Here is a 144,179-nt window from a genome sequence, read left to right as displayed (position 1 = left end):
AGTGTTGAAAGTGGGTATCTTTGTTCAACATTCACCATTACATGAAGTTTGATGTATTCGTCCTCATTTTCAAGTTACAAAAGTATTTATTTTTACTGTTTCAAGTAGTTTTAACCAGAATGAAGGCTGGCTATTTTCAGAATTTTTCTGCATGTATTGAGATTGTCAAATAATTATTTTTTCCTATTAATGTTGGGAATTAAATGGATAGATTTTTTTTAATGTCAAACCGTTGTACTTCTGAAATAAACTAAAATATGCCATGAAAAAAAAATACTAAAAGGCAAGAATAAGATTACAGGACAAAAGATACATTAAATGTCCGAAACTAGAAGATAACAGTATTACTGAAATCTAAAGTAAAAAGAAAGCAAACCTTGCAGAATCATGCTTTCATTAGCTTAATACTTACTTGCATGTCTAATGAATACTTAAGAAAACTGAGGATTACTTTAGAAAATAAATATAATGGAAGAAATCTGCCCCAAAAGACAACTACAATATCAAGTAAATTGAGAAAACATTAGATGTGCCCGACTTTCCACAAGGAACCTGGTAACATTAGTTTCAAAGATGGAGAAGAGAGTGAGCATGGTCTGCAAACTGTAATGAGAACAAGCAAGGAAGACACTTATTCCCTAGGCCCCCCTTCCAGGCTCGATGGTATAAAGGGCTGAAGGAGAGTCATCACTTATGAGGTCTGCAGGGGAAGCAGTACCATTGGTAAGAGTCAGGTATCCATTAGAGTAAGAAAATAAAAGGAATATTCAGCAAAGAGGTTGAGGATTTGGGGGATTATTTTGCTTATGAACTCCAAATAGGGCACAGTGGAAGGATTTTAAGAGTTGGGGATGGGTGGTGGGTAACGGGACAGAAGATACTGACAACTTTAAGGAGATTAGATGTGGGAAATGAAAGGTAATCTAGGAGTCTGGGCCTTTTGATGGTACCCTGTATAAACAGGAACAAATAATGAGAGAAGTCCTGGCAGATTCAAGGCAGATGGTGGTCAGACTGTGAGTGCTGGCAGGGAAGGAAGAATGGGTGCTTGAGGTTTCCTTTTGACCACTTTTGATCAATGGGAGCAAGAACATCTCCAGCAAATCCTTACTTTTTAGTCTTTTTCTTAATTGACATTTCTATGACATTTGAAATTGTAGACCGGCATCATTCTTGAAACCATCCTCCCTTCTCATTTTTTTAAGTTTCTCATACTTCCTCTCTTATCATTCCTTCTCTTCCACTGGCTCTTTTCTTCTGCTAACTCTTAATATTCTGTGGTTCAGTCCTGCTTTTCTTTTCACTCCACACACAACCGCATGCTCCCTGGTTAAATTCATCTACCCACATAGTTTTAGCCACTGCCTATATTCAGCTTCCTAAGGGACATCCTCCTCTAGACAAGCAGTGGGTACTTCCATGACAAACGTCTCCAAGAACTGAACAATATCTCTTTGCCCAAACCAGCCATGCCTTCTGTATTTCCTCTCTAGTATGAAAGGATAATGGGATGTTTTCTCCGATCTTAAAATGTGGCTCTAGTGAAACCCCCAAAGCTGAGAACTACAAATGATAAACTCCCCTACACTCTAAAAAGAACAACACATCCATGCCAGAGTTGCTTAAAGACAGCATCTCTATCATCCACCTCCCACCTACTGAAAATGAAACAAAACAAAACAAGATTAGAAACAGAAGTGAATTCATAAACATAGAGAATGCTAGGGCTTTACAACCTTAGTGAGAACAAAAGCAGGGGTTCTCCAAGAAAACCTCTGGGACAGACTGGGTGATAACTACAAGAAGGGAAACTGACATCTGAATCTTTGGCTGGCAACATACTGAGATAAAGAAACTCTTAAAAGCCCAGAAGAACCTGACGTATCCCCAGGAGTTTAGGCCATATGTGAACACAGAAACTGGTCCCAGCCTGGAGAATTCTGAAAGCAAGAGGTTGGATGGAGCTTCAAAATGGCAGAGCAAGGACTCAGAGGACAGCAGTTAGATGAGCTACACGTCTACCACTGGGTTCTATAGGTTTCCCATTAGCCAAATACAACAGATGCTGCAGAAGGGCTAAAGCATCTCGGTAGGCCAAAGACATGTGCCTTCTTGAGGAAGGAGACTCAGCAGTAACAGGCTGTAGGTGGACTACAGGAGGGAAGAGATAGTTAGAAGCCTGCCAAAGGCAGCTGGAGTGTGCACCATAAAAGGGACCTGGGCAATGTGGGCATACCACTCGGGCCTCCAAAAACCATCCTAAATGCACAAGTCTAAAAGGCCACACTTGGACACCTGCCACACAGAGGACATTGGCAATTGGATTACAATACTCCCAGTCACATAAAACTTTGTCCTTTCTCTTCTAATTTTCCTTCCAATCAGAAGCCAAAAGCAGAAAGAAGGAAGAATAAGAAGAGTGAAGAAACAGATAATACTCCTCTACTGCATGGTCCCTGAGTCATGATTAGGTCTGAGTTACAGCCATGCAACTGGATGTAAGGTTTGAAGTAGACTTTTCACACCTTTGAATTTAATCATCAAAATAAGGCTTGTTCTTATAGTAAAAACGACATCTTGTCAAGAGCCTGGGAAGGAAGATTCAACATGACATGGCTAAAGTCAAGGATAAGAGAAAAATAAAGCTAGTTCTTATTTGTATGCCATCAGATATAGCCCACATACCAGTCCACAGTGCCACCATCTACTGTGTTCTTCAGGTTAGGAATCTAGGAGTCATCGCTTAGGTTCTCCCCCTCCCTAATACCCTGACATCCAGTCATTATGTCTTAAACCTCTTTCAACACGTCTCTTCTTCCTAGCCCCTTAGCTACTAGTCTAGCTCAAATGTGAAGTACTAAAATACTCTAATTTAGTGATTTTCTACCCTGGCCTACACTTTAAATTTTTTAAATATTAAATCTAATACTTAGACCCCAACCTAGAGACTGACTTTAGTGGGATCAGGTGGAGGCCAGCCAGGAGTTTTTTCGAGAGGTCTCCAGGTGCTTCCAAAGTGTAGCCAAGGCTGAGAATAACTAACCCAACTGGTCTCTTCTAGAATCCAGCCTTACCTTCCTCCAAACTATCTTTCATTATGCTACAGAGTCATCTTTTTTGAAATGCAAATCTCATATTATCCTAGAGCAGTTGTTTTTAATCTAGGCTACTCATTATAATCACTTAGCGTTAAAAAATCCTGATACCAGGCCAAACTCCAGACCAATTAAAACAGAGTCTTTGGGGATAAGAACCAGGCATTGGTATTTATTAAAGCTCCCCAGGTGATTCCAATGTGCAGACAAGGTTGAGAACCACTGTCCTAGAAGCAACGGGAAGTCACAGAAAGTCTTTAAGAACAGTAAAATCCAAACTCCCCTGAGGGTAACAAAACCTTCCATCTAACTTCAGCACCCTCGGCTCTCACACTACCAAAGCAATGTAGCTCCCTACACTACCCTTTTACACGGGGCCACGCTTTTACACTTTTGTGTAAAGTATTATCTCAATTTGGAAAGCTCCTATGCTCACCCATAGCTAAGGCCCAAACCACCTTTAAGGTTAAGACCTTTCAGGAACAGCATCCTTTGTATAACCCTCCTCCGACAGACACAACAGGGCTCTTCAATCCACCTGTGACCGTTATGATTCTGTAGGGCAGTTCTTAATGTTTAACTCTAACTTCCCTACTGAACTACCTGAAATTTAAAACTTATCTTATTCATGCTTTTATCCCCAGTGCCTATCACTATGCAGAGCACATAGTGAGCACTCAAATATCTGTTGAATTCATTCCATTTAAGTAGATAATTATCTGTATTATCATGCAGGTAGAATCCCATTTTAATAAACTGTAACAGACATCATATTTATACACTATAGTCAAGTCTCATTAAAACAGAAACCAACAGTTAGACTTTTTAAACATGTAAGGCAAACGTGTAATGTTTGTTCTACTCATGAATAGTAGCAAATTAAGGAAAAAGGCAGGTACAAAGGGCAATGTGTTTCCAGAATCGCAAGGGTGGCACCTTACAGAATAATGATGCTTGGCTTTCCACCTGAATATGTACTTTAAGACATACTTGTTCCAAAATGTTATGCTGGTATAATGACATCTGTATGTTTTTGGAAAGTGAGCTAAGACTACTTAACTTGACCTAAAATGACAGGTACTTTGCCCCCTTAAAAAGAAAACAAATTATGACAAGCTTTCAAATGCTTTGAATGAGTTGTGTTAAGCCTAAAAAACCCGAATGATATGATCACCAGCATTTGATGGCAATTTCTAGTACTATGGGTACTCTGTTACCCAGCAAAAGCTCAGCTCTCCATAAAATCAAGGACAGCTTAAGCAGAAGACACCGAATATTTTATTTTTTAAAAAGTTACATTTAACATTTTATATTTATAGAGTCACTATATATGTGACTGACCCAAAGACAATAATTTTGCACAAGTATTAACTGAAGAGGAACCAAACACCTACATAATGCACCTCGTTCAGAAGATTTACGTTGTACCCACATTCACAAGGGCCATTAAAATAATCTTAGCATGCAAAATGATAACTGTGTAACTATGCGTTCAGGGTAAGTTTTTTATCTGTTGTACATCCTTGATTACTAAATTAATCTGATATTCACCAAATACCTATTAACTGTTTGGGAATATATTAAAACTGAAGTATCTGAAGTGACTAGTAAGAAAACAAAGTCATTAACCACAATACTTGGCGTTTGTGGCTAATTTATTTTTTTACCTTATTTGGCGATTTCAATGGTGAGATGGCTATTTTATTTGGTGTCTGTGTTGTAGAATTTAAAGTTGATCCAATAACACCACTTTCAGATATTGTTATGGTCTTTGATGGAGTCCCGGGAGTAGACTGTGAAAGAACCCTACCTGCAAATGAGAGGCAGCACATCAGTTTGACTCTTTTCAATAATCATATAAAAATGTATTTGATGATGATTTATACCCACAAGGACTGTAGTATATATGTTCAATATTTCATACGCAGCCACTTATGAACTGAAACACTTAAGTAGGTCTAATGAACTATGGTGAACCTAGGCAGAAGGAAACAAAACAATGCTTCTTAGTAACACTTAGTATTTTAATACCACCTTACGAAAGTCCACGAAAACACTTCTGCTCACATTCTCATCAATACTGCTTTGTGTTTTGTTTGTTTTTTTGGCCACACCACTCGGCTTGTGGGATCTTAGTTTCCCAACCAGGGACTGAACCAGAGCCCTCGGTAGTGAAAGCACCGAGTCCTAACCATTGGATTGCCAGGGAATTCCCTCATCTATAGTGTTAGGTTATATCTATAAGAAAATAAGCTCAGGACAACTAAGGAACAAGTCCTGTGTAACACAGCTCCTCAAAGTTAGGACTTGAATCCAAGTCTTAAAACTTCAGTCTCTGTTCTCTACTATACCTCAGCTTCTTCTCTTTGAACTGAAACCATTCAGGATACAATTTAAGTCCACATCTATAAAACAGATAGTCACTGAACTAACTTGAACACTGGTTTAATACTGTCTCATTTTAGTCTGCCAAAAGGGAAAAAAAAAATTCTTCTAGCTGTCCTGGCCAGATTCCAACAAGAATGCTGTGTTCCCTTCTGGAAATATCCTTCAGGAACAACACAGAAAAACTATAGTGTGTCTGGATGGCTTATGGAATTGGAAATCATATCACAAGGAGTTGAAATATTGAATTTTTATCCTAGGCGAGAGAGGAATACAAAGACATGACACAGCTCCAAATTCCTGAAAGACTGTGTGATACTGCCATTCACCATTCTGGCGCCAACCTCCTCCCCTTCCATTCTGGGCACACGGTAGGACTGCCCTTCCTACCCGTCCCTGCTGCTCCCTATGGCTAGATTAGGGCCATACGACTAGTTCTGACCAAGAAATTATGAGTAGAAGTGATGTGTGTCATTTCTGGGTCAGAACATTTACTGCCTATGCAAGACCTTCCAAAGCTCTCTTTTCCTCACCACGTCTGAGACGGTGGCTCATCCATCAGCCGGGGTCCTTGAAGGACCATGATGAGAAGAGCCCCCTTTCTAACCCACAGTAGACATGCAGATAACCATGAAGTATGAATACAAAATAAAATTTGTGTTTTTTTAAACTTCCGAGATTTAAAGACTGTTATTATGGCAGAGAACCAAGACTGTCCTGATTGATCCACGCTGTCAAGTTGAAGGATTAGAACCACTCTGTATCCATCAGATGCACACACTAATATACAGAAACAGAAAATTTTCAGTTAAGCAGTAAGAAAGAACTTCTAACAAAAATTTCCAATTGAAACGACTGTTTCTTTATGAGTGCGTTTCTACTCACTGAAGGTGTTCAAAACAGATGCTGGATAATCAAATCCACTGGCTGAAGAGGAACTCCAAGCACTCAAGAAACAGAGAAGGTAGATAACTAAATTATCTCTAAAATCCCTTTAGATGCTATGATTTAACTTACAGATACAGTTAGAGATGAAAGAGAGAGGGAGAGATGAAGAGAAAAAGGGAAAAAGAGAAAAAAAAGAAGGGTCTTACCCTTCAAACAAAAATAGAGAACTAGCATGTAAGAGTTTCAGGGCTGTTTTTTTTCCTAATAACAATGCGACAGTATACTTTTTTTTTTTTTTTTTTTAAATGAATCAAGTTTTGTCTGACACATGAATTTTTAAAATATTTTAAATATATTTTTTCAATTTCTTTTAGTACACGATTACATTTTATATTATTGACATATTCCTTAATGAATTTCAGTTGAGAGTTTTGCTAGGGTTTTTTTAGGCTGAATTACATCATAACTAAATAAGTCAATTCTATATAAACTAAATGAATCTATATCAAATATTTTTAGAAGGGCACCCTCAAATTTGGAGCCTGCCTGAAGTAGCATGTTTGTCTGTTCTGGTTTCCAAAACTAATACCTCTGGGATAAGCCTAAAGCCCCAACAATCATTATTTTAAGAAAAGAAACTACCAATAAAGACACATTTTCATAAAATGATCATCATTTACAGTTATTACTATAATTTCTTATTTGTTAAGCATTACATACATCTCAGAAAACATACACATAAAAATCCTCTATTCCTGAGGATAACTGATACCAGAAAAAGGCCACTTCAAGTGAATTACATTTAAAACAAGGACAAAAATTTCATTGTAAATAACAAAAAAAAAAAAACCCTAAAACTAGAACTTTTTTTGCTTATATTTAACAAAAATTCAGTTTATAATTATAACTATACTATCTCTTAGAATGAACTGTTTAATTTGAGGGGGAGAGGATTCTTCTGAAAATTAGTAATGACAGCACAATGACAGATTCTGTTTGATGGGCGCAACATGATGATACAGAAGATTATTTCTGCCAAAATATTTTAGGATTTCATCAATTTTCCCAAGAACCCTCTATATCCTTTAAAATTCAAATTATTCTTTTTTGAAGGGCCACTTGTTTTTCATCCACATAGCATTTCTCTTGATTAATCTCCAAATCCCTGTTTATCCTTGGCTCCACAGACAGATTCAAGAAAGTGTACAAGTTATACAGTTTCACCTTGAAATCAATTTGCAAAGCATTTTACACTCTACTGTCAGGTATTCTCCAAGAATCAAAAGAGACATAACCAAAAAGCTACAGATGGGACAGGCTGGGGGCAGAGAGCTAGCTTATCGGAGCCAGGACTAATTCTATAAGAGATTAATTCATTAGTGAATATTTTCACATTGATGGAGTTTGCTCTGCTATAGCAGCAACCTTGTACCTTGGGAGCTCTGATAATGAGGACCTCTGTACCTCACTTAACCACCTCAAAAGTCATGTGAAGTGGTTGGTATCAACATTTTACAGAAAGGAGTAAGATGAACAGAAAATATATTTACCCAAGATCACAGAGAAAATGAACAGAAGACCCGTAACTAAAACCCAAGAATTCTAATAGCTCCTCCCATACACCACACTGCCTCCGTGATATACACATTCACTCAACAATACACATTCACTGAACCACATCTATGTGCTAGAAACTGTGCTAGGTATCGGAGAGTCATAAAAAGCCAGTCATAAAAGGACAAATACTGTACGATTCCACTTACACGAGATACATGGAAAAGTCAAATTGACAGAGACAGTCTCTGCTAGGGGCTGGGGGAAGGAAGGAATTGGGAAGTTATTGTTAAATGCATACAAAGATTTAGTTTTGCAATGTGAAAAAAGTCCTAGAGACGGACAGTGGTGATGGTTGCACAACAACGTGAATGTACTTAACACCACCAGTGGTTAAAATGGTCAACTTTATGTAATGTGTATTTATCACAATTTTTAAAAAAATAATTAATCTTTAAAAACTAGATGGCAAACAAAATCCAGAATTGCTATTAAGAAAAATCTTAAGTGTAATAGGGGAGACAGACAGACAAGGAAACCAAGTATTACAACATACCATGACTAATGGAAACATTAAAAGCCAGTGTGAAATTTAACAGAAGTCTGATTAAAGTTAAGTATTTGGTAGGTATAACCAAGTTTTATGGAAATATATAGGAGATGGTCAGAGAAAAGAGAACCTAACTAAACCTAGGGATCAAAAACTTCCAAGACAGGTGGAGATAATCCAAAGATAAAATGGATGAGTCAGCCATAAGGAAAGCAAAAAAAGTCATTTCAGGTAAAAGCAACAGTGCCAAGAGCCTAAGTTCTGAGAGAACATGGGCCATTTGGTGATCTCTTGAAATAAGTTATATCAGTAGGTCTGGAGCTAATACGAGGTGAAAATGAAAAAGGTATGTGTTATATGATAAATGACTTTAATGTTAAGAAAGCTCTGGCATTTGAACTTATTCCTGAAGGATTAAGGCCAAGAAATGGATATGGCCAAGAAAATTTAAGCAAGGGTGTGACAAGATCATATTTGCATTTTAGAAAAATTGATTTTATACAAACACTAAGCTCATCTTGATTAAAAGACAGAAAAAGATACCCCTCTTCCATGAAAAGCCCAAAGGTCATTAAAAAGCAGTCTAAATGTAATTTGAAAGATCATTAGCTATAATATAAAGATAATGGAACCTCCTTGTGATAAGACAATTCAGCAGGAGAGCTACTTTGGTGGTTTAAAATTTGGCTTACATTAATTTAAAAAGCTATAAACTACTAGTTAACAGTAGAAATTATCCCTCCAAACTGAACTTAATGCCAACAGTTCTAGTGAAATTTAATAGAAGTCTATCTCTATGCATTTTGGGAGGGCTAATACGTCTGTCTGTAATTAAAAGGTGAAGCTATGATTAGTGTGCAACACACTGTAAATCACCCAAAGACCCAGCAATGACACCCATTATACTCAAATGTAAGAGAGGTGAAATCTTGACATTACCAAATATTCACTCAGACACTTCTGCAAAACCACAATTATTTACCATACAATTCCCCTTCGCCCCTACATAATTAAAAGTTTTAAGGGACTCTCTCAAACTCAAAAACAGTAAAGAACATTGCACTGAGACATTCCTCCTCGTTAACCACCTCTACCCACCCAACCTCCTAAGGGTCTGGTGGTCCCTTTATCATCAACATATCCAAGCCTTATTCACTTTCAGCCAACTGAAGCCCACTTCCTGAAGCAGCTCTAAATCCAAACCTTTTCCAGTTTTTCCTCTGGGGCCATACCTATCTCCCATGACAGCCCTCTAGATACGAGCATCCTATACCATCCCAAATCTCTACTGAAGGCCAAAAGAAAAAGAGAACATTCACTCACCCAACACTGCCCTCAAACTACAATCTCCCCATGCCTTCTCTCACTTGCTAAACAGAGAAGCTTCCCTATATATTATAATTCAAAGCCTAGGAAAATGATAATTTCACTGCCACTGACTTCAGAGCTGCCTACTGCTATACTGTCTGTAAATTTATCAAAGACAGTAGGAGGTGGTTTTAATACATATCCCAGGGATGGTTAATTAACATTTGAAGTACCTTCATCAAGAATACACATTCTAGAAATGGGTAATTAGCATTTGAAAGTCTCTAGTCAAAGTCTACCACCCAGAGGTGCTTCCATAAGCTATTAGAACAGTGGAAATTAAAAATGAGCTCCTAAATGGTGAAAGGAGTAATGTTAGTATAGCTCTGAATTAAAGACCAGTCACCACAGCTGTGTGATTTTCTCCAGAAGTACTGAGGTGCTTGCCAGGCAAGAAGAAATAAGAGAGCCGGGCTTAACCAAGCCATTACAGAAAGAGAGTGAAAAGAGAATCAATGGTGTTTTCAGGGAGCAATAATGATGGGTCATGAACTTCATGCTGAGTAAGAAAGAATTTGAGGACTGGACAGGGATTATTAATGAGAAAGTGGAAGAGTTAATGGATCAGAGATTTCAAAGTGAAAGAATTACTAGATTGGAAGTACAAAGGCAGATAAACTAGAATAATAAAGAGTGAAAACCTCAACGTCAAGATTTCTGAGGTGTTATTGGTGATGACATATTTTAAAAGTATATAATAAAAGAGAACTGGGCCACACTGAGGAATTTGCTGGTAAAAGTAATATAACTAAAATTCTGTTCTCACTTAAGTGATTATTATCATTGTGATAATTTTCTGTTTCATAGAGAACTGCATACAGAGAATATTAAAATACTGAAACCAAAAATTCAAACAGAAACCATGAAATACTATACTCTCACATATATTACTTTAAACCTAATAGACTTATTAGCATGTGCTCTACAGACAAATTGCCTGGATTCAAATTCCAACTTGGCCATTTACTAGCTGAGTGCCTGTTTCCACACTGGCAAAATGGGGATGTTATTAGTACCTACCCCATAGGATTGCCAGAGGATTATATATGTCACTCTATGTAAAGAGCTAAGAATAGCGTGGAGGCCATAACAAACACTACCTAAATGTTAGCTAGTATTATCAGAGTCTGAGACTTCACTACTTTAAAGGTATACCAAAAAGGAAAGAGGCTAAAGTAATGGACTGATTTTGAGATAAGGCATTTTGCTTGAAGGATACATTTAATAGGTGTAACATTTCTTACGAACCAGTTTGATTTATAGTAATAAGCACTAAAACATTTCAAGGTGGTAGAACAGCCTTTTTTAAACCTAAAAGGAAGGTAAATATTTAGCTAAACAAACTATAAAGAAATATAACCTGCAATGACTGGTGGTGATACTTGAGTTGTCTGTCCTGTAACTGCTTTACTATTAATTGGTTTTGCAAAGATCAGCTTCGTGATTACTGGACCAGAGGTTGGTGTTCGAGGCTTCTTCGCAATCTGAAATATATAAATAACTATAAAGACCATTGTTTCTATAAAACACCTATTCAATTAAAATTAGACAAGATTGATATACAGAATTACATGTAAAACCAGCTCATTTAACAAAACATATCTAAGTATTGACGTTAAAAACATTTAAAATGCAGCCATTCATTAAAATACTAATATGATCACATCCTTAAGCCATTATACAATAATACCTTTGGATTTTATTGCAAATCCTTATTTTAGTCTCTGGGACATATGCATATAATGAAAAACAAATTAATTTTTAAAAATAATGTTTAATGTTCAATAATAATGTTTAAAATAACCATTTAATAATAATAATGAAACACAGATATGGCACAGCAATATCCTTTTCCAAATAACTAATTATTCAATAATAAAAAGATGGAGTAGAGTACGTTAAGAAAGCATAGTGCAAATGATAAATATAATTTCATTGGCCCCTGGAAGCAAAATATAAATACACATAAAAGATAGGCTCATGATTATATCTTCAACTTTAGATCTATATATCAGGGGCAGATAAATGAGGAACTGCACAAGTTAACACCCTAGGATACAAAGAGACATGCTTGGCAAAACAAAGACTATTCTAAAGGTGAAGCCTCTGAAATATTGTTTACTAAAATACAGTTTACTAGACTATAAATTGTTTGAAGGGAGGGTCTATGTTGTATTCATCTGTGCTTTTACATTATACTATGTTTTATTCATCTCTGCTTTTACATTATACACGGTACACTGTTGCCCTAAACTAAAATTCTCCACAAGTCAAGGAAGGTAGAGTTACCAATGTTCTCATACTGAAATTGCAATGTATGCAAGGCACAGCTTTTTCTAAAGGTCAGAAGCAGAAATTTAGCAATGATAAAAATCATAGACTTTCAGAGCAGGAAGGACATTAAATACTAATTTTATCTTTGGCAGATTGAAAATTGAGGCCCTGAAAGTACTATTATTGGAAATAATAACTCAAAATGAACAAACATGACCAACTTAAACGACAAAACATACCAGAAGCTGTAACTGATTACAGAACTAAGTAAATATCAGCTTTGTGCTCAAACTATAAATTAAACTTAATAACATATTTTCTTACACTTAGAATATATTACTTTCTTACACTCAGAACATATTACTGACAAAACAAAATGTAAAGGAAACACAAATCACCTTTTAAAAAAATGAACCAAAGAGATCCCCTACTATATTAAAAAATATCCAGCTTGCAAAACTCTGATATACCCAAATAAATCCATAATTGTACGTTTAAAAACTGATGCAATTTGGGAGACACACAGAGAAAATATTTCCCAAGTGTATTTACAGGCCTAAAACTCTAAAATAAGTTAGAATATGTTGTCTATTGACTTAGTATTAAGAATCTCAAGAGGCAGAGGTACTGATATTCTTGGAAATCTGTGTCTCCAAATAGATAATCTTAGCTATAGAGTTTGGGAACTTAAAGTATTTCCCCATTTTTAACTGATTTTCACAATCATAAAACTATATGAATACTTACCAACCAGGAAAAAAATGTAAACAATATGACCAAAAGCACATTAATTATTCAAATGAACAACCTCAACTTGCCCTTGTGGTTTTGTTTCTTTAGTGTAGCATTGCTGAGAATAAGGATTTCCAGTTCTGTCAAGGAACCAGGCTTTTTGCATCATGAATTCTAAACTACCCTAGAACAAATTTACTTTATTAAATAAAACAGAGCATAAAGGATCATTTTTTTAACAAATGTATCTAATTAGCAGATTAAAACAAAAATGAATCAAAGAAGGAAATTTACAAATAAGACTGCCAAAAATGTGATCAAATAATACATGCAGGTAATTTTGGGCACTGTGTTATACAGATTCAGGAACTAATAAGGAGTTATGTTGTTCCAGACGGCTAATTATCTATTATTCTTATATACTATGCACAAGAAGCATAGGAAAGTGTTTATGTATCTGTGATTAAGTGTAACTATACCTCTTTGTTACGGCCTCTGGCCTCAACTGTCACCTTTCGAGATGGGTCTCCTTCTTCTACCCTTTCCTATTGTCCACACCCTAGTAAGTTTCAATACTCGGATTAAATTTAAGACAATGCTGAGAACCGTCTGGGAAAAAAATCAGGGGATCATACACACCATGTAAAAGTAAACCAAATATTCTGTTGCCTAAAATGGACACAGATAGATGTGTAGCTTTTTGTTTGTTTTTTCTGTGCTTCAGTGCTTCAGAGCTTTATAGGCTACTCTTGAGTTGAAAAGATTTGAGTTGCCTAAAAATAACTGGACAAGTAGAACAATATTCTAAATGGGGTTTCTTTTGTTTTTGTTTTTAAACAGAAGTTCTTTTTAAATAAATAGAATCAGATTTTATAAAAGTAAGGACAAGAAGAGAAGTTATAAGAATTAGACCCCAGTCTTTGTTTTTATTGTCAATACTTAGGAGATTATAGTAGAAAACTAGTGGATACAAGTAAACTGGTCTTACAAACAGTATGTATACATTGCTCTTGTAAATGAAAAAAAAAAAAATGACATTCTGATGTACATTTTCAGTATCTTGCGAACATGGTTATGATTCACATCCCCAAAGCCAGATAAACTCTGGTAAACCAATAAAAACAAGTTTTAAAACTGATTAAAACACAAGCTGAGGACAAGGTGCTTGATGGTGATAGGATATCTCATTCAAGAGATCCTCACCAAAAAAAGTAAAAGGAAGTCAGAATTAAGTGAGAGACGACAGTGAACAAGAAAGAGCACTAAATGTTTAATAGTGGCAGAAGGGACATGGACAAATTATAAAGTTTGAGAAATCTTACGAAGTTCTTAAATAAAAAGCCTGTGAAAAATAAGTTTCTAACTATTTTGCCAACATAATAACCAAAACATTACTTCTAATATCAGCTGAGAGTGGATAGTTCCCCAAACCTTCCTCCTTCCTTATACACCTGCTTTACTTCTCTAACTCATGCCTTCTTTCTAAAAGCCAACTCTTTCAAACAGGAAATGCATTTGTGTTCCCTGGTCTTAAGTGGATCATTGTATTTCTAAGAGTAGTGGTGACCTAAAAAGGCCTACTGGGCATGAAAAATGGGGAAACACTTAACATATGTTCTGGTAACCTTCTATCTTAGGGTCCTATTCATACTAACAATGGGTACCATTTTGAAGGATTCTCAATGTTTTGAGAACCATACCAAAGAGTTATCTTTTCTTATGTGTTTCATCACGATCAAATAGCCATCTTACAGCTAAAATCAAAAACTCAGAGAAAATAAGTAGCCTATCCAAAGTTCCACAGCTGGGAGGGTAGCAGAGAAGAGACTGAAATCCAGTTGGTCCAATTCTAAACCTTCCATCACATGGCACTGCCTTTCTACATTGCAAACATGAGCAATGCAATGGACAGTAAATTCCAAAGAAGAGGCACACATTGGCTGGTATGCACTACTGCTGGCTTGAAGGGTTTCTCAGAGCAGCAAGTTTTCCTAGACTTTGGCCATCTGTTAGCTGAAAATATCATGTCTGAATGATTTTTTGACAGCCCGACATCAACTCTGGCATCTTTATACCAGCAGAACATCCTTGTACTCAAACTACTACCGAGAATAAAATTGTTTTAAAATAAGTAAAAAGCTATAAATACACTAAATTGGAATTTAACCAAAATTAAGTTCTAAGTTCTCTGGCAGAAATTTTCAAAAGCATTAGACATATCAAACTTTACAAAAAAACCCACACAATTACTAAAAGCAACATTCAAAAGAATTCAGTAACAACTATGCATTTAATCACCCTACACACGCAACTATGAATCAATTTAATATTTAACATGCATTTTAATTAGTAAGCCCCCTTTTTTTTTTTTTTTTTTTTTTTTTTTTACCTGTACTGTTTTTAACTGTTGGGTCTGTAACACAGAGGGCTGAGTTGTAGTATTAATCAGTTGACTTCCTGGGGTCAATGCTGAGACACCAATGACAGGTTTCACCTCTGGCCTCCCTCCAATGGTAACTACTTTAATTTGCTGCGGTGGTAACTTAGCATCTCCTGACTGGGCCTGAGTTGTAACTTTCTGAGCCTGGGGTTGGCTATGGGGTAGTGCTAAAACAATTGGTGAACCAGACTTGCCCAAAGTTGTTAAAATTAACTTCTGTCCATCTGGTTTAAGGGTCTGATTGCCAAGTTTAAGATCAGATGTCTGTGATACTTTGTTTAAAATAATCTGATTGGCTGATATAGTCACAGGAGTCTGAGCACCAAGTTTTTGAAGGCCACTTGGAAAAGCTGGTTTCACTGTGGTATTACAATCTGCTTTAGTAATTGTGGTATTCACTGCAACTTGGTTAGTGTGGTTACTGTACACTGTTATTGGTTCCGTGGAAATGGGCGTGGCTGTAGAGTCACCAGTAGAATTTATGTTGACAATTTCTTCCAGTTCTGTCTCCATGGGAATTGGGGATGAAACAATAACAGCCTCAATACTATCATCATCCACTAAAGTTATACCAGTGTCCATTATCTCCTCTGGAAGCAAACTATTCACCTCAGCTGGCACCACCTCCATGATCGTTCTCCTGCTAGAAAGTTGATCAGGCACTGCAATAAAATTTGAAAAATGAATAAATTACTAGGTTTCAAAACAGATTTAAGAGAAGAAAAAAAATTATTCAAGAAAAATGCAAATGACAAAACAAAAATTTTTACTGATGTATAACTGAATGAAGGACGTTCCTGATGCATATTTGGGTTAAACCGTTTTAACAAATCCTCAACCTTCAAGAGTCTGAAATATAAGTCATGTGGGACACAAAACTAGAAGCAAACATTCTCATTCGCCATGTCTCAACCCAAAAGCATACTGCATTCAGGCAACACTAAGTCACATAATTACAGGAAACTCCTTTCCAGTTCCTGCTCATAAATAAAACCTTTTAATCTTTGACATGTCTGATCATCTTACTTCTTCCCAGTTATGGGTTGTTTTTTTTTTTTCCTACTGACAGACTTGAAAACTGCTGATTTGCACAAGGAAATAAAGATTTAAATATAAACAGATCTTAGAAAATATATTCAAATCTCCAGTGAGCGAGGTCCTAAAATGAGGTTACTATACCACTTATAAAAATCCATTAAGGACTCAAATTAATGTTAAAGGAGTTTCTAGAGTAATCCATCTCAGCAACTGTAGGTCAAATGGCTTATCTGGCCCAAGTTTGATCAATTAGCTTCATACTAAAGAAACCTTTATTTGGAAAGAAGATTCTCAAATCCTCCTCAGCCATTCAAAATGTCACAAAGGGAACCATTTAAGAGGTATACAGCTAGTCCCCATAAAGAAAAAAAAAAATGGTAATAATAATAAAGCAGATTAAGAACAAATCAGAACTGCGATGCTTTCAGCCAAAGGTCATGCAGAACTTCCAATAAAGGAGTCACTACCATTACCTTCACATATTAAAGAGTTCATCATATTTATGACTGACTAAATAAGTTATCTGCCCAGAGAATATCTAAGATCCACAGGAACCTAATCAGTATTTCTTTCTTTTCCCTTTTTTTAAAAAAAATATAAACATGCAATACCCATTTCAAGATTAAGAGTAACAGACATGAACAGCAAATTATAATTATTAGCATTGACAAATACTACTACTGCCAAAATTAATCTTCATTATTGAGCACTTACTATCTACCAATGATGGCATAATTTAATCTATCCTGACAACTCTAATATGGTATCATTATCACCCCCATTTTACAGATGAGGAAACTTAGAAAGGTTAAACTATTTGCCCAAGGTCACACAGCTAGCCAGTAAATGGTAGAGCCAGAACTCAAACTCAGGATATGTTTTATGATACAAAGTTCATAATTTTAATCACAAAATTTACTGCCTTAAATTTTTACCACTGGTATTTTTAAATGGAGAAAAAAAATAAGTCTACTCCTTTACAGTCAACCTCCTACCCCAAAATCCTACTCTACACAACCACTGGTCTGTTCTATCACTTCACTAGATTAGTGTTGCCTTTTTGCCCATTCTAGAACTTCATATAAATGGAATCATATATTACGTACTAATGACATAAAGGAATATACAGTATAAGCCTTTTCCCTCAGTATGTTTAAGATTTATCTTTATTCTTACACTTATTAGCAGCTTAGTTCCTTTTCATTGCTGAGCAACATTCCATTGGATGAATCTACCACAAGTTGTTTATCCATTCAGCTGTGGATGGACATTTGGACTGTTTCCACTTTGGGACTATTATGAATAATACTGCTATGAACATTCAAGTTTTTTATGGATAGATATTTTCATTTCTTCTGAATAAATACCTAGAAGTGGACTTGCTAGGTCATAAGGTAAGTTTATTTTTAACTTTGCATGAAACTGCCAAACTATTTCCCAACTCAGCTGTACCATTTTGTACACCCACCAGCGATGCATGAGGCTCCCAGCTGCTCCACATCCTCACCAACAATTGGTTTTGTCGCTCTTTTTAACTTTAGCCATTCTAGTGGGTGTGAAGTGGTATCTCACTGTGGTTTTAATTTGCAATTCCCAGATGACTAAAGACGTTGAGCATCTTTTCATATGAATGTTATCTATTTGTATATCTTCTTTTAAAAAGTGCCTGTGTTAAAGCCTTTTGCCAAATTTTTAAAATATTGGGTTTTTTATCTTCTTATTGAGTTGGATGACTTCTTTATATGTATTGCAAAATCATCAGTCACAGTAACTTGTAGCTCAGAGGAATCACTAGGGTTTCCAAGGTATGAGCACTTCTCTAGATGTGGCTCTTCCTAATCAGGAGAATCCCCTCTGGCACTTACAGAACAGGGCATTTACAGACAGGCTCGTTAAAACATCAACACCAATTATACCTTCAGCAATGGAAGCCTCGATAACAGTACACAACAATAAACGGCCCCACCCACAGTGCCACATGAGCTTCCCTTCCCTACAGCAGACCTTGCCCAAGCCCCGTCAGTTGTCTCTGAACATTCCATCCCCCATAGAACAAGGTAGGATGATGACTTGGGTGTCAGTATCCAACACAACCATAAAAGTTTGACCGCCTCTTCTCCCTGAAGTTCCCCCAGCATGTTTAGACAGATGGGTGTAGCCTCTGGTCTCCCTTAAGGATAGGGAGACCTCAGCCCAACGCTTATTCATCTTTCTCCTTAAAACACCTTAAGTCAAGGTGTAAGAGGAGGAGAGGTCACCCCACGGAAGGAGACAGTGGTCAGACAGTGCATTTACTTTCAGTTTCAAGCCCCCACACTTGCAGCTCAACCAAACAAACTTCTAATGTTTTCAATCCACCCAGATCCTCATTTCTAACATCATTTTCTCAGCTCTGGGGACTCCTTGACTGAGCAGCTACAGCCCCACCGCCCTTCTGCTAGGGCCATGGAGTTGAGTGTACAACAGCCAAGGTAACCATTCACGCTACCTCTCAGCTCAGCCCCTAAATATTCATTAAGAGGTAGAACACTGAAGCGCTCCTACTTCCCTTGCCTCTGCCACACTTGCCCACCACTTGGGTGAGAGCATTCGCTACCAGATGCCAGAGAGTCTTTCCATATCCCCTAGCCCAGCCCTCAAGGCCCTCATCCTTTCTCTTTCAAAAAGCGATGAAGAGTGGCCCCCGCTTACCACAATTAGAGAAAGCCCTCGCACAGAAACGAAGACCCAACACAGCCATAAATTAAAAAAAAAAACAAAAAACAAATACTTTAAAAAAAAAAAAAAAGAAACTTTAAAAAAAAAAAAAAAAGCCATGTCTCTGTCAGCACTCCATTCTTATGTCTAAAATTGTCAAGTACTGGGAGGGGGCTGAGATTTTAGACTCTCCTTGCAAGCTAACAAAGCAGCCTGTCACTGTTTCGTGGATACTGGCAGACAACACAGTAGGCCTAGGTCAGAGACACAGGACTTACTACTCCAAGCACAGCAAGGAACATAAGTATCATGTGTGTATCAGTTCCCCTGTTACCCCCAAGTCCTACAGGGCAGGTGCAGAGAGGAGCCCAGGTAGACACTATGCAGGCAGCAAGTTTGCATCACAACTGAGGGACCCTGAGCTTAAGGAACCTGAATCATTTATAACCTGAAGCACACCTGCCCTTTGTCCAAAAGGAGATATTATCTTTATTATACTAGACAATAAGCAAATCTGCCCTTTGCAACAGCAGGAGTCATTAACTATCATCCAAGGCTTTATGCTATACAAACATCCTGGAAAAAATTGTTTAAAAAGGCTGTCACACTACTGAGCCTGCGCTCTAGAGCCTGCAAGCCACAACTACTGAAGCCCACGTGCCACAACTACTGAAGCCTGCGCTCCTAGAGCCTGTGCTCCGCAATGAGAGAAGCCACCCCAATGAGAAGCCCGCGCACCGCAGCGAAGAGTAGCCCCCGCTCGCCACAACTAAAGAAAGCCCGTACGCAGTAACAAATACCCAACGCAGCCAAAAAATAAATAAAAATTTTTTAAAAATAAAAAAAAAGTAAATAAAAGGGCTGCCACCGCCTCACTTGTAAGAAGTACAGAAACGCAAAGACCCAGGGAGAACTGTTTCCCAAAAGTATATCTCTCTACTTATTTATTTTAGCAATGTTTTTTGTACTTCAAGTGTATAGGTCTTCTTTCTATATATATTTTGGTAAATTTATCCCTAAGTGTTTCACGTTTTTTGATGCATTGTAAGTGGTCTTTTTTTTTTTTCATTTTCCAACTGTTTGTTGCTAGTATACAGAGATTCAACTGATTATTTTATATTGTCCACGTATCTAACAATTTAGCTAAACTCACTAAATCTCGATGTAGAGCCCTTAGGATTTTTTAGAAAGATAATCCATGGTGTCTGAGAATAAGATCTGTATTTCTTCCTTTTCAATCTGCATGTCTTTTGTTTCTTTTCCTTACCTTACCACACTGGCTAGGACGTGCAGTAAAATGTTGAATAAAAAGTGGTAAGAGCAGACATCTTTACCTTGTTCCCAAACTTACCCTTAGCTGTAGGTTTTTCATAAATTCCCTCTATTGGGTTGAGGAAGCTAACTTATAGTACCAGTTTGTAGTTGTTTCTTTTTTCAATCATAATCATAAATGGATATCTAATCATATGTTTTTTTCTACAACTAGTGAGATAATCATATGGCTTTCCTCTTTTAGTCTGTAAGTTATACTGATTTTTTATTAAGCCAATTCTGCATTCCTGAAATAAACTCTACTCAAAATTACATAAAATTGTATAAAATCATATTTTGTACATATTGCCAAATTCTACTGGCTAATATTTTGTTAAGCAATTTTGTCTATACTCATGAGGGCTACTGGTCTGTAGTTTTTTTGTAGTGGCTCTCTGGGGATAATGCTAGTCTAATAAAATGAGTTGGGAGGTCTTCACTCCTCTTCAATTTTCAGGAAGAGTCTGCATGGAATTGTTACAATTTCTTCCTAAAATGTTTGTTAGAATTCACCAGTAAAGCCATCTAGACATAAAGCTTTCTTGTGAGGTTTTTAACTATAAATTCAATTTCTTGAATAGGTGTAGGGTTATTCGGGTTATCTCTCTCTTTCTGAGTGACCTTTGATATTTGATAGTTTTTATCTTTTAAGGAATTTGTCTATTCCTCTAAGTTGCCAAATTTATTAGCATAAAGTTATACAAAATATTCTTTTATTTTAATGTCTGTAGAGATGGCAACTCTTTGATCCTCATTTTGGTAGTTTCTGTCTTTTCTCCTTTTTTTCTCTGATCAGTCTAGTTGGAGATTTTTCAATTTTATTGATCTTTTCAAGAACGATTTTGGCTTCATTGATTTTTCCCAACAGTTTGTCCATTTTTTATTTGACTATTACCTTTATCTCCTTCCTTCTGCTCACTTTAGATTTAATTTGTTGTTTTCTAGAAACTTCAGATGGAAGCACAGATCAGGATTCGACAAACCATAGCCTATAGACCAAATTAAGCCCACAGTCTGTTTATGTATTTCTCTGCAGCTAAGAATGATTTTTACATTTGTAAATAGTTGGGCGAGAGGCAGTATATGTATGTGTGTGTGTGTGTGTGTGTATAAATATATATATATATACACACACACACACATACATATATATACACTCTGTGTGTGTGTGTATATATATATATATACACACACTACCCTACAAAGCCTAAAATATTTGCCATCTGGCCCATTATAGAAAAAATTTGTCAACACTTGGTTTAGATCATTGATTTTAAACCTTTGATATTTGATAGTTTGTATCTTTTAAGATATTTGTCTATTCCTCTCAGTTACCAAATTTATAACCATAAAGATTTTAAACCTTCTTTTCTAAAATAAACATTTAATGTTAAAAATTCCCCCAATGCTGCTTTCACTGCATTCTACTAATCTCAACAAGTTTTTATTATCATTCGCTTCAAATGTTTTCTAATAGTCCTTGTGATTTCATCTTTGACACACGGAAAATAAAGAAGTGTGCTATTTAATTCCCAAACATCTGGGGATTTTCTACCTTTTATTATTGATTTCTAATTTGCTCCTATTATTGTCAGAGACTGTAATACTCTACCATTTCCATCATGCGTAGATGGAATTTAGAGAGTAGTTTAAGGCTCAGTGTATGGTCCATCTTGTTGAACACTGCACGCGCACCTGAAGAGAACATGTATTCTGTGGTTGCTGAGGGTAGCACCTATAAAAGTCAATTAGGTCAAGTTGGTTGATAGTGTTGTTCAGACCTTCCACAGTCTTTCTTTTTCCTTTTCTATCAATTATTGAGAAAGGCTGTTAAAATTCCCAAATACGATTGTGGCTTTGTCATTTTCTCCTCTTCTATGCATTTTTGCTTCTTCACATATTTTAAAGCTCTATTATTAGGCAGAACATGTCTTCCTATTTGTCCTATTAAAAGAGACTAGGGGCTATAGAACTAGGAGTCTCCCTTGGAAGTAGGAGTAAAGTTCAAACTTCGAACAAAAGGTCTGATTCGTTTGGCCGGTCTCTAAGCAGTATGGGCTGTGCAGAGTTCAGGAGCCAGCACACCTCACAGGCCACTGAGCAGACTGTGATAACTGCTTTGTGATTAGACGTCCATATCTGTTTCAATCAGGGTCACATGCAAGGCATGGTGGCCTATGCTAAAAGAAACTCTCAAAAGGAGCTTGTGGGCATGGCAGGAAAGGGTTTGGCCATCTAGTTACATGAATCATCACTCTAATTTTATCCCTTAGGAATGGGAGATATGTACTAGCACATGCAACGTCATCATCTCCGTGTTGAGGACCACTCCAAGAAAAGAGAGGATCTTCACAAGCCAATGGGACTGAGGAGCTTTAGTTTACCTCATCTGTATGGAAGGTTACCTTTCAAGGTATGGAGAGAAAAGAATATTGAACATACAATGCATTCTCCATGCCTCCAATATTTCTGCTTATAAAATAAAGTTCTAAAAGCCTTAGTTTTTAACTTGTTTATGTTTTTTATCAGCATTTAATTAATATGTATTGCTTCCCAACTTTGTGGAGGGAAATTAACCAAAGTCCTTGCCCAGACAGACCTCAGAAATCAACAGAAGAGTGGCATGATCACAGCTGTACTTTGGGAGGATTAACTTCATCTCAGTATTTTATTGGACTGGAGGCAGGGAAACCAGTTAGAAGGCTATTACAGTAATTAGTTCAAGACAGAGATAAATGGAGGGACGGATTTAGGGCAGTAAAGGAAATGAGTTAAATATAATATAAAAAATAATATAAGATAGAAATGATAAATGCTCTACGCTTTCACATTTTTAAATGGTTTCTTAGAGAATATTACCAGTGCTGAAACACTGTTCTTTCCCTTAGTTACAGGTGGAGGACAACCTGGTAAACAACTGTTTTCATTCTTGCACATACTAATAGAAAATGGCGACGACCTATCATCATATTATAGGTGAGTAATTGGTCAGATGTTGGGACAGAAACATTTGAATGTTTAAGAATTACACTTTTGTACCTAGAGCTTACCACCAGCACTATCTGGTTAACTATACTACTTGGATTTTAGCTTTCATTTCTAAGATCAAACATCAACAACTCAAAAACTAGGTACAGAACTACATTTCTCAAACTAAGCTGGGAGCAGTGAACTGTAAAACATGAGTTCTGAAGAAATTTTGAGAAGTTCATATTTTCATTTCAATAATATATATTTTTTAAAAGTATATTCTGGATCACCTTGATAACCGCCTCATATCTACCATCAATGGTACCAGAATTAGAGTGGGCATAGAAGGGTCTTACAAGGTAAATGATATATTTATGCCAAGTAAAAGCCAAACCACCTAACCAGTGATTTAAGGAGGAAAGCTCTGCGGCATTCAAACACAGAAAAGTAGTGTAGGAGTTGAGTTATCATAGGATAGACAGCATATAGAAAACTGCACACCTAGCCAAGGCCCACAATAGTATATTCACTATGCAAAGAAAGATTTCATTTCAGCAAAACAACATCATCCATCACCCTAAATTTAATTGGTTTTACAGGCTTTATAGTTTTGTTTATATTTCATTTATAAATTTACTTTTCTTTTATACTTCCAAAAAAGCAATAAGCATAAGGAATTTATATACATCTAAAAATTAAATATTTTAATAAAATAAAACTATTTAGGCCAATACTGAGGATCCACAATATTTTTTTTCCCTTTAAAGGGGGATTGTATATTATTCATGCTCAAGATTAACCTGGTGGAAAAAACATGGAGATTCAAATCAGAAAGATCTGCTTCCAAATCTTGACTCTCCTAGTTGCTTATCATGTAACCCTAAGCAATAATCTCTCTAAGCCCTAGTTTACTCACAGGGTTACTGTGAAGACAGTTATGTGGTACACGAAAGCTCAAATGAAAATTATTCTCTTCTTTCTCTATCTAAATTAGCTTCTCCTGATTTCTCCCTTTTTAAAAAATTTTATTTACTTACTTTACTTTATTTATTTATTTATTTATTGGCAGCTCCGCGTGGCATCTCAGTTCCCTGATCAGGAATTGAACCTGGGCGCTGGACAGTGACAGCATGGAGTCCCAACCACTGGACCGCCAGGGAATTCCCTCTCCATAGAATTTTTAATCTGTCATATATCATGCAGATTACACCTTCACAATGTCTCCTTCCCACTGTAACCAAGAGTTTCCAAAGCTCCAAAGCTCAGAGCCAACTATGTATTTTTACCTTTATCTCCTCTCACCTGCAATACCTCCTACAGAAAAAGCTACAGGACTTACCTCCCTCAAGTGCATCTCTGAGGCTGTCACTCTCGTACTCAAAAATTTTCTGTAAGTCTCAAGGCTTTCTGTATTAAGGTCCTACCCAACCTATCCTTCCAACTTTACCTCCAACAGTTCCTAAAGTGAAAGTTTCCTGAGGCAAAGATACTGAGGTATCGCCCATCCCTAGCACAGTATGTGACACATAATAGATACCCAACAGTAATATTTGAAAAAAGTAATAGGAATCTGTAATGCTCCTCTCCACCAAAAAAGACGACCGACTACCTCCACTGGCATAACTCTTCATTTCTTTCTGACACACTTCTAATTATTAATTGTTTTAACCCCAATAATCTAAAAGCTGGTCTTGAAAGACAATCACAAGGAATCACAAAAAGACAACAGCACTCGGTGATTAAAAAAAAAAAAAAAAGAAAGCCAGTGAAAAAGCATTAAATCTCCCTCTTTATTTTAATTATTTTAAAAACTCTTAGTTTTACTACTAACTCAGCAGCTGGGTTGGCATGGACCAAATAACTGCAACATAAAAGTTATAAGAAAAAAACAACAACAACAAAAACAACCAAATTCCTACTGGATAAAACGAGAATATCAGGAAAAAAATGATTTAGAAAATTCATTAACTAAAACCTCTGAGTACCTCTCAGTTATTTCCCTTAAAACTTTTTTTGGTCTCTTATTCTCCTAGTGAATGAATTTGGACACTCAAATGTCCAAGCTATACACACAAATACTTCCTCTCTGAATAAAACACTCAACGAATAATATTGTATGACATACTATGACATCATCTCTTTGTAGGAAACTTGGATAAGGAAAATCACTGCTAATCATAAACATTACCAGGGGACATTTCTTAAACATTCACCTCTCTGTTCACTCATATATTCAACCTTCCAGTGACCCAACCTTCCACTACAAAAGCTGGAAAAAACCAGAGGGCCCCAAATTAATGTATAAAAATTTGATTCACATGTAACTTTTCAGTAACACTACTGTTGGGGCTCTGCAGCACAATCCAAACATACATGAGTCTTTAGGGAACCTAACAAAATGAGACAATGGCTGTCACAGAGTCAGTCAACCCAATTCTCCAGCTCTTTAAACAAAGGGCTAACAAGTCCAGCATGTAAAATAAACCAGAGGTCTCAATTCATCTTTAACCAACTTAAAATTTGACTGGTATCAAGTGCGAGCATCAAGCCATCACAACTTCCTTCTTAACAATGAAGGTAAAACTTGTGAACCAAAATAAAGCGCCCAGAGCTGCACTTCACTTGGATCATAAAATCTACTGTGAAATTTTCCATAAGTTTACTCTCTGAATTCACGAAATGGATGAGAGGCAGGGAAAAACATGGATATCAAACATGACTGACAGTATCTCAATTGTTATTTGCCAAATGGCTGGGCCCAAGGGGTCCTCTACAGATGACAGAGCCATAAAAGAAAACGACAACAGTTTTAATGATTACAAAACTGGTCCTTATGCTCAAAAAATGTGAACATCCACACCCCAACAAGTCACAGACTATGATCTAAGACACAGAGCTTAAATGCAGAATAAAATGTCAATGCTCTGCCTCCCTAAAGAAACATACAACCCCATAAACTGCTCAACATCATCAAACCAACACCCGCCAGAGTGGATATTTTAAATATTAAATCAGGTAATCATGATAACTGCTAGCGGTTCATCTAGGCCTCAGCAGCAGCCTTAGGTGTAAGAGCAAACTCAAGCCCTCTTAACACTCAAAGAATAATGTTGATGTCATTATGAGGCTACTGATTTTTTGCACTCTCAACTAGTCATTCCCTGACCCACAACGCAATTCTTCTCCCACCCACCCCCTCCCCCAAATAAAGAGAGCTCAAAACAGAGCAGCCCTCGGGTATCCCCTTCTCCTCTACCTCCGGCGGCTGCCGCTGTCTCCTCCCTCCGGCTCCGAGGTGGGGACTCCAGAAGGTCCCGGGCAATTCCGAGCCCGGGCGGTGCTTGTTTTGCCTGTGCACGGTAGCTCCGGCAGCCTCTTCCTTCCCCAGTCTGCCCGAACTGGAGCGCTACAGGGATCCCGGGGGCCGAGGAGGGAGCCCGGGTGGCGACGCCGCCACGGCCGCCGCCTCTGGTATGTCAGGGGCCGGGATTGTATTTCGAAAGATCCGCCATTTTCACCTCGTCATCACCATCACAGCTCAGCAGCTTCCCCGACAGCCGGAGCCCGGGCCGCCGCCGCCGCCGCCGCCAGTAACCTCCCCCTTCCTCCTCCTCCCCTCCCCGGCCCTCCCCTCCGGAGAGGCGCACACCCACATATCCGGGGAAACCTCCCGCCGGCCCCGCCAACCTTCAAATGCTCCGGGAGATACTAATGCACACACAGCCCACGCTGAGACCTTTCACCCTGCCACGAAAGATGGTGCTCCGGCGGGCCCCGTAGCAACGCGAAAGCAAGTCGCGCTACCTGCGGGGCCCCACGTCCGGCACATTTTTGTTTTGAAGAGCAAAAAACATGCGGAAGGGGGCAGAAGGCCAATAAAGAGCCCAAACTCTTTCATTTTCAGGAAAGCAACTTGAGAGAGATGACAGAATGCCTTTTATTCACTGTGTCCCTCTCAGACACTAAAAACAGGATCAAGACCTTTAGTGTCATTCACCAGCTCTGACATTTTCCTCCACCGTCAGCACTACTTCTGACAGAATGGGCTACTTCCAACTGCACATCCGACCTCTCTGATACATTTGTAAATTACAGGCATTGATTCGCATGCAGATACTGTGGTCAAAAGGTCTAGTTTTCGAAATATATTTCTGAACTATTTTCCACTTAATTTCGTCTGATCATTTCTGTCCATAAACACTGTGACTTCCAGTTCGTTTGTCATTGGTTTAAGACGTCAGAGTGCCACTAGGTTTAAAATGTACTGAACCTATTCATGAGTGAACAATTTCTAAAATACAGAAAATATACCTCTAAGTTAAAATTCTTTGCCAAATGCTTTTAGAATCCAAGTCACCAAATTAAAAAAAAATTTATTTGATACAGTTTATTTGATACTGTGAAAATAAGCAGCTTGCTTCAGAGCAAGACCCTAGAGTTACCGACCCAGCTCCACCAGCTCCTCTCATCATGCAGTTTAATAAATAACTAAAAGAGAATACACGCATATTTTAATCATCAAAGAAATATCAGGAAAACATAAGCTGCAAGGCTTCTGACGGGAACAGAATTTTTTAAAAAAAACTAAGTTGACTACCTTTGTTAATTTCAGATTTGATAAGCACCCATTGAAAAGGTGAATTCTATACCTACCATTCAACTACAGCATAAGCTCTAAAAGACCTGTCTGAAATGAGCAAATTGAATTTCAAGGTTTCGAACAGAGCCACTCTACTGCCTTTTTTAGAAGTTAGTTTAAGAAGAGAAAGGCAGAAGTTGAAAAAAGGCATTAAATTTCCTTACCTTGCTTGAATGACAACTCCATATAAAAGTCGGCAGCTTCAGGCTTAAACAAGTGCTATCTATCACCCAGCCCAGTCGCCGTTTCTATATGCAGCCTGCTAGACTCTGAGAGTATCAAGCCTTCCCAATTTCTTTATCTTTAAACTTTATTTCCCCACCGCCAGCCCTGTTCACCCCCACTCTGCTTGGTGTTTACCGTTGGTTGGCCAAGCTAAGTCCTGGCCCGCTCCCTTCCCCCGTGCACCTCGGGAACATTGTGACATTTGGCTGGTGGGCTTCGCGAGGAAAACGGACATACACGAAGAAGACACCATACAAAGGGGCATAGGAAGAACTGGGCGGCGGGCAGTAGGGAAGGGAGGAGCTGGTACAAAATGACACAGCAGCAAAACCGGTTCCCAGAAACGCGGGGCCGACACGGAGGCTCCTTGGGCCGCGCAGTGTGCGTGTCAACAGCCGCGGGAGCCCTGCCTCCAGACTGCCGGGAAGGGCGGGCTGCCGGCCGAGCGCCGGCCCCGCTGGGTGACAGCCGCCCTCCCGAGTGCCGGCGGGAAGGGGCCGAGCCCGGAGGATCCTCCCTCCCCCTGCAGCCCGGGGATGCGGCGCGGCGGCCCCCAGACTGCAGGTTCCCGCTCTCCGCCACGACCCACTGGCCCGGGCTCCCGGAGGGGGCGGTCCGGCGCCCTCCGCCCGCGCCACCACCCGCAGCGCCCCCTTTCCCGCTCGCCCGCCCAGAGGCCCCCACCCCGGGGGCTGACACTCACCAAAGCCGGCGGCGCCGCCGCCTCCTTCTCACGCCGCGCTCCCTGGGCTCCCCGCAGCCGCGGCGGCGGCGGCGCCTCCGAGACACAGACCCGGGTTTGTTCAAAATCACGCGCCCAGCGCCATTCCACCGCCGCATCCCATAATACGCTGGGCCCTCCCCTCCCGCGCGCCCCTCTCCGCCCGCCCCTCCACTCTGCCCGCCCCGCCTCCATGGCTTCCTTCGCCCCGCCCTTTCCGCGGCGCCTTGCCCCGCCCCTTGGCAACCCTAGCTAGCGTCATCCCGCAAGGCGGCCGCGAGTACGCTCCTGCTCCACGTGACTCCGAGTGTGCGCTCTGTCAAAGCTTTCGCACGGAATGTTCCATCCAGCTGAAGCTGGGAGGGGGAAGGCGGGGTCGCGCCTGAGCTTGGGAGGGAGTGTGTTATCTTCTAGCTTTCCTTGTTAGGAAGTCTGTGCTGTAGGTGCGATTTCCAGCATCTTGCCGTTGTTTGATGTTCTTGGGTGGGGAAGTGATCAGTAATCACAAATGCCAAATCTCTGTTTTTTAGGCACTGATTTTGTGGGGGTCGCTCAAAAGCCCCTGGAAGACCACGCAGAGTTAAAACTTATTTTGAAAGGGACTTTTTTTACGGTATACAGTCAAGACTAACACAATCAAAATTCTTTGTATTTGGTAACCATTTACTTTTATTTTTCCCGGTATTCTTTTTATAAGGTAAGAAAAGATACCCAAATTTGGAGACGGATAAGCAGGCAGAGATTCAGTGAATAACTGCCCTGTGTGAGAAGACTACAGAGGAAACAATAGAAAATACAAAAGAGTATATACGCAGTATAAAATGGTGTGGTACAGTTTGTAATTGCTAGTGGAGCACGGAAGCCGTGCAAGTCAACGTGAGAGACTGTAACCTGGGAACACAAAGGAGGAGGTGAGACATGCTGTAGTGGAAGCAACAATCACTTTGGAGTTAAGCAGTCCTAGTTTTAAATTCTGGCACCTCCACTAATTAGTGTATAACATTTATCAAGTTTCTTTTCCCATCTACAAAAGAAAAATAACATAGCTTTCCAAGATCCTGAGGATCATACAAAGTGAGAAGTGTCAAGCAGCTACACACAGTCTCTGCCTCAAATGTTAGTTCTATTTTACCATAATCAACAGCACCCCATACCTTCCACCTCAAACTCTATGGTTAGGATTTAGCAAGGCAAGTGGCATGAAATTAGCAAAGGCTTGGTAGCGGTAAGGTCTGGACCCTGTGCAAGGAATGTGAGAAACCTGAATGATACACAGGCTTTATTGAGGATCAGTAGGTGAGTCCAGTTTATGAGGAGCTTTGAGAGCTGGTGTAAGAAAACATCCTGGTGGTGGGAATTCCCTGGTGGTCCAGTGGTTAGGCCTCTGCGCTTGCACCCCCAGGGGGGCCTGGGTTCCATCCCTACTCGGGGAACTAGGATCCCACAAGCCACCCGGCCAAAAAAATAAAGGAAGAAAGAAAAGAAAAGGGCCTTGGCAGTTAAAAGAAAATCCTAGTGGTTAAATGATGGGTGGCACTTGTGGGGCACCTTTGGAAGGACGAAGAGAGTGAGATGGGGTACCCAAATCCGGCTGGAATCTAGGGAAACAAAGAATCACCCTCAGAAGGAGAAAATTTCTCAGTTTATTCCACAAGGCTAGCATAAACCGGTAACCAAAACCCAAGGCAAAGAGCACCAAAAAAAGAAAAAGGAAAATTCTTCTATTCTCACTATGACTTTGTTACAAAGACAAAATTGAGTATTAAGACATAAAATCCAGTAATATGGTAGTAAAAAGAATTCACACCATAACAAAGAATGGTGGCTTAACATTAAGAAATCTACTCATGACATTTATTAAATTAAAGGAGAAAAGCCAAATGATATTCTCTAGAGATGTACCATATAACATTCAACAACCATTTCTGAATTTTAAAAATTTCTTAGTAAACTAGAAATAAAAGAACAGTTCCTTAATTGCATCAAGATAATCATCAAAAAACAACAGTAATATCATACATTAGAGTAAAATGGCAGAAGTACTCACGTTAAAATCACAGATCCAGGGACTAACCTGGTTGTTCCGTGGTGAAGACTCTGCCCTCCCAATGCAGGGGGCCCAGGTTCAATCACTGGTCAGGGAACTAGATCCCGCATGCCCCCGAGTGCCGCATAAGACCCGGTGCAGGCAAATACATAAATAAATGAATATTCTTTTTAAAAAAATCAGGGACCCACAAGGATGCAGGGCTATAGCAACTATTTAACATTTTTCAGGGCTTCCTAGCTAAATGCAATTACATAAGAACATTAAAAAAAAGAGGTTGAAATAGTGGAAAGAAGAGACAAAATTATCCTTATTAAAAATAATCACAAAGAACTCAGTGTTGTGGTTAATTGCTTGGCCTCTGGAGCCAGACTGCCTGGGTCCAAATTCTGGCCCTGCCACTTAATAGCTGTGTGAACCTAAGCAAGTTACTTTCCTCTTGCACCTCAGTTTCCTCATGTAAATTGGGAATAAAGTATCATCATAAGGTTGTTGTGAAGATTAATGAGGTACTATGTGTAAAGCACTTTGAATAGTGCCTGGTATATGGTAAGAGCTCATGACTGAAAACTAATAATAATCTAAGCTACAATACAGTCTAAAATATAATGTAATTTTTTTACTTTTTCAAGGAGAGCATTTTTAGCCCCTAAGAACCACTGCTGTTCAAACAAAACAGAATCTCTGTTTATATTTGCACGACAGCTTTCCCAGATGAGCTAAAAGCATTTATTCAGCAAGTATTTTTTGATCATCTACCAAATCCTAAGCACTGACAAGCCACTGGGAATAAAGTGGTAAACAAGACAGAGCAGCTCTATCCAATGGAATGTTCCGGCATGGTAGAACTGTTCTATATCCACACTGTCTGATACAGTAGCCACTAGTCACCTGTGCCTGTCAGGCAACTGAAATGTGGCTAGTGTGGCTAAGGAACGAAATTTTCATTTCATTTCATTGTCATTAACTTAAATTTAAATAGCCACACGTCGGGGCTTCCCTGGTGGTGCAGCACAGTGGTTAAGAATCCGCCTGCCAATGCAGGGGACACAGGTTGGAGCCCTGGTCCAGGAAGATCCCACATGCCGCAGAGCAACAAAGCCCATGCGCCACAACTACTGAGCCTGCGCTCTAGAGCCCGTGAGCCACAACTACTGAAGCCTGTGCTCTGGAGCCCGCAAGCCACAACTACTGAGCCCCGTGCCACAACTACTGAAGCCCGCGCACCTAGAGCCCGTGCTCCACAACAAGAGAAGCCACTGCAACAATGAGAAGCCCGCGCACCACAACGAAGAGTAACCCCCGCTTGCCTCAACTAGTGAAAGCCCGCGCAGCAACGAAGACCCAATGCAGCCAAAAATAAATAAAATAACAAAATTAATTAATTAAAAATAAATAAATAACCACATGTCGCCAATGATTACAGCATTGGACAGCACAGTTCTATAGGAAGTGACAGTCAAAAACTAGTAGGAAAAAATAAGAGATTTTAAATAAATAAAGGGAGTTTCTAAAGAAGATATCAATACAAAAAATAAAAAGATTGTATAGAGGTATGAGTTGCATAGAAGAAAAAACAAAATGTACTATGGGGCACCTATTATGTGCCAGATATACTGCTAGATACAAAGTACACACTAGTTAATAAAATTTTCTTAAAATATATTAGTTTCCAAAAGATTATTTAGACGTTCCTTTGCTCTTTAGTACATTTGTCATAAATCCAGGATGTCTCTGTAAAGCAACTATCATGTATAAATCTATACAAGTGTAATTATCACCTTTATTTCTTTTTCATTATCACATAACTCTTTTTATAACAGATCTATAACCCCTTATCAACAATTTTAAATTACAAACTGTTTTGAAAACTGAAAAGTTTCTGGAAGCTTATGACAAACTCATTCAGTAGGAAAACCAATATGACATAAGGTATTAATATTCTCTAGAACATTTAGTGTGAATATCTATATATGTCAGTGCAGAAACATGAGTGTATTTCACTATGGAGCTTGATAAAGGCTAAAGGGGTTGGAAGGAGCTTTCCAAGGTGATGGGAATTTTTTTTTTTTACAAGTTAAACATTTTTATTTTGATAAAGGTTACACATCAATATGGCAAAACAAACGAACAAAAAAAGTACCGTACATAGCCAAAGTAATCTCCCACTCAGGCTTGCTCCCCAGCAGGTACCCTTCCCAGAATGTGTATATATTTAATTTAACATTATTTACACACATTCTTTTGATCCTATCTTTCGTGATAGGAATGTTTTTGACCTTGATTGTGGTATTGGTTACATAAGGGTATATACATTAAAAAAATTAATTAAAAAAAAAAACTATTCCACCCTGAAGAAAAAATAAGGGTATATACAATGGCCTAAACTCATTGGGTACACTTAAAATGGATGTGTTTTATTGTATGTAAATTATACGCCATTAAAGTTTTAGTTTTTGTTTTAGTTTTTGTTTTTTTGGCTGCATTGGGTCTTTGTTGCTGCGCACAGGCTTTCTCTAGTTGCGGCGAGCGGGGGCTACTCTTCGTTGTGGTGCACAGCCTTCTCATTGTGGTGGCTTCTCGTTGCAGAGCACGGGCTCTAGCCGCGTGGGCTTCAGTAGTTGTGGCACACGGGCTCAGTAGTTGCGGCTCGCAGGCTCTAGAGCGCAGGCTCAGTAGTTGTGGCACAAGGGCTTAGTTGCTCTGCGGCATGCAGGATCTTCCCGGATCAGGGATTGAACCCATGTCCCTTGTATTGGCAGGTAGATTCCTAACCACTGAGCCAACAAGGAGGTCCCTAAAGTTGGTTTTAAAAGAAAAAAAAATGACAATTCTTAAAATTTGTGCATGTGCCATCTAAAATCCAAAATATCCTCAATTTCAAAACACATTGGTACCCAAGGGTTTGGAATAAGGAAATGTAGATCAGTATCACTTTGAACACACTCCAAGTTTTTTCACTTATGGTACAGGATGTGATTAATAATGTCAAACCACCTAAAAAAATAAAATCAACCACTAAAATCATCTGTTGGTGTCAGGCAGCGTTCATTTACTTTTCCTCTGGCTTTATGATTTCTTGGCCTCCTTAATAGTCGTTTCTGTCTTTCTAATTAAAGGGATAGAAATAGGGGCTCCTCTGTAACGTTCTGATGTACTTGTCCTGCTGGGGGTATAACCATCCCTGTGGTTAGGAGCGGGGTTTTCCCTTGGAGGAAGTAGATATTGCCAGTATCAGTCATCCTAGGAGGCACATCTTGAGACAGGATATGGGAACTTGCAAGAAGGGCTCACACAGAGAGAGGGAAGTGCTTCGTTTCTCTCAGCCTTGCTTATTTGGACTTAGACACGAAGAGTTTAATGTTTGAAGGAATGTGGCCACCTTTCCACCTAGTCGGGGAAAGAAAAGTCTGCCTCCAGAGGGACTAAAAACTAGGTAGAGTTTTTTCGTTGATGTTCTGTTTTTTGTTTTAATTATAAAACATCTTAAAATTCTTCATGGCTTATAACCACAAGCATTTATTTTTCTCATGAATTGTATGAATTGATCTAGGCTGGGCTCAGGTAGGCCAGGCTGGAACCCAGGCTTTTGGTTGGGTTCCCATCTGTTCCATGTATCTTAATTCTGGGCCCAAGCTGATAGGGCATTAGCTACCTAGGGCATGCTTTTCTAGTGGATCACAAGAACACAACAGAAAATGAGTGGAAACATGATATCCTTCTTAAGGCTACCCCTCCCCCTCAACCAACTGGCACACTGTCACTTCTGCTTATGTTTCATTGGCCAAAACAAGTCTTACTCCCAAGGCCAACATCAGTGAGATGGAGGATATGTATTCCTTTGTACTATAGTGAGAGGTACTGCAAAGGTACACGGCACAGGGTGTAGATGTATTACAAATTCTAGTACAAAGAGGGAATAAAGAATTGGGAGTATTGATCCAAACCAGCACAAGAGGTAAATGTGAAGACACCTTGCACATCGGCCTAAACAGGTGTAGCATGGGAGGAGATCAGAATGCTTTAATACTTTACAATCTCCATGAAAACACCCCTTTTAAAAACAAATACAAATGACTCTTCAGTCTTTTGTAAATTGCTATGCCTATACAGCATTAACCTCCTTATTCCAGTTAAACTGCTATTCTTTGTTCTTCCAATGTAAAAATTCTAGAGCTGGCCCTGGCCTGGGACCTGTGAACTCACAAAGCTACCCACAAAGCTATCTGCCACATAGTTGTAACTTACTAGCTACAGTTACTAGGCTGCTTTCAGCTGCAAGTAAAAGTAGCTTGTATATTTCATAACTGTCTGCACAGCTCATAAAATAAATAGTATAGAAATAGGCTTTCCCAGGATAATTCAGCAGAGGAAAGATATTATCAAAGATCCTGGCTCGTTCCTCCTTTCCACACCACCAGTCTCAGAGTGTTGTCTTAGTTCATAGGCTTGCCTTCCAGTGGCTGTCACTTAGTACCATACATAGACATAATACACAGCACACACAAATATCAGCCACAGAGGAAGGGTATTTCTTCCCATGCACCACTTTTTATCTGCAAGGTTAAACTGGTCCCCCAGAAGACTTCCCGTCATGATGCACTGGTCAGACCTGGACCGTATATGTCTCCTTAAACCATTCACTAGCAAAAGGAAATGGAATTACCATAAATGGCCTAGAGTAGGGGTCAGCAAATTAAGACTCACAGGCTGAATGCAGCCCATGGCCTGTTTTTGTTAGGCCTACAAGCTAAGAATGTTTTTGTGTCTTTTACACTTTTAAATGCAAAAAGAAGGAGAAGGAGAAGAAGAAGGAGAAGAAGAAGCAAAGAGACCATATGTGGCCCACGATATCTAAAATACTATTTGGCTCTTAACAGAAAATGTTTGCAGACTCCTGCCTAGATCAACCATGATCTACCTTGGGGAATGAAGAAAGGCCTACCTTCCCTGAGCACCATACCAGTGTTAGGTCCACCATATCACATACGTGTAATTTCCTTCTGCTCTCCCCAAGCCTTGAGTAAGATCTTATTAACCATTACTGAATAGTTCCATTATTCACCACTCCTGAGGTAAATTAAAGGAAAAGTCAGTGTTCACATGGGTGTCAGAATGTTATGGGGGAGCAGTGGCTTTTCATTTCTCTTTTATGCGAATGATAGTGTTTAGTGAATTACCCCCAAAGGGAAGGTACACTTCAAGGGAAAACCATTAAAATGTAAAGTCCAGACACCGTATGTTGCCAACACATCACTCCATTGTCTTCTGAATCACATAATTTGTGACTATAAGTCTGTTTTAATTCTTCTGCATGTAATGTGGACCCCCTCAGATACCTTTAAGATTCTTCTCTTTATTTTTGGCTTTCAGCAGTTTGAATATTGTGTGTCTAGGAGTGTGTGTGTGTGTGTGTGTGTGTGTGTGTATGTTTCATCCTTTGGGGAGTTCTCTGAGATTCTCTGGATGTACGGTTTGATATGTTTGATATCTTTCATAGTTTTGGGGAAATTCTCAGCTGTTATCTCTTCAAATTTTTCTTCTGCCTTATCCTTTCTCTCTTCTGCTTCTTGGATTCCAGTTATACATACGTTGGATCGCTTTGTTCCACAGCCCTTGGATGCTCTACCCACCCCACACTCTCCCACCTACACATTCTTTTTACTCTTTGATTCTTAATTTGGGTTCTTTCTATTGACCTGTCTTCAAGTTCCCTGATTCTTTCCTTGGGCTGTGTTGAGTCTATTCATGAGCTCATTAAAGGCATTCTTCATCTTTGTTGACATGTCTTTTTATTTCTAGCATTTCCTTTTTATATTCTCTTTTACTTTCCACCTTTCTGTTTTAACTCTTCATCTGTTCATTCATGTTACCTACATTTTATATTAGAGACTTTAACATATTGATCATAATTATTTTAAACTCCCTGTCAGATAGTTTCAACATCTCTAGATTGCTTTGTCTCTTGAAAGTGGTGTGTATTTGTGTGAGTGTGTGTGTGTGTGTGTGTGTGTGTATTTCTTATAATTACTGATTGGATGCTGGACTTTGTGTGCAGACAGAGATGGAGATAAATATTATTTATGCTTGAAAATGGGCATGCATCTTTTTCTGCTAGGCTGTTAGTGTAAGAGGTTTAGTTATTCTAGTCAGGAGCTGAGCTGGGCTTGGGTTTTATTGTTCCTATGGTTACCTTCAGTGTATCATCATTTTCAAATTCCTCTAAAGTTATTTTGTGCTTAGAGTTGGGGCTGGTTTGCTAAAGTTTTTTCTCAGTGCTGCTGTTCCACTTTCAGCTTTAGGCTTTCTATGCTCTTGCCACTCAGAGGGGGTCACTCTAAGCTCATGTCTTTCTCCCAGCAGTAACCTGCTTGTTACTTGGTGCTTACTGGAATGGTTGTAGTGATGGGGAAGGAAGACAGTGTCTCTGTGGTCCTGTTCCAACTTCATTCTTAGACAGGCTCTGTGTCCCTGGGTCTGGGTAATCCAGACCCTCCCAGAGCATTATGACCTCTAAGAGTAGACAGTTTCCAGTCTCTTCCCCAGGATTAGAGGTTTGGGTTTCTCTTTTTTTTTCTTTTCATTTTTCCTATTCTTCCAGCTGCAATGGGTCTTTACCGGTCCCTTGGGGAACAGCAGGGCTTGCTGCCTTCTCCTATCAATTTAAGCCTTTTATTCCTTGGGGGAGAAGGGTCTGGGTTTCTTCCTGCCTTTCCTGCAATGGCAGCCACTCCTCTCCTCTAGGCTAGAAGGACCCAGGAGTCTTTTCCTTACCTACCACCCTGCCCCCAATCTTTGTCCTGGCTTCCTAGTGGTGGTCTCTGGAGAAGAGCCTGTGAATAGATGTGAACTCCTTTTATGACTGTGGCTTCCACGGTGTTCTACAAGCATGCCAGCCCACACTCAGTCTTTAGCAGTTTATTTAAACATTTAGCAGAATTCTTCCTTCCTGTTTGTATGGCTGCCCCATCTTCCTTCCCATGCCCTGCCATAGATGACACAGTGCCTGCATCTCATCTGTGTTTAGAAGCACCTGTCTTTCCTTAGATTTCAAGTTAGTGGGTTGCCCTATGACCTCAGATCTTTGATTGGCTTAATAAAAAATTATGATTTTATAGATTACCTAGACTATTGTTGTGTGGAGGGAGCAATGCTTTTTTGCAGCTCCCTCCAGCTAGGCAGAAGCTGGAAGTCCTCCAGGTGTTATTTTATTAAGAGAGTCAGAGGGTCTCTATTGTTGGACCACAGTGCTTATCACAGGTTTTACCCAGGATAGTCCTTCTACTTACTCTCTTAACCCACCCCTTCCTATTTGTCTTACTAGCTCTCAGAACTCTTGCTTTATGACTCGAGTTTAATATCTGCTTCTGGTTGTTGCCACAGTTGGTGGCAGATTTGGATCATCTTCTCCACCTTACTCACATTAGTTCCTACTCAGCCTTTGGATTTATATACTCCTTGATTTTAGTGCCACCCCCAGAGAAGGGAGATTTAGATGGAAACACCAGCACATTCAATGATGCTGGGATTTTCTAGGTCTCCTATTTATCCAGCTATGTTCTTTACTCAATTTAACAAGTATTTTTTGAGTGATTACTTAATACAAAGAACATAGTTCTGGGTACTGGGTGGTTTATAAAAATCAGTCAAGCTAGCACATCTCTTTCAGTCACTTTCAACTATATGGCCCCACTTGAAACATGAACACAAGGGAACAAGCAGACAGACATGGTGGGCACTAGATGGCACAAAGGAAGCCTCAGGTTACAGGGAGTCTAGAGATAGCGAGGTAAGAGGATCACAACACACTAGATAGTGAAGAGAGTGTAGCCTGTGAAGATCCATGGACCTCCAAGTGGAAGGATAAGACATGCCCTGGCACTATTATTAAGAGGATCTGTTGGTCATCTTGATACCAGAGGAGCTTTGGGGAAGCATAACAGTTGGTTTGAGCATCTCTTCCTCTGGAAGAGCACTAGCCTTTGAAACTACTAGAGAAGATAGAAGACACCTTAATCGTAAATAAATATAAAAAATACATAAATAAAAGCATTCAAGAAGACTAAATTCAAAATATACACACAAGACTATGGAACAAAAAGCATGATTTTGTTCCCTTTTTAAATTAAGGTTTTACACTCAGTGAAATGCACAGATCTTAAATGTATAGTTTGATAAACTTTGGTAAATCCATACACCCCATGTAACCCACACGCCTACCAACATATGGCACATTTCCGTCACCTCCACTTCCTGCTACTTCCCAGTAAATTCCTACCTTTCTCCATTTCCTCCTCCTCAAGCACTTTCTGATTTTCTATCATCATGGATTAGTTTTTTCTAATTCATAACTTCATGAGATGGAACCTTATTACATGTATTTTTTGTAACGTCTGGTTTCTTTCACTCAACATATTGTTTTTGAGATTCATTCATGTTGTTGCACGTATCTGTAGTTTTTCTTTTTGATGCTGAGTAGTGTTCTATTGAATGAATATATCACACTTTGTTTACCCACTTTCCTGGCAACTTTTTTTGTTTTCACTTGGGGCTATTATAAATAAAGCAGCTATAACATTTTTACACAAGTAGACATATGAAAATCATGATCTTAAAAATACAACATTGAAGATATATTGAAGGAGAACTGAATCTTGCTAAGTGGCCTGAAAAGTGGAAAAGATATCTCAAAACAGAGCGAAAATATAAAGAGAGAAATTATGATGAAAAAGGCAAGTCACTTTGAAGATAAACCCAAGAGACCTGATATACGACTAGTTGGAGTTCCAGAAGGAAACAAAGGAAACGATAAAATAAAGATAATATTAAACAAGTAATACTAGAAAATTTCCTTGACCTGAAGATAGACTTGCATTTGCAGATAAAAGGGGTCACTGAATTTCAGGTAAGATCAATGAAAAAAGACACACCTAGGCACATTTGAGGGAAATTCCTGTAAAGAAAAGTTCTTAAAAACTTCCAGGTGGAAAGAACAAGTTTCCTACGAAAAGAATAGGAAAAACAAGAAGAACAATGAGGAGGACAGGGAGGTGGGGGAGGGGAAGAAGAGGGAGAGGAGGGGCAGGGGAGAAAAAGGAGGAAGAAAGTTGGAAATAGACAGGAAGACCAACCAATTGACAACAAGTAAAAGCTATTTATTCAGAACTTTCTATAGCAAGGGAGTTGGTCACCATCACTTGTGTTTGACAGCGAGTCAAAGGCAAGCAGAGAAAGCTTTATAGTGGAAAAAAAGGAATTTAAATGTTCCCTGATTGGAGGCTGTGGACCTGAGGTGGTTGTCAGCAGCCTAACTTGAAGTGGGGTATCCCATGTGAATGGTTAAGGGGGCATATTTGTCCTTCTCTGGTTAGTCATAAATTAGAAGTGGGGACAAAAACTCAGGAATCTGGTAGTTATTGATCAAGTAGTGGCTGTTTTGGGCTGATGGCTACAGGAGTTGTTGTTTGGATCCTAGAAGGGTTGCTGCAGATAGTGAGTTGATTTTTTGGACCGGTTGCTACAGATTGTGGGTCAGAGTTTTATTTTCATATATGGTCTTGCCATTGCCTGTTTGCATATTCAGTCTCTCAAAGAGAAGAAAGAAAGAGAGAGAAAGGGAAAAACAGGGAGAGAGAGAATGGAGGAGGGAAGGAGGGAGGGAGAAAGGAAGGAAAAACGAGGAAGGGGAAGAGAGAGAGGGAGAGAGAGAAATCACTGGCATTGAACTTATCAGAAATCCTGGAAGCTAGAAAACTGTGGAATAACATTTGCAGGTCACTGAGGGAAAAGGACAGCAGCTCAGCCAAAATCCCATTTAACTGTCAGGATGATAGAAAAATATTTGTGAATGTGCACAGATTCACAGGTTTGTTACCATGCACATCATCTGAGTGACCACTTAAGAGTAAATACGAACAGGAAATTTCCTGGCGGTCCAATGGTTAGGACTCCGTGCTTTCACTGCCGAGTAGAGTGCGTGGGTTCAATCACTGGTCAGGGAGCTAAGATCCCACAAGCCGCGCAGGTGCGGCCAAAAAAAAAAAAAAAAGAAAAAAAGAGTAAATACTACCAAACAATAAAACAATCAGAACAGAGACCTCATATCAAGACAGGGAAGATGAAGAGAAAGGAAATTTGTGGTGAGTAATTCACCTTGAATTTATTATATAGTAATATAAGTGAATAATGGCAATGTGGGAATTATAACACAAGTGGTAAATTAAGGATTCCTAAAATAGAAGAGACATACTGCAAAGGAAAACAAAAAACTTGGTGAAATGGAACGAAAGTACCAACTTTTCTCAGTGAAACCTAGGAATTAAGTGGAAGTAGAAGGGGCAGAAGTAAATACTATAGGTTCTGAAAGTCTCCACTAGGAGTGAAGGGTATAGAAGAGAAAATATTCTAAAAGTCTCATTTATTGAGGTATAATAAAGAGGTAATGGGGGACTGAAGTGTCTAGAAGGAAGGAAATGGCTGAAAACTTGTTCTCATATATTATTAAAGAAAAAGTGTTTGACAGTGAATGTCAGAAAAGGGAAGGTAATCACTAAATAGAAAAGAAGATGATATAGGACATGACAGGATACCATAATAAAATCAGAAATACCCAGAATGAGTGGTGGAACTCAGGAAAGAATTAGAAGTAAAAATATCATTTTCAAAATGAAAACTAGACTAGAAGGAAACCAGGAGTAAATAAAAAGGAAAAATAATGCCTTAAGAGAAATAGAGAATGAAAAGGAGGAAATTTTAAAAAATAAAAATTATGTGAAAAAAGGAATAAAAAGATTTTGAGGAAGGGTGACTAATATTAAAGATAGGTAGATCTTCTGTTTTAACATATAGATAATAGTAGTTTCTGAAGAAAGAAACCAAAGGAATAGAACAGGTACGAGAGATTATAATGAAAGACAATGTTGTTGAAAAAAATTAAAACTACATATTAAAAGAGCACACTGTGTACCTGAGAATATTGACCCAGAATGACCAATACCAACACATAGTCTAGTAAAATTACTCAGTGTTAGAGGAAAATAAATTTGGGGCATCTAGGCAAAAAGAGTAGGTCATTTATAAGAAAAGAAAATTAGACTCTCATGAGATATTTTTCAGCAATGCTTTATGCCCCAAGAAAATAGAGTACCACATTTAAGATTCTCAAGAAAAGTGAGCCAAGGTTGATTATATCTAACAAAACTGACTTTCAAACATAAAAGGCGGAAGATGTTACCGAGAATATGCCTTCTATGAGCCCTTCCTAAGAAACCTGTTAAAGAACTAGCTTCAGACAACCAAAAGGACTAGAGAGATATCAATATAAGAGCTGACAGTGAGCATTAAATATGTATTATTTATAGAACTAAGACTAAATAAGGATTAAAAGGAAGAATACCATTTGTACTGGCTATATTTGCTCATAATATAGATACAGTACAATTATGAAAAATGAAAGGAAATGGGAGAGGATTAGCAGGAGAAGATTGAACTCTTCTCAGCAATCATATTGAGGGTGTTAGTTTTAGTATTGTTTTTCTGAGACTGTTGTGTGTATAATGTGGGATGAATGAAATGAATAATTATGGAATTTTCTGATTCTGTAATCCTCTATGTACTTGTGAACCAGGACTTTGGATGTGGAATTAAGGAGATACAGATGTAATACAGAAGAGGTTAAGTAAAATCACCTAAGTTGGAATTGGAAGTATCACTATGAACACATGAGTTATTTTATCTTTAATTATGTGTATGTATGTGTGTATATATATGTAGGATATATATATATATATATATATATATATATATATATATATATATCTCCTAGATCCATCCTATGAAAAGGTTCCCAATGACCAACGCAGTAGCAGTAAGCATCCCTAGCACTCAGATTGTTATCTGTAACTATCATTCCTAAAAGGAACTAAAGGAACAAGGGCTTCTTGTAGAAATGGCTGATTCAGGGACTAGGCTGGGAAACACACAAGATGATTATAGAACAATTTTGATAACAGCACTAACAACATATGGAACAAATTCAGAGAAGCGATTAGTGCTCAGAAAACAGCACTACATACACTCACCTATACTTTTTTTTTCTATTACTTCTATAGCAAGGCATATTTGAGCTGGGCACATAGGATGCAGAGTGGAAGATGTGCTAGGTAAAAGACGCTAGGATGGTTCCCTTTGCATATTTGTAGGGAAATTGTGAGGGGGTAGAGATCATCTAGTTGATTATGTGAAAATGGGAGATCCCTGGCCAGAGAAATGGCCTTATTAAATAAGCGTTTAATGAGAAGAGCTCATATACCAGTGGTGACATCTGCTAGAGCATTGCTACTCAAACTTTAATGTGCAAGAATTACTAGAGGTATTTTGTTAACATGACAATTTTGACTCAGTATGTTGGGGCTAGGACCCAAGATTTTACCTAGTAAAAAAGAACTAGCATCCATGCACTTCCCTTAACTTGGATGTGCCTAGCTAATTTCCTGCTAAGCAACTGAAGAGAGGGAGAGAATAAGCTTCCAGCGCCATCCAGGTTTGTTTTTCTCAATGCCATGAGCAAAACCTAAAAATATATAGTATTCTCTTAGAAGTTGGGCAGGAGTAATAAAGAGTTTGGAAAGGGGAGGCCTTGTCATGTCAAAAAAATTTAGTAAAATTGCTGCCTACAATAACTAGAAAGGCAGACAACCTCCCTCCCTAGCTTGTAGCTCTAGTGGAGGTATCTGGAAAGAGCCAATTTGTGTGTGTGGCTGCTTCTTTTTGTCTTTTAGCAAGGTATTACAAGTAAAGTTTGAAGTCAGGGTAAAAAGAGAACAGAATGTCCAGAAATTCTGGAGCTTCACTAAGTTGAAAAAACCAACTGCTTGTGTAAACCTAAATAACAGAAGAGGGATTTCCCTGGTGGTGCAGTGGTTAAGAATCCACCTGCCAATGCAGGGGACACAGGTTAGAGCTCTGGTCTGGGAAGATCCCACATGCCGCAGATCAACTAAGACTGTGCGCCACAACTACTGAGTCTGCGCACCACAACTACTGAAGCCCACACGCCTAGAGCCTGTGCTCCGCAACAAGAGAAGCCACCGCAATGAGAAGCCCGCTCACCGCAACGAAGAGTAGCCCCCGCTCGCTGCAACTAGAGAAAGCCTGCGCGCAGCAACAAAGACCCAACGCAGCCAAAAATAAATAAATAAACAAATAAATAAATTTAAATAACAGAAGAGAAGACTTGGCTTAGAGATTTCTCAGAGCCCATTATGACTTCTTGGCAAATGCAAATAAATAAACAAAAATCAGAAAAGAAAGATAAACTGAAGCAAAAATCAAACTAATAGAGTCCTCTTTTCACCTAAGCTTATTGTTTCAGGTGATTTCAAGGATGCCATGATTAAGATGTTAAGAATGGGCTGCATGTGGAAGTCAGGAAATAGGGCAGATTTAACGACTACTTCTAGAAAAAACTTTGGGTGTGGTTATTGGCCCCTGAAACTGTCTGTAAGCGAACAGAATTTACTGAATATTCAATGAAATTTTGTTAAAAAAAAAACAAAACACTGACAAACCTGGCCTACAAATGCCCTCAATTGTTCAAGCTCTAAAACATTTCCCTAAAGAGGGACTACTCTCCAACATCCAGTTAACTTGTATTCAGAGGGCAAAGCTCAGGCTCACAGAATACAACGAACAATGCAATGATCCTCTCAAAATGCACTACTAGGGTCTAACCAGGGTAGTGGGTGTTCATAATTCCTGCCCAGGATTCTACCATTGCTGTGGACAAGTAACTGCTGTGTTTCCCACTCTTACTTTTTCTAGGTTGTAACTGTGGTTATCCTGTTCCTCCTGTTATTGCTCCACTATTGTTTTGTATTACATGTTTGTGCATGAGGCAGATAATTTGTTTTATAGTGTATATGTGTCAGTGCCATGAAAAGTTTCATCCCAACCTGATGGAGAGGGTTGTGCATCATCAGGCATCCTGGATTTTAAGCTGCTGGAGAAACTGAATTGGGAAATTGAACACTCCTCTTTAGAGATGAGTGTTGTATTACAAGAAGGATACACACAGATATTATGGTCAGAGGGACAGATGGCAGTAAAGACTGCCGACTGTCCCTCCAAAACCATCCTTTCCTTTTCCCCGGGAAAAAGGAAACTAAATTTCCAGTCTCACTGTTGCCAGGCATGGTGATTTGACTAAGTTCTTAACAATGGAGTGAGATCTGAATTGATGTGGGTAATCACCACATTCCTTTCTCAAAGGATTTCCTTGTTCTGGTCTTCTTTTCTTTCCCTTTCCCAAAAGAGGAAACATGCTTCTTTTCACATATAAAGTGGCAAAAATTCAAAAGTTTAACATCCTCTGTAGGCAAGGCTATAGAAATTTGCACTCTTATGTATTGCTGCTTGTAAGGCAAAATGGTCCCATTCCTATAAAGTGCAATTTGGTAATATCTTTCAAAATTGTAAGTACATCTACCCTTTGACTCTCTTCTTGGAATGTATTCTACCTGTACACATATAAAATGATGTACATACAAGGTTATTCACTGCAGCATTGGTTGATTGATTAAAAACAACTTAAGTGTCTAGCTATACGGATTAAATGAACCATGGCATCCCCTCATTATATGTAATACTCTCCAGCTCTAAAAAATGAGGAAGCTCTCTGGACTTACATGGTAAAATCTTCAAGAAGAGAAAAAAATCAAGAGCAGAATGTGCTATCTTTTGCGAAAGCTAGAAAGGACAGAAAAAAATTTCAGACAAATTCTATAAGGATACATAAGTAATGAATATAATTACATATCAAGGTAACGTGATCATATAATTTGTCATCCAAATGGAACAGTTGGTAGAGTGAAAGGGCATGTTATTAATAATTACTCCAGGAGAACAGAAGGAAAATGGCACTGTCCTGGACAAACTGGAAGGTATGATCAACCTATATAAAGGGGGCAGAGTGGGAAGGGGAATGGGAAACTTTCTTATTGCACTTTACAAAAAGTACCGGTCCGTGGTGAATTGTAACCAAAAACAACTCGTTCTTTACCACGGGTAGTTAAGGGCTGCCTTAAAGAACAAGGAACGGTAAACCACAGACGTGAGACACGGAACTTGATGAAAATCCGGTAGTTTTGCGTATCGGGCACTTATTGGGGTTGCACAAGAGACACAGTCTCTTGGAGTTCATCCGCCAATCCGAAGTGGGAGCGTGCGCGCCTGAGCCTGGGAGGCCCGGGCCGGCCTCGGACTTGAGGAGTGGAGCTTCGCGTCACTCAACCCTGGGGGCGGGCCTAACGCAGGCTCCCACTCTCGGCGGTCTGGCCCACACAGGCGCTACTCTGTGGCATCTCGGGTTCCCTCTAGCCGCACTCTGGAGGACTACACTCGTTTTCTTTTGGCCGTGAGAGGCCCCGCAGCCTTCGCTGAGCTGGGAGAAAGATGGCGGCAGCCGTGCGACAGGATTTGGCCCAGCTCATGAATTCGAGCGGCTCTCATAAAGATCTGGCGGGCAAGTGAGTATTTCCCAGAGGCCTGGGAGGTGGAGAGTAAAGCCAGAGACTTGTTCTCCTTGGATTGACGGCGGCTTTCGGATGTGAGGCTAGGAGCGGGCCTGATGACCAAGGGGGCGGGCCTGAGGTCGGTTGTGTAGGCAAATGTTGGGAGCAGCAGAAAACTGGAAGGGACCTTGTGTAAGGAGCCCTCAGGACCGTAGATCTGGGGTGACTGTCAACGTTTGCAGTCCCTGATGGTATCCTTTCCGGTATCTTAAGATTCTAGAAGCGCGGTCTGTGGGACGACTGCTTCCATGGCCTTCTAACCCTTCCCTGGTGCCCCTTCCCATCGCCGGCCGGCCTCTCACACTGAATCCTGGCCTCTCTTTGCCCCTGCTCCCCCCTTTTTTCTTTTTGATTGAAGGGAAATTTATATTCTGGGACCTTGGTGTAGCGTTTTCCGGGGAGATGGCTTCTTGAGGCTGAGGGGGCTGTGGAGGTATGGCCGCTATCATGTCATTCAGAGCCACTTGAACCATCTTCTGTGGGTTGTGTTTTGGGTACTGTCTCTCCGCCACCAACTCTGAAGAAGGGCATGTAGGCAGAATGTCACCATAACATGGGTCGGGATGTCTAGAGTAGTGATGTTTGCAGGGATCTGGATTGTTTAGGAATTTGGTCGGAATTTATGTGAAGGGCTTAGGTGCACTCCAACTTAAAATTTGTGATATGTGCCTGCCCCGCAAGCAGTGTTAGTTACAGACAGACAGATAGATGTCAATTTTCTCTTTGTAGATTTCACAGCACTGTTTTTTTTTTTTGTAATGAACATGCATTCTGTTTAAAGTGTGCTTCTCAAGTTGATCCAATTTACATCCCTATGGCTGAGATGACTTTGATCCATTCAATAGGATACGACTGCTCTAACCTGGCCACTGAAACCTTGACTTTGTTTTATGTAGGCTGTCATGTTTTTTGTCTGGTGGTAAATGTAATCTACTTTATCAGTGGGAAATTTAGCTGTGTATCTTGGGCTTAACTACTTTGTGGGGCAATTTCCCTCTCAGGAAAATGGGATGATTATATATATTCTGTCTGAGGACAAAATGAGTATGTGTGTGTATATGCACTTATATCACACTTACATCACTTAGAACAGTACCTGACACTTAGAAACAGCCATAGGATTGTCGTTGTTACTATTATTATTATTAAGCAGTTAGTAAATACGTATCGACGTAATAATCCCTGGGTTGGAAATAAGTTGAATATGTCTCATAGCTCAATCCGTTTTGCATGTAATTTTAATAGATTTGGATGAAAGTAAAACTAGCTTATATTTTTTTTCCATGCCTGCTCTCCTTTTTGTTTTGGTGAAAAAAAATAAGTGCGTTAGTTATCAGAAGAGATAAAGTTTTCATGTATTTGCAGGATTCTGAAACTTAAGCTAAGCATTTACTTCCTCTGCTCTGAATTGCAGATAAACAATAGTATCCACCTTATTGGGTGCTTTAGTTATTCACTGCTCTGTAAACAAATCAAAAACTTAGTGGTGTAAAACAACTATAATTGCTCAAGATGCTTTGGGTCTACTGAGCTGTTTTGCTGGTCTTGCTGGGCCCACTCATACAAGTGCAGTCAACTGGCAGCTCAGCTGGGGTTGGTGGGGGTAAAATGGACTCGCATACACATCTAGCTGTTGGCTGGCTCTCTCTCCACACTGCCTCTCATTCAGTAGTTTAGCTGAGGATTCCTTACAGGGCCTTGGGAGTGTTCCAAGAGGGTGAGAGTGGAAGCTGCAAGGTCTCTTAAAGCTACCCTTGGAAGTCTCACAACATCAGTTCTCAAATACTGGTCAAAGTAAGTCACATGACCAGGCCAGATTCAAGGGGAGGGGAAATGGAATCTACCTCTTTATGGGAAGAGTGGCCAAGTTACACTGGATGCCATTACTGTAACAATCTAGTACACAGGATTATTATGAAGATTAAATAAAATAATGTGCTTGATAACTGATAGCCAGTGCTTCCTGAGGAAAGTCTTGGCCTTGCCTGTGGGTACATATCTGGTCCTATCTGGGCAAGAACGTGTCATATTTATTTTCATAAGAAAACAGTTCTGCCAGCTACATGCTTTATGAGAGAAATACTCTTGAAATATATCAGTGGTTTTAGGCTTTATGTTAGGAGCTGAGTAACAAAGGATTCCATATTAAGAAGTAATGGAGTAAATTCCTTTTTAAAATATTGATACTGTGTGTTACCAGCAATTTGCAGAATATCTATAACAGTAGTTATTCAATAAATATTGGTTGACTCAATGAATAGCTGGAAAGGTGCAGAGCATATATTTCAAACCAGGTTTGTCTACTTTAAAAAGCTCATTTTTTTAAAAACTTTTTTTATTTATTTATGGCTGTGCTGGGTCTTCGTTTCTGCGCGAGGGCTTTCTCTAGTTGTGGCAAGCGGGGGCCACTCTTCATCGCGGTGCGTGGGCCTCTCACTATCGCGGCCTCTCTTGTTGCGGAGCACAGGCTCCAGATGCGCAGGCTCAGTAGTTGTGGCTCACGGGCCCAGCCGCTCCGCGTCATGTGGAATCTTCCCAGACCAGGGCTCGAACCCGTGTCCCCTGCATTGGCAGGCGGACTCTCAACCACTGCACCACCAGGGAAGCCCCTAAAAAGCTCATTTTTAACCCACCAGACTACACTGCTTTCCTTGTCAAAACTTCAGTTAGAAATGCTCCCATAACTACGAAATAACACAACAGTCTGAAATTGATGTAAGAAATTGTCACATGAGAAGCATTTTTGCAAATTATATAGACTGCTTTTGTACATATTATGCATTGTGTTTGTTATCTCATGTAAAGTTTTAGAAGAAGCGAAAAGCCTTGAGAGAGGGAGCATTTGTTGTGATAGCTTATCTTATTCACTTGGCTAAAACCTGTGTGGTTCTTCAAAATTCAGTTCAGATGTTATTTCTTCCAAAAAACCTTCTCTGAACAACCATCAACACATGGAGGACCTGGTTAGTTGCTCTTCCCATGCCCAGTGGCATCCTATGTTTACCTCTATGATGGCACTTAATTGTTTTGTCTTTTTACTTCTTGCTTTGCCAACTAGAATGTTATCTCTTTGAGGGCAGGTTTGAGGTCATGGATTACAGGTCTTTGTTGAGTCAATCCTATATAAATATGACCTTTTTTTTTTTCCTTCCCAGTTCTGTGGTATGGAGGGTATTCAGAGGAAAATATCAGGCCTTTGAAATCTAAATGCTTCATTTTACAAAAAGCTGTCAATCTGGAGACAGGAGAGAAAGGGAGACCTTTTAGCTGCCCTAGACTATTAAAAAAGCTGTTTTGCAGAAAAGAAAATAGATTTTTCTACCTCACAGAGGTAGACTTTGGATCACAGCTTTCTAGTAATACAGTGGAATAGAACTGTCAAAAAATAGAGATACACACACACACACACACACACACACACACACACACAAAACAGAGGTCAGACCTCAAAGGCCCCTTCTAACACAGATTCTCTGGTTCTCTGTTATTCCTACACACAAGTTTCAGCGGCTCCCATCTGAAGAGTGGAGTTCCCTAAAATCTAGTGTTTACCATATGCCAAGCACAACTTTACTTACATTTTTAAATCTTAAACAGTAGGTGATAGTATTTACATTACATGTGAGAAAACAGAGGTGAAACCCTTTGCTCTGGGGTCACATAGCTAGTGACAAAGCCAGAATACAGTCTGTCTGCTTGGCTCAGAGCCCTTAACTCGAAACACCTACCTTTTGGTTTTATATTACTTTCAGCAAACTGGACTGCATTTCAGACTAATTTTTTTTGCCTGGAATTTCTGTCTTCTCCTACTCTTTCCCATTTCCAAATATTTAGACTGCTTAAAGATCAACCTCATTGGTGGATGAACCTGGAGTCTGTCATACAGAATGAAGCAAGTCAGAAAGAGAAAAACAAATACCATATGCTAATGCATATATATGGAATCTAAAAAAAAAATGGTTCTCATGAACCTAGTGGCAGGACAGAAATAAAGACACAGGTGTAGAGAATGGACTTGAGGACACGGGGAGGGGAAGGGTAAGCTGGTATGAACGGAGAGAGTGGCATGGACATATATACACTACCAAATGTAAAATAGATAGCTAGTGGGAAGCAGCAGGGAGATCAGCTTGGTGCTTTGTGACCACCTAGAGGGGTGGGATAGGGAGGGTGGGAGGGAGATGCAAGAGGGAGGGGATATGGGGATATATGTATGCATATAGCTGATTCACTTTGTTATACAGCAGAAACTAACACGACATTGTAAAGCAATTACACTCCAATAAAGATGTTAAAAAAAAAAGATCAACCAAATTAGGAAATTATTTCTGTCTTCTAAAAAATTATATTAGCACTTAGCTGTAAGATTCTGTCTTTAATATTCTGCAACTTCATTATGATGTGTCTGTGGATTTGATTTTACTTATCTATGTCAATCAGCTTTTGCTGTGAAATAAACCGGCCCAGAACTTCACGGCTTAAAACAACAATCAGTTATTTAGCTCATAGTTCTGTTGTTCGGTACTTTGGGCTGGGCCCAGCTGGTTGATTCTTCCCTATTCCGCGTGGTCTTGGTTCCACAGGGGCTCCAGGTGCACCTGTAGTCAGCTCCATGGAGGCAGTCAGGTCAGGTAGGCAGCTCTGCTTCTCTGTTGGCTGGGGCGGTGGCAGGTGAGTGGGCTGCATATCTCATCCTCCAATAGGTTGGCCTGGACTCATTCATGTGGCAAAGCCGCGTTCCAGCAGATAAAGACAAATTCTTTTAAAGTCCAGGCTTGGAACGGGCACTTTACTTCTATTTCTGTTGCCTTCTATTGGTCAAAACAAGCCCAGATGAAAGGGTAGGGAGATAAACTCTACCTCTTGATGTGAAGAGTTACGAAGTCACATCGCAAAGGGGCATAGATACAGAGAGTAAAAGAATTGTGGGCAATTTTTGTAAATGCTCTACCGCAGGGATCCCCAGCCCCCGGGCGGTGGACCGCTAATGGTCCCGAGGCCTGTTAGGAACCGGACCGCAGAGGAGAGCAGGAGGTGAGCGGCGGGCGAAGCTTCATCTGCCGCCCCCATCGCGCCCCGTTGCTCGCGTTACCACCTAAACCACCGCCACTCCCCAGCACACCCCCTTACATGGAAAAATTGTCTTCCACAAAACCCATCCCTGGTGCCAAAAAGGTTGGGGACCGCTGCTCTACCGCATTATCCTGGTTAAGCTTCATTGTGTTTCTTGAATCAATGGATTGGATCATTCATTGTCCTGAGAGGTTTTTCAGCTCTCTCTCTCTTTAAATGTTGCCTCTGTGCCATTCTATTTTCTCCTCTAGGATCCGGGTGAAACCCTTGTTAGGCCTTGTTACTGTGCCCTCTGTGCCCCTTACTCTGTCTTCTGCACTTTCCATTTCAAGGCTTTATTCTGGATAAGTTCTCCTACTTTCTAGTTTGTCAGTTCGTCAAATGTGTCTAGTCTGCTGTTAAGAACTACACCGAATTTCAAGTTTTGGTAACATTATTTTTTAGTTCTATAGCTTTTGGTGATTCTTTTTTCAAATGACACTTTTTATGGTTCCTAGTTTCTTGCTGAAACTTTTTAAAAGCTTGTCTTTGTCTCTATAAACTTGATAAACTTAAGTGTATTTCGGTCTTTCTGGTAACTCCAATATCTGGAGTCCCTGTTTGTTGCTATTGTCTGTTGTTTTTGTTGATTCCAGCTAATATTGTCGTATGCATTGTAATGTTTGTTGTTGGGCAAATTATTTTTAAATGTATTTTTAGAAACAACCGGAGGTCTATGATGTTACCTTTCAGGGAGGATTTTCATTTCCTTCTGCCGGACACCTGACAGTGTTAGGAGTCTAGGACCAAGGCTTCCAAATTTATCGGTCTTCTTACTAGATGATCCTTGGAATAGAATTTGTAACTGTACTTCCAAAGTGCTAGTGTTTCCTCCATTGGCAGGTAAAAAACCTTAGATCCCTGTTCTAGTTTTATCAGTCAGCCGGAAATTGCAACTTGCCTTTCAGCGTTTCCAGCAGATGGCAGAACACCCCAGAGCCGAGCCCACGTCTCCCCAGCAGAAGTGCCTCTCTGCCTCTCAGCTGTCTTTCCACAGTCAGCAAATGCTTTCAGGCAGAAGCTATGGTTCATGTCTTTGCGCTTAGTCTCTTCTGTTTACTCTTTCTTGTTAGGATTTTATGCTATTAAAATTTTTTTTTTCATTTCTTTCAACTTTTTATGTTGTTTTGGAGGCAGGATTGGTCCAATATCTATTTCACCATTACTGTAAATGAAAGATCTGTGAATACATACCTGTTACACTCATTTTGAGCATAGATAGTGACTGTGGTACATTTTCATGTGTATATGTTTTATTTACCTCCAGATTCCTTTCAAGTGCCAAGAAATCAGAAATTGACATACTGAACTTTAGTTCACATACATAATAGATGCTCGATAAACATTTGTTGATGATGATGAATGGATAGGACAGATGCGAGGTGCCTCAATTAATTAAGTTTCTTTTCCTCCATAATATTTTTTAATGAAAAAATATTTGGTACTTGTCATGTTCTCCACATCAGTCACTTTTCCATCTTTTCCATTGATTTAGATTTTTTTTTTTTTGGTGTTCTCAATACAGATTAGTTGATTGATAAGTTATGAAAGTATATATTAAAACTTAAATTATTAGCAAATTTTTATAAGTGAGACATCATCATCTTTGAATACAATATTATTAGTATAAAATAACTGGGATTTAAGAGTAAGAGGGTTTAGCCATAGTCTTCATTTAATTGATTATGAAAAACAAGCCAATCTAAAAAAGAAATAATAAACCATTGAATGCATTAACTAGAACCATGCCCAGGGCAATAAAGTAAATGTATAAATATAGATATGGAAAATATATGTGTATATGTGTGTGTATATATGTATATATGTAGAGAGAGAGAATGAGTTTTGTTTTTTTTTTTTTTTGGCCACGCTGCACAGTTTGTGGGATCTCAGTTCCCTGACCAGGGATTGAACCTGGGCCACGGCAGTGAAAGCACCGAATCCTAACCACTAGGCCACCAGGGAACTCCCGAGAACGAGATATTCAATGTAAATAAATTTTTAGATAACTGTATTTCATCCCTCAAATGTGGCAATTTTTAAAATGACAATTTTTTATTTTAAAGCTTGATAATATTTCCTTGCTTTCTTGGAATTGTTTGTCTCTTCTTTTGGAGTTAGCTACCTTTTCTGTCAGTATACCTGCTTTCTTACAAAGCCAGTTTGATTCACTGCTGTTTTGAGAAATCGTATAACCAAGGCTGTGAGAATATTGTATGAGTTGAGAATCAGTAAGTGCTGAATTGTAGCTTGAGGGTGTGCCCTACAAATACAAGTCATAAGTCTGAATGAGTTTGGGCACTATCTGTATATTTTTATTTCTTGACTATATTCTGGATAATGTTCTGAATAATTGCAATTAGGTTTGTAAAATGCATTAACTAATGCTTTTAATAGATATTACGATTGAGGCAAACAAAAGGGATAAAGAATAGTATAATACCAATGTACCAACCATAAAATGTTACTAATACTGCTGTATCTTTGAGTCCTTAGGATGTGCCAAGTACTCTTCTAGGCATTGTATATATAGCAGTAAACAAAACAAAAATCCCTGTCCTCATGGAGTTTACAGTTTAGGAAGGAACTTACCATTGCCTAATTAATGTTAGTGTTCTTGTTTTTAACATTTCCCCATCATTTGTAGAATGCTGATTTGAATTTTGTGTGATCATGAATATTAGGCAGAATAGTTATTGGAACTGAATGCAAATAAAGAACTAATAGGCACTGAAGGATGTTCTGTCAGGACATTTGCCTTGGTGGAATGTATTTTGTACACACTAAGACATTTAATCTCTAATATTTGGCTTCATTGCATAGTCAACATTATCCTATTGTTGGTAACCCTAGATTCATTAGGTCCATAAGGAAAAGGTTCTGGGCCACCTCAAGTAATGTTCTTGTGTGTACTTTAGTGAAGGAAATATAGCTTATCTTTTGAGGCACTTGAAAGAAAATTGACGTTTTAAATTCAAAACTAAAACTTGAAAGAAAAAATGGCACCTTAGATCCATTAACTTAGATTTACTCTTTTTGTGATAGACATGAAAACTTTAAAAATGGTGATATACTGTAAAGAAAACTAGAAGAAGTAGCACTTTGAATTATACATTTAGTGTTTCTTGTGATGGACTGGAAACTTAAAAAAAAAAATCTGTAGTGTACTGTAAAGAAAACCACAAACTAGAGCACTATGAAAGAAACCAGGGTAAGTAGAAATGAACAAACATCAAAGTTAGCATTAGACTATATAGTGCCTTCTAAACACTTTTTCTTTTTGGTATTGTTTTAGGTATCGTCAGATCCTGGAAAAAGCCATTCAGTTATCTGGGGCAGAACAACTAGAAGCTTTGAAAGCTTTTGTGGAAGCAAGTAAGTGGAATGAAAATTCCGTGTTTGCCCTGTATTACTGAGTTAGGACTTAAAAGCTTGCTCAAGCCTTGTTTTATAACAAATTGTCAATATAATTTACATTGAGATTAAATTAAATATGCATTGAGCTTGATTGATTTTAGAATTTAAACTACTTACAACTTGATATTTGATTGTTTTTCAATTGTTTTTCAATGTGAAGCCATTGTTACATTTACAATTAAGGTTTTGTATAGTTATTGATAAAGTAACTGATGGAGAGACAATATAGCAAATGATAAAAAAGAATAGTCTGGATTCAAATCCTGGTCTGCTATTTTATTAGCTATGTGATCTTGGGTAGGTTATATAACCTCTTTGTGCCTCCTTTTCCTTGTCTATAAAATGGGGCTATGATACTTACCGTGTAGAATTGTTGGGAGATTAAATGAGTTAATATCCGTAACGGAGTGCTTAGAATAGTACCTGGCACATGATAAGTACTAGATAAGTGTTAGCTGTTGTTAATGTTAAGAACATTTCTTTTGAATGGGAACTAGAAATTTCCATCCTTTAAGACACTCTTCCCCACTCCCTGATTTCAAACATATCCAGTTATCTGGAAATTACTCAAAATTCAGGCTGGAATTTATCCTGAGTTCACAGTATTAATGATACATGATAGTGCTTTACAGTTTACAGTGTGCTTTCATACACATTATCCATCACACAGGCTCCTTTTCATAACCTTGTGACTAACAATGCAGGTATAGATAGCCCTATATAATATATTATAAAATGAGTCTCAGGATTAAGTGACTTTTTCCCCCAAGGACATTCAGTTAGTCAGTGGCAGAGCCCAGACTAGAAATTAGGTTTTCTTACTTATAGTTCTTATTTACTTATATTTCCCTGAGAAGTGCTAGTTTGTGTAGTAATTTCTAACAGTTATAGATGCCTAATGGCACTTGTAATGAAACTGTTCTCAGTCACATGCAGTCTCATCCAATTCCAATTAATATACTATAAACTGATTAGTTACAAGGCCTGTCAGTTACTGCCTCAAAAAATTGGGGCCTGCAATGTGAGACAAACTGGCAATGGTTTCAGAAAAACTCTTTGAGTGGCTTTTTTTTAAGACCGTTGCACTTAGTAGCAAAAGAGTAGTGCTTTTTATAAACTTTGATCTTTATATAAACTTTGAATTCAATGAACCACCAAAAAAAAAGCAGTCTACTGTTAAAATCATTTGCATCAACTGAATAGTTTTGAACTGTCATTTATTTCCCCAGTAACTACTGATTTAAACTTAATTTATCTAAGGAGTGGTTCACAAGCATGATGCATCTTTTTAAAATGTAATAATAGTGATAATAATAACTAACATTTGCTGAGTGCTATGTGCCAGGTATTGTTTAAAGCAGTTTATGTATATTGCATTTAAGCTTCACAGCAACCTTATCCACATTTTGCAGAAGAGGAAAGAGAAGCACAGAGAAGTCAAGTCTCTTGCCTGAGGGCATGTAATCAGGAGGATTTGGAAGCGGTGTGGCTCCAGAGTTTTCATCCTTAATCATATATAATAATACCTCATAAATGTTTATAAACAGTGTCATAAAATATGTCTGTGCATCTAGTGCTGACCTAAGTTCTTATTTGTTGTTTTTATCAGGAAAGTACAAGTGGCAGTAACTGTCACTACTCGCTTTACTTAAACTTCATGAAAATTATTTCTCTGTTTCTTCTTTAACTCTTTTTTTGTAGCTAGGTGGAATATAAGAAAATAAATAAAAATGTAAGTGTTTCTGTGCCTTCACTTTATAGAAAAATAAAGAAGAGAAAAGAATGACGTAAAATTCTCAGCTGTTAAAACTTTTTCCCAGCCATTTCTGTTTCTTAGAAAAGTTGTGGTATTTTTACTGTTTTGGTGTAGTTGTTATGTGATCAAATAATTCAGCATAAGGAAAACTGGTTCTATAATATAAGGTCACAGGGGTGTGGAGATCCGTAAATAATGCTTTGAAGAGTACACTGGTATATATTATTTTTAGTATTAATTTTAGGTGAAAATTGATTGCTTAATGAAAACATAAATTATTCATGTTTTCTTATCCCTTACTTTTTTTAACAAGTGGTAAATGAGAATGTCAGCCTCGTGATCTCTCGCCAGTTGCTGACTGATTTCTGCACACATCTCCCTAACCTACCTGATAGCACAGCCAAAGAAATCTATCATTTCACCTTGGAAAAGATCCAGCCTAGAGTCATTTCATTTGAGGAGCAGGTAAAAACCTAGAGCAGTGGTTTTTGTTTTGTTTTTAGGACTCTGTTTATTATGTGTTTCTTTTTTTTTTAATTGAGATATAATTGATGTACAATATTATTATAAGTTGCAGGTGTACAACATAGTCATTCACGATTTTTAAATGTTATATTCCATTTATAGTTATTATAACATATTGGCTATTAGAGTGGTGATTTTTAAACTTAAGATAGCAGCAATTATTTTGAGAGATACTATTAAATTTTTAAATGAGATAATCATTCAACTTCATTTTTACAAAACAGTGTGCCAAACAGCATTTTACAATGTAAGATCAAATAAATATTATGATGTTTTAAGTCCAGCTGACATTTGCTCATATACTATAATTTGGTTTTATGAACCAAATATTACTCTTTAGATAATTTTTTTTTAATTTTTATGTATTTATTTATTTATTTTATTTTTGGCCGCATTGGGTCTTCGTTGCTGCGCATGGGCTTTCTCTAGTTGCGGCGAGCAGGGGCTACTCTTGGTCGCGGCACGCGGGCTTCTCACTGCGGTGGCTTATCTTGTTGCGGAGCACGGGCTCTAGGCGCGTGGGCTTCAGTAGTTGTGGCACATGGGCTCTGGAGTGCAGGCTCAGTAGTTGTGGCGCACGGGCTTAGTTGCTCTGCGGCATGTGGGATCTTCCCGGACCAGGGCTCAAACCTGTGTCCCCTGCATTGGCAGGTGGATTCTTAACCACTGTGCCACCAGGGAAGTCCCTAGATAATTTTTAAATATCAGTAAAATTGTTGATTAGGCTGAGAACATAGGAGAACTCCAGCATTATATATGCAGTGACACAAAAGCAAAACTTAATATTTAAACTAAATTATTGCCATAATCCACATTGCAGAAATGTGTTAGTTCACTCTTTTGATATTCTGTGAATGCAAAATTCATTAAAAATTTGGGTAGTCTCGGTAAACTTTTACTATTTACTTGCCTGCATAATATGTTGAATGAGAGCATTGTCACAATAGATTATCATCTATTTATTTTAACCGGTTTACTAATATCAGTGGAAATAATTTAACATGTATACCTCCTATCCCAGGTTGCTTCCATAAGACAGCATCTTGCATCCATATATGAAAAAGAAGAAGATTGGAGAAATGCAGCCCAAGTGTTGGTGGGAATTCCTTTGGAAACAGGACAAAAGTATAGTAAATAGTGGATATAAAACATGTATAATTGTTCACTTACTTTTTTCTTACATTCTGCTACAGGAAACAGATAATGAACAATTTAATAAATAAATAAGTAAAATTTGTACTATTTTAGAAGGTGATAAGTGCTATGGGGAAAAGGGGCAAAGTGGGGGACAGGATGTATTATTAAATAGGGTGATTAGAGTGGTAGGGTGGTCCTGATATCACCTTTTCAAACACTTGAAGGAGGTAACAGAGTAACTATGAGCTGCCTGAGGGAAGAGTATCAGTAGATCCTCTTAGAGAGGATGGCTAGTGCAAAGGCCCTAAGACTGGAACATGCTTGGAGTGTTTTAAGAAGAGCAGGGAGACCACTGTGGGTGGAGTGAGCAAAGGGGAATGTGGTAGAGGGTGAGATCAGAGAGTACTGGGTACCAGATTACATGGGGTCTTGTAAGCCATTGTAAGGCCTTTGGCTTTTTTTCTAAGTAAAACAATGGGGAGCCACTGGAGGATTTTGTACAGAGGACTGGCATGATCTGATCATGTTAGATCATTCTAACTACTGGGTTGAGAATAAACTGTAGGCATGCAATGATAGAAGTAGGGACATTAGTGAAGAGGCTTATGAGCTACTGCAGGTGAGATGGAGATTGTGAGAAATGTTGGACCCTGGATGTGTTTTTAAGGTAAAGCTAAGGGTTTCTCGACAACTTGGATATGGAGTACAAGAAAAAGAGCCAAGATAAGTCCTGAGTTTTGGTCTGAATAACTGGGAAAATAAAGTTGCCATCTACTGAGTGGTAAAGAATAGGTTTTGGGGGAAGATCAAGAGTTCTGTTTTGGACATGTGATAACCAAGTGGAAATATCTAGTAGGGAGTTGAATATATTAGTCTGGAGTTTAGGAGAGAGGTCTGGACTAGAGATGTACATTTTGGAGTCATTGATGTATAAATGGAATTTAAAGCCTTTAGATTGGACGAGATCTCCAAGGGAGGGCATATAGGTAGAGAAGAGCACTGAGTACTGAGCAGTCTGACATTAAGAGGTCAGGGGCAGGAGGAAGATACAGCAAGTGAGGATTGTCCATTGAGGTAAGAGGAAAACCAAAAGAATGTGGAGTGTGATATCTCAGAAGCCAAATGAGGAAAATGTATTAAGAAGGAGCAAGTGATCAACATGGTGTTGATGGTCAAGTAAGATGAGGAGTTGAAGGTGAACCGTAAAAGGTAGTAATGTGGAGGTCATTGGTGACCTTGACAAAAGCTGTTTTGCTGAAATGGTGAGAGTGAAAGCCTGATTGGAGCTGTTTAAAAGAGAATGGGAAGAGAAGAATTGGAGATGGTGAGCATGGGCAGCTCTTTGGGGAAGTTTTCATAAAAGGGAGCAGAGAAGTAGGGTAGAAGATGACAGCAGAGGTTAGATTGAGATTATTTTTTCTTTTATGATTCAGTGGAAAGCAAAAATTTGACATAGGGGAGTAGTGGAGAGGATTCTTGCAGGAGTAGACTAGAGGGGAAGGAATCCACTGGAGGGATAGGCTTCAGATAGGAGCATGGACAGTTCATTTGTGGCAGAGTTTCTCAGCCTGGGCACTCTTGGCATTTTAGATCGGATAATTCTTTGTCGTGGAGGCTGTCCTGTGTATTGCAGATGTTTAGCAGCATCAGCGGCCTCTACTCACTAGATGCCAGTGACACCACTATGCCTAGCTGTGACAATCAAAAATGTCTGTAGACATTGTAGATTGTTCCCTGGTGGGCAGAATAGTCCCAGTGATCTATGGTAACAGCCAGGAACACAGAGTATATGGGTGCAGATATTAGTAATGTGGTGGTGGAGTTTGTGCAAGTACTCTTTTCTTTGATTTTCTTTGATTGTTTCAATAATCTTAGTGAAGTTGGAATCAGAGTCATCAGTGAAGTGTGGATGGGGTGAGAGTTGTGAGGTTGAGGAGATATAAGAATATCAAAAAAATTCTCTGGGAGAGTGGGACAGTGAATGGACTAGAAATGTACAGTGTACAGCATTAAGGCTCATTTAAAGGTCGTAGTCACTAAAATGAGATCAGTCAGATTGGTTGGGTGTTTTTCTTCATCAGAGTTCGGCTACCGTGGTTGCTGGAAGAGTAGATGAACTATTACGTTTAACAGCCATTATGATTTTGCCCCAACAAGTATGACAGCCTGAGAGGGGCAAGGGAGATGAGTACACGTGGCAATTCAGTGATGGAAATGATTGACCATAGGAATTAAGGCAGGTAAGGAGGAAGTGAGGCCTTAAGGGGGGAAAAATACAGTAACAGTGTAGTAGGATCAGTGGTTTGGAGTCACAATGGGTTCAATGGATTGTTAGGTTTGAGGATACTAGAGAAAATGAGATGGAAAACAATTAGAAAAAATTAAGATGATAGTTTGTAACTCTATCCAGCCAGTCTTACCTTTGATATGTATTTTTAAATATTTATAGTCTTTATGAAACATTCCTCCAAAGTATATTGTATAGAAGGATGAAAGGTGTGAAACTCTTGGTTGTATCATTTAAACACACTTCCTCTTTCAGTTGGCAAGTATATAAAATACCAACTGAATGACAAAAAATATTTTCAGTTTACTTCTCTACTCTTTTACCAGGTGAATAAGGATTCTTTTTTTGTCTTCATTAATATTTGTGATCATAAGTCCAAACACTACTTCAGGCATCTTGCCTTTTGTGCATTTATGAAATTGTTAGACAGTGATGCCCCTTGAAAAAGCAACCAGTATATGAAAAAGCCTTCATTCATATGTAGATGTGAATTTTGTTTTCTACGGCCTCTTGTTATTTTGGTTTTTTCTTGGATAGTTTGAAAAGGGCTGGAGTGCTTTCTTTTTTTTTTTTTTTTAATTAATTTTATGGCTGTGTTGGGTCTTCGTTTCTGTGCGAGGGCTTTCTCTAGTTGCGGCGAGCAGGGCCACTCTTAATCGCGGTGCGCGAGCCTCTCACTATCGCGGCCTCTCTTGTTGTGGAGCACAGGCTCCAGACGCGCAGGCTCAGTAATTGTGGCTCACGGGCCCAGTTGCTCCGCGGCATGTGGGATCCTCCCGGACCAGGGCTCGAACCCATGTCCCCTGCATTGGCAGGCAGATTCTCAACCACTGCGCCACCAGGGAAGCCCTGGAGGCTTCCTTAATTGCTTTGGTCTTATTCTGTCTGGAACAGTTTCTCCCTAGCACAGAGCAAATGATTTATTTTCATTGATAGTTGATGTAAATATAAAATAAATATTGTTGGGATTTCCCTGGTGGCGCAGTGGTTAAGAATCCGCCTGCCAATGCAGGGGACATGGGTTCGAGCCCTGATCTAGGAAGATCCCACATGCCACAGCTACTGAAGCCTGTGCGCCTAGAGCCCATGCTCCACAACAAGAGAGGCCACTGCAATGAGAAGCCCGCATACTGCAAGGAAGAGTGGCCCCCGCTCACTGCAACTAGAGAAACCCACTCGCAGCACCAAAGACCCAATGCAGCCAAAAATAAATAAATAAAATAAATTTAAAAACATAAAAAAAATAGATATTGTTCTTTGCAGTGGTGGTAATTATCATTTTGAGAGTACTATAACATTATCTGTGAGGATACCAAGAACTGAAAATTCAGTGGTTTTCTAAACAAGTTAAAGTGATGTGGGTAAATTATTGAGAGCCTGTTTCTTTAAAAAATGATTCATTCTGATTATGAAAGTAATAGACGTAATAGATATCTTGGCATAAAATATGAAAATGCCAAAAAATGTGGTGCTGTTTTATTAGCAGTTTATTAAATATGAGTTGTGAATGGAAATAATATAATAAAAATAATAATATATGACTTATGAAAAATTTTGAATTGATGTAAAAATTTTGAAGAATTAATTTCAAAGCTGGGCCAAGTAGTTGTAAACTCTGTTCTTGCCAATGGTGGCTTCACTTTTGCTGGTAAATAGAATTAATTTTTCTGTGAGGATTAATCTTGAATTATGTGAGTTTTGAATTATGTTGGGTCTTCAGTTATGCATTTCTTGCATAAATGTGACTATTGGGGTAAAGAAGAAAATGAAAAACCACCTGTATTCTCAGAGATAATTGCTATTACTATCTTGATTACATGTATAGAATACATTGAATGATGTTTTATGTACTGTTTTATCCAATTTTTTCACTTAGCAAAAACTTATGACTATTATCAGAAGTAATTATTATAATAACTGTATAGCATCTACCATCTTTATGTACCACAACTTAATTGATTACCACAAATACGATTATGGGTGATTTCCATTTTTTTTTTATTACGGATATTTATGAATAACTTTACAAATGAGTATTCTGTACATATATATGTACGTACAACCATGATTTTTTTTTTTAAGGATTTATTTTTTAGAGGTAAAATACAGTAGGTAAAGAGGATGTGCATTTTTAAAGGATTCAAAGGATGGTTGGAGAGCATACTGCCAAACTGTTTTCCAGGATGGTTGTACATGTTCATAGTTCCCCTGGTAGTATATGATATGTCCCTGAACTGTGCTTTTTTTGTTTTTGTTTTTTTTAAGATCTTTGATTTGTGAGATTACCTGAGGATTAGAAGAAGCTAAAATAAAACATGAACAATGATAAAAATAATAAAAATTCAATAAATCTTATTCTGGAAATATGTTTTAGCTTGTCTATGTAATATACTGCAGTAAAAAGTATGATTCCCTTATATTAACAGAATATATATAAAGAAAAAATAACGTATTTCCTACCACCCCCCCAAATTTTCTTGATGAAATATTTAGTCATTCTGTGTCTTTCTGTTACACCCTAGACAGTACAATGTAGATTATAAACTGGAGACATACCTGAAGATTGCTAGGCTATATCTGGAGGATGATGATCCAGTCCAGGCAGAGGCTTACATAAATCGGGCATCATTGCTTCAGAATGAATCAACCAATGAACAGTTACAGATACATTATAAGGTAACAGATGAGCTAATTTGGAAAATTAATTTTGTATTGCAGAATCCTTCAGTAATAAGGTTCTCCAGAATATCTGATAAATGCTGTTACATAATAGAAATTTTCTTTTGCTTTTTATTTTTCTCCCTAATTGAAACATTTTCCCTCTTATAGGTATGCTATGCACGTGTTCTTGATTATAGAAGAAAATTCATTGAAGCTGCACAAAGGTACAATGAGCTCTCTTACAAGACAATAGTGCACGAAAGTGAAAGACTAGAGGCCTTAAAACATGCTCTGCACTGTACCATCTTAGCATCAGCAGGTAAACACGTCATTACGCTTTAATGAACAGTAAGTTACCTTTGCTTAATAATTTCAGGTTCATTACTATCTGAGGATCTAGCAAGGAGCTATTCTTTAAGAAGATGTCTTATTAATAAAATTATGATCAATTTAAACAGTTAAAAAACAGCACATTACTAACTTAAGACATTTTAAAATATGCATTTATCAGCCTATCACCCACAGGTATTAGGAATAGTTAAGAGATAATCTGAAGTTTAGTTCCCCTAAAATATCACTGAAAAAATGGATATTAAATTAAGTGAGAATTAGACAAAGGGAAATGAAAATTAAAATCTAGAAATGAGTGCTGTGATAATGTACTGCTTTGGGTTTTTTTTTTTTTTTAATCTTCAAGCCTCAGTTTTAGACCTGGTGCTTATCTTTTTCTTCCATAGATATAAATAATAAACTATTCTGTATTCTTTTTTACTAAACTGTAACATGTAAATCATTCAACTTATAAAGCAGGAAGGGGCATCAAGAGGAAATGCTGATAATTCTAAGCCATGGCTTTTCTAAATCATTTTAGAATGTCTGTTTTTGAACTGTGTTTAGTTGAGAGCCTAATGACATGTTCAGACTACACATTTCATTCTCCTTGAAGCAGTCATCTTATTTATTTTATTTTTGTTACTGAAAAGACAGTACATAAAATGGACTGCTTTGTACTCTGAAGAACTATTACTGATTCTTTTATTTCCTTCCATATAAAAGTGTGTATCCTCTTTTTTATACACAAATGATAGCATGATAGATACACTTTTGCAACTTTCTTTTTTTATGTGGATATTCATTACAGTGGTCTTTATATGTCATTACATAAAGCTCATTCTTTTTGATTTTCTATTGTTTGGCTTTATCATAATTAGTCAATTATAAACAATGCTGTAGTGATTATACACATATATGAATATATGTATAGGTTAAATTCTTTTTTTTTTTTTTTTTGTTTTTTTGTTTTTTTGTTTTTTTATACTGCAGGTTCTTATTAGGCATCAATTTTATACACATCAGTGTATACATGTCAATCCCAATCGCCCAATTCAGCACACCACCATCCCCACCCCACCGCAGTTTTCCCCCCTTGGTGTCCATATGTCCATTCTCTACATCTGTGTCTCAACTTCTGCCCTGCAAACTGGCTCATCTGTACCATTTTTCTAGGTTCCACATACATGCATTAATATACGATATTTGTTTTTCTCTTTCTGACTTACTTCACTCTGTATGACAGTCTCTAGATCCATCCACGTCTCAACAAATGACTCAATTTCGTTCCTTTTTATGGCTGAGTAATATTCCATTGTATATATGTACCACATCTTCTTTATCCATTCGTCTGTTGATGGGCATTTAGGTTGCTTCCATGACCTGGCTATTGTAAATAGTGCTGCAATGAACATTCGGGTGCATGTGTCTTTTTGAATTACGGTTTTCTCTGGGTATATGCCCAGTAGTGGATTGCTGGGTCATATGGTAATTCTATTTTTAGTTTTTAAGGAACCTCCATATTGTTCTCCATAGTGGCTGTATCAATTTACATTCCCACCAACAGTGCAAGAGGGTTCCCTTTCTCCACACCCTCTCCAGCATTTGTTGTTTGTAGATTTTCTGATGATGCCCATTCTAACAGGACTGAGGTGATACCTCATTGTAGTTTTGATTTGCATTTCTCTAATAATTAGTGATGTTGAGCATCTTTTCATGTGCTTCGTGGCCGTCTCTATGTCTTCTTTGGAGAAATGTCTATTTAGGTCTTCTGCCCATTTTTGGATTGGGGTGTTTGTTTCTTTGATATTGAGCTGAATGAGCTGTTTATATATTTTGGAGATTAATCCTTTGTCCGTTGATTCGTTTGCAAATATTTCTCCCATTCTGAGGGTTGTCTTTTCGTCTTGTTTATGGTTTCCTTTGCTGTGCAAAAGCTTTGAAGTTCATTAGGTCCCATTTGTTTATTTTTGTTTTATTTCCATTACTCTAGGAGGTGGATCAAAAAGATCTTGCTGTGATTTATGTCAAAGAGTGTTCTTCCTATGTTTTCCTCTAAGAGTTTTATAGTGTCCAGTCTTATATTTAGGTCTCTAATCCATTTTGAGTTTATTTTTGTATGGTGTTAGGGAGTATTCTAATTTCATTCTTTTACATGTAGCTGTCCAGTTTTCCCAGCACCACTTATTGAAGAGACTGTCTTTTCTCCATTGTATATCTTTGCCTCCTTTGTCATAGATTAGTTGACCGTAGGTGCGTGCGTTAATCTCTGGGCTTTCTATCTTGTTCCATTGATCTATGTTTCTGTTTTTGTGCCAGTACCATATTGTCTTGATTACTGTAGCTTTGTAGTATAGTCTGAAGTCAGGGAGTCTGATTCCTCCAGCTCCGTTTTTTTCCCTCAAGACTGCTTTGGCTATTCGGGGTCTTTTGTGTCTCCATACAAATTTTAAGATGATTTGTTCTAGCTCCGTAAAAAATGCCATTGGTAATTTGATAGGGATTGCATTGAATCTGTAGATTGCTTTGGGTAGTATACTCATTTTCACAATGTTGATTCTTCCAATCCAAGAACATGGTATATCTCTCCACCTGTTGGTACCATCTTTAATTTCTTTCATCAGTGTCTTATAGTTTTCTGCATACAGGTCTTTTGTCTCCCTAGGTAGGTTTATTCCTAGGTATTTTATTCTTTTTGTTGCAATGGTAAATGGGAGTGTTTCCATAATTTCTCTTTCAGATTTTTCATCATTAGTGTATAGGAATGCAAGAGATTTCTGTGCATTAATTTTGTATCCTGCAACTTTACCATATTCATTGATTAGCTCTAGCAGTTTTCTGGTGGCAGTTTTAGGATTCTCTATGTATAGTATCATGTCATCCGCAAACAGTGACAGTTTTACTTCTTCTTTTCCAATTTGTATTCCTTTTATTTCTTTTTCTTCTCTGATTGCCGTGGCTAGGACTTCCAGAACTATGTTGAATAATAGTGGTGAGAGTGGACATCCTTGTCTCGTTCCTGATCTTAGAGGAAATGCTTTCAGTTTTTCACCATTGAGAATGATGTTTGCTGTGGGTTTGTCATATATGCCTTTATTATGTTGAGGTAGGTTCCCTCTATGCCCACTTTCTGGAGAGTTTTTATCAGAAATGGGTGTTGAATTTTGTCAAAAGCTTTTTCTGCATCTATTGAGATGATCATATGGTTTTTATTCTTCAATTTGTTAATATGGTGTATCACATTGATTGATTTGCGTATATTGAAGAATCCTTGCATCCCTGGGATAAATCCCACTTGATCGTGGTGTATGATCCTTTTAATGTGTTGATGGATTCTGTTTGCTAGTATTTTGTTGAGGATTTTTGCATCTATATTCATCAGTGATATTGGTCTGTAATTTTCTTTTTTTGTAGTGTCTTTGTCAGGTTTTGGTATCAGGGTGATGGTGGCCTCATAGAATGAGTTTGGGAGTGTTCCTTCCTCTGCAATTTTTTGGAAGAGTTTGAGAAGGATGGGTGTTAGCTCTTCTCTAAATGTTTGATAGAATTCACCTGTGAAGCCATCTGGTCCTGGACTTTTGTTTGTTGGAAGATTTTTAATCACAGTTTCAATTTCATTACTTGTGATTGGTCTGTTCATATTTTCTATTTCTTCCTGGTTCACTCTTGGAAGGTTATACCTTTCTAAGAATTTGTCCATTTCTTCCAGGTTGTCCATTTTATTGGCATAAAGTTGCTTGCAGTAGTCTCTTAGGATGCTTTGTATTTCTGCGGTGTCTGTTGTAACTTCTCCTTTTTCATTTCTGATTTTATTGATTTGAGTCCTCTCCCTCTTTTTCTTGATGAGTCTGGCTAATGGCTTATCAATTTTGTTTATCTTCTCAAAGAACCAGCTTTTAGTTTTATTGATCTTTGCTATTATTTTCTTCGTTTCTATTTCATTTATTTCTGCTCTGATCTTTATGATTTCTTTCCTTCTGCTAACTTTGGGTTTTGTTTGTTCTTCTTTCTCTAGTTCCTTTAGGTGTAAGGTTAGATTGTTTACTTGAGATTTTTCTTGTTTCTTGAGGTAGGCTTGTATAGCTATAAACTTCCCTCTTAGAACTGCTTTTGCTGCATCCCATAGGTTTTGGGTCGTCGTGTTTTCATTGTCATTTGTCTCTAGGTATTTTTTTATTTCCTCTTTGATTTCTTCAGTGATCTCTTGGTTATTTAGTAACGTATTGTTTAGCCTCCATGTGTTTGTCTTTTTTTACGTTTTTTTCCCTGTAATTCATTTCTAATCTCATAGCGTCGTGGTCAGAAAAGATGCTTGATATAATTTCAATTTTCTTAAATTTACTGAGGCTTGATTAGTGACCCAAGATGTGATCTATCCTGGAGAATGTTCCGTGCGCACTTGAGAAGAACGTGTAATCTGCTGTTTTTGGATGGAATGTCCTATATATATCAATTAAATCTATCTGGTCTATTGTGTCATTTAAAGCTTCTGTTTCCTTATTTATTTTCATTTTGGATGATCTGTCCATTGGTGTAAGTGAGGTGTTAAAGTCCCCCACTATTACTGTGTTACTGTCGATTTCCTCTTTTATAGCTGTTAGCAGTTGCCTTATGTATTGAGGTGCTCCTATGTTGGGTGCATATATATTATAATTGTTATATCTTCTTCTTGGATTGATCCCTGGATCATTATGTAGTGTCCTTCCTTGTCTCTTGTAACATTCTTTATTTTAAAGTCTATTTTATCTGATATGAGTATAGCTACTCCAGCTTTCTTTTGATTTCCATTTGCATGGAATATCTTTTTCCATCCCCTCACTTTCAGTCCGTATGTGTCCCTAGGTCTAAAGTGGGTCTCTTGTAGACAGCATATATATGGGTCTTGTTTTTGTATCCATTCAGCCAGTCTATGTCTTTTGTTTGGGGCATTTAATACATTCACGTTTAAGGTAATTATCGATATGTATGTTCCTATGACCATTTTCTTAATTGTTTTGGGTTTGTTTTTGTAGGTCGTTTTCTTCTCTTGTGTTTCCCACTTAGAGAAGTTCCTTTAGCATTTGTTGTAGAGCTGGTTTGGTGGTGCTGAATTCTCTTAGCTTTTGCTTGTCTGTAAAGCTTTTGATTTCTCCATCAAATCTAAATGAGATCCTTGCCGGGTAGAGTAATCTTGGTTGTAGGTTCTTCCCTTTCATCACTTTAAGTATATCATGCCACTCCCTTCTGGCTTGCAGAGTTTCTGCTGAGAAATCAGCTGTTAACCTTATGGGAGTTCCCTTGTATGTTATTTGTCGTTTTTCCCTTGCTGCTTTCAATAATTTTTCTTTGTCTTTAATTTTTGCCACTTTGATTACTATGTGTCTCGGCGTGTTTCTCCTTGGGTTTATCCTGTATGGGACTCTCTGCGCTTCCTGGACTTGGGTGGCTATTTCCTTTCCCATGTTAGGGAAGTTTTCGACTATAATCTCTTCAAATATTTTCTCTGGTCCTTTCTCTCTCTCTTCTCCTTCTGGGACCCCTATAATGCGAATGTTGTTGTGTTTAATGTTGTCCCAGAGGTCTCTTAGGCTGTCTTCATTTCTTTTCATTCTTTTTTCTTTAGTCTGTTCCACAGCAGTGAATTCCACCATTCTGTCTTCCAGGTCACTTATCCGTTCTTCTGCCTCAGTTATTCTGCTCTTGATTCCTTCTAGTGTAGTTTTCATTTCAGTTATTGTATTGGTCATCTCTGTTTGTTTGTTCTTTAATTCTTCTAGGTCTTTGTTAATCATTTCTTGCATCTTCTCAATCTTTGCCTCCATTCTTATTCCGAGGTCCTGGATCATCTTCACTATCATTATTCTGAATTCTTTTTCTGGAAGGTTGCCTATCTCCACTTCATTTAGTTGTTTTTCTGGGGTTTTTTCTTGTTCCTTCATCTGGTACATAGCCCTCTGCCTTTTCATCTTGTCTATCTTTCTGTAACTGTGGTTTTTGGTCCACAGGCTGCAGGATTGTAGTTTTTCTTGCTTCTGCTGTCTGCCCTCTGGTGGTTGAGGCTATCTAAGAGGCTTGATGGGAGGCTCTGTATAGGTTAAATTCTTGAATCTAAGGGTACATAACATTTAAAATTTTGATAGAAATTATAAGTTGCACTTTAATGTTAGACCTTCTAAACAACAATATCTTTGTAAACCTGATTACTCACACACATATTACCAAATTTTTTTATCCTTGCTAACCTGGTAGAAGAAAAATAGTATTTCATTCTAGTTTTAATTTGCATTTCATTTATCATGAATACTCTTGGACATCTTTTCATGTGTTTAAAAAAATCGTTGAAAAACCCATTTTTTTGAGTGAATTACCTGTTTATGTCCATTAACCATTTTTTTGTGTTTTTATCTTTTCGTTTTTATAAAAGCTCTTCATGTATATAAGAAATTAACAATTTTTCTCCCAATTTATTGTCCCCTTTTTGGCTTTGTTTATGAAATTTTTGCCATGCAGAAACTTTAAATTTTTATATAGTTAAATATTTTAATCTTTTATGGGTTTTGTTGACTTGCTTAGAAAGGTCTTCTCTATTGTGAAATTACGTATTTTAAATTCCTTCATGTTTTCTTCCAGTACTTTAAGTTTTCAAATCCTCTGGTCTCAGGACCCCCTTAGACTCTGAATAATTGAGAAACCTAGAGAGCTTTTGTTTATGTAGGGTATATCTGTTGTTTATTGAATTAGAAATTGAAGTGAGAAATTTTAAAATATTTATTAATTCATTTAAAAGTAACAATAATAGATCTATTAGGTATAAACATAAATGACATTTTAATTTAATTTTATTTGTTTTTTGGTTGCACCACACGGCTTGTAGGATCTTAGTTCTCCGACCAGGGATCGAACCCGGGCCCCAGGCAGTGGGAGCGCACAGCCCTAACCACTGGACTGCCAGGGAATTCCTGACATTTTTATAAAATAGCTGTTTTTTCTAAAACAAAAAAAGTTAGAGAATTGGAATTGTTTTACTTTTGACTTTACAAGTCTTTTCATTGTCTAGCTTAATAGACAGAAATTGAATTCTTAAATGTACTTCTGTGCTTAGCCTGTTTTGATATGTTTTGGTGGGAGTATATGAAGAAAACCCAGCCTCACACAGATATGTAGTTGGAAAAAGGAGGCATGTTTAGTGACTTTTTCAGATAATCGTGGGTATTCATCTTTGATACTATAACTTGACAAGTAGTGTAGTTTCTTATGGGTTAATTGGAATGTGGCATCTGAAACCATATCAGTGAACATTTTGCACTCTATAATGTTAAAATCTTGGTCTGCCTTCAACGTTGATGGATCTTTTACCCATGTAAGATTTTGTACCATCATGTATTGGTTGTTTGGAAAATGTTGGTTTGCTGATTTATGCAGAGCTTCCAAATATTGATGTACTTTATTACACAATATCCCATATACAATGTATTACCACTGATCTCATCAGAAAAACCTTTAAGTATTGGAAGGTTGTCAGCCTCATAGTAGCAAATACAAGTTTTCAAAAATTTTAATTTTTTTCTTTAAAACTCAGATTTTATCAAGGGCAGCAAATGCTGTTCGTTGGTGGTAACAGGCTCACTTTGCTCATTTTTAAGAAAACGTCTGCCAAATACCTAAGTCTGGAAACCATAATTTGTCAGTTGTTATTTTAAGTGCATGTGTTCCATGAGAAAGAGACTAGTTCAGCTTGCACTGTTTCCTTGGGACAACCATTATACTTTGGTTTATAGCAAAAGTGCTGTAAGTACATTTCCCATTTCGTCACACAAAATATTAAAAAGGTATGTTCTCAAGTGTCAAGATTTAATGAAAATAATTTTTTACTGCTGCTAGGACATTCTTAAGTGAAACTATCTCTTTTGACTGTTGAGTGTGTGGCATAATATAGTTTGTTGCCAGTGCCACTGCCTTGATTTGTGCTATGGTGCCAGTAATCTTTGCCACCATTGCTTTTGCACCAGCAGTGCAAATGTCAACTCAGTGAAGAAGGCAAATGATGTCTTTGTTATTCTAAATTTAGTGTCAACCACTGATCCCTTGAAAAGGTCATGGGGACCCCCTTTGAGAATCGCTGCTTTAGGGTTTCATTTTTTACCTTCATGCTTCCTCCTAGTCACGATCTCTAACCCCTGCCCCCCAAGAGTCATCACTAGTATAGATTAGTTTCGCCTACTTAAATTTACCTATAAATCCTAATCCAGTTGGATTTATTTTAGTGTAAGAAATGAGATAGGAAATTAACGTTTGTTTGTTTGTTTTTCTAAATGGCTAGTTATTTAACCTGGCATTCTTTATTGAATAATCCATCTTTTTTTTCCCTGTTGATTTGAAGCACACAGTAGTAGATTTCTGGACATAGTATTCTGTTCCGTTAATTAGCCTGTCTATTTATGAATATACTTGTACTATGCTCTTCAAATTATTATAGCTTTATAGTGTTTTATTATCTAGCAGATCTACTTCCCCTTCATTACTCTTTTTCTAAATTTTCCTGGCTTTTTGTCATATTTGCTTTCTCTCTTACTCTCTCTCATATGCACACACACATATTTTTTGATGTATCATTTTAAAGTAACTTGTAGGCCATCATGACACTCCCACTTTATATATCATCATGTATATCCATAGAACAGGAACATTTTTCTACATAACTGCAATACCATCATCATCCCTAAAAAAATTAACAGTGATTCCACTGTAGAATTTAGCAGCTGGTCCATATTATCACTGCCCCAGTTAGCTCAAGAATATCTTTTATACCTGCCTTTTTCCCCTTGAACAAGGAGCAACTTCATGTGTGGCATTTGGTGATTATGGCTCTTTAGTCTTTAGGCTCTTTTAGTCTAGAGTAGTTTCCTTATTTTTCCTGCCAACTTTATTGTGATATAGTTGACATACAACACTGTATAGCTGCCTCACTTAAAAAAAGAAAAAATACTGACTTTGAAGTTGTTAGGTAAAATGTCCTTCATCCTAGATTTTTTGATATAGATATTGTTTTTTTATTCCTTAATCCCCTATATTTCCTGTAAAATGGAAGTTAGCCAGAGGTGAGATTAGATTCAGGTTAATTTTTTTCTAGCAAGAATACCTTATAATGATGCTGTGTACTTGCTGTTGAATCACGTCAGAGAGCACACACTGTCAGGTTGGTCCCACTGTTAGTGATGCTGAGTTTGTTCATTTGATTAAGGTAGAAATTCCATTGTAAAGGTACATTGTCCTCTTTGTATTTTGTAAATAATTCATGGGGTGCTGCTTTGACACTACAAAAATCCTGTTCCCCAAATTCCTTTCACATATTCCTTTCCATAATTTAATATCTATTAATAATCCTTGCCTGGATCACTCATTATATGTGTAATATAAAATGAAAATGAAAAATGTTGATTTACTAATTCTTTTCTTCTGTATTTATTAGATAGTATTCTTCAGGAGCTTTCCTTTTTACTTCCTTTTTTCTCCTTTTTTTTTTTCCCAAATATCACTGTGGATTTTTTCTTAGCTTATTTTTCTGCATGTATAATATACACACAGAAAACTGTACATATCAAAAGTGTACAATTTGATGAATTGTCACAAATGAACACCATCATGTAATCAACGTCCAGAACAAGAAACAAAATATTACCAGCACCCTGAAATATTCTGTCCTGCTTTCTCCTAACCACTGGCCCCAACCCCTATCCCCCAAGAGCAATTGTTAATATATATTAGTTTTGCCTGCTTCTTATATTTATATAAATGAAATCATATAGTATATATACTCTTGTCTTGCCTCTTTTGCTCAACTTTATGAAATTTATCCACATTGTTACATTCAGTTTCATCATTTTCATTGTTGCGTGGTATCCCATTATGTGAGTATACCACAATTTGTTTATCCTATTGCCTTCTTATTAGCTATTAGTAATAGTACTGCTGTGAACATTCTTGTATATTTGACTCTGTTTTTTATTTGTTCAGTGTGTTACAATAAATTATAGTTGTTATTCTTTTTGATGCTCAAATTATCCCAAATATGACCAAATTTTGTCTTTTTGACACAGCCCCATTAGTCTTTGAGTACTTGCCTGAAATGTATCAATAGCATAAAAAGATGCTTCAGGCTCCTTTTGTACTTTCCCTGTTCCAGACATGAAATCAGCTATTTTTTGAGGATCTCTAGTTCCTTTTAATGAGGATAGTGAGATCAGGTTACTAGATATGCTCATTGATGCTTGGTATCATTGTCATTAGGCTCTTTCAGTATATAGAGCTAAAAATAAATTTAAAAAGAAAAAGTTTGTTCATAATATTATTTCCATTAATTCAGTTTTTAATGTCATCAGTTGTCATGTATTTTTCACCATTTAAAGGTCCTTGAAGGTATAAATTGAAACTATGAAAATCAAATTTCCCATCTCTGAAATGTTTGTTCATCTTTTATAAATTTCTTATTATTAGGGGAAGAATGCATGTTCATTGTAGAAGTACAGATAAGCAAGAAGAAGAAAATGACAACTATAACTGGAACCACGTGTAACATTTTGGCATATAGTTGGCTCTCCATATCCAGGGGTTCCTCATCCGCAGATTCAACCAACTGTGGATTGAAAATATTTGGGGAAAAAAATTCTAGGAAGTTCCAAAAGGAAAACTTGAATTTGCCATGTGCCAGCAACGATTTACATAGCATTTACATAGATAGATCATCTCTAGGTATTATACATAATCTAGAGATGATCTAAAGTATAGGGGAGGATGTATGAAGGTAATGTAAATACAACATCACTTTACATAAGTGACTTTTGCATCTGCAGATTTTGGTATTTACTGGGGGGGTGGTTTTGGAACCAATCCCCATTGGATACTGAGGGAATGATTGTATATCACAGTCTTCACAAATGAATATACAGTTGATCCTCATTATTCACAGATTCCATATGTGACTTTGCCTACTTCCTAAAATTTGTCACCCCCAAATCAGTACTCAAAGTACGATGCTTTCACAGTCATTTGCAGACATGTGCAGAGCAGCAAAAAATTTGACTCCCCCTGTTTATGTTTCTAGCTGGGATCGAACAAGGCAATGTTCTACCTTGTTTCAGCTCTCATACTATAAACAAGTGTCCTCTTTGTGGTCTATTTAATACCACATTCTCCACATTTTCATGCATTTTGTTGGTGGTTTTGCTGTTTAAAATGGCCCCTAGCATAGTGCTGAAGTATTATCTTTTGTACTTAAGTGTGGGAAGTCTGTGATGTGCCTTTTGGAGAAACTACATGTGTTAAGTTAGGTAAGCTTAATTCAGGCATGAGTTATAGTGTAAGCCATGAATTCAATGTTAATGAATCAACAATATGTATTGAATATGGTGCCTTTAAACAGAAATACACAAAACAAGGTTACATATTGACCAGCTGACAAAAATGTTGTGACCAGAGGCTCCATGGAACCTAACCCCACATATCCCCTAGGAGCAGGAGTTGAGTATTCACTAATACAGTGTTGGCAGCAAATGTATAGAACATAACTACCAGAAATAACGAGAATCAATCTGCATATTTTAGTAGGCAAAAATGGAGTCATAAAAAAGATTGTTTTTCATTGAAAAAACAGATTGTGAGAATATGTGATGCTCATTTGTTCCCCTTAGGACAGCAGCGTTCTCGGATGCTTGCTACTCTTTTTAAGGATGAAAGGTGCCAGCAACTTGCTGCTTATGGAATCCTCGAGAAAATGTACCTAGATAGGATCATCAGAGGAAATCAACTTCAGGAATTTGCCGCCATGCTGATGCCTCACCAGAAAGCAACTACAGCTGATGGTAATGATTACTTCTTATAAGTATGGGATAGGAAATACTGAGGTCACACTAGTAGAACATACGTTAAATTTGAAGCATCTTGATATCTTTCTGTAATATTTTTATGTAACACTTGATGATAAAAGAAGGAGTATTGACTGAAGATGAATATTATACACAGATATGAGTTTGAAGTTTAAGAGTAGCTCTATTGGAGAGCATTTCGTGGAATAAAGCATTTTTTGGAAAGTGTAAGAGCAGAAGAATTATAGGCTAGGCTTATAGTGCCTGGTTTTTTAAAGACTCAAACCATTTGATAAGTACCTTAATTAATCTTAAACATCAGTTTGTAACAGAGCATAATTATCCAGTCCTATTTTAGACAGAGCAAAATTTGGTACAATAGCTTGCCCGAGGTACTGAAGGGAAAGTGTTTCCAATAAGAATAGAACTTGGTGTCATGTTTCCTAGTATTTGCTTAAGTCAGACTGCCTTTGCTAGGAAAGAATTTTGTAATAGATGCTTGTTCATAACATCAATTATTTTATGTATGTTTATCTACAGAGGTTTTAAAGTAGCTTATAACAGTAACACACATGATAATAAAAATATAGATGTAGGCCACCAGAAACATAGAGAAGGTCAAGACAAACATGCAGATCTGTCAGACTCATCGCCTGGGATTCACTGTCATCCCATATGGAAGAGAATCTAGCTGTAAAGAATTATTTATGTAAGATTTGGCTGAAAGGTATATACCTCACCAGTCTTACTGCCCTGAGTTAAACCAGAGCATTGAAGTAATTATATTGACCTATAGAATTTCTTTTATTTACTTGTACTTTAAGAAACAAATCAATTGATTATTATCTTTCTGTCTAAAGGAGATATTTATTCTATAGGATATTCTTTATGCAGATCCTCAGAAAAATTCCTTTTCAGTCTTAGGATTAGTTGTGATTCTCTGGAGCAATTGATTTTTATCTTATTTAAACACTGTGAGTTGATAAGCTGGTTGGTTTTCTTAATTTTTTAAAAAAATTGATTAATTTATTTTTATTTTCTGCTGCGTTGTGTCTTCGTTGCTGCGCGCGGGCTTTCTCTAGTTGCAGTGAGCGGGGGCTACTCTTCGTTGCGGTGCGTGGGCTTCTCATTGTGGTGGCTTCTCTTGTTGCGGAGCATGGGCTCTAAGCGCACGGGCTTCAGTAGTTGTGGCATGTGGGCTCAGTAGTTGTGGCTTGTGGGCTCTAGAGCACAGGCTCAGTAGTTGTGGCACACGGGCTTAGTTGCTCTGCGGCATGTGGGATCTTCCCAGTGTCGAACCCGTGTCCCCTGCATTGGCAGGTGGATTCTTAACCACTGCGCCACCAGGGAAGTCCCGGTTTTCTTAATTTGATGGGCTGTCAGAAAGTTTAAAAAATTAAACTTGTAGCCCACCTGTAATGTGTGTGTTTTGATTGTTGTTATTCTTTTTCTTTTTAACTTATAAATTTTCTTGTCTTCTGTGTATTCTGAGCAGCTTTAAATAAATTCTTTTGCAAGAAGATGTCTGACAAACAAAAGCTAGATAAATAAGAAAGAGTTTCCAGAATTGATGTAGTTGAGCTTCACATGTGACTTTGAGTTTTATGGCCATGAAAAAAAAAGAAGATAACATCAGATAATTCTTTTATCAAATGAGGGCTACTCACGAGGATCTCGGAGAATGCCAATGATTTTCAAATTTCTCATAGGAGACTATGTATCAATATATAGGACAGGCATTTTGTCTTCTTCCTCTTCCATTTTAGACTTTATTGCCTTCCTTATTTATCTTTCTTGGACATCTTTGTTCATTGTCATTACAACCCTAGGCTTGCAATCTTGAGACATAGTTTTGTTGTTGTTATTACAATTCAGTGGTTTCAGTATATTCTCAGAGTTTTAGAATGTTACTACTAGTCTACTTTCTGCTCTATAGATTTGCCTATTCTGGACATTTCATATAAATGGAATCATACAATATATGATCTTTTGTGACTGGCTTCTTTCACTTAACGTGATGTTTTCAAGGTTCATCTGTATTATAGTGTGCATCAGTACTTCATTCACTTTTATTGCCAAATAACATTCTGTTAAGCACATTTTATTTCTTCATCAGTTAGTGGACATTTAGGTTATTTTCACTATTTGGCTATTAATAATACTGCTGTGAACATTCATGTAAAAGTTTTTGTATGGACATAAGCTTTTAATTCTCTTGGAGGTATATCTAGGAGTGGAAGTACTGGGTCATATGGTAACTCTATATTTAGTCTATCTAGGATCTGCCAGACTGTTTTCCAAAGTGGCTGCACCATTTTACATTCCTGCCAGCTGTGTGTGAGGGTTCCATTTTCTCCCACACTTGTTATATTATCTGTCTTTTTGATTTAGTCATCCTAGTGGGTATGAAGTGTGGTATCTTATTGTGGTTTTGACTTGCATTTCCCTGGGGGCTAATGGTGTTAAGCACCTTTTCATATGCTTATTGGCCACTTTTAAATTGGGTTATTTGTGCTTTTATTATTGAATTGTAAGAATTCTTTATATATTCTAGATCTTATTATCAGATAAATGATTTGCAAATATTTTCTCCCATTCTGTGTGTTGTTTCTTCACTTTGTTGATGGTATCTTTTGAAACACAAAAGTTATTAATTTTGATGAAGTCCAATTTATGTTTTTTCTTTTGTGGCTTGTGCTTACAGTGTTGTATCTAAGAAACCATTGCCTAATCCAAGGTTATGAAAAGTTGTTCTATTTTCTTCTATAAGTTTTATAATTGTAGCTCTTACATTTAGGTCTCTGATTCATTTTGAGTTAATTTTTGTATATGGTGTAAAGTAGGGGTCCAACTTTATTATTTTGCATGTGAGTATTCAGTTGTCCCAGCACCATTTGTTGGAAAGACTCTTATTTCCCCACTGAATTGCCTTGGCATCTTTGTTGACAATCAGTTGACTGTAAATGTGAGTTTATTTCTGGACTCTAAATTCTATTCCATTATTCTGTATGCCTGTCCTCATGCCAGTACCACACTGTCTTGGTTGCTGTATCTTTGTAGTAAGTTTTTTTTTTTAATTTTTAATATTTGGCTGCGTTGGGCCTTCGTTGCTGCACGCGGGCTTTCTCTTGTTGTGGCGAGCGGGGGCTGTTCTTCATTGTGGTGCGTGGGCTTCTCATTGCAGTGGCTTCTCTTGTTGCAGAGCACGGGCTCTAGGTGCACAGGCTTCAGTAGTTGCAGCACGTGGGCTTCAGTAATTGCGGCATGTGGGCTCAATAGTTGTGGCTTGCAGGCTCTAGAGTGCAGGCTCAGTAGTTGTGGCACACGGGCTTAGTTGCTCTGCGGCAGGTGGGATCTTCCTGGCCCAGGGATCGAACCCGCGTCCTCTGCATTGGCAGGCAGATTTCTTAACCACTGTGCCACCAGAGAAGTCCCTTGTAGTAAGTTTTGAAATCAGAAAATTTGAGTCTTCCAACTTTGTTCTTTTTTAAAATTGTTTTGGCTTCTATGGATCCTTTGAATTTCCATGTGGATTTTAAGATCAGCTTGTCAATTTCTGCAAAGAAGCCAGCTGGGATTGCACTGAATTTGTAGATCAATTTGGGGAGTACTGCCATCTTAGCAATATTAAGTCTTCCATATTTTCCTGTTTATTTAGGTCTTTATATTGGAAAGTTGCTAAAAAAGTAGATCTTAAAAGTTGTCACAAGAAAAAATATTATAACTGTGTGAGGTGATGATGTTAATTAACTAAACTTATAGTGGTAATCATTTCACAATATATACATATATCAACTCACTATGTTGTACAAATGAATACAATGTTATATGTCAATTATATCTCAATAAAACTGGAAAGGAAAAAAAAAGAATTGGGTGAGCCACACCTTCAGGATGGGGCCTGAGGTACATAACTTTGTCAGGCCCTGTATTATCTTACTTAAGGGAGGATCCTGTGCCTGATATCTCATGAAGGGATCCTGCCTTCCAAACATTTCTCACGTTTGCCTCAGAGTAAAGTGCTTGTGAAGTGCCCAGGGGAATAGAGATATTTCCATTGAGCAGTATTTTTTGACTTATCAAGCTTACAAACAGCATGATTGTTTGCATGATTGTTTTGCTGCTGCTTGCTAATAAAAGTATGTGTTTATAGAAAGAAAAGAAAAGTTAATGAAGTTGATAGCTAGTCCAAGGAAGCAAAACCCCAAACCCAGAGGATTAAATCTGTTCAGCTAGTTAATAACTACTTGCCAATCATTTTCTAAATGTTATTTGTATTTAACTGCATGTTATTCAAAATGTATCAAGGGATTTTGGTTACTTTTAAAATTTTGATAGGAATAAAGGCAATGATTATGAGTTAGTACATGCCTAGAAAATTTTTAACAAGATGCATCTGTTAAGAGTGTAAAACTAGTTTCAAAATTATAACATTCTTATTTATATTTAAGGTTCTAGCATCTTGGACAGAGCTGTTATTGAACACAATTTATTGTCTGCAAGCAAATTATATAATAATATTACCTTTGAGGAACTTGGAGCCCTTTTAGAGATTCCTGCAGCTAAGGTATTTTCTTATTTCCAATACATAAAAGGAAGTTAAGAGACTAAATTATTGACATAAAGAGAAAATAAAATATATACAGTTGGACCTCCATATCTGCAGATACAAGACTTGTGGATATTTTGGAGGAATATTTTAGAGGACCAACTGTATTCATTGTACTACTACATTTTATATAACGGTCTTGAGCATCTGTGGATTTTGGTATTCATGGGGGCTACTGGAACCAATCCCCCATGGATACTGAGAGACGACTGTAATTGCTAAATATTGGCAGTTGCAACAAAAATATACATAAAAAGCCTAAGGTAAATGGAAATAAATTATTTGAATGTTAAAATAGTACTGTAATGGAATTGTCTTTGATTTTCTTTTTTTTTTTTTAAGTTGTATTTTATGGTAAAGTGACCTAGAATGGAAATCTCAAAGGGGTTCCAGGTTATGATATCCATTTTGTTAGAACATCTTTGTTTAGTATCTGTTTAAATCCACTTCATAGTGGTTTCTGATTTTTAACTAACATTTGATCTATGCCTTAATTCTTTTTTCTGCCCTAGATTGACTCAAAGTTTAAAAAGTTCATCTCTTTGAGAGAATGACTATGGTAATACTCTAGGCTATTCTACTGTAACTTCTGTGCTTGATTTAACTTAAGAAGTTGACTGAGTTATTAGGGAGTTAATTTTATTCTTAGTCATGCTAACGTTTGGTTGGCTATTTTTAAATTCCAAAAAAGTACCGGTTGTATTTAGAGGGTATTTCAGGTAACATCTATAAAACATTCTCTTAATTTTAAATAACAGTAAAAGCAAGCAATCAACCTTACTTTTACCTAACTTGTAGAACTTTTTTTTTTAACATCTTTATTGGAGTATAATTGCTTTACATTGTTGTGTTAGATTCTGCTGTATAACAAAGTGAATCGGCTATATGTATACATATATCCCCATATCCCCTCCCTATCTCACCCTCTAGGTGGTCACAAAGCACCAAGCTGATCTACCTGAGCTGATCTCCCTGTGCTATGCGGCTGCTTCCCACTAGCTATCTATTTTACATTTGGTAGTGTGTATATGTCAGTGCCACTCTCTCACTTCATCCCAGTTTACCCTTCTCCCTCCCTGTGTCCTCAAGTCCATTCTCTACGTCTGCGTCATTATTCCTGTCCTGCCCCTAGGTTCTTCAGAACCATTTTTTTTTTTAGATTTCATATGTATGTGTTAGCATACGGTATTTGTTTTTCTTTTTCTGACTTACTTCACTCTGTATGACAGACTCTAGGTCCATCCACCTCACTACAAAATTTGTAGAGCTTAAAGTCATGTAGTTATGGTCACATCCCCTTTTATCTGTTAGTGAAATTTTAATTTAGTATTTTCTAATACAATTCCTTTACGTGTACACATTCAACACACAGTAAAGGAAGTGGAACAATTTCGGAACCAAGGCTTCAGTTACCATTAAAAGATGCTTTCTTCTTAGGCTTTGAGGTATGATCCCTTGCTGAGACTAAGGCAAGTGAATATATTTTTAACAATAAATGCTAGTCACAGTCTGTTCAAGAGTGATTTAGGGTTGATTGTGAAGATGGTCAGAGTTACTAAAATGACTGTCACAACCCAGTTTGCTAAACAGACAGTAAACATGAAGTATTTCTTTAGGAATTAGGTAGAGGACCTTTTGCTCCCCTTTAATGGTCTTTTAAATCCTTTCATTTCCCTTTTAAATTTGAGCATTATTCCTCCTTTCAATTTTTTCTTCAAAAATATTACTGTCTTAGAGAGTTTTGGGGGTGATAAATACTGTGAAAATTGAAATGAAATAAAATAAGAAAAGCTAGGGATTTTTTTGAGATGTGGATCCCAGTGAGAGGAAAAATCGTTAGTTTGATTTTGAGCAGAGAGCAAAGTTGGTTAGAAGGCTAGATTCTTGCTTAAAATCTTACAACAAGAAAAACAGATCCCAATTAACTTAAAATAATGGATTGTACCCAGAAAGAATTGGGGGGATATAACAGGCAAATTTACAAGATTTACTCTTGTAATGAATGGCAGATGAACACATATGTAAAGCTTAGTGATGGGTAGCTAAACCAAGAGCTTTCATTTCTCTTGGTGAGAATATGTGAATAACTAGAAATGATAATTAAAGTGTCTAAGAATTTATTGTTTTTTTTAAACAGGCAGAAAAGATAGCATCGCAAATGATAACAGAAGGACGTATGAATGGATTTATTGATCAGATTGATGGAATAGTTCATTTTGAAAGTAAGAAGTTTTGCTTGTTTATATCATAATAAAATGGCAATGAAGTGTTGTATATTTGTGATTAAAACATGTTGAGCAATTTCCTTTGGCCCAGAATTTTACTACTGGAATGAGCTTATTTCCCAAAGAAATAATTTAAAATAATTTTTATGAACTTATATTCGTGAATCTAATTAATGCAGCATTTTCTATGCCGTGGAAAAATTTGAAACTGGAATTGTTATATTAGTTCACTCATTTACTCACCAAACATTTATTGACCACATACCGTGTATTGGGCATGTAGAAATGACAGTTGCATTTCCTGTTCAGCAGCTCACTAAACTGATGAAGGCAGACAGGTAAGTAGATCTCTTGTCTTTCTCATTGTTTAATACCTCCTCAGCCCTTCTTCCCACCTCATTTATGCCCTGGACCTTACCCAGAACCATTCCACTTGTACAGTTTTAATTTGAAGTATCCCACTCTGACCATGATCTTTTCCTAGCCTTTCTAGTGGTCTTTCTCAGGCACTTCTACCTTACCTCTTCCTTGACTGCATTGGAGCCTCTGGTCTATTGACTTTCACTTTCTTTCAGTCAGCTCAGCCCTTTTTTAACCTTTACTGTTCTTCCTATCCAGCTTAGATTTCATGATTCATCATGAATCATGAAATCAGGATTTCAATCATTTTCATGATTCAGTTACTCTTTTACAGATGCCCCAGAACACTTGCCTGCGAACTTTTTGTTCCTGCTGTCCAGCAAAACTTCACCTTGAATGAACCCATTCTCCATCTTTTCCATGCCTGTACTTGAGTAACTAACTAACGTTGCTGGAGAAGAGTCAGAGCACCAGACAGATTGATGCCACTGCAAAATTCAAGGTCCTGAATTCTTAACGCTGCCTGGGATTCTTGATACATTTCTCTAGTCCACTTTTTCCCTACTCTGCAATGACTATTTCAGATTTCATTTTCCTAAACCTCTGACTTTTCTCCTCCTTCACTCTCTGTTCACTATAGATCTAATTCTGTCTTTTTCTTCTTTCGTGTTATATGGGAGATGGTTTCCATCTCTCTCCCCAGTTCTTCCTCTTGCACTTTGGATCCCTTCTCTGAACTCTGCCACTCCCTGCTCCAAAAAAGAAATCTTTTTTAGGAACCTGAGCTTAGCAATTATTTTGTCTATTTTCATCCTTTCTTTCTCTGTTGGCTTCTTTTTATCAATATTTAAACATGGTCAGGTCTCTTCCATTTTAACAAAAATCCTTTTATCTTTCAGGCTTCATCTTGACTTTTCCGCATATTGAATAGGGTTGATCACTCACTCCTTTCTGAGTGCCCCCGCCCCTTCTTGACTTCTGTCATCTCCTTCACCCTGTTCTCCTGTTTTCCCTCCTATCTCTCCAGGTATTCTTCCCAGTTGTCTTTGTAGATTCTGTAGTGCTTTGAGTTTAAATATTGGGGTTGCTCAGGACATGCTCCTCGGCCTTCTTCTCCTCACTCTGTTGTTACCCTAGGTAATCTCACCTATTCCCATTGATTCAGTTACCATCTCTATGCAGACAGCGCTTAGATTTCTAGTGTAAATCTCCCTTCTGAGTCCCAGATTCAGCGGCTCTGATTGACTAATAGGTGTTTCCCACCTGATTGCTTCGTGGGCTTCTCAGAATGAATATACCCCAAACTGAATTCACTATCTCCCCCACTGCCTGCCTCCCAAAGCAGCCAGCCAGCCAGCCAGAAACTACACTGTTCACTTTCTCCAGCATTCCTTACCCTTGACCCCTTCTCTTCTTCACTGCCCAGAATCCTTCGAATTTTACCTCCTAGTGTATCTGGAATCCATGGTCTTTTCTTCATTTCTTACTGTCACCAGCCTGTTCTGAACCCCCGAAACCCTTCTGGGCTTAAGAAATAGCCTTTTTGCTTTTTTTTTTTTTTTAAATTTATTTTTTATTTTTGGCTGTGTTGGGTCTTCGTTTATGTGCGAGGGCTTTCTCTAGTTACGGCAAGCGGGGGCCACTCTTCATTGCGGTGCGTGGGCCTCTCACTATCGCGGCCTCTCTTGTTGCGGGGCACAGGCTTCAGACTCGCAGGCTCAGTAGTTGTGGCTCACGGGTCTAGTTGCTCCGCAGCATGTGGGATCTTCCCAGACCAGGGCTCGAACCCGTGTCCCCTGCATTGGCAGGCAGATTCTCAACCACTGCGCCACCAGGGAAGCCCCAGCCTTTTAGCTTTTTTTCTCATATCTACAATAGCTCCTTTCTAGTCCAGTTGCCCTAGTAGAGCCAGAGGGATTGTGATCTTTTAAAAATGCGAACAAACAGAAAAAAGAAATAAAAACCAAATTATTAAATGTTACTCTCTTCCTTGACATGCTGATGAATGGCTTCCCCATTGCTTGTAGAGTAAGATTCGACAAAGTCTCCAAAAGGTTCTGCGTGATCCTTTATGGTTTTCTCTTTCCAATCCAGCTCACAGGACTTTTTGTTTTTTCCAGCATTGTAAATTCTTTCCCACTTTAAACATTCCAAAATAGTCATCACTCTCCACAAGCAGCCTCTCCAGCCATCTTCTATTTGTCCCCATGTCTTAGTTTGAACAATGTTAATCAATAATGATTTTCCTGACTTCCCAGGTTAGGTATGGCTTTAAGTTATATGTTCTTGTCACCCTGAATTTCTGAATTTGTCTAAATGTCTGTTTCTGTTAACCAAGCTCAGCTTCCTAGTGATAGATATTAAGTGTTTCTTGTTCTCCATGGTATATCCAACATCTTTTCCAGTGCCCTGCACGTTGTAAGTGGGAAATAAATAATTACTGAATGAGCAAACACAGTATATGATGAATAGTATAGCAGAGGCGTCACCAAGTAAACACAATTTAAATTAACGTATACCAACTTGATAGAATATGGGATATTTTACTTTCTAATTTTAAAGTACATAGTGTTCTATGAAGTGGTTTTTGTTTGTTTTTGTTTCTTTGTTTGGGGTTTTTTTGGCCACACTTCGTGGCATGTGGAACTTCCCTGACCAGGGATCTAGCCCATGCCCCCTGCAGTGGAAGCTCAGAGTCTTAGCCACTGGACCACCAGGGAAGTCCCAAAGTGATTTTGTTTTTTTTTTTAAGTTAATGTACCGTGAATATATTTGCAAGTCACTAGATATAAATCTAAGTTATTTGTTTTAATAGCTGTATAATATTTCGTGGAGTTCAACTATTCACCTGTTGATGGACATTCAGGCAGTTTCCTTGTGCGTACCTTTATATACTGGGACACTTAGTTCTATACAACAGAGTCTCAGAAATTGCATACTTTGCATCAGAGGATATATGTGTTTTGATTCTTAATAGCTACTGCTAGTTTGCTTTCCAGAAAGGTGTAGCCATTTACACTTCCACCAATATGAGAGAATGAATCTTTAAGAACTGGATATTATTCTTCTTTTTATCTTTTGCCAATTGTTGGCGAGAAAATACTATGTTATTGTTTTATTGTGCATTTCCTTGGCACTAGTGAAGTTTAATATCTTTCCATGTATTGGCCATTAGTATTTCCTTTTCTGTGAATTCATGTTAGTTTTTCTTGTCTATTTCCTTCCTTCCCCTTCCACACCTATCCTATCTGTGTTACAGATATTTTTCTCTTTCTGTCAGTTGTGTTTCTGTAACGCAATGCATACCATAAACACATTTAAAAGCTCTTTTGCAGCCAAATATGTCCATTTTTAGTTTTATGGCTTTTGTGTTTTCTGTATTGATTAAGAAAGTCTCCCTCATTTTGGGATAAAATTAATATTTTCCTAAAATTTCTTCTAATATTTTATTTATTGTTTTATATTTAGAAATTTAATCTGTCTGCAGTTCATTTTTGTGTATAATTTTAAGGCATGGTGTAGTTGTTTTTTTTTTTTAAAGATGGATTGCCAATTATGCAAATATCATTTATTAAATGAAACATCCTTTCTGATCTTTGGCGTATATTAGGTTCCACATATATGTTCGGATCTATTTCTGTACTCTATTTGGTTCCATTGATCTGTAACGATATTAGGTAATAAATTTATAGTAAGTTTTACTGTTAGTAAAGCAATCCCTATTCCTCCACTGCTATTTTTTAATTGAGTTGAAATTCACATAACATGAAATTAATCATTTAAAAGTGAAAAATTCAGTAACATTTAGTATGTTTACAATGTTAATGCAACCACCATTTCTACCTAGTTCCAGAACATTTTCATCTTCCCAAAAGGAAATCCCATGCCCCTTAAGCAATTACTCCTCATACCTCTCTCCCTAACCCCTGGCAACCAATTTCTATTCTGTCTCTATGGATTTACCTGTTCTGGATATTTGATATGAATGAAACCATACAATATGTGACCTTTTAGCTTCTTTCACTTAACGTAGTGTTTTCAAGTTTCACTTTCGCCAGTAGGTGGCAGTGTCTTATGAAGCAGTAAACATTGGTGAGGAAACAGTTGGCCTCAGTGAAGTTGTCTGTCTTATTGCTGCGGTTGAGGTGGTTTGGTTGGTTGGTTTTATTTTGTGTGTGTTTTTTTGTTTTGTTTTGTTTATACTATGTGCCAGTGATTGGGGTACTTTTCTTAGCTATTTCTTAATTAGCTTAATTTCATTAACTAAGATCTTTGGAGTAAACTTTAAAAATCAATGTTACTGTATTTATCTTCTAACTCAACATGCACCGTGGTTGCAAAGGAGTAATTTCAACTTTGTACATTATTCCTTTTTTCTTTAGCACGAGAAGCCCTGCCAACCTGGGACAAACAGATCCAATCGCTTTGTTTCCAAGTGAATAACCTTTTGGAGAAAATCAGTCAGACAGCACCAGAATGGACAGCACAAGCCATGGAAGCCCAGATGGCTCAGTGAACCCTTGCAGACCTTCTGTGCGCATTACATCTTTTTCCATGTTGTACAGATTAATTTCACTATCTCTCAAAAGCATTTGCATCATGACCTTACATATTTCAATCCCTTTTATGCTGGATTCAATTTAAAGAAGACATTATTAGAGCAGGAAGTACAAGCATTTAAAAATATGTAGTTCCCATTTATTCAGGGTCTCTGTATCAGGCTAACTCAGATGTCTTGAAAGCTTTTTCTTTAAACAGAGTAAGTGAAGTATCTGTGGCTAAAAAGTTTGGGATTTGTGATAACTTTGTAGTTATGTAAAACTTAAGTGCTTTGTGCCTCTCCACATGTGGTTATTCTAATAAATGGAGAAGTGAGCCAAATAAAAGTAGTACTTTGTTTTTAATTAGTGAACAGTGTTTTGTTCCTTTTTCCTTTCAATTAAGCAGACAATTATTTATACCATATGCAGGAAATGCAAAGATAAGCCAAAAAGCCTGTTCTCCAGGCATTCACAGAGTCACAGAGCTAAGAGTCAGTATATGAAATACTTGTAGTTTTACCAAGTACTAGAGTACACAGGCAGGAGCTTTTCATTTAGCAGAGAGAGATCAGGGAAGACTCCTCAGAGAGGATTATTTCAGCCCTGCTTTATAGCGAAAACAGGGAAGAACTTTAAAAAAAGAGTTTGTAGGCAATTACCAGTTTCAGCTCCAGCATATAAGGAGCTGAAGTCATCACTCCATCCTCACAGCAAGACACATCCCGCAACATGCAAGGACAGATGGGTAATGTAAGCAGACAGATTGAAATTTCAGAACTATAAAATTTAAAAAAATATAGTTGATATGCTAAGAGAGGATGGAGAAAATGGAATCATAAGAAAAAGGCTGAACAGGCAGAAAAATCAATGCCTTTTCTTAGATCCGACGGAGAATTGAGGTCATAGGGCAAACCACCACTCCCAAACTGCAGAAACAGACAGATAGAATCACATTAGAGATCAGCTTACCAGGAGCAGAACTGCTTGGGCCAGTAACTGATATGAACAGTGAAATGGTAACTTTGAGAAATTACTGGATGCCAACTGGCTTGACAGTTAAAAACCCCACTCTTAGGAGACCCCCCACACTTTATAGATTTATCCCCAGGAACCCCACCAAGTTCTCATGATTAAGATCAGGGATCCCCTTGTGTTTCAGGGGAGGAGAAGGTAACTATTTTGAAATACACCCAGATCATTTTCCGTGACAAAGGCCTGCCCTCTGAAGGAAATTACTCTACCAGAGCCTTATCTCACCTGGGGAAAAGCAAGTTAGACAATTTCAGCCCCCTTTAGCCTTCTTATATCATGGGAGAAGAGAAAAAAATGTCTAAGAAATACTTCTGAAGGTCACAGCCCAGGGACCCAGGCCAAATAAAAGACAGAGATAGATATAAGATTATTGAATGCTTCTCAAATACCCTTCCACCATGACAACAGAGTTCCAGTGTAGTATCTGTGGAGTATGACAGAGCTCCAAGACAGACTCTTTAAGAAAGAATTCTTAGGGAAAAAACACAACAGGGAAGAAGACAAAACAACAAGGAAAATAGAGGAAACAAGCCTCTGCCACTTAGAGCTAAAGAAAACGTTAAGTACTGCCTAGCTCCTATCTAGATTAACATAAAACCTTACAATAAAAGCCTAATTGCCTCAGTTCCTATGTCCTGATACGTCATGTCTGGCCTCCAATCAAAAAAATTACGAAGGATGATAAAAGGCAAGAAAAAGCACAATTTGAAGAGACAAATCAAGCATGAGAGCCAGACTCAGATATGGCAGGGATGTTGAAATTCTCAGAACAGAACAGAAATTTAAAACAGCTATGTTTAATTTGCTAAGGGCTCTCATGGAAAAAGTAGACAACATGCAAGGACAGATGGGTAATATAAGCAGACAGATTGAAGTTTCGGAACTGTAAAATTTTTTAAAATATAGTTGATAGCTAAGAGGATGGAGAAAACGGAATCATAAACTGCTCAGTTAAAATCAGAGCATCAACAATAGAGTGTCAAAATACATGTGGCAAAAACTGATAGAACTGCAAGGAGAAGTAGACGAGTCCACTACTATATTTGGAGACTTCAATACCCGTCTATCAACAATGGACAGATTCAGCAGGCAGAAAAGTAGTAAGGACATAGTTGAACTCAACAGCACCATCAATCGACTGGATCTAATTGTTATTTCTAAACCACTTCATCCAACAACAGCAGAGTACACTCAAGCTCACATAGAACATTCACCAAGGTAGACCACAGCCTGGGCCATAAAACACACCTTAACAAGTTAAAAAGAATAGATATCCTAAAATGTATGCTTTCAGACCACAATGAAATGAAACTGAAAATCAATAACAGAAAGATACCTGGAAATTCCCTCAAAACTTGGAGATTAAACAACATACTTTGGGACTTCCCTGGTGGTCCAGTGGTAAAGAATCTGCCTTCCAATGCAGGGGACGTGGGTTTGATCCCTGGTTAGGGAACTAAGATCCCACATGCTGTGGGGCAGCTAAGCCCACGTGCCTTAACTAGAGAGCCCGCATGCCACAAACTACAGAGCCCACAAGCCCTGGAGCCTGTGCGCCGCAACTTGAGAGATGCCTGTGAGCCACAGTGAAGAGCCCTCGTGCCGCAACGAAAGATCCTCCATACCGCAACGAAGATCCCACATGCTGCAACTAAGACCTGATGCAGCCAATAAATAAATAAATAAAAAATAAACAACATACTTCTAAATAACATATGGATTAAAGAAGAAATCTCAAGAGAAATTTAAAACTATTTTGAACTAAATGAAAATGAAAATACAACTTATCAAAATTTGTGGGTTGCAGTGAAAACAGTGCATATCTTAGGAAAGAATAAAGATCTAAGGTCAATAATTTAAGCTTCCACATTAGGAAACTGGAAAAAAAAGCAAATTAAATCCAAAGTAAGCAGAAGGGAAGAAATAATAAAAATTATAATAGAGTGTAAATCAGTGAAACTTGAAGACAAGAAGCTGATAAAGAAAATCAATGAAACCAAAGTCTGGTTCCTTGACAAGATCAATAGAATTGATAACTCTAGCCAGACTAAGATAAAAAGAGAAGACAGTTACTAATATCAGGAATGAAGGGGGCCATCACTACAGATCCTATGAAGAATAGAAGGATAATTAAGGAATAATATGAACAACTCTGTGCTGACAGATTTGATAACCTAGATGAAATGGACCAATTTCTTTGAGAGACATAATCTACCAAAAGTCTCACAAGAAGAAATAATCTAAATAGGCCCATATCTATTAAAAAATTTTAATCAATAATTAATAACCTTCCATGACAGAAAGCACCAGGCCCAGATGGGTTTACTGGTGAATTCTATCAAACATATAAGGAAGAAATCACACCAACTCTCTATAATCTCTTTCGGAAAATAGAAGCAGAGAACACATCTTAATCCATTCTATGAGGCAAGCATCACCCTTCCACCAAAAGCAGATAAAGACATTACAAGAAAGGAAAACTGCAGTCCCATATCTATCATGAACATAGATGCAAAAATTCTTAACAAAATATTAGCGAATCAAATCCAGTAGTACAGGAAAAGAATTATACACCATGACCAAGTGGGATTTATTCCAGGTGTGTAAATTGGCTCAACATTCAAAAATCAGTTAATGTAATCCATCACATCTACAAGCTAAAGAAGAAAAATCATTTGATCACATCAATAGGTACAGAAAAAGCATTTTACAAAATCCAACACCTACTCATGATAAAAACTTTCAGCAAACTAGGAATACAGGGGGAACTTCCTCAATTTAATAAAGAACATGTACAAAAAACCTATAGCTAACATCATAATGGTGAGAAACTAGATTGCTAGATTCCTTCCCCCTAAGATCAGGAACAAGGTGAAGTTGTTTGCTCTCACCACACTTTTTTTTTTGGCCACGCCTCATGGCTTTCCGGATCTTAATTCCCTGACCCACACCCTTGGCAGTGAAAGTGAAGAGTCCTAAACACTGGGAATTCCCTCACCACTCCTATTAAACTTTGTACTGGAAGTCCTAGGTAATGCAATAACTCCAGAAAAGGAAATTAAACTTTAAATACAGACTGGGAAGGAAGAAATAAAACTATATTAAAAGTTGACATGATTACGTAGAAAATCCCAAGGAATCAAAAAAAAAAAAAAAATTTCCAGCAAACAATAAGCAGTTATAGCAAAGTTGCTGGATACAAGGTTAATATACAAAAGTCAGTTTCTTTCCTATATATATAACAATGAAAAGCTGGAATTTGAAATTTGAAAAAAGTATGTGTGTTGAACGTAGGGAAAATAGGGAATTTGTAGAGTGAAAAAATAGTGGGAGAATAGGCTAACGAGTTAGACTGAGGTTATATTGTGGAGCACCAGGGAAATTTTTTTAGGATGTTTACAGTTTACTCATGGCAAGCTGTGTACAGGATGGATTGGAGAGAAGGCAATGGGAGCTGGGGTTACTAGAGGCAGAGAAACTTGTTCAGGAGCTACAAATGTGAGTCTCCAAAGACATAATTAGGGCTTGGACTACATCCATGGCAGTGCAGACAAAGAAGAGAGGACAGATTAATTCATTCAATAAATGATTTCAGTATGTATCTACTAGGTGTCAGGCATTGTTCTAGGCACCACAGATACAGCAACAAACAAAATAGATCATCCACTGGGGGTATTAAGTGGAGTTTAAATGACAGAAGTTGGTGTTGGATTAGATGTGAGGAGAAGGGAGAATGGTATGCTGAGACAGTTCAGCTTTCACTGATATCTAGATTTCTCCCTCACCTTAAACAACTGAGTGGTAATATCTTTTGACCCGTTGTGTAGAGAAGGGGTAGGGCACATCCAGATGGACTTGTTTAGTAGGCAGCTGAAGAGACATTCTGAAGATCAATAGTAAGGGAGAAACTAGGAATACAGTCCTCCTTGGTGTATAGGAGACGTCTGAAGACACGGGAGTAGAGGACTCTAAGAAGAACATGAGTTGTAAAAGGAGTGGACCCAGGAAAGAACCTTGCAAAGCACCTACATCTATAAGGCCAGTAAAGAAGGGCAAAACACTCAAGTTTGTTGAATGCCTCTTAAGTTCCAGGTGCTTTTACGTTTTATCTCACTGACATTTCACAGTATACTTATAGTGAAATATCTACTTATAGTAGATAGTTTTGCCTCCCCCAACCCCCAATCCAACAAATGAAATGGACTCAGAAGTGTAGGAGGAGAACGAAAGGAAATTAGGAAGTGAGATTTTCATCAGGGTACAATGTTGCAGAGGATCAAACAGGATGAGAAATGTGAAAAAAATAGTTTCTTCACACATTTATCCATCAATATTTAACCAAAATTGAATCATATTGAATTGATAATTGAATTTTTATTACTTGCTCTGATACTTCATATCCAAAAGAGAAAGAAAATCAATAACACAACAATGAAACCATCAGGTATGCAGTTGGGAAGCAGAGCATAGTGCATTGTTGCTTTGTCAGCATTGATAATGCTTATAGATAATGTGAAAAGGAGCAAAAGTGTTGGCTAAATGTACCATAAACGTCTTAGAATAGTTGTCTGTAGCCGTTTTCTCTATCTCTTAAACTTCTTAGAGGAAAGAGAGCTGAGTAGCTGTGGACCGAAATCTCCTGTTAGGAAACCAAACTATGAGAACCAAATTATGAGATTGACCCTTGAAATTGACTAATGACGTAAGGACATTTTATTGAGAGCAAAGAAGCATAAAGAATCATGTTAGTAAAATCTTTTATTTGGTTTATATTTTAAATGTAATACAAAATTTATAAGCCAGAAAATTTAATAGCAAGGAGAAACTAAGCTGGACCATTTAGCAAAACTAAGGGACAACATTCCTTTAAAATAAATCAAAGTTCAATTTTTTTTACCCCATTGATTGTGATTAAACATAACAATCATATTTCAGCTGCAAAAAGTGGAGAAGCACTCAAGCTGAAGAGGTGTGGAGCTGATTTTCGTTGCTTCAATAAGAGCTCTTCACGAGGTCAGGAGAGAGACCACAGAAGAAAGGAAAGAAAAAAAAGAGCTCTTCACCTATAAGAGACAGACAAAAAATAGGGTTAAATTTTCTCAATCTACTTTTTTATTTTTAATAAAGGTTTAATTTTAGAATCATTTTAGATTTACAAAAAAGTTGCAAAGATAGTACAGAGAGTTCCCATATACCCTGCACCAGTTCCCTTATTGGTTAACATCTTACTGTGGTAGGTTTGCGACCACGAACCAGTGTTGACAGATTATTAATCAAAGCCTATCCTTTATTTAGATTCCTCAGCTTTTACCTAATGTTCCTTTGCTGTTCCAAGATCCCATCTAGATGGTGAATTATCTTTAGTCATCATGTTTCCTTAGGCTCCTCTAAACTGCAATAGTTTCTCAAACATTCCTTGTTTTTGATGGTCTTGACAGTTTTGAGGAGAATCTGCCTCAATTTTTGTATTTTGTACAATGGGCCTCAATTTTTGTTTGTCTAATGTTTTTCTCATGGTTAGACTGGAGTTGTGGGGTTATGAGAGGAAAACCCTAGAGGTAAGGTGCCAATCTCATCACATCATTTAAGGGGTACATGCTATCAACAGGACACCACTGATGATGTTAACTTTGATATTAACTGGCTGAGGTAGTTTTGTCAGGTTTTTCCACTGTGAACTTAGTTTTATTCCTCCTTTTCATACTATACATTTTGAAAGAAAGTTGCTATGCAAACCCACACTTAAGGGGTGGTTAATTATACTCTATCTCCTTGGGGGAGGTGTACCTACATAAATTATTTAAAATTCTGTATTTCTGGGAGATTTGTCTATTCTCCCTTCCTTGTTTGTTTTTAACATTTTTATTGGAGTATAATTGCTTTACAATGTTGTGTTAGTTTCTGCTGTATAACAAAGTAAATCAGTTATATGTATACATATATCCCCATATCCCCTCCCTCTTTTTTTTTTTTAATGTCTGAAACATTTATATGAACATATTTCCATACAAATAACCCAATGAAAGTTTAGTATTAGTTGTTTTGTTTGTTTGTTTTTTTATACTGCAGGTTCTTATTAGTCATCAATTTTATACACATCAGTGTATACATGTCAATCCCAATCGCCCAATTCAGCACACCACCATCGCCACCCCACCGCAGTTTTCCCCCCTTGGTGTCCATATGTCTGTTCTCTACATCTGTGTCTCAACTTCTGCCCTGCAAACCGGCTCATCTGTACCATTTTTCTAGGTTCCACATACATGCGTTAATACACGATATTTGTTTTTCTCTTTCTGACTTACTTCACTCTGTATGACAGTCTCTAGATCCATCCACGTCTCAACAAATGACTCAATTTCGTTCCTTTTTATGGCTGAGTAATATTCCATTGTATATATGTACCACAACTTCTTTATCCATTCGTCTGTCCATGGGCATTTAGGTTGCTTTCATGACCCGGCTATTGTAAAGATTGCTGCAATGAACATTGGGGTGCATGTGTCTTTCTGAATTATGGTTTTCTCTGGGCATAGGCCCAGTAGTGGGATTGCTGGATCATATGGTAAATCTATTTTTAGTTTTTTAAGGAACCTCCATATTGTTCTCCATAGTGGCTGTATCAATTTACATTCCCACCAACAGTGCAAGAGGGTTCCCTTTTCTCCACACCCTCTCCAGCATTTGTTGTTTGTAGATTTTCTGATGATGCCCATTCTAACAGGAGTGAGGTGATACCTCATTGTAGTTTTGATTTGCATTTCTCTAATAATTAGTGATGTTGAGCAGCTTTTCATGTGCTTCTTGGCCATCTGTATGTCTTCTTTGGAGAAATGTCTGTTTAGGTTTTCTGCCCAGTTTTGGATTGGGTTGTTTGTTTCTTTAATATTGAGCTGAATGAGCTGTTTATATATTTTGGAGATTAATCCTTTGTCCGTTGATTCGTTTGCAAATATTTTCTCCCATTCTGAGGGTTGTCTTTTCGTCTTGTTTATGGTTTCCTTTGCTGTGCAAAAGCTTTGAAGTTTCATTAGGTCCCATTTGTTTATTTTTGTTTTTATTTCCATTACTCTAGGAGGTGGATCAAAAAAGATCTTGCTGTGATTTATGTCAAAGAGTGTTCTTCCTATGTTTTCCTCTAAGAGTTTTATAGTGTCCGGTCTTACATTTAGGTCTCTAATCCATTTTGAGTTTATTTTTGTGTATGGTGTTAGGGAGTGTTCTAATTTCATTCTTTTACATGTAGCTGCCCAGTTTTCCCAGCACCACTTATTGAAGAGACTGTCTTTTCTCCATTGTATATCTTTGCCTCCTTTGTCATAGATTAGTTGACCATAGGTGCGTGGGTTTATCTCTGGGCTTTCTATCTTGTTCCATTGATCTATGTTTCTGTTTTTGTGCCAGTACCATATTGTCTTGATTACTGTAGCTTTGTAGTATAGTCTGAAGTCAGGGAGTCTGATTCCTCCAGCTCCGTTTTTTTCCCTCAAGACTGCTTTGGCTATTTGGGGTCTTTTGTGTCTCCATACAAATTTTAAGATGATTTGTTCTAGTTCCGTAAAAAAATGCCATTGGTAATTTGATAGGGATTGCATTGAATCTGTAGATTGCTTTGGGTAGTAGAGTCATTTTCACAATGTTGATTCTTCCAATCCAAGAACATGGTATATCTCTCCATCTGTTGGTATCATCTTTAATTTCTTTCATCAGTGTCTTATAGTTTTCTGCATACAGATCTTTTGTCTCCCTAGGTAGGTTTATTCCTAGGTATTTTATTCTTTTTGTTGCAATGGTAAATGGGAGTGTTTCCATAATTTCTCTTTCAGATTTTTCATCATTAGTGTATAGGAATGCAAGAGATTTTTCTACATTAATTTTGCATACTGCAACTTTACCAAATTCATTGATTAGCTCTAGTAGTTTTCTGGTGGCATCTTTAGGATTCTCTATGTATAATATCATGTCATCTGCAAACAGTGACAGTTTTACTTCTTCTTTTCTAATTTGTATTCCTTTTATTTCTTTTTCTTCTCTGATTGCCGTGGCTAGGACTTCCAAAACTATGTTGAATAATCATGGTGAGAGTGGACATCCTTGTCTCATTCCTGATCTTAGAGGAAATGTTTCCAGTTTTTCACCATTGAGAATGATGTTTGCTGTGGGTTTGTCGTATATGGCCTTTATTATGTTGAGGTAGGTTCCCTCTATGCCCACTTTCTGGGGAGCTTTTATCATAAATGGGTGTTGAATTTTGTCAAAAGCTTTTTCTACATCTATTGAGATGATCATATGGTTTTTATTCTTCAATTTGTTAATATGGTGTATCACATTGATTGATTTGCGTATATTGAAGAATCCTTGCATCCCTGGGATAAATCCCACTTGATAGTGGTGTATGATCCTTTTAATGTGTTGTTGGATTCTGTTTGCTAGTATTTTGTTGAGGATTTTTGCATCTATATTCATCAGTGATATTGGTCTGTAATTTTCTTTTTTTGTAGTATCTTTGTCTGGTTTTGGTATCAGGGTGATGGTGGCCTCATAGAATGAGTTTGGGAGTGTTCCTTCCTCTGCAATTTTTTGGAAGAGTTTGAGAAGGATGGGCGTCAGCTCTTCTCTAAATGTTTGATAGAATTCACCTGTGAAGCCATCTGGTCCTGGATTTTTGTTTGTTGGAAGATTTTTAATCACAGTTTCAATTTCATTACTTGTGATTGGTCTGTTCATATTTTCTGTTTCTTCCTGGTTCAGTCTTGGAAGGTTATACCTTTCTAAGAATTTGTCCATTTCTTCCAGGTTGTCCATTTTATTGGCATAGAGTTGCTTGTAGTAGTCTCTTAGGATGCTTTGTATTTCTGCGGTGTCTGTTGTAACTTCTCCTTTTTCATTTCTAATTTTATTGATTTGAGTCCTCTCCCTCTTTTTCTTGATGAGTCTGGCTAATGGTTTATCAATTTTGTTTATCTTCTCAAAGAACCAGCTTTTAGTTTTATTGATCTTTGCTATTGTTTTCCTTGTTTCTATTTCATTTATTTCCGCTCTGATCTTTATGATTTCTTTCCTTCTGCTAACTTTGGGTTTTGTTTGTTCTTCTTTCTCTAGTTCCTTTAGGTGTAAGGTTAGATTGTTTACTTGAGATTTTTCTTGTTTCTTGAGGTAGGCTTGTATAGCTATAAACTTCCCTTTTAGAACTGCTTTTGCTGCATCCCATAGGTTTGGATCGTCGTGTTTTCATTGTCATTTGTCTCTAGGTTTTTTTTGATTTCCTCTTTGATTTCTTCAGTGATCTCTTGGTTATTTAGTAATGTATTGTTTAGCCTCCATGTGTTTGTGTTTTTCCCCCTGTAATTGATTTCTAATCTCATAGCGTTGTGGTCAGAAAAGATGCTTGATATGATTTCAATTTTCTTAAATTTACTGAGGCTTGATTTGTGACCCAAGATGTGATCTATCCTGGAGAATGTTCTGTGCGCACTTGAGAAAAAAGTGTAATCTGCTGTTTCTGGATGGAATGTCCTATAAATATCAATTAAATCTATCTGGTCTATTGTGTCATTTAAAGCTTCTGTTTCCTTATTTATTTTCATTTTGGATGATCTGTCCATTGGTGTAAGTGAGGTGTTAAAGTCCCCCACTATTATTGTGTTACTGTCGATTTCCTCTTTACAGCTGTTAGCAGTTGCCTTATGTATTGAGGTGCTCCTGTGTTGGGTGCATATAGATTTATAATTGTTATATCTTCTTCTTGGATTGATCCCTTGATCATTATGTAGGGTCCTTCCTTGTCTCTTGTAACATTCTTTATTTTAAAGCCTATTTTATGTGATATGAGTATAGCTACTCCAGCTTTCTTTTGATTTCCATTTGCATGGAATATCTTTTTCCATCCCCTCACTTTCAGTCTGTATGTGTCCCTAGGTCTAAAGTGGGTCTCTTGTAGACAGTATATATATGGGTCTTGTTTTTGTATCCATTCAGCAAGCCTGTGTCTTTTGGTTGGAGCATTTAATCCGTTCACGTTTAAGGTAATTATCGATATGTATGTTCCTATGACCATTTTCTTAATTGTTTTGGGTTTGTTTTTGTAGGTCGTTTTCTTCTCTTGTGTTTCCCACTTAGAGAAGTTCCTTTAGCATTTGTTGTAGAGCTGGTTTGGTGGTGCTGAATTCTCTTAGCTTTTGCTTGTCTGTAAAGCTTTTGATTTCTCCATCAAATCTAAATGAGATCCTTGCCGGGTAGAGTGATCTTGGTTGTAGGTTCTTCCCTTTCATCACTTTAAGTATATCATGCCACTCCCTTCTGGCTTGTAGAGTTTCTGCTGAGAAATCAGCTGTTAACCTTATGGGAGTTCCCTTGTATGTTATTTATCGTTTTTCCCTTGCTGCTTTCAATAATTTTTCTTTGTCTTTAATTTTTGCCAATTTGATTACTATGTGTCTTGGTGTGTTTCTCCTTGGGTTTATCCTGTATGGGACTCGCTGTGCTTCCTGGGCTTGGGTGGCTATTTCCTTTCCCATGTTACGGAAATTTTCGACTATAATCTCTTCAAATATTTTCTCTGGTCCTTCCTCTCTCTCTTCTCCTTCTGGGATCCCTATAATGCGAATGTTGTTGCATTTAATGTTGTCCTAGAGGTCTCTTAGGCTGTCTTCATTTCTTTTCATTCTCTTTTCTTTAGTCTGTTCTGCAGCAGTGAATTCCACCATTCTGTCTTCCAGGTCACTTATCCATTCTTCTGCCTCAGTTATTCTGCTCTTGATTCCTTCTAGTGTAGTTTTCATTTCAGTTATTGTATTGGTCATCTCTGTTTGTTTGTTCTTTAATTCTTCCAGGTCTTTGTTAATCATTTCTTGCATCTTCTCGATCTTTGCCTCCATTCTTATTCCGAGGTCCTGGATCATCTTCACTATCATTATTCTGAATTCTTTTTCTGGAAGGTTGCCTATCTCCACTTCATTTAGTTGTTTTTCTGGGGTTTTATCTTGTTCCTTCATCTGGTATATAACCCTATGCCTTTTCATCTTGTCTATCTTTCTGTGAACATGGTTTTTGTTCCACAAGCTGCAGGATTATAGATTTTCTTGCTTCTGCTGTCTGCCCTCTGGTGGTTGAGGCTATCTAAGAGGCTTGATGGGAGGCTCTGGTGGTGGGTAGAGCTGACTGTTGCTGTGGTGGTCAGAGCTCAGTAAAACTGTAATCCACTTGACAGTTGATGGGTGGGGCTGGGTTCCCTCCCTGTTGGTTTTTTTGCCTGAGGCAACCCAACACTGGAGGCTACCTGGGCTCTTTGGTGGGGCTAATAACAGACTCTGGGAGGGCTCACGCCAAGGAGTACTTCCCAGAACTTCTGCTGCCAGTGTCCTTGTCCCCACAGTGAAACAGAGTCACCCCCCCCACCCCCGCAGGAGACCTTCCAACACTAGCAGGTAGGTCTGGTTCAGTCTCCCCCGGTGTCACTGCTCCTTCCCCTGGGTCCCAGTGCACACACTATTTTGTGTGCGCCCTCCAAGAGTGGGGTTTCTGTTTCCCCCAGTCCTGTCGAAATCCTGCAATCAATTCCCACTAGGCTTCAAAGTCTGATTCTCTATGAATTCCTCCTCCTGTTGCCGGACCCACAGGTTGGGAAGCCTGATGTGGGGCTCAGAACCTTCACTCCAGTGAGTGGACTTCTGTGGTATGAGTGTTCGCCAGTCTGTGAGTCACCCACCCAGCAGTTATGGGATTTGATTGTACTCTGATTGCGCCCCTCCTACTGTCTCATTTTGGCTTCTCCTTTGTCTTTGGATGTGGGGTATCTTTTTTGGTGAGTTCCAGTGTCTTCTTGTTGATGATTGTCCAGCAGCTAGTTGTGATTCTGGTGTTCTCACAAGAGAGAGTGAGAGCATGTCCTTCTACTCTGCCATCTTGGTTCCTCCTCCTCCCCTCCCTCTTGCATCTCCCTCCCACCCTCCCTACCCCACCCCTCTAGGTGGTCACAAATTACCGAGCTGATCTCCCTGTGCTATGCAGCTGCTTCCCACTAGCTATCTATTTTACATTTGGTAGTGTATATATGTCAGTGCTACTCTCTCATTTCGTCCCAGCTTACCCTTCCCCCTCCCCGTGTCCTCAAGTCCATTCTCTACCTCTGCATCTTTATTCCTGTCCTGTACCTAGATTCATCAGAACCTTTTTATTTTTTAGATTCCATATATATGTGTTAGCATATTGTATTTGTTTTTCTCTTTCTTACTTACTTCACTCTGTATGACAGACTCGAGGTCCATCCACCTCACTACAAATAACTCAAGTTCGTTTCTTTTTATGGCCAAGTAATATTCCATTGTATACTTGTGCCACATCTTCTTTATCCATTCGTCTGTTGATGGACGTTTAGGTTGCTTTCGTGTCCTGGCTATTATAAATAGTGCTGCAGTGAACACTGTGGTACATGACTCTTTTTTTTTAATTAATTAATTAATTAATTAATTAATTAATTAATTAATAGGCCGTGTTGGGTCTTCGCTGCTGTGCGTGGGCTCTCACTAGGTGCGGCGAGCGGGGGCTACTCTTCATTGCGGTGCACAGGCTTCTCACTGTGGTGGCTCCTCTTGTTGTGGAGCATGGGCTCTAGGCGCACAGGCTTCAGTAGTTGTGGCTCACGGGCTCTAGAGCGCAGGCTCAGTAGTTGTGGCGCATGGGCTTTGTTGTTCTGAGGCATGTGGGATCTTCCTGGACCAAGGCTCAAACCTCTGTCTCCTGCTTTGGCAGGCAGATTCTTAACCACTGCGCCACCAGGGAAGCCCCGTGCCTCTTTTTGAATTATGGTTTTCTCAGGGTATATGTCCAGTAGTGGGATTGCTGGGTCTTATGGTAGTTCTATTTTAATTTTCTGAGGAACCTCCATACTGTTCTCCATATTGGCTGTATCAATTTACATTCCCACCAGCAGTACAAGAGGGTTTCCATTTCTCCACACCCTCTCCTGCATTTATTGTTTGTAGATTTTTTGATGATGGCCATTCTGACCAGTGTAAGGTGATACCTCACTGTGGTTTTGATTTGCATTTCTCTAATGATTAGTGATATTGAGCATCCTTTCATGTGTTTGTTGGCAATCTGTATATCTTCTTTGGAGAAATGTCTATTTAAGTCTTCTGCCCATTTTTGGATTGGGTTATTTGTTTTGTTGATATTGAGCTGCATGAGCGGCTTGTATATTTTGGAGGTTAATCCTTTGTCAGTTGCTTCGTTTGCAAATATTTTCTCCCATTCTGAGTGCTGTCTTTTCGTCTTGTTTATGGTTTCCTTTGCTGTGCAAAAGCTTTTAAGTTTCATTAGGTCCCATTTGTTTATTTTTGTTTTTATTTCCATTTCTCTAGGAGGTGGGTCAAAAAGGATCTTGCTGTGATTTATGTCATAGAGTGTTCTGCCTATGTTTTTCTGTAAGATTTTAATAGTGTCTGGCCTTACATTTAGGTCTTTAATCCATTTTGAATTTATTTTTGTATACGGTGTTAGGGAGTGTTCTAATTTCATTCTTTTACATGTAGCTATCCAGTTTTCCCAGAACCACTTATTGAAGAGGCTGTCTTTTCTCCATTGTATATTCTTGCCTCCTTTATCAAAAATAAGGTGGGGCTGTATCTTGTCCTTTTGGCAGGCAGGGCCACGTCTGGTGGTGTGTTTTGGAGTGTCTGTGAAATTAGTATGACTTTAGCCAGCCTCTCTGTTGATGGGTAGGGTTGTGTTCCCATCTTGCTAGTTGTTTGGCATGGTGTGTTCAGCACTGAGCTTGCTGGCCATTGGGTGGAGCTGTGTCTTAGTGTTGAGATGAAGATCTCTGGGAGAGCTCTCACCAATTGATATTATGTGGGGCTGGGAGGTTTCTGGTGGTCCAATGTCCTGGACTTGGCCCTCCCACCTTGGAGGCTCAGGCCTGAGACCGGCCGGAGCACCAAGATCCTGACAGCCATACAGCTTAGAAGAAAAGGAAGAGAGAAAAAAACAAAAATAAAAAACGAACAGACAGAGCCCTAGGACAAATGGTAAAAGTAAACCTATACAGACAAAATCACACAAAGAGGCATACACATACACACTCACAAAAAAGAGAAAAGGGTAAAAAATATATATATATATTTAAAAAAAAAAGGAAGAGAGCAACCAAACCCCAACAAACAAATCCACCAATGATAATAAGCACTAAATACTAAACTAAGATAAACATAAAACCAGAAAAAAATTAGATGCAGAAAGCAAACCCCAAGTGTACAGTTGTTCCCAAAGTCCACCGCCTCAAATTTGGGAACATTCGTTGTCCATTTAGGTATTCTTCAGATGCAGCGTTTATCAGGTTGATTGTGGGGATTTAATCTGCTTCTCCTGAGGCTGCACAGAGAAATTTCCCTTTCTCTTATTCTTTCATACAGCTTCTGGGGTTCAGCTTTGGTTTTGGCCCCGACTCTGTGAGTAGGCCACCCTCAGGAGTCTGTTCCCTGCCCAGAGAGCTGGGGGTTAAAGCAGCGGCTGATTAGGGCTCTCTTGCTCTCTAAGGCCAGGGGGAGGGAGGGGTACTGTAGTCATAATTGGGATGTGGGGTGAGCCTGAGGCGGCAGAGGCCAGCGTGATGCTGCAACAGCCTGAGGCATGCTGTGTATTCTCCCGGGGAAGTTGTCCCTGGATCACAGGACCCTGGCAGTGGCGGGCTGCACAAGCTCCCGGGGAGGGTGTGGATAGTGACCTGTACTGGCACACAGGATTCCTGGTGGCAGCAGCAGCAGTGTTAGCAGTTCAGGCCCGTTCTGTGGTCCGAGCTGATAGCCGTGGCTCATGCCCATCTCTGGAGCTTGCTTAGGCAGTGCTCTGCCTTCTGTGGGCACACTGGGAAGGAATCCCCACTCCTCGCACACCCCCAAAACAAAGGTCTCTTGCCTCTCTGGCAGGTCCAGACATTTTCCCGGACTCCCTCCCGGCTAGCTGTGGCGCACTAGCCCCCTTCAGGCTGTGTTCACGCCGCCAACCCCAGTCCTCTCCCTGCGATCCGACTGAAGCCTGAGCCTCAGCTCCCAGCCCCCGCCTGCCCCGGCGGGTGAGCAGACAAGCCTCTCGGGCTGATGAGTGCTGGTCGGCACTGATCCTCTGTGCGGGAATCTCTCCGCTTTGCCCTCTGCACCCCTGCTGCTGCGCTCTCCTCCGTGGCTCTGAAGCTTCCCCCCAACTACTGCTCCCACCCCGTCTCCACCAGTGAAGGGGCTTCCTAGTGTGTGGAAACTTTTCCTCCTTCACAGCTCCCTCCCAGAAGTGCAGGTCCCGTCCCTATTCTTTTGTCTCTGTTTTTTCTTTTTTCTTTTGCCCTACCCAGGTACGTGGGGAGTTTCTTGCCTTTTGGGGAGTCTGAGGTCTTCTGCCACTGTTCAGTAGGTGTTCTGCAGGAGTTGTTCCACATGTAGATGTATTTTTGATGTATTTGTGGGGAGAAAGGTGATCTCCACATCTTACACCCCCTCCATCTTGAAGGTCTCCCGCACTGATCTGTTTGTTTGTTTAGCACTGCACGGCGTGTGGGATCTTAGTTCCCCAACCAGTGATCGAACCTGCGCCCCCTGCATTGGAAGCGCAGAGTCCTAATCACTGAACCACCAGGGAAGTCCCTGCATTAGTGTATTTTTGAAGAAAACTTATTCTTACATATAGGTTGGTCACAGTAATGAATAATATTGCCATTACATACATATCAGTATGGACTGATACTCAGATATTTATTTTATGCTTTGGGTTATAATCCAATACTACCTTATTTTGTTGCTCAAATTGTTCCAGTTTTGGCTACTGGGAACTTTTTCAGTTTGTTCTTTATCCCTTTGTCTCAATCTGTTTTTAACGTAAATCACATTATTCTTTTATCTTTATCTCTTTATTCTCCCATTTCAGATATTTGTATATCTAAAGTTTTATTGTCAATGAATAATGTAGGGTCCAAGTTGATGAGCAGGAGTCGGGACCACCAGGATATTTTATGTCAAACCAGCTCAAAATATCGTGAGATAATTTCCTTGAGGTTAAAAAAAAGCTCAAATGCCAGGATTTATTATTATATATGTGTGGGTAGATATTTTATCCAAACTGTCTCATGCATTTATTTAGATAAACAGTGCTGAAATAGTGTAAGGCCAAATCTTTGCTTCTGACCTCATCCTCTCCAGTCTGTGCCACATGCCATTACCAGGTTAATTTTTCTAAAGTATAAGTCTACATATGTTACTCCTTTATAGCCTGCAATAACTCCCTAGTGCTTACCAAATAAAAGGCCAAATCATTAGCCCAGTATTCACTACATTGCATGCCAAGGCCCCAAATCAGTTTTTAAAATCTTTCATTTCTCATTATTTTCTTACTTATACCATATGTTCCTGCCAAGTTGAACCTAAGCTCATAAAGATGTTTTTTCCTTTTTTTGCCTCTATAGTTTCACTAATGTTGCTGATGAGAAGAAACACCCATTTCTATTCATCTTGCGTCAGAAATCTTCCGTTTGCCCCATCCAATCCATTTCTACCATTGTCTGCCGTGCCCTGTGTTCTGGGAGGCTGACCTGTGGACCCCAGCAATACTGTCCTTCTCTCTGTCTTCCTGGTGGGTTCAACCAATGGGAAGCCCAGAAGGACATCAGAAAATGAGGTCAGGGTAGTTCTTCCCTTGTTTCCTTCCTGAGGGGTTGCCCCAGGCTGCTCAGGTCCTCTCAGGGCAGCCGTCACACAGCTTTCTCCTTTGGGATGCAGGTAACTGCTCCCTCCCCTCCTCCCGAGGCCTAGGGATGGTAACGGTTCAGCTGTTGTTGCACAATCCCCTGTCATTTCCCTGTACCTCCCACCCACACCTGTGTAAGTGGTCTTCATTAAATCCTTGTATTATCACAGTTTGAGTGCCAGCTATTTCCTCTTGTGACCCTGATGCTCACTTCCTCTTTAGAATTAAAACCACTTCTTTCAAGAAACTTTCATTTACACTTCTCACAGGATATCATCTTTCTTTCCTCTGAGAATAACATAGCACTTCATCTAAAGGCATTAGTCAAAGTTTGCATTTTATTTGAGGGTTTTTCTAATGCCTTCTTTTTGAGTATAAAGTCTCTAAGGGGAAGAGGACCAGCTTATTTCCCTTCATTCACCATAGTCCCTAACAGTGTCCTGCATGGTACTAGGTACTTGAGACATTATTTGCTAAATGCATGAATATTTGAAAACATATCTTCCAAGAGTTGTTTGTTAACTTATACAGAGTTCTCATTCACTTGAGAAAGGAAGTGGGATTTTTGCAAAGAATGGGAAAATTAATGTTTTCTTCCCATACTCAAGACACATTCTATAGAAGACTGACAAAATCATGTTGATTTCTACTTTACTATATCCTCAATAGCTAATTCTGAGAATCTTGGAAAAATGAGTTGGAAATGACTTGATCGAATTTCAGATGATGACATTCTACAGAACATTTCCAAATATTCTGTATTCCATTCCACCTCTTTCAAAGTTCACCTTCTCTTTCCTGTTTAACCTCACCTCATTATTGATAGATGCATTATGCCACAATTAATCCAAATATTACATAGCGTAATTTTCATTTGCTCTACTACTTTATAATTATTTACCAGTTTCTTTCATCAATTTGTTTATATTAGCAGGGAAAGTGCTTTCCACTTCTTTTGTATCTCACCACACTCTTGTATTTTGCAAGTGGTGCTTCATTAATAGACCATCAGAATTCTGAGAAGTCTAGAGAAGTCACCATCCCTTTATTTGCTAAAATATAGTTTCAAAATATAGAGTTATTTTTGTGAACTGAATGTTTGTGTCCCCCCGGCCACAAAACTCATATGTTGAAACCCTAACCCCCAGTGTGATGGTATTAGGAGGTGAAGCCTTTGGGAAGTAATTAGGTTTAGATGAGATCATGAAGGTGAGGGCCCCATGATGGGAATACTGCCCTCATAAGAAGAAAGGCCAAAACTCTCTGTTTCTCTCCAATATTTGAGGACACAGCAAAAAGGTGGCCAACTGCAAGCTAGGAAGTGCATCCTCACCAAGGAACTGAACTGGCTCATACCTGATCTTGGACTTCCCAGCATTCAGAACTATGAGAATAAATTCCTGTTGTTTAACCTGTTTAAGCTATGTTATTTTGTTACGGCAGCCCAAACAAGCTTTCTTCATTTGAAGATATCAAAGACAATCTTTATATTAAGATAACATTTGAGAGACTTAAATAATTGTTATTATTGAATTATTATTCAAAATAATGCTTAGTTTACAAAGCCCTTGATTATATTTCTCAACATTCATAGATTTTAAGACTTACCATTGTTTTTTTAGAAAGTACGCATGGCTCTCCTTCTGTTGATGTCTCTCTTGATTTGGCAAAGAGAACACAGAGGACAGCAAAGTGTCACCATATAGTCATCACAAATGGATCCCTGTTTGAAAATATAAAAGAAACAGAAGTGTAAAATCCACCTATTTGGGAATTAAGACTTGCGAATTTTCAAGACATTTTGAAGAGAAGCAGAAGGCATTGATCCTTTTTTTTTTTTTTTTTTTTAAATTTATTTATTTATTTATTTATGGCTGTGTTGGGTCCTCGCTTCTGTGCGAGGGCTTTCTCCAGTTGCGGCAAGTGGGGGCCACTCTTCATCGCAGTGCGCGGGCCTCTCACTATCGCGGCCTCTCCCGTTGCGGAGCACAGGCTCCAGACGCGCAGGCTCAGTAGTTGTGGCTCACGGGCCTAGTTGCTCCGCAGCATGTGGGATCTTCCCAGACCGGGGCTTGAACCCGTGTCCCCTGCACTGGCAGGCAGATTCTCAACCACTGCGCCACCAGGGAAGCCCGGCATTGATCCTTTGAATTCGGAGTTTGGATGGATACATTCACGAAAATGTTAGTTGATTTCTCTATATAGCTCCTGTCTCTTTTTATGACATCAAATGTTTTCGTATACATTGTGATATTGAAAATAGAAGACATCTAACCAAACTATCAATATGAGGGTAAAATAAGGAGTTTCAGGAAGTAAAATCTCTTTTCTCCTCTACCCGCTCCCTTTCTCAGGAAGCTACTAGAGGATGCCGCCACCAAAATGAAGGAGCAAACCAAGAAAGGTATAAGAAACCAGAGACTAACATGGGGGAGCGGTTAATGGAATCTCCAGTCATGGCAAGGAGATCTCAGGGCAAAAGCAGAGCACCAGGAGTGAAAAGAATCTAGTTCAAAGGGTAGCGGGTCAGGGAGTGATTTCATCAAGGAGATGAAAATGATAGAATGTCTGATGTATTGAATGTTTGGGGAAGAGATTTAGAAAACTGGGAAAGAGTTTGGGACTGCACTACTCTTAAGTAAATGAAAAACTCCTAAGGAAAAAGCCAAGCATTATTATTATTTTTTTTTTTTTAAAGAAATTCACGTTCTTTTTATTTATTTATTTATTTATGACTGTATTGGGTCTTCGTTTCTGTGCGAGGGCTTTCTCTAGTTGTGGCAAGTGGGGACCACTCTTCATCGCGGTGCGCGGGCCTCTCACCATCACGGCCTTTCTTGTTGTGGAGCACAGGCTCCAGACGCGCAGGCTCAGTAATTGTGGCTCACGGGTCCAGTTGCTCCGTGGCATGTGGGATCTTCCCAGACCAGGGCTCGAACCCGTGTCCCCTGCATTGGCAGGCAGATTCTCAACCACTGCGCCACCAGGAAAGCCCCACCAAGCATTATTAATAGTAGGAAAAACAAAGTTTAGTGGAAAAGGCAATTATAGTTCACTACACGATTCAACTCAGCTCTGAAGAGCAAGCAGAGCTATCATAATATACATACTAAATATGGATTTAACCAAATTTATATATAACTATACTGGAAGGAGTGGGGTAGGCGTAGGGTGCATGTCCATGGTGGGGAAGGGGGAGAAAACAGAACTAAATTCTCATCTTCCACAGTAGGAAGTCCAGAGAAATGCCCCAAACTGAAAAGTCAAAAAGTAGCAATACAAGTCTACCATTTGGAGATACGGAGGTAAACACCCAAAGATCAGCCTTGGGAAAGAGGAGGTAGGGGAGAGAAGTTTGGGGATTACTATTTTCCTTAACAAACCTTATAAATTAATTTTAAAAACTATGTGCTTGCAGAGCTTTGTTAACTAAAATGAAAGCTGTACTAGAAAACAGGGCTGGGGGGATTTAGTGAGCCAGAAATCATGAGCAATTTTTGGAAAAAAAAATGAAGCAGATGGGATTACATTGATGGAGAAAGTAAAACAGAGCTAAGGAACATGAAACCTAACATAGTCATAGGCACGGTATTAGATAAACCCCAAACCAAAACCCCTCAGTTCAGAAAGGAGGAAGAACCGGCTGGGGAATGAAAGATGAGTGGTTAACTGATGCCAGCTTGAGCAGCTGGGCCAGCCCAGAGCTGCCAGCTGTGGCCTTGCCTGGAACACTGCCTGCAGAGCAGTTTAACAGATGACCCTAATGTGGGCTTTGGGGCCCCAGAAGAGAAGAGGGGTGAGATAAGTGGGACAGCTATTCACCTATTGCGTAAGAGGTCAGACTCTCAAAGACTCACCATAAACACACTAAAAGAAATAATAAAAGGTAAAGACATTTTAGCACAGCTGAGAAATCTAAATCACTCCCACCCATGAGATAGCCAAATTATTTTACTTTTGGTATTCATCGAATGGTATTTTTTCCTTCTTTTCTTTTTTTGGCTGAATAGACCTTTCCTGGTTCCTTTTGTTCCCTTTAGTAGTTTTAGATATTCCACAACTAATTTCTATTAGCAATGACCCTTAAATTTTTACCCACAACTTAACATTATATATTAAAAAAAATTTTTTTAAACATCTTTATTGGAGTATAATTGCTTTACAAAGTTGTGTTAGTTTCTGCTTTATAACAAAGTGAATCAGCTATACATATACATATATCCCCATATCTCCTCCCTCCGTCTCCCTCCCACCCTCCCTATCCCACCCCTCTAGGTGGTCACAAAGCACCGAGCTGATCTCCCTGTGCTCTGTGGCTGCTTCCCACTAGCTATCTGTTTTACGTTTGGTAGTGTATATATGTCCATGCCACTCTCTCACTTTGTCCCAGCTTACCCTTCCTCCTTCCTGTGTCAAGTCCATTCTCTACATCTGTGTCTTTATTCCTGTCCTACCCCTAGGTTCTTCAGAACCATTTCTTTTCTTTTTTTTAAGATTCCATATATATATGTTAGCATACGGTATTTGTTTTTCTCTTTCTGACTTACTTCACTCTGTATGACAGACTCTAGGTCCATCCATCTCACTACAAATAACTCAATTTTGCTTCCTTTTATGGCTGAGTAATATTCTATTGTATATATGTGCCACATCTTCTTTATCCATTCATCAGTTGATGGACACTTAGGTTGCTTCCATGTCCTGGCTATTAACATTATATTTATCTTGAGATTCATCTACGTTGTTGTGGGTATCAATAGTTCATTCCTTTTTATTGCTGAGTAGTATTCTATTATATGGATAGGTCACAATTTGTTTATCCATTCACCTGCTGGGGGACATTTGGGTGGTTTTTAGTTTTTGGCTATTACAAGCAAAACTGCTCTGAACATTTGTGTACAAGTCTTGGTATGGATATATATTTTTGCAGGGTAAATATCTAGGAGCAGAATGGCTGGGCCAAAAAGTAGGTGTATATTTAACTTTTTAAGAAACTGTATTTTACATTCCAATCAGCAGTGCATGAGAGTTTCAGTTCCTCCATATCCACTCACACTTGGTGTGGTTTAGGCTGATTAATTTTAGCTAACCCAATAGGTGTGTAGTGGTATCTCATTGTAGTTTTACTTTGCATTTCTCTAATGACTGATGATGTTGAACATCTTCTTATGTGCTTATTTGCCATTTAAATATTTTCTTTTTTTTCTAATTTTATTGTTTGGGTTAAAAATATATACTTAACATGAGATCTACCCTCTTAACACATTGTAAGTTTACACAACACAACAATTTGAAGAATCCCAAAATAATTAAACTGAATGAAAGAAGCTACACACGGTACAGTTCTATTATATAAAATGGTAGAAAATGAAAACTAATCTATAGTGACAGAAGGCATATTGGTGGTTACTTGGGGAAGAGGGGAGGGGAAAGAAGGAAAGATTACAAAGGGATGCGAGTAAATTTGGGGGGTGATGAATATGTTCACTATTTTGACTGTGAGGTTTCACAGGTATATACATATGTCTAAACTTATCAAATTGTACATTTTAAATATATGCAGTTTATTGTAAGTCAGTTATACCTCTGTAATGTTCTTTTTATAAAAAAATGTGTATTTATCTATCAATGCCAGACAAAGCCTTTAGAATATCTTTGTTTCTTCCTCTTCCTTCCAATCTTCCAAATTTTGTCAAAACCAACTAAAGTTTTAGTTTCAGACTGTTATTAATTTTTCAAACTCCTAATGAGCATTTAAAAAAATTGATTATGTACTAAGCCTTTAAAAAAGTTGATAACTTTCATGTTAAATAGTCATAGCATAATAAATAAAGAGCTCCTACAAATCAATTAGAAAAGACAAACAACTCAATAAAACAATGAACAAAGTATATGTACAGATAATTTATAGAAGAAATGCAAAAGGACAATAAATTTTCAAAAAGTTGCTTGATCTATCTAATAAAAATTTAACTAAAACAAGGAAATATCATTTTTGCCTCTCTGACAGGCAACATGAAAAAAATATTATATTGGCTCACTTATAATATTAATAAATTATAAATTGATATAATCTTTTTGAAGGGATACTTGACAGTATTTTTCAAATTTTAAATGTGCATATCCTGTGATCTGTCAATCTAATCTAGTACACCATCCTACAAAAATACCAGTGCATGTACAAGATCATATACGTACAACTATTTAAACTGCAATATCACTTAACCTTTCATCAATAAGGAAGTGATTAAGTATATTATCTCTATGATGGCATACTATGCAGACATTAAAAAGAATCTGTATTACAGACATAAAGGGGTCTACCATATATTAAGTGGAAAAAACAGGTTACAATATAGTATGAACTCATTAAAAAAAAAAAAAGTGATAAAAGAGCCCTGCAAATCCCAGACCCCATATGTCTAGATCTATAGCTATAGGTACATCTAATCTATATGTATATGCATTATAGGCATAGGAAAAAAAAAACCTGAGGAAGGAGACCACCAAATCACTAATAGAATTTATCACTGAGTGGAGATTTTCACCTTTTATTTTATATACCTCTGTGTTTGAATTTGTCATAAAATTACCTATATATGTATTATTTTGTATAATTTAAAAAGTAAGAAATATTTTCAAATGAAAAAATAAAATAATTTCAATGGAATAAAATAAGTTCCTAAAATATTCTGCCTATTTATTGATACTCCCTGTGATGGTTAATTTTATGTGTCAACTTGGCCAGGTCACAGTACCCAGATATCGGATCAAACACTATTCTAGATGTTTCTGTGAAGATAATATTTCAGATGAGATTAACATTTAAATCAGTAGACTTAGAGTAACCCTCCATAATGTGGGTGGGCCTCATCTAATTAGTTGAAGGCCTTAATAGAGAAAGAACGACTTCCCCTGAGTAAGAAGGAATTCTGCCTGGTGGGCCTACTTACTTTACGGGGATGGTGTAAGGATTAAATGATGTAACATACGTAATGTACCTGGGGCATAGTAGGCTCTGAACAATCCTCTTCCACTGTATGACATACATTGCAAATATGAGAGTTGTTTATTTTCTAAGGTTTTCACAGAAACGTAGAAGGAGGTCCCATAACCAGAGGATCTATTGCTACAGTAATGGAATACAAGGTTGCAGATGCTAGGAAACTCCTACCAATCAAATTCAGATGATGGGTACCATCAAATTGTCTCCATGTTTATAACAATTATTTTGAACGTGGGCGCATGCTTGAATGATACAGTATTGTAAGAGACTCACCGGGATGCCGTATCGAGTCCTGTAGAGGGTCCTCATTGCAACACTTGTTCCACACAGACAGCATTCATTCATATCAGATGCAACTTGACATGCAAGACACGTGAAGCAAAATATGCCACAGAGACCTGGACACATGAAATCAGAGGTACAAATTACTCCACTCTGCCGCCACCACAGTTGAAAGTTAGTGTGCTTTCATGAATGGCGGTCCAAATCCTGGGGCCTTTGTCACACATCCTGCTGCCAAGTCCATCTTCACTGCTTTTGCTCAGCATCGCATCAGCTTCTCCCTTCTCCCCACCCAATCATTTCCGGAATAACCACACCTTGGAAAGTCTGTATTCTTTTTGTAGTACTGCCTTCATCCATGTATTGAATGATTCACTGAAACCTAGCCATGTTCCAGAGATTATCCTCAGTACTGACAATGCCTCTGTCTGAAGTTTAGAAGGGAAGTTAGATAATATGAAAAGTTCTCCAACAGAAACCTACTCAAGATGCCAAGGAGTCACTCACACAAATGGGGCCTCCAGTGCTCTGGGAAGGAAATGTCGCTTGATCTGAATATTGAAGGATGATTAGGAATTTTATAGGTAGAGGAAAGGGAAAAGAGCCTCTTTAGATAACATGGTATGTCTCGACAATGGTTGGTTTTCATTCAACATGGCTGGAGGCAGGGATGGGATGGGGATGAAGCTGGACCCAAGGTGGGTTGGAGACTGGATAACGAGGAAGTACGAGTGCTCAGAATGGGTCATGGAAGTCATGAGGAAGCTCTGAAATATTTTAAGAAGGGAGAATGATTTGGTCAGATCTACAATTAAGAAATTCTATATGAAGATATTAAGCTCATATTAGGACTTGTAATTCACTTATTCGAGTAACAATACTAGGGGTTAGGGGATTAGAATGTTCATCTTTAGAAGGTTTTATTATTGTGGTTTCATTATCACTATGATATGCAGATGTTGAACTAATGTCCTGAGAAGTGTAAGTCATCACCCCAGGTCATCCAGTAGAACAATGAGAGCAAATCAATAAACCCAACTATTCCATTTCCTAGGTAATTCTTTCCCTCTGTGCTTTTTAAAAAATATATTATTTTTAATATTTAATATTACTTTAAATATTATTTTACAATCTACTTTAAAAATTTTTTAATTTATTTATCTTTATTTTTGGTTGCGTTTGGTCTTTGTTGCTGCGCTTGGGCTTTCTCTACTTGTAGAAGGCGGGGGCTACTCTTCGTTGCGGTGCGTGGGCTTCTCATTGCGGTGGCTTCTTTTGTTGCGGAGCACAGGCTCTAGGCACACAGGCTTCAGCAGTTGTGGCTTGCGGGCTCTAGAGTACAGCCTCAGTAGTTGTGGTGACGAGCTTAGTTGCTCTGCAGCATGTGGGATCTTCCCGGACCAGGGTTTGAACCCGTGTCCCTTGCATTGGCAGGCAGGTCCCTAACCACTGCATCACCAGGGAAGCCCCCCTTTATGCTTTTCAATGTAATTATTAACTCGATTTCAAATTTCAATTCCACTGATAAGTTAAAGGTTAACAAGTTTTCCTTTCCTGTCTCAGAACACTGTGTAGACTTCAAAGAGGCCGGGGGGGGGGGGGGGGGGAAACCCAAAACCTCAGAGCAAAATTTGTTATATAGGCAGGTTTGTTCGTTTCCTGCTTGGTGTTGAGAACTAAGCATTTGATCTCTCTGACACCCCCATCTTCTCACAAACTTTCTCTCTCCCAAGTTTACTTAGAGAGCTCTCATAAAAGGAACAAAACAAAAAACAAGGAGAGTCAGAGATATTTTACCCAATGAGAAGTTAATTGCCTGTAGAATTCTTTATTCTTAGGTGTATAACAAAGTTAAATGTACAAATAAAATAATTCTTCTCTGAGCTCATGCTGAAACCATGGATGAAAATTATCCCTTGTTTACTGGGCACAGTGTATCTATAAAATAATGAGTTTAATTTATGTGTAACAAGAGCAGTCTTTTTTTTTTTAATCAAGTAAAACTTGAAATGTGTCTTTTAATATGATGTATGGTCTATTTATAGTCATTAGGCCAAGTCTGTTCATTGTTAAGAGTCATCAGCTTTTTTCCTGTTATCTTAACTCCAGAACTTATTTTAGGAGTAAAACTATTCTTCGAAGGGTGGAGAAGAATTAATTTACAATCCCGTACAGGCTTTTTCTGTTAACAAAGCATTGCCTGACACACAGGGTACTTTGGCATCAGTGGGGAACGTTTACTACACAATAAGGGAGGAATGAGGGAAGGATTTGGTCTCTGGTAATTCACCTCCGCATCAGTTACGGGGGCACTTTCCCCAGCACTTACAGACGCCACAATCGCTGAAGCAGTCACACATGCCCGTCTGCCAGTTAGAGGTTTGAGGAACCGGACCACTTCCAGGCTGAGTTACAATGACCACCGGAGGTGGAGCTTGCATTTTCGATGCAGGGTCTTACGTGGCTGTGGTCTGAAAGGAAAAACGTGGTGTAAGTAGCCTGGAGGTTGCTCTTGGAAGGCTGTTTTGAGGCACTCTGCTTCACGGGCAAGTGAGGCAATTTAGACCAAGTGACTTGTTGATCTTTGAAGAACAGAATTTCTGCAGAGGCCCCTGGGGGAAGGGATTCACTGAACCGGTAAAACGTACAGATTCTTCTCTTGGCGTTAGGGAACGTAACATGGTTGTAAGAACTGTTTTAAACAGGTGCCTGGTCTCCACACAAGACAGGGAAACAAATGAGGGAACCCGTGATAATGACCACGCCAACTAAAAATTGTTGCACGCTGTTTGGTTCTACAAGAACGAAGTCACCGGCCACTGCAGTCGCTGACCTCCAACACACCCTGAGAGGAGTTCAGGCCGGAGATCAGGAATGCGGCACTGTGTGCTCTGGGAAAAAACTGGCAGAACAGGCCTTCAGAGAGTTAGATATTTTTGGAAGATGATTTTATGAGCCCCATTTCTTACATCTTCTTATACCTAGAAAAGCACTGAAATCATTAACGGAGGCATCTGGTCCTCGTGACCAGCAGCAACCTTCTGCCAAAATGTGTGCTTGGTGGCACGTGCCCCCTTCACTAAAACCATGTATTACTGACCTCCCCTCCGACCTCTTCGCAGCAGTCCCTCCGAGCTATCTGAGACGCTGTCTCCCAGGCTATAGTCCTCATTTGGCTCCAAATAAAACTTAACTCACAACGCTCACGTTGTGCATTTTTTTTCAGTTGACAAAAGGAGTAGCGAATTACGGGAACAGACTTCTGTAAAATTGCACCATCCTAAGCTTTCGTGCACTCGCACACTTTCTCCTCTTGCCCCTCTTTTATGTTCCCTTTTGTTGTGGACTTGTTTCTCATGAGCAGTTGTAAAGGAAAAACTCCCCTGTTTTCTGTCTACTCACAGAACACTGTCTGTCACTTGTGATCACCAAATGTGTGGTAGCTTTTTTCCACACCAAGCAATTCTGCAACACCAGCTGGGGGTCCATTGGGTTGCACGCTGCAGGCCTGCAAGCCCTGTGCTTGTCCAGAGACCGAAGAAGGAGCCCAGAGTCAGTGACAGAAACATCAATGGTTTAATGGATAGGGGGATCTTACATGTCTGAAGCAAGGTCCTGGAGTGACAGCCCACCAGTCTTCGCTCCCAGGGCAGGGGATGGGGGGAGGGGGAGGTTACCAGTTATAGGGGGGATTGACATCAGGTTGGCTCACTGGTTACCAGGGAAACCAGCAGAGGAGCACAGCCTCCCACCACCCCTTTGATAAGCTATCACAGGGGAGATATTCTGATCTAAAGCTTAGAACAATCACTAGCTGGGGCGAGGGCAAGTACGTAGGCATTTACTGATTAGGGAAGGTCAGTCATCTGAACAGAATGTAGGTGAAGCAGGGACTGGTCGAGCAGAGAATGTACAGAGAACAAGAGAACAGACATCTTGGGGAGCCTGCCCATACAGTGTCCTACAATTTAGCTCAATTCTGACACTGTCTACAGGAGACGGTGTCAGATTCCACGTGTTAAGGGCTCAGTCCCACAAGACTGCCCTCCCTCCCCTACTTCAGATGCCAGTTGTAAGACCAGGTTGTCACCTGTGCTTCTGACCAACTAGATCAGAGGTTCCCATGACCCCTTCCTTAGGTTTGATTAATTTGCTGGAGTGGCTCACAGAACTCAGGAAAATAGATTACTTACTAGATTATTGATATATTACAAAGGCTATTAAAGGATACGAATGAACAACCAGATGAAAAGGTACATAGGGTGAGGTTCAGAACCTGTGGAGTTTGGGGTGGGCCACCCTCCCAGCACACCAACCCAAAAGCTCTCTGGACCCTGTCCTTTTGGGTTCTTATGGAGCCTTGATTACATAGGCATGATTGATTAAATCATTGGCCATTGGTGATTGAACTCAGTCTCCAAACCCCTCTCCCCTCCCCTGGAAGTCTGAGAGCTGGGGCTAAAAGTTCCAACCCTCTAATCAAAGATTGGTTCCCCTGGCAACCGGCACCCTCAAGGGCTTTCCAAAAAGTCACTTCATTAGCATACACTCCTCTGTAGTTGAGAGGGGCTTGTTATGAATAACAAGACACCTTTATCGCTCTTACCATGTAAGAAATTCCAAAGATTTTAGGAGCTCTGTGCCAAGAACAGGAATGAAGACCAAATATGTATTTCTTATTAAAAACCACAATATCACAGTAGTCCTCTCCAATCTTCCTGCATCCAAGTTGGTCCTTCACTTCAAATTTACCTGGAGCCTGTACCCCTCTGACAGTGCCGACTGTCAGTGCTGACAGACCCTTGGTACGTGTTAGGGACAAGCCCTGATGGTGTGCCCCAGCAAAGTTTATTAGGAAGTACACTTTGTTAGGTTAGTCCTAATTTCTCTCCATCATGAGAGGCAGTGTGGGGTCATGCAACATTGATTTGATTTGAAGTGAGAATATCTTTGCTCAAATTCTGGTTTCTTAAACCGTGTGATCTTGGACTAGTCATTGATCAGCCTAGTTATTTAACTAGTCATTTAAATTTCCCCCTACTAATCTGCAAAAATGGAAATGGTTTCTGACCTATCCACCTTCTGTGCTTATTGAGAGCATTTTCTTTTGCCCTGTATTCTGAAGTGGAAATGTATTATTACATCTCAGTGTCTAGCACACTGTGAGTGAGTCAAGCATATAATAAGTACTTAATTCAAGAAGACAATGAAAAGTATCTTCTATGAGTACCTTCTATGAGATAAAGTCTAGGGATGAATTTAATGAACAATGAAAAAAATCAGATTAGTATCAGGGAGAGTGGCTAAAATGTACAAAAATGCAGCAAGGAAATGTCTTTTGATGATTTCCACAAATACCTATTGGCAATAATATCAGCTAATATTCATTGAGAGTCTACCTTATATCAGGCACTGTGCTAGACTCACACTGTCCACTTAATGTTACAACAGCCCTGCTAAGTAGGAATTATTATCTTTATTGAGTTGATGAGGAAATGGAGGCTCAGAGAGTTTAAGTAAATTATGAAATTCAAATCCTTCTCTGGCTCACTCCACAGTCCCTGTCCCTCCCTTTGCCCCTTAGCTTTAGAGCCCTGCTCCATCACAGCACTTATTACAGGGTGGCATTTTCATTGGTTTGTTGTGATCTCCTTGAGAACTGGAACTCTCTTTTCATATTTATTCCTTTAGCACCAACTTCAATGTTAGTCTAATAGAAGGTACTTTTCCTTGTCTTCTTGAATTAAGTACTTATTATATGTTTGACTCACTCACAGTGTGCTAGACACTTGAGATGTAATACATTTCCACTTCAGAATTCAGGACAAAAGAAAAACACTAAAATTGAAAATACGGTGCTTCGAGATACTCAGGCAATGTGATTATACTAATGCTTTCTTGTATTATTTCCCTCATAGGGCAGTGTCAAAAACAAGCAAATTACCTCCATTGTTCCATATTACTTTACACTTTTTCTATTTCTTGAATTAACTGGGTTTCTTTATAGATTGCATTGCTCAGTAATGCCTGGCTAGTCTGGTAGTTCCCATGGACAAAAAGAGAGAGCAGTATATGAAACAAGGCAACATCCTGGATGTTTTTCCACACAATTGAAAGCGTATCAACAATGGTTCAAACATGTCTAAATCTGCCCAGGCTTCATCATAGCTAATTGTAAATTAACCAGGTCTATCATTATAAATGGTCCCCTGAGTCCTAGCAAACAGCCTCATGTGAAGGACACAGTGTTTCTGGATGAGTATTAAACGAGTTTATTTTTATTTTTTTTAGAAAGAAGGAAGAAGCTTTAAAACGTTTTTTTTAAAGGTTTCTGTCTGTTGAACTTTATCACCATCAGAAAATAGCTCTAGGTATTTCCCTTCCCATTAGTGAGTGTGGTCTGCAAACATATATTTTTCTAAGTTTTAATAAAATGATTATAGGTACACAAAGAGAGGACAAAATCTGACATTAAGTATTAAAAAAAAAAATCTTTAAAATGAGAGAAATTTAAAAGCCCCAAGGTTGACAAAATGACAAGGCAGGAACAGATAATTCACAAAAGAAGACATGAAAATGACCTTAAGTATATTAAAAAAGATGTTCAAACTCACTCAATATTAAAGAAATGCAAATTAAACACTTGTCAGGTGGCAAAAATTAAAGAGTATGCAACACATTCTTTTGGCAAGGCTGTGGAGGAACAGGTACTCATATATTTCCAGTGAGAATGCAAACTGGTGCAACCTTTCTGGAAGGAACTTTGGCAATACTTAACAAAACTACACTTACGCTTACCATTTGCCCAAGCAATCCCATATCTAGAAATTCATCCTGAAGATATACCTCCAAAAATGCAAAAACACATATGCATGAGGTTATTCCTAGCAGCATTGTTTGTTTTTGCAAAATAATTGTAAGCACTATATGGGAGACAGGTTGAATAAACTATGGTACACCCACACAGCGGAGTGTTATGCAGCTATCAAAAAAAGAATGAGGATGAGCTCTATAAACTGACATGAAGTAACTTCCAAGATATATATAAGTGGGAAAAAAAATGTACAAAAGAATGTTTTTGGTATGATATCCTTCATGTAAGAAATAAAGGGAAATAAGAAAACACACATGTATCTGTTCAACTGTGCAATAAGAAATACAGGAAGAATAAACCAGACACAAATGAAACTTGTTATGTTCAGGGTAAATGAGGTGGAAAGAATGAGAGAATGGAAATGGAGTAGCAGGGCTGGGGGCAACACTTCTCTAAGTGTACCTTTTCATATGGCTCTGACTCTTCCAACCATGCTAATATTTCACATATCAAGTCAATGCATAAATGGACAGTCAAAATCAACCAGAATGTGGCAGGATCCCAAAATGCAATATAAACAGTAACAAATAGACCTGACTGTATTACAATTAATATTATAACCACACTGAGGAAGAAAAAAGTAACCTAAATAACCTTGGAAAGTATTTTGACTATATAACATAAAGCTATAAAAAAATAACTGACATAAATATTATACTCTAGTTAGTAAACTTGTTTTTCACATGGGTATGAATTAGCAATTCTGAAATCTATCTATCTATCTATATATATGGCTTGAACAATATACTGTGGATAATGAGATTGAGATTTTTCCCTGTCAGAGAAAGAAATTACAAATAAGGAAAGGAGGACAGCTAGTATGAGTCCTGTTGGATTGGAATCAGTGGTATGAACTCATGGTTATTTACACACACACACACACACACACACACACACACACAGTTGTAAATGAGGGAGTAAGACTCCTTTGTGGGGTCTTTAAGGGTCACTCCGACACAGCTACAGAAATCCCATTCAGACAAGCATATGAAATTAAAGAATTTATTCTACTCACAGGTCCTAAAGGGGGAGGCATGACATGCCCAGAGGGCCGTGCAAAGTCCCTTAAAAGCCTGAAGTTTGGTAACAGCAGGCATCGAGACAGCAGAGCCAGGACACATGGGCAAATGCCTTTATTGAGGGTCATGAGTGGGGTAGCTTGTGGCATGCAGGAAGCATTCTCATTGGGTAATTTAAATGTAACTGGGTCAACATGGAAAGTAGGAAAAGGGTAAGATGGGGAAGTCATTATAAGGCTTATGAACACATGTATTGGGGATGGGTACTTAGAAGTGGGCAATAACTTGGTAAAAGTTCAAAACAAGCACTTTGGAAGCCACTGAGGCAACAAACAACAACTTTACAGTACACACACACACACACACACACACCCATACACACAGAGAGATATAGAAATGTGTATATATGTATGAATACATAAATATTTCCCAGCCCTCTCCATTGAGAGGACCTAGAAGCAACAACAACCCACTATCAATGAACACACCTTGTGCCCAAATCTTGGTTTCTAAATACCATTTTCCAATTAAAAAAAGAGCCTGAGTTCATTAGAGAAATGGATGATTCCAGGGCTGGGAAAGGGAAGTACAAGATAAGCCTGGAACATCTTGTGTACCAAAAAGTAAAAAAGGGTGCAAATATGGATTAGAGATAGGACCTCAGAGCCAACTTGATGGCTCTTCCAATGGCTAAATCTGGGACAATTTGTGTAACCAAACAATGTTAATATCCGATTATAATTCATAGACTAAACTATCCATAACCCTCTACTGATATAAATAAAAGAGTAAATTTTATTTACTCTGAGGGAGAAGGGGGGAATTCCCTGGTGGTCCCCAGAGGTTAAGACTCCACGTTTCCACTGCAGGAGGCAAGGTTCGATCCCTGCTCAGGGAACTAAGATCCTTCAGGCTACACGGCACGGCCAAAATAATAATAATAATAATAATAATAATAAATAAAATGAGGGAGAATTCCCATTAACGAATATAGAGGGAGTGACGGAAATACAAGATCACCATTTGGCAAACACTACAGTAATAATTGTTATAGGCAAGACTCACAGATGGATGCTAAAATTAGACTTTGAAAGTATGATGAGAAACAACATATTTACACATCTCAAAGTATCACCCCACAGGCTACTTATTAATTACAAAGAGAAAAACAGCAAACTCTCTAGTGGATAAATCTGGCAGACGCTATCTTAGTCAAGTGACCAAAGTTGATATTATCAGTAATGGGACATACTGATGTGCTCCAGAAAGTGGAGACAATGCTATGACTGGGTATATTAATAAATCTTATCTATGGGAGTGAAGGTGACTAGAGCAAGCCTAACCCTGCAACAGGTAAAGAAACAGCAATCACTCCTATTAGTCAGGAAAGGGAAATGTTTGGTATTTATGGCTTGGATAATGTTTAAAGTTCATCTGTGTTCAAATATGATTACGGAGTGTTAGTGTTTTTATTTGATCCATCATGGTCTTATCTGATGTTGATGCTCTGTGAAATTGTTCATGTGCTAGAGGGGAGCATCAAGACCCAGTGGGGAGGACAATATGGATGGACCTTAAAGGCATTATGCTAAGTGAAATAAGTCAGACACAGAAAGACAAATACAGTATGATCTCACTTATACGTGGAATCTAACACAAGCAAACAAACCAAACTCATGGATACGGAGAACAGATTGGTGGTTGTTAGAGGTGAGGGGTAGGGCGTGGGAGAAATGGGTGAAGGTTGTCTAAAGGTACAAACTTGCAGTCGTAAAATAAATAAGTCCTGGGGCTGTAATGTACAGCATGGTGACTATAGTGAATAACACTGTATTGTATATATAAAAGTTGCTAAGAGAATAAATCTTAAAAGTTCTCATCTCAGGAAAAAATTTTGTAACTGTGTGGTGATGCATGTTAACTAGATTTACTGTGGTGATCATTTCACAGTATATACAAATATCAAATCATTATGTTGTACACCTGAAACTAATATAATGTTATATGTCAATTATATCTCAAAAAAAAAAAAAAAAAAAAAGACCTGGTGTGAGTGCCAGGCCAGCTTGCTGCAACACCAAAGCCTAGCTCACAGCACTGGGCCAGCTCCACGATGGCAAGAGCTACTTTTCTCTTCCTTAGGACAATAGTGGGACAATTGGTAACATTTGGATAAGATCTGTAGATTAATTAGGTGATAGCAGTTTGCCAATATTAATTCCCTGGTTTCAGTATGTGTACTATTGTTATGTAAAACATTAACCAGGAAAGCCAGTGAGGGGTGTATGGGGACTCTGTGTATTACTTTTTTATTTTTGTATTTTTTAGGCTGTGCCATGTGCATGTGGGATCTTAGTTCTCCGACCAGGGATTGAACCCGCACCCCCTGCAATGGAAACGTGGAGTCCTAACCACTGGACTGCCAGCAAAGTCCCTGTTATTTAAAAAAAATCTTATTGAGATATATTTTACATACTATAAAATTCAATCGTTTAAAATGGATACAGTTCAGTGACTTTAGTATATTCATACTTGCATAACCATCACCATAATCTAATTTTGAAATATTTTAGCACACATCCTCTAAAGAAAACCCATGTCCATTAACAGTCACTCCCCACTTCCTCTCGCCTCCCCTACGTCCAAACAATCTCTAATCTCCTTTTTGTTTCTATTGGTTTGCTTATTCTAGTCATTTCATATAAATGGAATAAGAGAATATATGTTTTTTTTTTGTAACTGACTTCCTTTAGTTAGCATAATGTTTTCAAGGTTCATCCTTATCACAGCATGTATTAGTACTTCTTTTTTTTTTTTACTGGTGAATAATATTCCATTGTGTGGATATACCATTTTGTGTTTGTCCATTTTTTTAAAAAAATATTTATTTATTTATTTTTGGCTGTGTTGGGTCTTCGTTTCTGTGCGAGGGCTTTCTCTAGTTGCAGCAAGCGGGGGCCACTCTTCATCGCGGTGCGCGGGCCTCTCACTATCGCGGCCTCTCTTGCTGCGGAGCACAGGCTCCAGACGCGCAGGCTCAGTAGTTGTGGCTCACGGGCCCATTTGCTCCGCGGCATGTGGGATCTTCCCAGACCAGGGCTCGAATCTGCATTAGCAGGCAGATTCTCAACCACTGCGCCACCAGGGGAGCCCCCTGTGTTTGTCCATTGATCAGCTGATGGTCATTTAGATTGCTTCTACTTTTTTGTTATTATGAATAACGCTCCTATTACTATCTGCGTACCACACAGGTTTTTGTGCGGACATTTGTTTTCATTCCTCTTGGGTGTCTATCTAGAAGTGGAATTGCTGGGTCAAAATACTAACTTTATGTTTAGCATTTTGGAAGGCAGCTATGCTCACCACTATACCACCAAGGCCATGTTTAGCATTTCGAACTGCTTCACATTGTTTTCCAAAACTGCTGCATTTTGTTTGCGGGTTCCATCATCGTGGCCAACGTTTGTTATTGTTTGTCTTTTTGTGTGTTATTGTTCCAACATTTTTCATAAATCTGAAATTATTTCTAAAAAATAAGAAAACAAAACATAAGAGAATATGGGAAGAGGAGAGCCCCCATAGGACTTAGAGTGAAAAATAGAAAAGCAATCTGTTACAAAAGCCGTAAAACGTATATTCCCAAATCCAAGTAGTATATAATGTAAACATAGCCATAAGAAGATTTTTGAACTGTGGTTGCATTTCCGCCTTATAATTCTTAGGAACCATTCTAAAGAATTTCTCTTTTTCGCATAAAACACCATAAAATGCATTCAGAATAGCTGAAGCTTATTTAAAATTTATTAGGTTTGTCCTTTTATATGCATTAAAGTGGTTTTTTATTTTGGTTTTTGCTTTATTTATTTTTTAACGCGCCATAATGGCTTTTTACTGCTCTTTTACAATCAAAGAGAGAGGCTCACCACTGTGGATCTCACAGAAAACACTGCGAAAGAAGGTTTAGTAAGTAAACAAAAATGGTGGGGAGGAGGGAAGGTGGCGGGGGGCGATCATTCGGGGCCTGCGTTATCTGTGGGTGTCTTTGTAGGCAGGAGTCTATCTTGAAGGGTAGGATCATCAGGTGGTGGAACGAAGCGAACTTGCCTCTGGCTGTGCTCCGGCTCCCTCGCAGGGAGAAGGGACAAGGGCAGGACAGTCCGCCGGTGGCGGGGCGCGCCGGTGTCAGGCTGAACCAAGTTATCAAACCACACGGGCCCATCGGCAGCCTCCGCTTTTCCCTTTGGGGCGGAGAGCCCACTCACTCCCCGTTTCCGGTGCACGCGGGAGGTGTGGCCTCGGCAGGAGCAGGGCCGGGGGCTTCAGCAGCGCGGGCCGGAGGGTGGGGTGGGCTTCTCACCGCCGTGACCTCTCGCCCCTCAGGATGGTGAGTGCGCGCAGCGTGGCGGCGCAGAAGGTGTTCTCCGCCAGGCACCCACGTTCGGCCTCCCAGTACGTGAGTTGTGTACCCGGCCGTCGCCTCCGCTGGGACCTGACTTTTTGCCCCCGAATCCCTCCGGGCAGGCAGAGCGGAGCCCGCGGGCAGGGTCGGCCGCAGTCAGGGCGCGGCCAGCTCCAGGCGGCTGCATCTCGCGGACGCGGGGAGGGTCCGCGAGGCTGGGACCCGGGCTGGTCCCTGTCGCCGTACGCGGCTGGACCTGCCGGATTTGGTGGGAGCCGAGATTGGCCGGGCAGGCGCGAGGGAGCCCGGGGTCTGGGACAGGGTCGGGGCGCCGCTGCCCGGCACCCTGCCGCTCCGCCAGCCGCGGCCGCTCCGTCTCACCAGGCATTTGTAATACATTTTGTAAAGTTTTCATCAGATGAGTGGGCCGATCAGCTCACTTCTGATCAGGAAGTAAGACAGAAAGAAACTATCATCACCAACCCCCTGCCCCTGGCCCCGCTGATTTTAACACCTCTTAGGTGGTCCCCAGGTTCTACTTCTAGTGCACATGCCTGTTTTTCGGTTCAGTAAGAAGCATCCACAGCTTTCTAAACACACTCGTTCTGTGGATTCATGAAAAAGGAAATAAAGAAACTGCAATTGTGCCATTTCTGTTGTTCACGCTTTTTACAGTAATCACCTTGGTTTTGGGAAAAGGAAGCTCCCAGTCCTGGGCGTAAGCTCTACAAGGGCAGGGAATTTTTGTGGGCTGTGTTCTCTGAGGTAACGCAAAAGCTTAGCGCAGGGCCTGGCACACAGTAGGTGCCCATTAACACGCCCGCCACCGCGGTCTTAGTGCGTGATGCCCGCTGGAGCGGTGCACATCAGACACAGGCTAGTGCTCAGCCCTGAAAACCACTTAAGCAGTGGCAGTTCTCCCTAGAACTCCTTTAGACCGCCAGACATCCTATATCCCAAACCCCAGTACTCACATGACAGAAACCATAGTTTTGGGTGATAGCTTCCCATATTTGGGACCTGGGAAGAAGAGGCGTTGCAGGAAATGCTTTAAAAAAAGGAAATTCAAACTTTCTTTTGTATTTCTTTTTAATAATCAAATATCAGAAAAAAACAGGAAAGGCTATACAAAATGTTCGGTGGTTATCACTAGGTGATTGGCTGGTAGATATTTTTAACTTTTATCTTTATAATTTTGTGCATTGTCTGAAAAAATTTTTTACAATTAGCATTTATTCCTTTTATAATCAACACAAGAAATACCCACTTTGGAAACAAAAAGCAAATACAGTGACTAAAAAAAAAAAAAAAGTAAAGGGTTGTGCTGATTATCCTATAGCTGTCTGAAGTTTTTTCTCCTTAGCCCCTGGCCAGTGCCTGGCACAAGTTGGCATTCAGTAACTACTTGTTGAATGAATGAACTTATACCCTTCCCATGATCTCTCTCAGGAAAAACATGTTCATTTAACTTGCTTATTTTTTAAGAAGTCTATGCTGTGATTTTGAATAGAATGATCTGAATATTTCAAAATAAAAACTTGCCTGCAATTATCTAACCATCCTTTCTTTTTCCTAACTGTCCTCACTCAGTATATACTTTATATATCTGTGTATTCAGATTGGCCGCTGTTAGCCCTTAAAGCAGAGACTGGAGCATTCTCTGAGTGCCTTTGAAGTTGAATCAATGGTAAACTGCACATTTTGCAGCCAGCAGCTTCGTCGGAAATATCCATGTGCTGACTGCCAGTTAGTTTGTACCACAGTTTACTTTCTCAGTGTAGTGGCCTCAACAGTCTTTAGCCCCAAAGTCAAAAGCTCTCGGTTTCTGTTTCTTTCACTACTTTTGACTTCCTTTTTTGAATATGGAAAACTGGGCGCCCCAGGTGTTTCTGTGGACTTTAGCACCGAGAACTGAGCAGAGATTGGGGGCCCCGGGAGGTTTCAAGGTTCATCTCTAGTGAAGGTTACCTACAGCAGGGGGGAAGGCTACTCTATCCGGCCCAGCCCAGAACAACAGCACTAGGAACCAGCGCCCCGGACTTCTTTTTGACCAATGTGGCTTATTCTGAAAGAGGTCTTGTAACTTCTCACATGAGATTTCTTACTCCAGAAAGAGCTCCCTGATAGCTATCAAACAGAAGAGAAAACAAGCACACTTACTCCTGTGCAGCTCTGTGGTTTAAATATCATTTCACAATTCTAGGGATCCTTTAGGTTGCAATAAAATATAAAATAAAAACGAACTCAAAATATCCTAAACGGTTGCAAGTCTCTTTGCTTCAGCCATTAAATACCCAATAGTCTTTAACCTTAACCATTCAAGGTAAAAGATCGACAGCAGGAGTTGAGGGGAAGATAACAAAAGACAACTTCCCTGAAATCACTTTAGTGCCCAGTAATGTTTCCAAGAATTTCTGGGACCTTGTCTACAAGCTTGTCTCCTCCGTTCAGTGGTCTTCAATGCTTACTGTGCGCGTAAAAGCCACTTTGGAGAGTTTGTTTATGATGTAGATTCCTGGGCACTATCCTCCGAGATTGTGATTTAGGTGGGATGGGCTGGGGTCCAGGAATCTGTACCGAGCACCCTCAGGGCTGCTGCCCCTATGGCATAGGGTGCTGTCATGTAGAGAAATGTGGCCCTCTGCATGGACGCAGCTTGGTGAGAATTAGAAAAATACCATCCCCTTCTCCAGGCAGGTGTAGCCATGCCAGGGCCTCCAGCTTTCCCGAGGAGCACAGGAACTAGCCCCACTCACCCATGGGCTGCCTGCCCATGCAGAGGCCTGGCATCTCAGGAGATTCCAGCATCAGTGCCCTTACAGAGGACACTTTGTAACCCACGGCCCTGGGCATTTTTATTTCTCTTCTGTTAAGAATAACTGCAGATCCAACCCACGTTAGCAAACATTACTGGGCACCCAACGTGTGTAGCGCTTGTGTTAGATATGGTAGGGGTTCAGGAGAGTCTGTAGTTTCCTCTCCACAGCCGGTAGCTCTGCCCATCACTGAGGGACCACACAGCTGTTTCGTTTCATGTTGTCTTTGATGCCACAGAGCAGACAGGTGATGAAAAAAGTTGGTGGGGGCCACTCCGGAGAAAGGAAGAATGGAGGCAGGAGGAATTGAAGTGGGAATCTTGGTGGACAAGCTTTGAAGAGAGACTGAGACCCCTTTCTTTAGAAGACCCCTTTTGTGGAATGCCCTCAATGCCCAGAAACCTTGCAGGATTTGGCCCACATTTTAAACACCCTAATTTCATCCATTAGTTTTAGTTACAACTAGCCTTATACCTGTCTCCCCTGCCCTGGAAAACTTCACTCTTGAGAAGGACAGCCCCTATCTTATTAATATTAATTAGTATTAATCTACTACATTAATTACGTTAATATTAATCAATATATCGCTTAGATTTTCCTCTTCTTTCTAGTGTTTATCAATGTTAAACTTTAATTTTTTTTTTGCTTTGATTGAAACATTTCCATTTCCTAATTTCTCATCTCAGAAGTTAACAAATGTGAGGTGAGAAGGGTCTCTTTCTTTATACATATAAATAAAGCACCAGAATTTAAGTTTGAAGCCTTCTAGTCTGTTTTTCTTACTGTCATACCAAAAATTCAAGGATTCTCATGATTCATTAGCTAAATCTATAAAATCCCGTCTTCTTTTTCTAATGGAAGAAAAATCAAGCAAAATAGTTTCAAAAGACAAAGAAATTAGACTAGCACAAGTAAACATGCCTATGTATGAAATAAAGAGTGAAATTAATGATCAAGTTATAAACACAATGCCTAATATATATATCCTGCTGAAAGCAGTAGTTGATGACGATTCAAGACTACCTTATGAAAAGCATGGCATCTCACACATGCCTGGCACATGTTGAATTTGACTAACTTAACTAAATTTAAAGCAATTAGATAAGAGAACATTGGTCTTTCGGCTGAACCTCAAAATATTGCATGTTAGAAATAATAACAAGAAAATCAAATACTTCCCCCCCCCCCCCCAGGGCTAAGATAAGCTTTTAAAGAAGTGCTTCATTTCAAAGTACTTACAGTTAAGAAATAGGTCTGGGCAGGCTGTATCTTGTGGCTTGAGAGAGAATCTCACTAGAAGTGAGAGATACAGGAAAGAGAGAAGTGTGTTTCCATCGCAGTATGCAGTACAAAGTACATAATGAGTGGTTTTTCATTGGCCAGTGCAATCTGGGCAGAGGAGTGTTCAAGGTATGTTCTGTGATTTTGAAAACGAAAGCATTTCTTGCTCCCAAAATTGTGTTCCTTCTCCTACATTGTGGTAAGTACACTCATGTATCTTTTTAGGGGGGGGGAAAGGATTTGATTCATTATATAATTTGACTGGTTTTACATGTCTGGCAGAGCTTACCAATTTTTAAATTTTACTTTTTCCCTTTAATACAATAAATAACATTTAGTGTATATTTATTGCTGTTTTTAAATTGGGGAGCTTGTAGGTAGGGTTAAGGAGAAAACAGGCTATCTGGAATTCCATACCTAATCAGACACTTTTCTTTTTTTCTTCTGCCTCTTTGGACTCCTTTGTTCTCCCTGGCATTGGTTAAATAAATGCCTACTAAGTGTTAGGCACTGTACTAAATGCTTTTCATGTATTAATTTTTTGAATTCTCCTCACAAGTCTGTGGGGTAGGTATGATTATCATCCCCATTTAACTGGCAAGGAAACTGAGTCACAGCAATGCTAAGTGGCTAGAAGTTGGCAGCTAGGAACTGGCTGAAAAGGGACTCTAATCTGTGTCTTTGGAGGTCTGCACCACATCCTGCCTCGCATTCTCACCCTACAGTTTGACGCTAGCCTCGCCCTAGTGGGAAACATCTGCCGTTCCTCACAACCTCAGAGGGAGTGAGAAGGCTGGCCACTTTCATTTCTGAAAGGCTCAAATTACAGAATCAGAAATCAAAATGTTATGAACAGGTATTTCAAAAGGAAGAAATTCAGACATAAAAGAAACGGTGTAAAGAGATTGGGCGTGGTGTAGTAAAAAGTGCCATAGTTTGTAGCTGAGCTGACAGGGGATAAAATCCTGTTAGCTGTGTGGACTTGGAAAGTCAACTAAAAAGTCTAAACTTCGGTTTCCTTACCTCTAAAATTAGAAAAATAAGATTTACCTACCAAAGTCATTGGGTGTCATTGATAAGGCTTAGTCTGTTTTATTTTATTATTATTTTTAAATTAAAAAAATTTTTTTTTTGGTCACGCCGCACGGCATGTGGGATCTTATTCCCTGACCAGAGATCGAACCCGAGCCCCCTGCAGTGGAAGCGTGGAGCCTTAGCCACTGGACAGCCAGGGAAGTCAGGCTTAGTCCATTATAATGTTCGATGTATGTTAGCTGATATCACTGAAAGACTGTTGAGATACCAACTATAATCTGAAACAATGATCCCCCCCCCCCAACCCGCACACCTCCCACCCAGGTGACATCCAGTATTGACAAGGTTTTGCGAAATGGATGATAGACTCATTGATTTTTGGTGGCATTATAAATTGGTACTCTCTTTTTGGCAGGCAGTATTGGCTATATACATACGTAGCAGAATCAAAAAATAGACTTATCCTTTGGCCCAGCAATTTCACTAAGAGTGAGTGTCTTCTTAAATTCTGTGCCCATAGGCTTTTTGTTTACCTCACCCTGGTCCCAGGCCTGAAAGAATACAGGAAAGAAAGGGTCAAATCATGTCAAGTCTGTGTTTAGCCTGCTATGCTACCCAGGGTAAGGGATAAAAGAGCTTAACTACACAGTCTATCCCTTTGAGCTACGCTGGGGGCAATGGGAGAAGAACACTCAAGGACAGGGAATTCTATGTGAAGTAAACCTTTTTTTAAAATTTTGAAACAATTTTTGACTTAACAGAAAAGTTGCAAAAATAGAAGAGTTCTCATATGCCCTTCACCTAGCTTCCTTTAAAATTAACATCTCATGGGCTTCCCTGGTGGTGCAGTGGTTGAGAATCCGCCTGCCAATGCAGGAGACACGGGTTCAAGCCCTGGTCTGGGAAGATCCCACATGCCGCGGAGCAACTGGGCCCGTGAGCCACAACTACTGAGCCTGCGCGTCTGGAGCCTGTGCTCTGCAACAAGAGAGGCCGCGATAGTGAGAGGCCCGCGCACCGCGATGAAGAGTGGCCCCTGCTCGCCGCAACTAGAGAAAGCCCTCGCACAGAAACGAAGACCCAACGCAGCCAAAAATAAATAAATAAATTAAAAAAAAATACATCTAAGACAAAAAAAAAAAAATTAACATCTCATATAGCCATAGTAAGATGATCAAAAATTGAAAATTAACATTGGTACAAGAACATTAACTCAACCACAGACAAAACTATTTGAATCTTAATAGTTTTTCCATTCTCTGTTCAAGGATCCAATCCAGGATTCCACCCTGCATTTAGTTGTCATCTCTCTCTTTAGTCTCCTCCGATCTGGAGAAGTGCCCCAGGTTTTTCTTGCTTCACATGACTTTGACATGTTTGAAGAGGACCTATGTGGAATTAACCTCTTCTCCAAGGAGCCCTGGGTCTTTTCATTGGAGAACGGTATTTAGAAAAGATCTGGGTGCTGTTGGATTCTCATTGCTTTTAGGCTCCTTCAGTAAAGAGAGGTGATATATGTGTATTTACTTATACACATGAATGAATGTGTATACTTGTACATATATGGATATGCGTGCATATGCCCATCATTATCAATCAAAACTGTGACTTCACACTGATACCTCTAATTCTAATCCAATTCCACGAGGTTTAATTCTAGCTTTCCTCCTTGCCTTATTTTAAGTTCTTTTTCAGGCAGTGAAGAACTTAGCTTTCATTATCTACAATATATTTACTTATTTGTTCAATCCAACCCTTTTATGTACACATGATGCTTTCAGAATTGCTAACCGACACCTCTGTGAGAAGCCAATTTACCAACTAGACTACAGTGTTGTGTACAGTTCTTTTTGCTTTTTTAGCTTTACAGGATCAAGTCAAAACACTGTTTTCCAAAGTTACTTAGGTTACTTCTTTTCTTTCCTGTCCCCTTTGGTGTGGTAATGTAAGATCTATTCAGAAAAAGGTCACTCCCTCTTCATCTCTGCTGTCCTGTTACCATCCCCTCACCCCCCTTTCCTATCCATCCCCTGTCTCTTTAGTTTCTGGTTTATCTTCCTTTATCTATTTTGTACTTATGTGGAGAGGGACTGAGACCCAACCCACAGCCCCAGCTTTGCACAACTTTGTGAATATACCAAAACCCACTAAACTGTGCTTTAAAAGGGTGAATTTTATGGTATGTGAATCATATGTCAAATTTTAAAAAGCCGTGAGTTAGAAATCCTTTTTATTCTTTAAAAGGAAACAGCTGGAGCTAAGCTCTGTGTTCAATGCCATTCTCTAATCAGCATCTGGAATAACTGGAGCTATCATTCATATCGAATAGAGGGCCAGTTTCTTGTGAAATTATAATTAATATTCTTCGAGCCAGAAAACTGGCCATGATATAAAAATTTTCATAGAAAATTTGAGCATCTCCAGATGCAAATGAGGGCAAAACATTTCTATTTCTCAGGCTTTTATCAGGTCACGTGTAAATGAATCTTGATTTCCTTTGCTTGTCCTCTGGGCCCATCGTTACAAACGTTGTTAGAAATCTTGGCAGCTCTGCAGAAGAAGTCATATCCTGTCTGAAAAAGGACGGATGCCAAAGCTCGTTTTGGTTTATGAGCTCTTGTTTTTTAGTTAACGTATACAAGTCATTAACCTTCCTGTGGAGAGAAGACTGAGAGCCTGTTACCTCTAAATGGGGGTGGGGGGGGGGAGCTGGCTTATACAGTAAGTGCAGCACAGAGAAAGGGTCCAGCTCATGTAGTTACGTCTCTATCCAAACATTCTCTCCCAGGGAAGGAAAATGAACAAATAAAGACCAGATGATTTACAACACGCTTGGTAAAGGAGAAGATCAATATTGCAAGACGAATTTCTGTGGAAATCTATTTCTGTGCTTAGATGCTCATTCACCCCTAGCTCATGCCAGCAACTTGTCAGTTTATATCTGGTGGAAATACATTTCCAGAAGGTTGCAACTGAGAACACAGTTTTATGATAATGAGGAGGTGCTATGGAAGAAGTTGTGACATTTGTTTCCCTATATCTTATTGTGGGAATCCTAACTGCAGATTAAATTCCTGTCCTTCTGCAGCTAGATGGAAGATTCTCCATTTCTTGGAGGGACCCTGTCTCCATACTCAGTGGCTACAGACTTGTAGACAGGCCCAGCTTTCTTCATGAAATATAGTAACTTCCATTAGGGAGAGGCTGTGTGTAGGCTGCAAGTAACAGAACCCACTTACCTGCCCCTTTTTCCCAAACAAAACATGAAAATAAGAAGCAAGAGCCTGAGGGCAGGGATATAAACAGCCCTTCAAAATGACTGGAACCAGGGACTTGAATAGGGTTGCCATCTCTTTCTGTCTCATCTTTGTTCTTTTTTATTGCAGACTGGCCTTGTCTGAAATAGGGAGTGGGTGCCTGCCTCAGGATAGACAAAATCATATAAAATGATGGGACTTATCTTGACAGGCTGGAGCGGAAACTGCAAAGATTCAACCTGTGGTAGCACAGTGTTAACGAAAATAATCAAACAATCTCTGATAACAAAAGAGTTTTATTTGAGCCAAACTAAGGATTAGCCTGGAAGCCAGCTTCCCAGATTACTCTGAGAAGCTGCTCCAGAGAAGCACGGTTTCCAGCACAGTTTTATATCTTGTCAGAACAAAGAACATTAAACAAGTTAAGGATACATATCTTCAAGGTTTCAAAAACAAACAAACAAACAAACAAAAAAACACATAGATCAGCACGTATAGAAAAAACAAAACAAAACACATAGATCAGCACAAGTCAGCATGGCCTTGGCATCTGGGAAGGGAGTCTTATCATCAAAGGAGTACCAGGGTTAGTGTCCCAGGAAGAGAGGCATTTAATCTTTATTTCTCACTTGGACATTCTTTACTACTGGTCAATGTGCCCTTTTCTATAGTAATTAAAGCAGATGTACAATGTATGTTTGATAGGTCACAAACAGGCTATTTTAGTTAGCATAAAATTCAAGTTAACTCATGCATAAGCCAGAATGACTTCCCTATATCTCAATATGTGGAAATTTCTTTTATCACAGGCTTGCCTGGCACTTGGGAGAAGCACACTGAAGAGGAGGGCACAATTGACCCAGTGTGTCCCTTGGTCCCTGTGTGATGGCTCAGTAGGAACCCAGGAACTGAGCTGTGTGTCACTGGCATCCCACTGCACTCAGGTGACCTCTCTGTTTTTACTTTTCTGTTTTTGAAATTGATAAAACTCACATCCTGTTCTCTACCCATAATTAAGAAACGTGTACATTGCCCAATCGTTGAATCTAATTAGTTTTTAAAAAAATCAATGTGAATATTATTGTGACTCTGTGATTATTTTTAAAGGCAGAGCCAAACTTCATTTTTCTTTATCCATTTAACACACCCTTACTAGTTGCTGGGCACTTTTCTAATCACTCTGCAATTATTAACTTAATCCTCATGACAGCCCTATGATGAAGGACTCTTATTAAGCTTATTTTATGAGTGATGAAACTGCCAGGCAGAAAAGCAACAAGCAGAAGGTCACAGAGTTAGTTAACTGAAGAGTCAGGATTTTTTTTTTTTCTCTGAAGTTTCTATTCACTTATTACGTGCTTTAATCATCTTCTCGATGCCAGTTTCAAATCTTGGGAATTCTGTTTTCCCTGGATTGCTCCTTCCTAAAAACCTCTATCTTCTTGCCCAGTTTGGGCTAGTTGTTCTCTAAACCTGCTGGGTTTCTATCCACCCGAATCTCTTCTTTATTCCTCCCCAGGATTTTTCAGATTCTAAATCATCCTTTTTCATGGTTCACTCTCTCATTTAGCTCAACTGCACTGAATGTGACTTCCTAAGACAGGAAGTATGGGAAGTGCATTTTTTGAGTCTTTGCATGCCTGAAAAAATTTTTTTATTCTTCCCTCACACTTCGTAGTTCAACTAGACTTATAATTCTATGTTTAAAATAAATTCCGCTATGGGAAGGAGGAATGAGGTGGAAGGGGAGACTCAAGCCAAAAGAAGGCAAGAAAGAAGAGGGAAAAGAGAGAGATAGAAAAAGAGAAATAGAAAGCAGAAAATAAGATGGCAGATTTTCCCCCCCAGATGTAGTACTCACTTTAAATACCTCAGTTAAAACACAAAGTTCTCAGATCAGATTTTTAAAATAAAGAAATAGATCTAGCCACACATTCTAATCAAGATTTGCAGGAACATAATATACAGAAACTTTAAAAGTCAAGGGATAGATAAAAGACTACCAGGCAACTAGCCAAAAGCAAGCTAGTGTCACTGTATTACTATGAGACAAATAATATTATAATGCAGTGAAAGTGCATGGACCTCAGTGGTCTCTACCCACATGGGTGAGCTCAAAAACGCATGGAAAAAAAGCAAGTCAGAATACACGTGGTAGGAAGATATTTATAGAAATTTCACATAATGAATATATGTTTTACAATACATATTTCCAAACCAAGATTATATTGGTCATCAAGACATGCGTATGTGGTGAAACTATAATGGAAATCAAGGTGGGGGAAGAGGGGGCAGGTTCAGGGTGCGGACCTCAAGTATATCACAGGTACTGGTGATATTAAGTGTCTTCAGTGGAGTGGAGGGTTCCTGGGTGTCCATTTATTATTATTTTGAAGCCGTTTTTGTATGTTATGTGCACTCTTGTCTACAAATTTCCTTTGGAACTTTGAAGGCATTGCTCCATGTTCTTCTACTATCTGATGTGACTGAGGAGAAGTCAATCTCATTCTTATTCCTTTGTAAGCAATATGTTTTTGGAAGCTTTTAGAATTTTCTTTTTTATGCTTGTGTTTCTGAAATTTTACAATAAGATATCTAGTTGTAGATTGTCCCCTTTTCATTGTGCTGGCTCCTTTCACTGCAAAAACTCATATCCTTCAGTGCTAGGAAAATCTCATGTTGTTTCATTCAGCTGTTGCTTCTGATGCCAGTGCATGTCTTATTCCATCTTCCATTGTTTTCAGTATTTCTGAAACAGTCTCCGGGATTTTACAGCAAAGAGCATCTCCCACTACTTTTTAGCCTCCTCTATAAGTATTCTAGAATATAACTTCCTCTAGTTTTTCTTCAACTACCATTTCCCCACCTAGTTTACATCTAGAAATTCACTGAACTCTCTCCTTTCTGCTGATGACCCTCTTCCCAGTCTCTTGGTTTTATTTTTTATTTTTTTTAAATTAATTAACTAATGTTTCTTTTTTCTTTTTTTTTTAATATTTATTTATTTGGTTGCACCAGGTCTTAGTTGTGGCAGGTGGGCTCCTTAGTCGTGGCACATGGGCTCCTTAGTTGTGGCATGTGAACTCTTAGTTGCAGCACGCATATGGGATCTAGTTCCCTGACCAGGGATTGAAACCGGGCTCCCTGCATTGGGAGCGTGGAGTCTTATCCCCTGCTTCACCGGGGAAGTCCCCAGTCTCTTGGTTTTAACTATAAGTCTCCAGGGATATTATTTAAATTTTATTTATTTATTATTATTTTTTGGCTGTGTTGGGTCTTCGTTTCTGTGCGAGGGCTTTCTCTAGTTGCGGCAAGTGGGGGCCACTCTTCATCGCGGTGCGCGGGCCTCTCACTATCGCGACCTCTCCTGTTGCTGACCACAGGCTCCAGACACGCAGGCTCAGCAATTGTGGCTCACGGGCCTAGTTGCTCCGCGGCATGTGGGATCTTCCCAGACCAGGGCTCGAACCCGTGTCCCCTGCATTGGCAGGCAGATTCTCAACCACTGTGCCACCAGGGAAGCCCCGTAGGGATATTATTTAAATGCTCGTTTGTTGGCTCTTTAGCACAAAGCTTCTCCATCAGTTTTTCTGAGGTGCAGAGAGAATACCAATGGGAGAGGATTGAGTAGAGCCAAGGGAATTGGAGCCAGAGCCTGGATGAAACCATGCCTGCACACCTGAATGAGCACCCAAAAATACCCTGTACTCACTAACTGTGTATTCTTGGACAGACAAGGGGATTCTCTTATCTGTGCTTTAGTTTCTAATGGAGGTAATAATACTAGATATACCAGTGAACAAATAGAGGAAATCCCAGGCTCCATGCAATTTATATCAAATGCCTTCCCCCTGATACACAGACTGGCACTACCTCCCCACCACAGTTTAGCTCTATGGAAGAAGGTTTCTCTTGGAGAGAGGGAGGGTTGAACATCTTGACTGCTAAATCAGGATAAACTGGTGGCAGTGGGTAGCCATGTGTGTGGGCACTTGGGGTGAATTGAGTCTGTGCTCTCCCCCCCACAGTGCCTTTGCACCTACTCTTTTCACTCACTGCCTGCACTGCCCTTCCTGTCCCTCTTGGCTAGTTGATTCCTAATCATCTTCTAGATCTCAACTCAATTGTCAGTTTCCTTGAGAAGCTTTCCCAGACCTTGATCATGCCAGTCAGGTCTCCGTACTGTGTATTCCTTTCTGTTAATACATCCCCCCACTAGACCACCTCCCTCATGTGGTTTCATTGTATGACCTCTGCACAGATTCCTCCTAAATTCCCCGCCCCCAACCCCAGGCCTTCCGTCTTGCCTCTCATCTCAAGAAAGTGAAACTGTCCAGTATTTCCTCTGTGTCTTGTTGACCCAGGCACTGTTTTCTCGCTGACAAAGCCTTGTTTGTTTGGTTCTACTGATTAAATGAATTCGATTTCTCTTCTACTATTATTTACTGACTGCTTTCATTATTTTTCTTTCTAAATATCGTGTCATTTACTTGGAAAGGATAATATAGGTAAATGGTACAAAATTCAAAACTATAAAAGAGTGCATCGTGAAAAGTAAGTCTCCTTTCCTCTCTGGTCCCCCAGTTACACTGTCCCCTTGTATGAAGATGTTCACTGATGCCAGTTTCTTTTGTATCCTACAGGGATAGTAGATGTACTACAAGGATGTCCATCTTGATATTGTTTTTTTCTTGTATATAATAAGTGTACGCTCCTCTTGGCCTTGTTTTTTGTTTTCATTTTATCAATTTATCTTGAAGACTTTTGTTTCCAACAAAATCTAACATACAAAGTAAACCCAAATATGCACAACCTATACTTTTTCTTTCAAAGTATTTTATATGCTTTGTTTTATAGGTTTTATATACACGTTTTAATCATTTCTTTTTTTCTTCTTGTCCATTGTAATTCCTTGTAGTAGCTACCGATGTTTTAGAAAAGCATAATACACCCATAATGCTGTGTCTGTGATGGTAGAAGAGAATAAAGGGCTGGAGCAGTATCGAGAACGGCATCCCCTCCACAGGATCTCACCTGTGGGGATGGACAGGTGTGGAGGTAACCGCACCATGGTGAAGAGTCCACAGCAGAAAAAGAGTCGCAGGTGGAATTTTGCAAGCTTTTTTCTTTTTTAAAAAAATTAATTTATTTATTTTTGGCTGTGTTGGGCCTTCGTTGCTGCGCTCAGGCTTTTTCTAGAGCAGCGAGCAGGGGCTACTCCTCGTTGCGGTGTGTGGGCTTCTCATTGTGGTGGCTTCTCTTGTTGCGGAGTGCGGGCTCTAGGCGCACGGGCTTCAGTAGTTGTGGCTCGCGGGCTCTAGAGCGCAGGCTCAGTAGTTGTGGCGCATGGGCTTAGCTGCTCCACGGCATGTGGGATCTTCCCAGACCAGGGCTCGAACCCGTGTCCCCTGCATTGGCAGGCGGATTCTCAACCACTGCGCCACCAGGGGAGTCCCTCTTGCAAGCTCTTGAGCCCTGAAAAGATCATGGTTTCCCTGTCCTATCATTTCTAGTTCAAAACAAATGTTTATTATTTGAAATGACATATCATTTATATGTGCTGGATTTCAAATGCATTTTTAATTAAAAAATTTTAATTTTAATTGACAAAAAAAATTTAATCTTAGATAAATGATTAGAAGCGTCTTGTTCTTTCTCTTGTCTCTCGCTCTGTGTCCCTGTTTCGCTGGGTCCCTGGGCATGTGCTTGGTCAGCTTCTTGGGTCACCCAGAACTGGTGGGGTGAACAGCACAAGGCACGTAGCTGGGTATCACAGAGCACTGAGAATCCAGAAGTGAACAAGACACAATCCCTGACTACAGGTCACTCTCTCAGGGGAGACAGACAGCAGGGCAATTTCAGTCCCATGTGGTAAGTGCAAATATGCTCTGATATCACCCTGGAAGGGTCTTAACCTAGGTGGGATCCAAGTTAGTCTCAGCCATATATTTCTAAATCACTAACCTCATTAATTATGTGTCAGTGTTCAAAGATAAGTTTATCAACATGTGCTGGGAGTATCTTATCGCAAGTTCCTATTACCAATTACATGCAATATAGCAGATTGCGTTTTTCAAAGATGGCCCTCCTCATGCTTATCCCACCCCACACACTCTTCTTACAGTGTGACTGTGTGACTGATATTCTCACACGTAGGGGTGTGTGTTCCCTCTCTTTGAATCTGAGTGGAAGCCTGTGACTGCCGACCAATGGAGCAGCAATGGAAGTGATGCCATGTGACTTCTTAGCTCAGTCATACAAAGGATCTCCCCACCCTCCATGCTTGTCCTTGGAACCCACCACCGTATTTTGATGAAGACCAAGCTATATGGAGAGGCCACATGTGGGTGCTCTGGCCAACCGTCCCAGCAAGGCCCTCAGCCAATAAGGCAGCATCAACCACCAGACATGTGAATGAATGGACTTCAGATGGTCCCAAATCCTGGCCTTTGAGGCTTTGAACTGAGGATTAGGTATGATGGAGCAAAGGCAAGCTGTTCCCATTGATTCTGCCTGAATTCCTGACTCACAGAAAACACAAGGTACAATACATGATCATTGTTGTTTTAAGCCACGAAGTATAGGGAAATTTGTTATGTATGAACAGGTAACTAATACAATGCACAAAGCTATTTATGAGGATTTTTTTCTTTTTGTAGAAAGATGTGAGAAATCGGAATGATGGTGAACATATTCATGTTTATCATTTGCAAAAAATTAAAGCACAGTACTTTTATTTGGATGTTGATGAATGAAGTGACATTTAAAAACTATCATCTAGTAAGATGCTTTGAAAAGCCAAAAGCAGAGTAGTTGGTATAAACATAACTAACACTCATGTAATTCATAAAAGTCTTGAGAGCTCAGAAACTGGAGTAAACCCGAGCTGTTAAAGCCTACAGGTAATATGAGCCTACAGGTAAACAGCAGAGTCCAGCTTCCGCGAAACCCAGTAAGCACAATATTCAAACTTTAGTGTGTCTTGGAGTCACCAGTAATTGTGTTAGAAGTTCAGATTCCCACCCACTCCCTCCTCCCCTCCCCTCCCTGCCCAGGCCACCTCCCCTCCCCGGAGTATTTTCATGCAGGGTGGGGTTTGGGAATCAGTATTTCTGCAGTCTTCATGCAAGTTGACTACAGGCAACGCAACTTCATCCTATGTTAGAAAACGTGTGAATTCTGGCAGTGCAGGCAGCTTAGCCGAGGCAGGGATGACCAGACTGGGCTCCCCTCTGAGCTCCTGAGAGCGGATGCCACGCCCCGGTGTCCATCCTCGTGTCCAGGGCCGGGCTGTGCACAGAGCACACTCGGGGGACATTGGCTGAGCCGAGGCCATCACTGTGGGTGCTCCTAGAGCCGGGCGCTCCCTCCAATTTCATAGTGTGGCTGGCCCGTGCCCGAGCTCCCCAAGCAAACGCTTCCACTCCAAGGAAATCGCTCATGCGGGAGTCTCATAAGAAATTTCTGCTGCTTTGTTTTTGTTTTGTTTCTAATTAGTAGAGATGCGGGAGTGAGTAGAGAGATCTAGAGAAAGTACAAAGGGAAACATTCCTTTACAGAAATTGTTGGTAAATGTTATTTATTCATTCTACAACAGCTTTTGAATTTAAGCTCCTTGAAATAGTCTTTTTTTTTTTTTTTTTTTTTTAACTGCTTTGTCCCCAGAGCTTCACATAATGCTTGGCAAATGACAAGAATGATAACAAAGGTAATTTACTTTTCTTGGGCGCTTACTGTGTGTTAGGTACTCTTCTAAACACTTTATATATATTATTCATTGTATCTTTACATCAGCCCTGTGAGGTAGGTTCTAATATTATCCCCATTTAATAAGTTCATAAACTGAGGCACAGAGAGGCACATAGTAGGCACTCAGTAAATACTTATTGAATGAACTATTTGTGGAGTGCTTCCTATGTGCAAAGCTATCTGCTAAGCTCTGAGGAGGGTAAAGAAATGAAGAAGACATGATCCTGTCTGGAAAAGGATCTGGGAAAAGGGTTTCCAGTCTCATATGCCAGCATGTTTGTGAGATTCCTGATTACACTGCCGGGAAGGGTGGACAGAGCCTGCTTCCTTCCATCTCCCACCTCCCGTCCTGCCATGAACTGACATTCTTGGCTGAAACTGTGAGAAAGCAATGCAAGTGAGCATGTCTTAAACAAAATGACCCAAGGATGAGATGACAGCCATTTCCTATAGAATGCCGGAATGATAATTTATTTCTAAAGAAATTCAGATAACTAAGCAATCAGTTTCCTGCAAGTGATTATTAATAGAGTGAATCCTTGGGACTTGACTGTTAGTGAGCCACAGCAATAAAGCTGAGTTCATTTTGGGGCTCAGAGGGACACAAGGGAAGTTTCCTTGTGTCTAGCCCTCTCCTTGTCCCCCCCCACTCCCTCCCCCTGCCCCATTTGTTATTCTAGCCTTTATCACCCTCCAAATGTGGAAAGGCATGATCCAACAGTTGAATTTCCCCAAGATAGTTACCCTTTCATAGCCATCCACAGGAGAAATCATTTGCTGTCCCTCCCCACAGCCCTGCAAATGAGAGACCCTCTCCAAAAAAGCTCCTCCATTTGAGTGGCCCAATTTAAGTGTCTGCATATTATTTGGTCTCTCACTTTCGAAACACTCTCCTATATTCCTTGGTTTCACTCTCCCTTCACACAAACTGCTCCTTCTGAGTTTTGCTAACCTTCCCTTTTTCTAACTAATGTCCAAATCTTAGAGTTCTTCAGCCCTGGCCCTCAACCCTCTTCTTCTCTCTCTGTTCTTCCTTGCTCGTCTCATTCATTGCCATGGATTCAAGCACCAGTTTAGTGCCATCGAATCTAAAATTTGTATTTCTACCCTGGGTCTCTCCTTTGACTGAAACTCTTGACATCGCTGTCTTGACTCGTTCCCTTGGATGCCTTATACCCCTCAAACTTAACAAGTCCCAAAAGAGCTTTCAATGTTCTTGAAACCTCTTCTCCCATCCCACTCCAGTCTTCCCCATTTTGCTTAGTGGCTCTCTCCTCCACCTGGCTGCTCAAGCTGGAAAACAAATTACCCTGAATTTCTTCCCTTTCTTGATATCCTTCAGTTAAATTCATTGGTGTTTAGCTTTTCTTGATTGTGCCTCTCAAAGTTTAGACCTACATGCTTTTGAAAGCTGGAAACCTTAAAAAATGACTATCTTTTAGCTGCCAGAAATTTGTATCTTTGCTGTCAGTGAAAATTGGAAATTCGTGGGGAAGATTCTTCTTTTGTTCTGGGAGAAATAATTTTGTTTTCAGTTTTAGGGGGAAAAGAGTAGTTCCTTAGTTTGAACGAATCATCAGATGTTTTAAGAGTATATCTTCAGGGACTTCCCTGGTGGTCCAGTGGTTAAGAATCCGTGCTCCCAACGCAGGGGGCCCGGGTTCAATCCCTGGTTGGGGAACTAGATCCCGCACGCCGCAGCTAAGACCCGGCGCAGCCAAATAAATAAATATTAAAAAAAAAAAAGTGTATCTTCATCAGTCAGGTCTAGAGGGATGAGAAGCAGATAGCTGCAGCAACTCATCAATCTGCTGCAATCCTCCAGGAGGAGCTTTATTGAGAACAGATGGACTACAGTTCTGACCCCCACAAGGCAAAACACAGAGTGCCTCACGGCATCTGTGGCAGATTCTATTTTCCAAAGATGGCTGCAACAATAGCCCTTGTCTCTTATGTTCTTCAAGCGCCTTGCCACGCTCCGCTGAGTCAGTGTCTGTGTCCCCTCCCTCTTGAAACTGGGTGGACCTTTGCCACTGCCTCAACCAAGAGAGTTCGGAAGAAATGAAGCTATGTGACTTCTGAAGCTAGATCATAAAAATGTTACTCACTTCCATATCGTTCTCTTGAGATGCTTGCCCTGGGCTCCCAGCAACCATACTGTGAGGCAGTCCAAGCAGCCTGTGGTGTGGCTAATGTGAGAGGAGCCCAGGCCCTTAGGCTCAAGCCCTGGCTGAACCCATGGCCAAGAGGCACCTCCAACTATCTTCCAGCCCGGGTGAGCTCTCCCAGTTCACACTGCATGAGCAGAGACAGAGTATCCTGCCCAAATTAGAGACTCTTGAGTAGAAGAAATGGCTGTTGTTGTTTAAGCCGCTAAGCAGCAGCAGCTAACTCTGATATAGCATCCATGGCAGGAAGAATGTATGGATAATTATTACATACCCTGGAAAAGTGAGATGAATTCTTTTGTGCTGTCTTTTGCTTTGTCAATTTGTCAATCTCCTACATGTCTTCTCCCCCAGCCCCAACCTCAACCTCCTCTGAGGTTGCTTCTTGGCTCTAGCAATTTACCTCTAGCATGCAGTAGCATTTAAGGAGGTTTTGATTTAATTAAGGGAAGTGGCCTGGTATGAGGGAGCCTTAGGCATTTGGAAGGTACAGGATAAAGCGTAATATCGAGAGTGGGAGAATGAGGCTAATGAGAACTGTTCTCAACCTCATCAAAGATTTTTTAAAAACCTTTTTATTTATCATAACTTTTAAGTAACTTGAAAGTAAGCTACATGGAAAGCACATTATTTTGCTTAGTAGCAGAATTCCACACCCATCCTGCATCTTTGGGGCTATGGTTCCTAGGGCTAGAAGGCTGAGATGGAACTAAATTGCTCTGCATAAGAAAGGTATGTGTGCTGCACCCCACTGTTCATTGTAGCATTATTTACAATTGCCAAGACATGGAAACAACCTAAGTGTCCACTGACAGATGAATGGGTAAAGAAAATGTGATCTATATTGGAATATTGTTGGAATATTGTTCAGTCATAAAAAGAAGGAAGTCCTGCCATTTGCAACAACATGGATGGAACTTGAAGGCATTATGCTTTAGTGAAACAAGTCAGACTGAAAGACAAATACCATGTGATCTCACTTATATGTGGAATCTAAAAAAACCAAACCAAACCAAACCAAAAACACCCAAACTCATAGATACAGAGAACAGATTGGTGGTTGCCAGCAGTGGGAGGTGGGCAAAAATGAAGGTGGTCATAAGGTACAAGCTTCTAGTGAGTAAGTCATGGGGATATAATGTACAGCATGGTGACTATAGTTAATAGCACTGTAGTGCATATTTTTTGATATTTATTAATATGGGAAGTCATTCATAATTTGTGGCTAAG

The 144,179-nt window shown here is 39.0% G+C and overlaps 3 protein-coding genes and 1 long non-coding RNA gene across 11 annotated transcripts in view; 2 read left to right on the top strand and 2 right to left on the bottom strand.

The window, feature by feature from the left end:
- Window positions 1-29,015, bottom strand: part of LIN54 (lin-54 DREAM MuvB core complex component) — a 68,389-nt gene extending 39,374 nt beyond the window's left edge. Inside the window, exons 1-4 of one of the 7 annotated variants that reach the window (XM_036853376.1) lie at window positions 28,870-29,015; window positions 15,236-15,948; window positions 11,201-11,324; window positions 4,763-4,905 (exon numbers count right to left, since the gene is read on the bottom strand). In XM_036853376.1, the coding sequence (XP_036709271.1) occupies window positions 4,763-4,905; window positions 11,201-11,324; window positions 15,236-15,916 (948 nt within the window). In that variant the 5' untranslated portion in view covers window positions 15,917-15,948; window positions 28,870-29,015. Of the gene's footprint in view, window positions 1-4,762; window positions 4,906-11,200; window positions 11,325-15,235; window positions 15,949-26,558; window positions 26,886-26,989; window positions 27,007-28,105; window positions 28,124-28,869 lie in introns of those variants that run through there. The other 6 variants (XM_036853379.1, XM_036853374.1, XM_036853377.1 and 3 more) reach the window with 6 other exon arrangements.
- A 17,298-nt stretch (window positions 29,016-46,313) lies between these two features.
- COPS4 (COP9 signalosome subunit 4) lies at window positions 46,314-87,674 on the top strand. Of its 2 annotated transcripts, XM_036853371.1 has the most exons (10): window positions 46,314-46,458; window positions 54,911-54,990; window positions 57,102-57,253; window positions 58,335-58,438; window positions 63,260-63,413; window positions 63,567-63,717; window positions 75,395-75,565; window positions 80,020-80,135; window positions 82,315-82,399; window positions 87,145-87,666. In XM_036853371.1, exons 1-10 carry the CDS (start codon window positions 46,385-46,387, stop codon window positions 87,276-87,278), a joined length of 1,221 nt encoding a protein of 406 aa, XP_036709266.1. In that variant the 5' UTR covers window positions 46,314-46,384; the 3' UTR covers window positions 87,279-87,666. The 2 variants fall into 2 exon arrangements, with proteins under 2 accessions (XP_036709266.1, XP_036709267.1); XM_036853372.1 differs by lacking the exon at window positions 82,315-82,399 and having other exon boundaries at window positions 87,145-87,674.
- Window positions 87,675-93,075: 5,401 nt separating this feature from the next.
- LOC118896152 (placenta-specific gene 8 protein) lies at window positions 93,076-128,806 on the bottom strand. Its single transcript, XM_036853989.1, has 5 exons — window positions 128,699-128,806; window positions 114,681-114,822; window positions 112,343-112,467; window positions 106,672-106,786; window positions 93,076-93,398 (listed from the first exon to the last, which is right to left on the bottom strand). The coding sequence occupies exons 2-4, from the start codon at window positions 114,790-114,792 to the stop codon at window positions 106,682-106,684; spliced, it is 342 nt and encodes a 113-aa protein (XP_036709884.1). The 5' UTR covers window positions 114,793-114,822; window positions 128,699-128,806; the 3' UTR covers window positions 93,076-93,398; window positions 106,672-106,681.
- Window positions 124,236-138,131, top strand: LOC118896154. Its single transcript, XR_005020099.1, has 3 exons — window positions 124,236-124,693; window positions 133,842-133,976; window positions 137,951-138,131. It is a non-coding gene; the product is annotated as an uncharacterized LOC118896154 (long non-coding RNA).
- Window positions 138,132-144,179: the final 6,048 nt, after the last annotated feature.

The sequence above is a fragment of the Balaenoptera musculus genome, chromosome 5 (genome assembly GCF_009873245.2).
Source record: "Balaenoptera musculus isolate JJ_BM4_2016_0621 chromosome 5, mBalMus1.pri.v3, whole genome shotgun sequence".
Taxonomy (NCBI): domain Eukaryota; kingdom Metazoa; phylum Chordata; class Mammalia; order Artiodactyla; family Balaenopteridae; genus Balaenoptera; species Balaenoptera musculus.
This window is presented reverse-complemented; position numbering and strand designations above follow the sequence as displayed.

Excerpts from the sequence above, each read along its gene's own strand:
- LOC118896152 (XM_036853989.1), bottom strand. The coding sequence starts at position 114,792 with ATGCAAGCTCCACCTCCGGTGGTCATTGTAACTCAGCCTGGAAGTGGT. Across the intron at positions 112,468-114,680 it reads CTTCAGCGATTGTGGCGTCT|GTCTCTGTGGCATATTTTGC; the intron begins GTAAGTGCTGGG and ends TCATGTGTCCAG. Across the intron at positions 106,787-112,342 it reads GGACTCGATACGGCATCCCG|GGATCCATTTGTGATGACTA; the intron begins GTGAGTCTCTTA and ends ATTTTCAAACAG.
- COPS4 (XM_036853371.1), top strand. The coding sequence starts at position 46,385 with ATGGCGGCAGCCGTGCGACAGGATTTGGCCCAGCTCATGAATTCGAGC. Across the intron at positions 46,459-54,910 it reads CATAAAGATCTGGCGGGCAA|GTATCGTCAGATCCTGGAAA; the intron begins GTGAGTATTTCC and ends GTATTGTTTTAG. Across the intron at positions 54,991-57,101 it reads GAAAGCTTTTGTGGAAGCAA|TGGTAAATGAGAATGTCAGC; the intron begins GTAAGTGGAATG and ends TTTTTTAACAAG.